Source organism: Cupressus sempervirens, chromosome 1 (genome assembly GCF_028749045.1).
Source record: "Cupressus sempervirens isolate cs-2001-9-10 chromosome 1, ASM2874904v1, whole genome shotgun sequence".
Taxonomy (NCBI): Eukaryota; Viridiplantae; Streptophyta; class Pinopsida; order Cupressales; family Cupressaceae; genus Cupressus; species Cupressus sempervirens.
The window spans coordinates 93275027-93419205 of NC_143118.1; the positions used below are offsets into that span (position 1 = coordinate 93275027).

Below are 144179 nucleotides of genomic sequence, written 5' to 3' on the forward strand. Positions count from 1 at the left end.
TTAATATAATAAGGAGCTTACATTATTTATTCTTGTAGTCATATAATAAATTTGGACTTGTTTATATACATATGACACACTTAAATTTGAGTTGACACCTCAATTTAGTCGTAATTTAATTATAGACAAAGAATAAGTTGTACTTAGAGAAATTTAGATATTTCAATGCTTGAAAATATCTTGCATGGGGACAAATTTGACATGTGATTCATATGACTTGTTGGATATAATTATCAATTTTCTTGTGATTAATGGTATTCCTAGTAAGATTGGTGTTCTCCTAGTTCGATGTAAGTTGCAAATTTGTATCACAAAGATGTTACAATTTGTAGAGTTTGATTACTTGCGGTTATTTTTATTTTAAACTAAATACTGAGGTTGATAGTATATCCTCACATTAGATAAGATGGAAGATTAAAAAATATATAATCTAAATTTGAATTTTAAATCAAAGTAAAGGTAAAATTAAAATCAGTAATAAGATAAGAACAAATTAAAACCTTCAACAAATCCCTTACCCAAATTGAATTGTATAATCATAAACTAATACAACTAGAATTGGGTTTTAATTGACAAAAATTCTAGTGTCAATTGATTCCATAAAAACATTATATAATACAAGCTTAGAATATTTTTTTCCCAATGTTTTGAGATATTATTTTCTACATTTTATTATAGTATATAGATTACTTATATTGCTCATATGTTAAGAAAATGATTACTATATAAATCTACTTGAACATTAAGCATTTTATACTTTATATAAAAAACAAAAAATAATGGATGAACTAAACATAAATAACTTTTTTTATATAGATATTTAATATATTTAATATATTAAATAATAAAGATATATTATAATCATATTATGTGGTTGAGTCTATGATACTATTTATTTATATTGTGTTACAACATATAAAATATTAAACATTTAAATTAAATTAACAAAATAATTATTACATAAATTTATTTAAGATAGATATATTATATATAAAATATATTAAGAAATTAAATAATTAAAATATATTATAATCACATTAAAATTTATTCTATTATACTAATTATTATTATATCATATTATGTTTTATATATATATATATATATATATATAATGATTCTAAAGTTAGGTCATGTTTCTTTTTGGATAGCAATTTCATTCACTAAAATCTTCAAAAAGAATTTAAAAAATAAATATTTGTTGTTTTTTATTTTACAATTACCTGTTTGACAGTATGATTTAGTGAACTCTTGTTTGTCTTTCCTAGATTCTATGAGCTTGGCTTCATATTGTGGACCTATCATGGAACATTATCCCTAGTGTGCAAAATTTAATGTTACAAATGGCAGAAGTTATGCCCCATCTTCTTGGGTGTTGATTTCTTATGTTCTTCATACGATGCTTGGTATTTAATTTGGCAAAGTTATATATTTAAGAGTTAGCTTATGTGCTCTTGGACCTAGGTAGTTGGTTAATGTTTAGACCTCTACCTAAGACTGCATAATATTATTTCATGTATTCAATATCTATTAATTAATTTTTTGCGAGTTAGTCCTATATTGTAATACAAATTTTCCTATTAGTGGAGATTGTAACCTCAAAGTCAAACTTTGTGTCCTGATGGCTATACATGTAGTGACCTAGAGTCTTAAAAGGAGCATCTTGGTGGTTACTCATGATCAAGAAGGTAGAGCTTGAGAGTAGTGAGTTTTGGTCTATAATCTAGAATGTATTGGCCATAGTAGGGAAGGCCTTATAGCCTGGCATATTGCTTATCATTTTGTATGTGAGTTGTGTAAACAATTAGTATTCAGTGTTTCATATGAAGATCTATGGTTTATAAGTGTTTTATTTACAATCATATCTTGTTATATTCCACTATGTTGTATTTTTTGGGGGCTTGGTCATCTACTTTGGAGGTACATCTTCCTTGTACTACATCATTTTGTTCAAATATCAAGATGATCATTTAACTATTTTCTCTAGAACTTGATCTTATGATAGTAACTCCAAAGGAGTCTTGGATCTAGCACCTTCAACTACATATAAATCATGTCAGATAATAAGAGACTCTTGAAGCAATATATCTTTTATGATTGAGATTATGAGTATCCTTATATATCAAGATGAAGCTTGACATTTTATTAGAGGAAACCTTGGAAAAAGAAGTTAGGAGGTTGATGCATGTACTGAAGAGAACCATATTATCTTAATATCAGATGTTGTCAAGCCTGAGGTAAATCTACAATTTAGTACATTTACTCATTTTACTCTAAATCAAGGTATGATTTTGTGACAAAGGAAGCAAATAGAGGATATGCTTCAGTTGACTTTTGAGGATCTTGGTCATATTGATTCAAAGGGAATAAGACCACGTCAAGATGGATTCTTTAGTGATCAAGAAACTACAACTATCAAAGGACTATGATTCATGAGATAAAGCTCAATATGTAGATAGAAAGGACTTTATGTGAATGCCTAAACCATAGATGAGTATCTGTACTGATATTCATTCATAGTACATTATCTCTGAACTTTAGGCAACCAATATTTTCTACAAAGCCTTCAGCCAAAGTAAAGTATGTACATTATTGAAGACAATCTTGGAGCTATGGATTGGAGCCCATACTAAGAGGGAGACTCAACATCAATGATTTCTTGAGATGTCTTAATACATCCTTCTCTATGAGAGAGAAGTTTGAGGTGAAAACCCTTGTTCCACCCTTTGATAATGATCATGGTGTATCCACCTTTTGATATGATTCACGGTGGATGCCATGTGAGTGATTACATGATATTGTAAAAATTTCTTGAGAGGTAATGTCCTTTCAATAAGTTTACTTATGGTTAATATTATAAAATCACAATCTTAACAATAGTTTAACCTACTATCATGATGGATATCATCTAGTTGATGTCCCTGGATATCATGATAGTACATGTCTCTTATGTAACCTTTGAAGTTATGAAGTTAGATTACTAAGACATAGCATGGTGTATACTATGAGACATTGTATTGGAGGCACTATGTGTGTGTATATTCCTTGATAGGTATCATGCAAAGACTTGATGTTAGTTCACATACCAAACAAAATATGAGTATGTGTATCATCTTAAAATGGAAGCACTTCCATGTTAAGAGAGTTTAACCCTCCGAGTAAGTGGTCTAGGGTCATGTCAAGTGCCTTGAATGGGTCTTTGCATGGATCTAGTTGTTTTCCCCCTATTCTACTTCTCTATCTCTATTTCCAACCTATTTCTGATAAACTGCTCTACAAAACTAAGAACTTTGGCCTCTAGGTCAAGGATGACCTTTTGGATCAAGGTTGACCTCAACCTTGACCTAGGTCAGGGTCAACCTCATCCCTAACCCCAGGTCTCATTTTCAATTTCTAGGAGTTTCGGGATCTCAGGCTTTGGAATGTTTCTTTTCTCACTTTCAGATCGATTGTTTCAGGTTTCAAAATGGTAGACTCTCAAATTACATTTAATCTAGGTCCATTCCTAGGGCTTAAGGTTAAATGGGATTTAGTGCTCCTATGTCGGTCTTCTCTAGGAGTTAGTGCCCTAGATCTCTATATAAGAAAGCCTTCTTCCCTCATTTTGACATCTGCAATCTATCCACTTTCTATGAGCGAAGTTATTATCTATCTTTTATGAAGTGCATTCACCTACTATGAAGTGAGGTTCTACTATCTATCAAGCATTCAATCTTTTAAGTATTCTAGCATCCAATTCATCAAGGAGATCCATTGTTAGCCATTAAAGGATTCAATCTCTATGGAGCCCTCTTGTTGAAGATTTATCCATCTTTATTCATCCAAGCCTTTTCCTATGCAAAGATACATCAAGATTGATGTTGAAGATCTAATGAACTTGATTTCGGACATCCTACATACATTTCTACATACATTTGGAGCACCCATACTTGTGGATTCAAGGATTCAAATCCTCTACAAGGATTTCCACATAAGCAAGGTGAATAGTTCCATTTACTTTGTTTATGCATATTACAATTACAATTATATTTCAAGGTTAATTCCAAACTGGGGTTTGACCAAGGCAAATGCCACATCCAACAAACAAAGTATTTTTCTTGCAGATACAGGTGTGGAACAACAAATTGGAGAGTAGATTTGGATGCCCTTTTTGTCGAACTTGCGAGATTTACAGATAGAAATTTTGTCAGAGCAGTGCAAGTCAAGGTCAACTTTTTGGGGTACAATTGTGCCCTCAGGTAAGATTGTGCCCCACCAATAGGGTCAAGGTTGACCTCCCTTCAAAAAGATAAAAGATTTTTGGGTTTTCTCCATCTCGACATTTCTAGTCCAGAAGAGGTTGCAGAATTCCCTAAAACTATACATAGACATCAGAAATCAATGTTTCCCAGATTCAAGGTTAGTATTTTTCTTTTATCTATTTCAAGATTTAAGTACATACTTCCCCCATAATATAAAAATTATATAACCTCCTTTCTCCCTATTTTGCATCACTTGATCCATTTATGCATTGATCACTCTCTTGTGCTTAATCAATTTGGATAATTCCTTTTGGAAATTAGGGTTGAGAAGAGGTTTCCATTTTATTTCAATTCAGTATGGTGAATACCATGTGGTTGATATTATTGTGCATACCATAGTCCTGATGTTACCATGGAGTAACAATATTACACTATATTTTTTATTTGTCAATAGATATCATTATCCCTAGCTAAGATGGAGTGTTAATGATTGTAGCTTTAATTAGATGATTCCAATCGATGAAATCAAATGTTTGAATGGTCTATCACTCTTAAAAATTTGATATCTATCTTTCTCTACCATTATCATGGAGTATTATTATTGATAATAAATTATTGTGTGTGTGTGTGTGTGTGTGTGTGTGTGTGTGTGTGTGTCATTATCACGATAATAATACATTAAACAAATATCATTTGCAATAACTAATATTAGCTAATAAAAGACATGTCTCTATGTAACACATAATCATTAAACTCTCTGTGATTGGTTTTGAGATCGTAGAAGAGTATGTACATAATACATGTTTTCTTTTTGTTATTTTCTATTACGTTTTTTTGTGAGACATGCAGCTGCGTGAAATCCATATTTTACATCGGTGAATGTGCTCATCTATTCACTAGCATGTTTAATCGCATGATTGTTATGAAAGAATTTATGGTTGATCAGAAATTAGTTTGGAACCATCCAATTTTATTTTTGAAAGGAACCGAGTTGCCCTTGTATTTTGATTCCAATGTAGAGAAATCTGATCGGTCTTTATCAAGCCCAAGTTCTAAAATCCACGCATGAAGAAAAGGTGGGGTGAATTTAAATATAGTTTAGAGTTGATGGGGAAATAACCTTTATTTGTTTTGGTATTCATTTTTTTCATTGGATGGTGGTGATTTTCATCCATGTATTTCAAATACATTGCAAAAGATTTGGATCGGTTTCATTAAGTTTGGTGCAGAAAAATGTTGCGACAAGAGGTTAAGAAAGTTCTTGTCGCATTCCAATTTTCCTTGGGTATTGAAAAAATCAATTTATTAATAGTCTGCAGGAGTTTTTAATCATCCATGAAGTTCATGTCACAAGTTCTCATTTTAAATATGTATGCAGAGAACCAATTAGTCAAGTGTCAAGTTTGGTTTTAGTTTGATCCTGGAGGGTGTATGTGCCCCTTGAAGCAACTCAGTTAAGTGACTATTTTCCTCCTAAGTTTTCCAAGGTGAGGTTCTACATCATTTTTGGTATCAGAGCTCAACAAAAGGTTTGGGAAAAAGTGGTTGTGTGTGTTTGTGCAGTTATAATAGGTTGAGAGAAGAATCTAAGAAGAAGTCCAAGAGACTAGAAAAAAAATATCCTAGGTGAGACACAATGGAGCAAGGGAATGCAACTTTAATAGCGGGGTTGTACCTATTTAGAAAGTATCAACAGAGAAAGAATCCATGGCTAAGGAGAGAGAAAAAGAATAAAAGAGAAGAAGAAATGAGAAAACAAAGAGAAGAGATAAGCAAGATACAAGAAGAGATAGAAAGTTTGAGAAGGAAACTTGAAGAGAATGAAGCTAAGTTGGAAGAAAATAAAATGCAGAAAGAGGAAGTGAAAGAAGTTTTGGTGGAGGCTAATGAAATTGCAGAGAAGGCAGCCATAAAGAGTGTAGATGTATGTGAAGTTGGGATAGAAATCTCAACAATGACAGATGTAAGTTGTCCTTTGGAAGGGAAAGAACATGAAGTGCAAAAAGAAGAAGTGCATCAAGTAACTGTTGATGAGAGCAGTAATGAGACAAGTCTTATGGGATTTGAGTGTGAACAATTTGTGGTTGAAACAGTAACATGTTCATTGAAAACAGAGAAGAGTACAATGCTAGAAGATACTCCTATGAAAGAGAGTATGGAGGAAAATAATGAAGCCTTTAAAATGCATGGTGTAGTGAAATGCCAAGAGGAATATCATGAGGATGAAGCTAAAGAATGTGTAGCAGAGGGTCATGGAGAAGAATCTGATTTATGCAAAGAGTTTGCATCCATCATGGGAGAATGGAAAATGAATGGTGGTAGTATGGAGACTCAAAATGAAGAAGTTTCCAAGGAAGAGATATCTGATGATGTTATGGAAAAAGAAGATGAGGCTAAATATGTCTATAACAAGGTAACAAATTCTGAATATGTTTATGACAAGGTAATAAATTCTGATTATGTTTATGACAAGGCTGAAGAAATTTTGATTGAGAAATATGATTTGGTTCCAAGAGAAGAGACTATAGAAAAGTTGGTTATGGGTTATGAAAAGGATCAAGTATTTGGGTATTCTCTATGTATGGAGACATGGTATGTTTGCGAGGAAAATATAGAGGAATTTCATTGGAAAGTGTATTTGTTGGAGTCACAAATGTATGCAGTAGTGGATGTGTTACATCGGATAAAGTTGTTATTGGAAAGGAATGATCAACAAAAAATAATTTTTATGTTACAAAACAGAGACAAACCAAAGATTAAAATGAAGAAGAAAAGACACATACAAGGGAATCAAGGACAGGAAAATGGAGGATTACAACTGGAAGATGAATATAAGCCTAAAGTAAAGATGGAGAAATGTTTTTCTTTTCTAATATTTCTTTTTTCAGGTGTTTCTAAGAAGACTCAAAGGAGGCACGATAATCAGTATCAGTTAAATGTAAGAACAAACCTGCAATAGAAGATATTTGGATGGATGAGAAATAAATCAGCAAGCATGATTCATTACTCATTACTTAAACATCTCATCTCAAGAGGACTTGAGATTCATTCTATAGGGGAGTATGCTACAATGGCAGATCAGAAAAATGCTACACGAAGTAATATGGTGGAAAATGCGACAGGAAGTTAATGTCATATTTTGTGTGTTTTAAATTTTAATGTTTTCAATAAAATCTTATGATGTGGTGGCATAAATGGAATAGCGATTACATAAGCTCTCCAATTATAGCCCCCTGGGACAATGTATGCTTGTTTTCAATTATGTTAGTTTGCAATTTTAGTTAGAGTTTTTGAGTGTTTAAATAATTAAGCAAACCAAGTTCTGGAAAGTGATAGGAAGTTGGCGGGAATTTTAGGAATATTCATGAGTGCTGAAACAACTACCTAGTATTGATTTGTAAAATGATGTTTTAGATTCCCATTCTTGTTTTGGGAAAGAAGACGTTTCATCTTCCTGATCGATAGGGAGAAAAAGTCAGTTTTAAAGAGAAAAGCTAGTTTTTTGTAAAAAGATGGAGGGAATATGGAAGGGAATAGAAAGTTTCATGTTTTTGTGTTGATTTTCTACATTTTCAGCGTGAAGTGTGATTTTTACTTTTGCTTTCCAGTTTTGAAAGTCAATATTCTATATACTCACGAGTGTTCTAATGTTTGCAAATCATATGTAATTCATTTATCTTGAATTCATTCAAAACTATAGGATTTTTGAATTCCATTATAGAGGAATCAACTTGTGATATTGTAAATGTGGTTTTGAGAGTCATTTTTGCTGATGGAGATTTATTAAACTCTCTACGATCGGTTCTGAGATTGTAGAAGAGTATGTACATAATACATGTTTTCTTTTTGTTATTTTCTAGTACCTTTTTTTATGAGACATGCAGCTACGCAGAATCCAAATTTTAGATCGGTGAATGTGCTCATCTATTCACCGACATGTTTAATCGCATGATTGTTATGAAAGAATTTATGGTTAATCAAAAATTAGTTTGGAACCATCCAATTTTATTTTTGAAATGAACCGAGTTGCCCTTGTATTTCGATTCCAATGTAGAGAAATCTGGTCGGTCTTTATTAAGCCCAAGTTCTAAAATCCACGCATGAAGAAAAGGTGGTGTGAATTTAAATATAGTTTTGAGTTGATGGGGAAACAACCTGTATTTTTTTTGGTATTCAATTTTTTCATTGGACGGTGGTGATTTTTGTCCATGTATTTCAAATACATTGCAGAAGATTTGGGTCGATTTCATTAAGTTTGGTGCAGAAAAATGTTGCAACAAGAGATTAAGAAAGTTCCTATCGCATTCTAGTTTTCACTGGGTATTGAAAAAATCAGTTTGTTAATAGTCTGCAGGATTTTTTAATCATCCATGAAGTTCATGTCACAAGTTCTCATTTTAAATATGTATGTAGAGAACCAATTAGTCAAGTTTCAAGTTCGGTTTTAGTTTGATCCTAGAGGGTGTATGTGCCCCTTGAAGCAACTCAGTTGAGTGACTGTTTTCCTCTTGCGTTTTCCAAGGTGAGGCTCTACATTATTGAGATCCCTACATAAGAAGACATATTATTGAGAGCTATGGCACAAATGGGTAAGGTTCATGGAATGGATAATTTAACTTCTTTGGTTCTTTACAACATAAGGATTTGGAGATTGGATTAAAGAACTAGAAGATTACTTTGAACTTGAATATGTTAAAGGGCTAGGTTAGCACAAACTACGTTGAAGGGACACATTGTCTTATGGTGGAAAGAGTTACAAAAGGATAGAGATGATAATGGTGAACCTAAGATCACAACTTATGGAGAGTTATGATATATGGACTTAAGGCCAAGTTATATTGGAGGACTATGATTTGGAATTGTTAATAAGTTGAAATATATGAAACAAAAGGATCTGAGTGTAAAGGAATACATTAAAGAATTATATAATATGAAAATTAGATATAGACATTAAGAGTCATCTAAGGAGAAGGAAAAGAGGTAGATTAATGGTTTCAAGCTTAATTTTCAAGATGAGTTAAGTATGTTGAGGATCAATGCAAAAAAAATTCTTATCAATATGCCTTGACAGAAGAAGATAAGATGAAGATAATACAAGGTAACCCTAGGGGAAGGGATAATATAGTTGATAAGAGAAAAGAGAATTTAGTAATTGAAGAACCTGAGCAGAGGATTCCCAAGAGAGGTGGTAAAAATAGAGAATTAAGGGTACTTGTTTCAAGTGTGGGAATAGTGTCCATAGAGCTTATCAATGTTTAAAAGGTTCTGACAAGGGTAAAGAAAAATAGAACTTAGTGGCACATGAGGAGCAAGTTAAATATGGAATTGTTTAAGGCATCATTGTAGCTAAGGTGGGAAAATATTTTATGTTTAACAAGAATGAATTTGAGAATGTTTAGAGAAGGCAATTGTTCTAAACTATTTGCAAGTCAAGAAACAAATTTTATAAGGTGATAATAGACAATTTTAGCGTTGATAACCTTGTATTAGATATGGTACAAAATCTTGTATTGAGTCTAGTTAAACACCCTTCTCCTTATGGTATAAATTGGTTTTAGGATGACCATATAGTGAAAGATAGAGAAAAATACTAGGTTAAGTTCAAAGTTAGATGTTACAAGCATGAACTATTATTTGATCTAGTTAATAGGAGTGTTTGCCATTTTTTTTGGGAAAACCTTGGCAATATGATGTTGGGTCTATTCATTATTGTCAAAAAAATGTAATTTATATTGTGTAGGATGGAATGGAGGTCATATTGATTTATTTGAAGGAAGGAAGAAGGAATGCTAGGAATTTTTAGTGTTAAGAAGACTTACACCTTATGAGATTAGATGATGGAATGTGATATGTAGTAGGTGGCTAAAAATACATATGAGGTTGTCAATTAATGTTGTTATTGTTGGTTGATAATAACAAAAGGATGTTGCAACAAATAGCTATTTAAGTGGTATCAAATGATCTGACAGACCTTGCAAGTAGATCAAAGGCCAATACATTATTGAATCATAGTAGAAATAAAAGGAAGCAAACATTTATTGTTGACTATAGGAGGGACAAAGGTAGAAGAATTGTATGTAAGTTGAATGATCACAGAAAAGGTAATGGAAGTAGTAGTGGAGTAGTACCTAATGCTAGATTCTATACCATTGATTCTATGCATTTGGATAGTTGGTGTAGCCATTTGCAAAGCAATCATTTGTAAAAAGTGTCACTTGTGGACAAATAGGATTTGTGGGTTAAGAATGAGAATGAGATATATTATTTGAATCCTATTAGATGTTCATAAGTTCCTCTTATGAAACATATTCTATTCACTTGGGGGTGTCTGATGCAAGACCATCCTTGAGTAGTTGGTAACTTTGAATCACCCAAAACAATATTTCCTTTTTGTTCCTATTCTTGTTTTCCAATTCTAGTATTATACATAGTGATTGATCAAGTTAGCTCATTACCTTATGTGATCCTTATGGTGTGTTCTAGACATCATGGAGCTCTTATGTCTAGCTTCTTAAATAAATTTGATGTTTTCTAATGAATTTATCTTATGAATGCTTTGATCTTATATTGTTCTTCCTATTCTGACGACAAGGTTGGCATGACTCGACATGCTATGGTGTTTTACAAGTGGTGAAGCTAATTGGTGTATTGTTCTATGTTCTTACACTTTTGGATAGCCTCCTTGTGTGTTTTCTTGACATGATATATCTATTTGGGTTTTTTTCAATGATTTGAGTTATGACCTATTTGGTTGTAATATGTTTTCTTTATCATGGGGATTTACAATCAAATAAAACAAACTTGTGGTTAGAAATATTATATAAAGTGTGATGTCCCTAGTTTTAGACTAGGTTTTAATAAGAGTTAAACAATAATATTCTATTAATTTAATATATTTATATAGATAAATATATGATATAAAATCATCTAATAAATTTTATGATATATTTAAATATAATGATAATATATTATCAATTACTAATGATAATAAATAAGGATGGTACTAAATGAATGGTGATAACATTATTATGTTATTTAAATAGCTTATATTATCCATAATCTTAAAGATACACTACAAATATGGAAATTTAATAATTAATAAATGTTATACATATAATATATATTAAAATATATTGTTAAATATATGTTAATTAATAACTATTAAACTTTAACCATAACAACTAGTTAATTATTATTTGAAGGGATGCAACCATTCATGACTATTCACTAGTAATAATATATATAAATAGGAGAACAAATGATAGACTAAAGAATATCAGATAGAAGATGATAAAGTTCATATAGAGGAAAATTGGAAAATATATGCACAGTCGAAATTAAAAACCTAATGTCCTAATTGGAGACATTACAAGTGGTATTAGAGCATGTTCCTGCTAGCCTAAGGGAAAAGAAATATAAGGATTGAATAGATACTGATGATAAGAAAATGAAAGTAAAGATCTTATACAGAATTGTATAATCAAAGGTGACCAAAGATAAAACAAAGAGGGAAGCTACTACAATCAGAACTCAACCAACCACGTTCTAGGATAGCACAACTCATAGTCCAGATGACAGTCACATAACTCATCTATGTATTTTCAAATTACCATATCAATATACAAGGCTATCAATAGCATCAGAGGCTTAATGACAGGAATATTAAAAAATGATTGGAATGTTGAAAACTTTTGCATGGAACTAAGCTTAAAAGTTCTACTTGTTATGATCCATTGCGACTTGATCATCCTTATCACTGTTCTGTGAAACCAGAACTTTACACACAATAAAACTATTCATTTGAATAACCTAATATTTATACAGCACCCAGATACATACGTAATGACTGTAGAACACATTTATCTACGGGTCTCCAGCAAGTCTCCTAGACATGTCAATGATGACATATTTATGTATCGAGACAAAATTTATTCGAAAAATAGTCTGTATCTTTGAAGTCTCCCCAATGCAACTTGTGCTCTTCTCATCTTCATTGGCAACATTGCCTTATGGAATTCTTTTAAACAAATAATGTTCTATCCACATGTTCACGTGCCTTAATCATTGAACTGTTTTAAATCTTGGGCATTGAATGTTTCTTCTACTTGCACTGACAACTGTGTCATCATCTTTAGAGATTTATATATTTGTCTCTTCAATGAAGTCAAATTTGCAGTGTTTGTTGACTTTGGTGGAAGGAGGATTTAAAGATGTGAAAATGCAACCAACCATCATGATTTAAACAAGTGAAAACCCCAAAACCTTCCATCTTCTTGAAGTCAGTTGCAAACGGGACAAATCCATGCAATATTTGCAATCAGTTCCTTGGAGTCCTCAGCAAGAAACATAAATCAGAGACATTTTTCTCAAATTGAAACCAATACCAAATTTAGACTATAGGCTTGAAGAAAATGATGATGACAAATCCACCTTTGTGGAAAGCATTGTAAATGAAATGGTGTCTATTATTACTGGTCCTCAACGTGCAGCCAACCAGGAAATGATAGAGAATTATAGAGTGGACATATTGGAGGGAAATAATGATCAATATGAGCCAATGAGACAAAAAGCTCTGAGCAGACTGAAATAGACCCCCTCATTTGATTGCATTGTCTTGCTCTGTGTTTACAGTGAGGATGATCATGACGCCTACACACGCTCTCCTTCCATTTTCTACTTGTAAAGGTTTATCCAAACAAACAATTGGGATTCACGTACTCCTCTCTATGAAACTAAAACAGATGTAGTGGATATCAAGTAGATAATTCAGTGGATATAAGTCATGCCAGGTATATAAGGCTTTTGACAAAAATGCAAGAAGATCAGAACCGAATTGAGGAATAAATAGATGAGGCGGAATTGGGAGAAAGAATTGAGTAATGAATACATAAAATGTATAGAAGCAAATAACACATTTTTATTTTAAAACCATGTGACTCAGAGAGCTTTGATTAATCAGATTGACTCTGCACGTGCATGGTCCGATACATGACAGAATCTGGGGTTTAAATATGTGCACAAAGCAAAAAAATTAGGTAGTAAATATGTTCAAGGGTATTATTAGGTGCTTTATAGCTGGAGATAACTAAGCCCTAACATTTTTTACAAAGTATGATTGCTGTTATTTTAACACATTTATATTATTAATCATTCTACTTTTTCTCAACATGCCAATTTGAAAGTGAATGACATCGGTGGTATAAGAGGATTACTAGAGGCAAAATTCTATATGATATTCATAGTCAAGAGTTCTAGACCGAAACAGACCATAGACATAGTCAGCAAGATACAAAGAATACACAGGACATTTTCCTAAATGAAGACAAATTCTATTTCTAAATTATTTTACATTGAATATAAATATCTTTACTTAGAAGATATTGTAATTCCTATTTTTTAGAATTACTATTAAATTATTTTCAATCTTATTTGACAACATTATATAACCTATCACTAATATAAATTTTGCAAATAATATTGTGCAGATTTTGATTGGAAGGACTCGTCTTGCCCTCGAATTTGAAGGATGACAAGATCCAATTTTAAGGCATTTGATTCTCTCAGATAGTTGAAAAAGAAAAAAAAAAAGGGAAGAATAAAATATCAAACTAGAGAAGATATAAAATGGTGAATCAAATTACCTCCTAAGTAGACCACCTTGATGGATGTCAAAGGCTACCATCAAGGCTAAGAGGGCCAAAGTTTCGCTCTCAGGCTTAGGTAGGATATTTAAGGAAAATAAGATTACCTCCTAAGTAGACCACCTTGATGGATGTCAATGGCTGCCATCAAGGCCAAGAGGGTCAAAGTTCTACTCTTGGGCTTAGGTAGGAAGAATAAGATTACCATCTAAGTAGACCACCTTGATGGATGTCAATGGCTACCATCAAGGCCAGGAGGGCCAAAGTTTCACTCCTGGGCTTAGATTGGTTAAGTTAAGATTTGACATAATGTCAACTTAATTCAATTAAGAATCTACCAAGTAGACCACCTTGATGGATGTCAATGGTTGCCATCAAGGCCAAGAGGGCCAAAGTTTCGCTCTTGGGCTTGGTAGGATATTGGTTAAGAACTAATTTATCATGACTAATCTTTTCTTTGAAGCTACTATATACATGTACGAGCTAATAATTATTTGTGTGTGCAGGATCCACAATCAAAAGGTGTACCAGGGAAATATATGGTATAAATCATTCCCTTTACTCTACTTCATTGTGAAAATTTATAAAGAATGTATGATGTGCTGCATCGTGTTTTCTTCGTGTCTTTATTTGTCTGCACTATGTTTTCTTTTTGTTGTCATTCATTAAGATGAATGTTTCATAAAAATTTTAGGACTTTTGTATGCAAATATATTTGTATCTATGAAAGAGTTGTGTATGAATAATTTTGCTTGAAGACAAGCAAATTTTGAGAGGGGAGGACTGTGATATCCCCAATTTTAGACTAGGCTTTAATTAGAGTTAAACAATAATATTCTATTAATTTAATATATTTATATAGATAAATGTATGATATAAAATCATCTAATACATTTTATGATATATTTAAATATAATGATAATATATTATCAATTACTAATGATAATATAATTCTACTAATATAGTAATATTAGAATACATATATCTACCAATATAAGAATCTTAGGATATATGTAATAATGATAATAAATAAGGATGGTACTAAATGAATGGTGATAACATTATTATGTTATCTAAATAGCTTATATTATCCATAATCCTAAGGATATACTACAAATATGGAAATTTAATAATTAATAAATGTTATACATATAATATTTATTAATATATATTGTTAAATATATGTTAATTAATAAATATTAAACTTTAACCATAACAACTAGTTAATTATTATTTGAAGGGATGCAACCATTCATGACCATTCACTAGTAATAATATATATAAATAGGAGAACAAATGATAGACTAAGGAATATCAGATAGAAGATGATAAAGTTCATATGGAGGAAAATTGGAAAATATATGCACAGTTGGAATTAAAAACCTAATGTCCTAATTGGGGACATTACATAAAGGTAGGGTAGTTGTTGTTGTTTAGAGAGAGAGAGAGAGAGAGAGAGAGAGAGAGAGAGAGAGAGAGAGAGAGAGAGTAGGATAGTTGATAGCCATGTAGAGATATGGATAGTGAGGGTTTAGAAAAAGATTATTAATGAGGCATGTTTGTTTGAGAATGTAACTCCATGTTGTAGGCCAATTGGATGTAATATATTCCTATGATCAATGAGAATATTAGTTGTTTCATGTTTTCTATTATTGCATCTTTGAGTTTTCCATTGTGTTGTCTCTAGCTACAAGGTTGGACATCTCCCTTAGTGAATATTGTTGACAGTGGGTCAACGTCCCTCGCAGGATTTACGACATGGCTTAACCACCTCTTGTGGTTCTATAAGACTATTGGTTGTATCAGGAATTGATAGGTTGATCTTTTAGTACAATGACAACCCTATCATTTCTAACAATTGGTATCAGAGCATTAGGTCCTTGAAGGGAAATCTTAACAGATTTGAGAGATCAATAGTAATTTATTTTAGAAAGGATAGTCCTAAGTCAGATGGAGGAATTTTTGACACCTAGAAGATGGAGCTTCTTGGTGAAATATCATATTTATGCAAAGAATAGAGCATCGAGTTTCCTCGTTCAGAATTCTTATGTTGTATTCAAAAGAACAAAAGCACAAGTAAAGATAGATCTAGATCTGAAGAAGACAAGAAGATCAAAGAAGGTATTGATCTGCTGATGAAAAGAGAGCCATAAGGTATGAAAGATTTTTTTTGTTGGACATGTAAAGGTTTTGGTTATTTTTCATCTAGATGTCCTAAGAGAGTAAAGAAAACTAGAAAGAATTTAAAGCAAGTATGGAAAGATTCTTGAATGACTGTGATGAGCCTGAATTGGTTAAGAAAGAGAAAGTAGTAGAAGAGATAGCTTTGGTGACTATTTTTTATCCAAAGGCTAATTGTGAAAGTGTGGAAGTTATCATTGAGAGTAACACTGCTTTGCAGAATGGGAATCATATTGAAGAGTACAGATCTGAGCCTAGAGAAGAAGAAAGAGCTGAGTTGACAACTCCTAGTAGAAGTATATCAAAGAATCACCCTCCTGAACAGGTCATTGGGAGCATAAATAGAAATAAGGTAAATGAAGAAGTATGTGAATTATGTTTTTTTTCTCAATTTGAACCTCAGAGTGCAAATGAAACCTATAGAGATGATCATTGGATTCAAGCAATGAAGGAAGAATTAGATCAGATTGTAAAGAATGACACATGGGAATTAGTTTCTAGACCTAAGGAAAAGAATGTCATGGGAACCAAATGAGTATTCAGAAACAAGATGAATGAACAAAGAAAATTTGTAAGAAACAAAGCTAGACTTGTGTGCAAAGGATATTCATAGCAAGAAGGAATAGATTATGAGGAAACATATGCCCCTATAGCCAAAATGGAATCTGTAAGAATGTTCTTGACTAATGCAACAAATAAGAAATTCAAAGTATATCAGATGGATGTCAAATCAACCTTCTTGAATGAAGAACTTGAAGAAGAGGTATACATTGAGCAACCTAAAGGATTCCCTCTGATAGAAGAAAAAGATATGGTATACAAATTGAAGAAAGCTCTGTATGGTCTAAAGCAAGCACCTATAACCTGGTATGCAAGACTGGACAAGTATTTGGCAAAGATTAGATTTTCTAAAGGTACAACAGATAGTAACTAGTATTTAAAAGTGATTGAGAATGGTTTACTAATAATAGTAATATTCATTGATGACATAATATTTGGAGGCAATGATGAAGCAAGTGATAAGTTTGTTGAAGAAATGAAGAATGAGTTTGAAATGAGTATGTTAGGAGAAATGAAGTTCTTCCTAGGTTTGTAGATTGTGCAAAACAATGATGGCATTTTTATTTCACAAGCTAAGTATTTGAAGGACTTGAACATATTTGGTTTGGAAAGTTGTAAGCCTGTTGGTACACCAATGATAATTGGTCACAAGTTATCTAGCAAAGACGAGACACCTATTGTAGAGAAGAAGAAGTACATATCCATGATTGGAGGTTTGCAATATTTGACTCACACTATACTAGATATAGAAAATATAGTTGGGATTGTAGCTAGATTTCAAGATGATCCTAAGGAGTATCATTATGCAAAAATAAAGAGGATATTCATATATTTGAAGGGAACATCTGATTATGGGATATGGTATGACAAATCAAGTTATTTCACTCTATGTGCTTATGCCGATGCAGATTGGGCAGGCAGTTTGGATGACAAAAAGAGCACCAGTGGTGGAGCATTTTTTTCTTGGAGGAAGATTGGCTTCTTGGATAAGGAAGAAACAAGATTGTATTTCTCAGAGTACACTTGAGGCAGAGTATGTATCAATAGCAAATAATTGCAATCAAGTCATGTGAATAAAGTAGACATTGAAAGATATTGGGATAGAATTCTCAAAACCTGTTGTCATATATTGTGATAACACAAGTACAGTGAGTATTTCGAAGAAGTATTGCATTCTAAGACTAAGCACATATCTATTAAGTATTATGTTTTGAGAGAGAAGGTAGCAAAAAAGGAAATCAAATTGGAGTATGTCAATATTAAAGAACAAATTACAGATATCTTTACAAAGCCCTCACCTAAATATAAATTTGAGTATTTGAGAGGTATGCTTGGGGTTATGCCTCTACCTACTTTAGAGTAAATTATGCAGAGATTGCATGAGTTTAGTGGAACAAAGCACTATTGTTTAACTTGATTGAATGTTGATTCTTCCTATATGGGGGAGTATCTATGATTAGCAGAGTCATTGAGGACTCTTGAAAATTGGTCTTGAACAATATCTTTGGACAGTTCAACTAGTTAAAGATTTGGAATATTAAATTGACTTAATGAGGCCTTTGTCATTGATGTCAATGGGGGAGAGTATGCATGAATTTTTTTTCCTAAGTATGAACTAGGGAGATATGTACATCCTTTAGGTAAATGGGGGAGATATAATTGAATGGGGAGATTTAGAAAGATTCGTGACTATATCTATGGGGGAGATATATAGCTCAAAGATGCAGAACAAAGTAGTGTTCCAGAGGATTTCAGATTTGATTGATGAAGAGGATGTGAAAATATGAGAACAAAAACAATAGAGTACTATTTGGTATTCTTAGAACTTAGGTGTTTTTCATCTATGTTGCTACCAATGCCAAAGGGGGAGATCGTTAGCATGAATGTTGATGGTATTCCTTTTGGGGGAGTATCCTAAGTATTGGAGAGTATTGACATTGCATTCTTGATTGTGTTTGTCATTGATGTCAACATAGCATTACTTCTATGAAGGTCGGCACAGTAGCATACATAGATTATACTTTTACAAACAAAGTTTTGATGTATAGGTGAAGCACGATTAAGGACATGTTCCACTCTATGTCCTAATGACAAGGTTAAATATGCATAGTCTAAGTCAAAGATGTACGGAAGCTATAAGTAATTTAAAGAGAGTAATGCAAAGACAAAGTGCATGGAAGGTAGTTGATGATGATCCTATTATATATTCTATTAGAGATATAATATGGTGATGAACAATTAGACAGTGATTGAGGAAAATTTGATGATGATGTCAGTGAGTGCGCAAGTCCTAAAGTCACACATGTGAAGTTTTGTATAGACTATGAGCCGATAGTGTTAAATATGTAATTGGAAATAATTAATTATCTTATTATAACTAATTAAGAAAAGCCTCAAGCCTAACTCAAGGAATTATTTTGAAGATAGGGTATAAAGGAAAGATATTTTCCTTGTTTGTAAGATATGGAATGCGGATTGAGAGATGTGAAGTGATCAAGGAAGTGTGAATAAGAGCAGAGTATTTGGTAAATGCGAGTAAGCAATCCAAGGAATTATTGGATGTGAAGTTTTGATCTAGTATCAAGATTAGGAGTAGAAGTCCAATTGATAGGATAGAAAGAGGAAGAAGCAATACAATACAATCTTATTATTCTGAAAGGAATAATACATAGATCATTTGGACAATGGGTCCATTGGTCTTGCCCCTGAAGCTCTTTAGTCAGTGGGTCCATCTGCCTTCTACAACTCCTAACAAGGTTGGAGTCTCCTAACAGGGATTCAAAGTCTCCTAACAGGGATTGATATGTACTAAATGGTTTTATTGACTCTTAATAAGGTCCATCCTCTAACAAGGAATACTAATATTAGTACATCATCTTGTGGGTATCATCCCCACCAGGGTTTTCCATCTGATCAAGGGTTTCCCTAGTTAACATATCTAGTGTTATTATGCATGAGTATCTTATTGTGGTTTTTGATTATATTACTCATGTGGTTAAGATTTATTAAGGTTGATAATTGTGATAATAGTTGAATAATCGATTACTCCCTCCCCCCTCTGAGTTATATTGGTGGACTATATATTTTAACAAATGGTATCAGAGCTTGGTCATAGGTTCGAATCTCACAAGCCACGACAAGTGATTCTAGGAGGGGGATTGTTAGCAATGGTCCAACGTACCTCATTGGTTTTGTGACATGGCTTAATTTCCTTATGTGGTTCTATAAGACTATTGGTTGTATCGGCCATTGACAAGTCGATCTTTTGGTGCAATGACAACCCTATCCTCTCTAACAAATCTCTTGCCTTGAATCCATCATTCCATGTCTCTAAGTCCATTTCCATTTTAGTGGATGCGTAGATAGAGATTGATATTGACCACAATGTCTCTATTTTTTCCAACCACATTTTGATTTTTTGCTTTAGGGGTTTTATCCTTAATTACTAGTACAATTCATATATATCCTATAGAAAAGGGTTTTTTTATCACTCAATTGGAAGAGGCATGGGATAAAAGCTTAATTCTAGGTGATCATTTTTTAGTTGGGAAGATAGGTTCACACTGATGATTAAACCCTAGCACCTTGACTTTGATCTTTCATCTAAAACATTCAACAAGATCTCAATTTGAGTTCAGATTCCTTATCTTCCCTTTCACCTTTTAGTGAACTCACTTCTTGAGAAAGTGGGTGAAGCTCTTGGAGAATTTTTTATGGTGGGTAATTAATTGTTTAATATTTTTCCATTCCACCTTTTCTTGTGTCCTGGTTGTTATGGGTGTTTCAAAGGGGTTTCTTGTGGAGATTCTTATCAAACATTCCAACAAAAGTTGGATCCAAACCTTGGGTTATAAAGGATTCACTTCAGGTATAGACGGTGTTTAAAATTGGTCATATGGCGGATCAATGTGGAGAACAAAAATTGAAAATGTCTTCTTCATGGTGGAAAGGTGCATTAGTACATCAACACACTATTGAGAAGATGCCCCATAGGAGTTTCTCCCAAGTGGTTACACAGGTTGGTGATATTTCTTCTCTGAAAGCTTCGAGCATTAATGTTGGGCTCCCTATGGCTAGTGTGCCTTAGGGTGCTAGGGAGATGTCTTATTAAGTTGGTCAAGATACTTGTAATGTGGTTGGTTCACAATCTATTTCAGTTGGGTGGGAGGGGGTGGGGGCCTGTTGAAAAAAAAAGTGGTTGTGCCTCCTTGCATCTCCTAATATGCATGGGAAGGAGACTTTGGTTGTTGGTGCTATCATTTCTTGTGATTGTGCTCCTCCAATTATGAGGAATGATTGCCTTGTTGACATTATTTCTAAGGTTATTGGTAGTTGTTTTGTTAGCCTTCTTTCTCAGGGTGGTGATGGTCTTGATTTGAGTTGGCTGGGAAGGATGTTGTTGCTAAGGTGGAAGAGGATTGGATTATGATGAAAGGAGATAAATCTAAGACATCCACACCCTCTATTGACATGACCCTATGCTCCACAAGGGAGGTGCTAATTACAAATTTTGATGGTTCCTTGTTGCAGTTGACTAAGTTGACGTTTCTTCAGTCTTGTCTCTAGTTTTGGGTTGTATGTTGGTTTTACTATGTAGCTTTTGCAAGTTGTGGTAGCTTGTTATTAAAATCCATATTGTGGTCTTTTTTTCACTCTTTCTTGTTTTGATGATCTTTAATGGTATATATTTACTTATCCTATTGTAAAGAGTTTTGGGTTCCTTCAAAACCTATTTTTGCATTAATAAAAAAATAAAAGATCATAAATAGAAATAAAAAATAAATTTTAAACTAGACACAAAACATAGGACAAAGATTTATGAATACGATTCCCTTTAAGAGAAAACTTCACACTCAAAGAGACATAAACCAATACTAATGTTAAAATAAGCCACAATATGTCAATTTATCCCTTTAAAATCTAATATCATAATAATGGTCGATGACCTATAAACCAAACTTATCTCACTACCATCTCAAGCCACTAATAAATAGAATAAATGAATACAATAAAGCAAGAACTGTATTCCAAACCAAGTGGGGAATCCTAAACACATTAAAATAGGCTTCCAAAGCCCCATGGGATATCTCATATCCTACCACAAGGATCAACTTAATCTAAATAGTGAGTAAACTTATTCACTCAAATCATGTCTATTTCTTCATTAAAAGGAACATAAATTTTGTCGTATCAAATTAACAAAGATACCAAACCTAGTCACTTTACAAAAAATTGACCATACTATCATAAGATCCAATAATAATAGATATTCTCATATTTTAATTAATTAAGTCTAACACACTTACTCATTCAAAAATAAATGCTCTTAGAACTCTTTAGACATCCTAATAGTTTCTTGTTTTATACAATAAATATCATATAGATTCCAACTTAAATTCGATTACAAATACATGTGAGAAGATAAAAAGTTAATCAATAAATTTAGTTATCACAAAAAAATGAGGCATCCAAACCTATCTTTATGTTCCTTAGAGAACAATTATTTATCAACCTTGATGAAATTATTACAACTTATTTAAAGTTTGTAGAGTGAATGTCATCTAATTTTAACCCTTTATTCTATTATACTTTTAAAAATAGTTTAAGGTGGGACCTTTCCAATGGATCAAAAAGAAATGAATTCTCCATGTTCTCAATAGGTAGACAATCATTAACTTCAAAAATAGAGAAACCATGACCTCTTAAATAAAAGGAGATATTAGGTTTTCATCGTAAATAAAAAATATAAATTATAAAACTTCTAAAGCAGAGAAAATGACCTCTTAAAAAAATCAAGGAGATATTATATTCACTATCTTTTTAAGAAATTGGTAGGGGAAGAGCACTAGTAACCAATATGAGTCTAATAACCATTATGTTTTTTATGATGACCCTCAATTATTAATATGGAATGTGTCTAAAAATGATCACTCATGTATCAATAACCAATCACCCATATACCAATAGATGATAAGTTTTTTAGCTTGTTTGGTTGGTAATTTGTTTGTTTATATATTACTATTGGAACATTTGTGTATGAGTACTCTAACATTTGACAAGTATTGGCATTTTTTGTGAACATCTATTATTATTAGGTGAATGGCTATTGATACGTCTTTGAGTGGTTATCAGGTGATACTTTGAACTAGTCACTATTTGATCCTTTAATGTTCGTTGATCTCTATTAAGAATTTTGTGAGTACCTAGAAGCTGAAACTTTAACTTCTAGTAGTGAAAACAAAAAGTCATTGAAATCCAACAAATAGTTTAGATTCTACTAGTGTGCAAAGTGAAGAAATGCAAGTACTAATGGACACTAAAAGAAAAAGCGAATTGATTATCCATCTTCAAAAATGTAGAGTAGGGACATCTTGACTCTCTTTTATTTCAAATATAAGAAAACTATTTGTTAGAAAATTATTTTCAATACATTGTGCCAAGGAAAGAAAATTGACTTGGCTCATTAATTAAATGCAGGATGGATTTATTTTATATATCATTTTTTTTATTGGGGATACAATTGAGTCCTTACCCAAGAAAAGTAGTTCAAAGTAGAATTGCCATATTTTCCATCAAGTTGCACTTTATTCTTTGATTAATTTTTGTCTCAGTATGATATTCCACATAAAATTTTGATGTTGAACACATTAAATATTATTAAAAGAGATTTATATAATATAGAACATATTACTTTTGAATTAAAATCACGTTTAAGTTTTTTGAACAATATTTTAGATCATATTTTGTAATCTTTTGACCTTCAGAAAATGTAATCTAAAATGCTATTAAAAAAGTTTAAACACAATACAATCTAGAAAAATATTATCTAAATTCAACACTCTTAGAATTTTAAATATTATAATAAGAAAAGTTCTTTGTCAATATTTAGATATTAAAGATTAATCAAATGGTACATTATTAATCATTGGACATAAATTGTTGCAATAATTTGCATGTCTAGTCGAGTGGCTGATATCCTTTTCAATCTTGACATCATTTCAAATTTTTTGTGACTTGGTAAAAGTCGTTTGTATCTTTTTGTCCAATTGGTTTATGATAAAAACAAATTCCAAAGAGATATACTAGAACTTGCGTCATAGGAGGTACAAGGGAACAACCGATAAGCAACTTTGGATGTGACAATTTTGATAATTGTTAACTTGTTAAAAAAAAATTCCCTTTGAAAATCTTTTAATGATTGAACTAATTAACATTAATTTTTAAATTGATTAAGATATTTGTAGTGTGTGTTCATATTGCATGGTTGATCATACTCATGAGTTGGAGATTCCTGTTCAATTTCCTGAGACATCATATATTTTGAGGGTTCTTCCTACTGATTGGGGAGAATTCTTTGATATATCTATGGCACCATTTCTTTCTAAAGGGAAGAACATCATTTAGTTTTTTTGGTGCAACTTCTACATTGATCTAGGATCATCTATCATGGGTGTAGTACATTCTACATTAAGGGGGAGCTTCTTTTCTTCTCTTCCTACTTCTTTTGACAAGACATCTTTGTCTTTGGAGTTTGATCCACGCTCCTACATGGACCCATTACCATTGGTTCCTTGTTTGTCACCTTCTTCTATTAGGCTTGATCATGACTGGTTTGTGACATCTTTATCATTCAAAGATATGGTGACACAGCGAAAAACTTCAAAGACTTCATACTTCATATGGATTCCTCTTCATTCTTCCTATCCACAATGAGAAGCATTCTTTCACTTGTACTTGGTGTATCTTCTTTCTTAGGGGAGTAATGTTGTTTGTAGACATTGGACTATCTTTTGTCTTCAAGCACTTGTCATACTTGCATAATATTTTTCATTATGGGTGGGGGGGTGGGTGGGCGGGGGTGCACCATATCTCCATGTTTCCTTCCTATATGGGGATTCTCTATTGTATATGCATGATGTATGTCATAATGGTGGGGTCTTGATTACTCCATCCATCCATGCATCTTTCTTCTTTTTTCATCTCTCTTTTTGGGGGAGGATTTTTTCCATGTGGTTTTCCCCTCTTTATCTAATTTATGAGATATTGTATTTCTTTTGTACTTGCATATTGTACATGGGTACATAGCATGGCCTAGTAGTCGGGACCCATCATGCATTTTCATCTAGCTTTGTAAGCTTAAATGCATTCCCCTAAGTTTCACTTAAGGGGGGGTGCTGGAATAATTAAATATTACTAATTATGTTTTACTTAAATTTACTTAGGATGATGCAATTTTAATATTAGTTGTCATGTATGCACATAGGAGTTTGCACCTTATTTGAGCACATGATGTATCACACCTCTCTTTGTGTGATACACCTTTGTGTTCTTATCCTCTCATTGTTGCAAGTACTTTCATGCACAGTGGAGAATAATCCACCTTTGGTGTACATGTGCTTAGTTGTTATGTCTATCACTTGCACAACTCCTAGTTATCTTTCATTGCCTATATCTCCGGGCACATATACATGTATTGTATCTGAATATCTCATTATCTCCTTATCTGATTTGGGCATCCATTACCCATTATTATTTTGATCATCATTGAATCAAGTCATTTGAGGATTGTGTCATTTGTCTCTCTTATGCTATCAATTGAGCTTCTAGATATTAGAATTTTCATTCTTTCCTTGAGGCAAATTCTTACAAATATGCTACTGAGGGCCTATTCGACATGGCATTTTCCACTCTCTTTCTAGATGGAAAAAGACTACCGCTGCAAGCTAGACCTAGGGAAATAAAACTTCATGAATATGCATTGCACCTTATGTACTTCCATGACAATAGATTTGGTCAACATCCACATTTAATCTTATGATGTGCCACCGTAGCCAAACAAAGATGAAAATATACCAACTTTTGAAGACCTTCAAACACACTTGAAAACATTACCCACCCTTAAAACATTAATAGACACTCTATTAGCAGAGGAACTAATGAACTTTGAGAGTATGTTACAAGGAACAAGTTATTATACTATACAAGGAATTAATTTATTCATTCTTCTATTATTTTATACAATATTATTGTTTATTTTAATTTTCAAATTGATTAATACATAAAAAAAATTAGTAGTGATTATTTCCTACTTATCAATGACTTGCTGTGGAAATTATCTCTTATTATCAATGATTATTTTACTGAATAAAATATAGATTACAAATAATTTTTCAAATAAAATTAGAAATATACATGAACAGATTTTTTGACCATCGTAAAATAGTTTTACAATTTTCTTAAGGTTGTTTTGTGGCTTTTAAAGTAGTTCCACCATGTGAGACAAATTTTTCACTCAAAGTACAAGGAAAATTGTCAATCTCACATTAAAAGTTATTCATATACAATATTATTGTTTATTTAATTTTCAAATTAATAAATAAAAAAATTATTAGTAGTGATTATTTTACTAAATAAAATATAGATAAAAAATATTTTTTCAAACAAATCTAAAATCATATAATATCGAACATCATTTTCTTAACGTGTTCAAATTTTCCGATGGTCACAAAATGGTTTTATGGTTTTCTAAAGGTTGTTTTGTGACTTGTTAAGTAGTTTCATGGCGTGAAACAAATTTCCCGGTTAAAAAATACATAGGCAATCCCACATTAAAAGCCTATCAACTAATATTTTGATTTTATCACCCTATGCAAAATGGTGTAGAGTAGATTGTATTGGCTATTTACCAATTACGAGTAGCATGTATTGGCACTTTACCAATCAATTTGAACTTTATAAGATAGGCTTTTAGACAATGTAGAGTAAAAGATGCTGATTATATATAGTATTTCGCCCAAGTCACAAAGAAGCCCTTATGGAAGAAGATTTGAGCTACCCCATTTCACGAGAAATTATACATGATTGATTTAGACAAGGGTGTGGATTGCATATGTGAATTTGTGTCCTATAAGAATGCCAAGTTAACTGTTAGCTGGTTCAATCTGATGATATCAGTTTCAATGCTTAGCTAATATTTCAACAACAAAAAATATAAGCATTCACCCAAAGGATTATTTGCTTTCCTGCAGAAGCTGAAGGGTTGGCATTCAGAATCCCACAAAAGCATTGTTGTCAATACACATCTTGTTAACAAACAATGATGTAGCTTCCTTTATAAACTAATGTTTCAAGATGATCTCCCAATTAATTTTTATAGCTAAAACCATAGTTGGAAAACTCGAACTCGCCAAGCAAAGTTTATTCAGGGAAAATTCGACCATTTTTATTAAAAAAAATCCAAAAAATTCGGGAACCTAAAAAAATTGCTAAAATTTAATTCAAAATACGTTTTTTTACAAATTTCAATGAGAAGATGCATCTAATGAGTTAATTAAAGAGAACACAAAAGAAACAAACAAAGCTTAGATATATATAAATGCATAGTGGGTACAAAATCACATTCTCATGAGGAATGTTGATCGCACAATAGAAAATTGGTTTTGAAAAAATCAACTTTTTTGGCCTATATGGCTGGCCTGCACGCGGACGAGTTTGCTTTTAAAACTTGGGAGTTATGGTTTTGAAAAAATCAAATTTTTTGGCCTATATAGCTAGCCTACGCGCGAACGAGTTTGCTTTTAAAACTTGGGAGATTTTGCAAAAACTTGCCGGTGATTTTTTGGTGACAACCAAGTTTTAAAATCCGCAAGTTAATGGCCAAAAAAATCGCTTGGCTGAAGAACTCAGTGAGTGTTAGAAACTCGCCGAGAAAACGGCAAGTATGCCAACTATGGCTAAAACTATTGAACTTTGTAAAGTTCAAAAATTAGTTTATTTGTTAATTCATTTTTATTCAACAATTACTCTTTTTTTCATTGGCTAGTAGTTGTTTTGCCAAGGTTATAATTAATTTAGTGACACCAAAAATTATAATAATAATAAAATTCTACAAGCTTGTTCCAAATTCCTTCCAACAACTATTAAGGAACTTCCAAAATTTCCCCCACAGCTTAGAAGCTTAGACCGTTCCCTTTTCTCTGGCAATGGCAGTAGGCTCTCTGGTTGCCCTTATTATGTGCCTAAGCTTTGGAGCCCAATGGCCTATGAGCTGTTAAATTTTCTAAAACTCTTAAGTCCCAACAATGATGTGTGCTAACTGTACCAGGCATCGCACATATCACACACAATTTGACCTGGGACAATAAAATGATGCGCTTGGACTTAGCAATTTGTGTAAGGGTGCAAGCCACCAACTACAATTTCACTGTCATTTTGCAAGGAATGGTTTATGTTTGGCATTTTGGTGAAGCTCTCATGGATTTAATCCTTTTTAATTTTCAATCAACTATTCATATAAAAACTTGTTAATTCCTACTCTTTCAAAAGGCAGGGACTCCAGCTCTTCAAGAGCTCTTGTTTTCTCTCAAATTTAGCTTGCACAAATCAATAGAGTTTTACATAGATTTGTGACTTTTTTGAGCTCAAATCCTTGGAAGGTTGGATTTTTTGTTTATGTATATTCCATCCACTATAACCACATAATGTCATGCGAAAACTCATCAGAACTTCCATTATTGTAGGAACTTACATTATTACAGTTTGGATTCAAATATATATGACCGAATACAACCAAAAAAAAAGGTAAGAGATTTGTTAACTAGAAACTTGTCAAAAATAAATATTAAAACTTACTTTAGGGTTTTAACCAGTGTAATGGGACTTGGTGAGTCTAACCAGAGCTAGTCACCATTTTTGAAGTAATCTGCCTCTAAACTCGGACTCGATCGAGTCTTGGTAGAGTCCACTCGAACTCGCTGAGTCCAAGGACTTGCCAGTCCCAAGTCCTGGACTCTCGTTGGCAGTCAACAAAGAAAAATGCAAAAAATTTAAAAAAACATTATTTTATGTTGTCTTTTTTTGTTGTTATAACATATAATTGACCTAAAAAGGTCATTCCACCATTTGTTTAAGCTCACAAGAGAGAGGAAAGAGTTAGAGAAGAATATTGGAGTTTTGAGAGAGAAATCAGCAAATCGGTTGGCTCTCCCATATTGATTGTTGATGGTTTGTGCATCTTTGTAGCTTGCATTAAAGCATTGAGAGGAGCTTAAGGGAGCATTTGGAGGAGGTTTCTACAAACTTGCATTTCCATTGTTTGACTTTGTGCAAATTTGAAGAGGTAAGCTACAAGTTGCATTTCTTTGTGTTGTTTTGTAATATGTTTTAAACTTTTACATTCGTATTTTTTACATTCGTATTTTGTTTAAATATGTTTGGTCTCTACTACTAGTCTACTACTATCTACTATTTTTTACTTCTCATTTTGTTTACATTCATATTGCAGCAGGCTAGTAGCAAACCGATTGGCTCTCCCATATTGATTGTTGATGGCTTGTGCATCTTTGTACCTTGCATTAAAGCATTGAGAGGAGCTTAAAAGAGCATTTGGAGGAGGTTTTCACAAACTTGCATTTCCATTGTTTGACTTTGTGCAAGTTTGAAGAGGTAAGCTGCAAGTTGCATTTCTTTGTGTTATTTTGTAATATGTTTTAAACTTTTACATTCGTATTTTTTACTTCTCATTTTGTTTAAATTTGTTTGGTCTCTACTACTAGTCTATTGCTATCTACTATTTTTTACTTCTCATTTTGTTTACATTCATATTGCAGTAGGCTAGCAGCAAACACATTGAAATTTGACATAATGTCTCAAGGTGAAGGAATTGAAACTAGGCCTCCATTTAACCCTAATGCAGACCCAAGTGCAACAGCAAGGGATAGGGCTTGAAAACATGCTATCCTAGGGCACAAAAATGGAGTTGTTACATGTTGGTATTGTGGTGTAGTATATAATGGGGGAGGAATAAATAGACTAAAGTATCACCTAGCAAATATACCTAAACGTGATGCTAAAAAATGCAAAGATGTACCTCAAGATGTTATGCGGGACATGCAAACTCTTCTAGAAGAAAAAATGAAGAAAAAAGAATTTGAAAAGAAGCAACATGAAGAAATGACACAACTAGCCCAACATGGGTCTTCTAGTTTTTGCTCTCCATTATCCCCTACTCCACCTATGGATGCCACTGCTTCTACGAATGTGACCATTGGGCCTCATATTCGTAAGCAAATATCAACACTTGATTCCATGTTTGCTCCATGCACAGCTCCACATGCACAACCATCACTTGAGAGCATGGGTTGGAACAAGGAGAAACATGATTATACAAAATTGGCACTTGAAGATTTCTTCATCTACAACAACATTTTATTCAATGCAGCAAGGTACTTATTTATTTAAATTTAAATTTATGTCTTCTCTTGCTTTCAAAGTTTCAACTTTCAAGAGACAATAATATGCTTATTTTGTTTATTTTAATTTGTATTTTGTTTTCAAATTTATTTATAATATACTAATTTGTTTAACTTTAAATTTTATTCTATTTGTTTTAGGTCCCCATATTGGCAAATTGGTATCGATTTTGTTGTTTGTGGTCTGGGGTTCAAAGCCCCCAGTGTTGAAGCGCTAGAAGGCCCTATTTTGAACCAAATGGTGGTTGATGTAAAAGTTGAAATCAAGGAGCAACATGAGGTGTGGAAGAGGAAGGGTTGCACCATCATGATTGATGGTTGGACTGATAGAAGACATAGAACACTCTCAACTTTCTTGTCTCCTCATCAGGTAAACCATAATTATATTTAGAGTCTTAGACATTAAAAATTTAGAAATAGACCTTCTAATTAAGTGATTAAGTATATAAATTATGATTCATCATTAATCATTATACTAATTTATTTCTTTTTCTTTAGGTGCCACGATTTTTTTGAAATCAATTGATACTTCAGAAAAACAAAGAATGTTGAATATCTTTGTGAGATAATAGATGAGGTGATAAATGACGTGGGTGAGGAGAATATGGTGCAAATAGTTACAGATAATGTAGCAAATTATATTGCTGCAGGAAAACTTCTTATGGAGAAACACCCTCACATATTTTGGACCCCTTGTGTTGCTCATTGGATTGACTTCATGTTAGAAAATCTTAGTAAATTCCCTTGGATAAAAACAGTTATAGAGCAAAGAAGGAGTGTATGCAAATTTATATATAATCATACATGGGTCCTCAACCTCGAAGAAACACAGTGAGCAAAAGGAGTTGTCTCGTCCAGGGGTCACTAGATTTGCAACCAATTTTCTCACATTGAAATCTTTGCTTGATTCAAAGGGAGGTTTGAGATGCATGTTTGTTAATGAGGAGTGCATTGCATCATCATATGCAAAGGCCACTGCAAGAATTGCTACAGCCGATCATGTTTTTGATGAGGCTTCTTTTTGGACACTGATTGCTGATATTGTGACGATAATTTTCCTTTTTGTCCTCATTTCAACTTTATTTCGTTTATGAAATTATGTTATAAATTATTGTTCATTTTTTAAAGAAAAAACTTAAAGCTCATTATTTCTCTTCCAACTTTCATAATGATTGCAATTTGTAAAATCGCTGCTTGTTCTCCTACGAATTGCTAATGGAGAGAAGCCCTCAATGGGCTACATTTATGAGGGCATGGATAAGGTGAAAGAGGCTATCGCTCTTTTTTTACAAGGAATCAAGATAGGTATGGGCCTATATGGAATGTCATTGATAGACGTTGGCACAATCTACTTCACAGGCCTATACATGCAACGACCTACTTCCTTAATCCAACATATCAATTTAGCCCACATTTCAAGGCTGATGATGAAGTGTGGAGCGGCCTCTACGATGTTGTAGAGAGAATGTCATCTGATTCAACAGTTGGAACAATTATAGTATGTGAGATTGAATTGTTTAAGAAAGCTTAAGAGGACTTATTTGCACGAGAGTTGTGCAAGAAAAATAGGACATAATTGATGCTTGGTAAAAATCTTTGATTCTACATCATAATTTCTAATAGTAATTCTATTACCATTTTAATTTGATAAATTCAAAGTTATTGATATGATTCAAAATTTTCTTGTTTCAAATGCATGGTGGAAGATGTTTGGCACAAAGGTGTCAAATTTACAGAAGATTGCGATTCGCATCTTGAGTCAACCATCTAGTTCATCAGGATGCAAATGTAATTAGAGTTTATTTGAACACATACACTCGAAGAAGTGCAATAGGGTGGCAATGAAAAAATTAAATGATCTTGTCGTTGTTCACTACAACTTTCGCCTTCGCCATAGACAGATCCTTGACACCAATACATCATCGATTGTATTAGAGAATGTTGATCCTCAAGCAGAGTGAAACACAGGGATGGTTGATCCTATCTTCAATGATGAAGATGTGGAGTGGGTAAATCAGGTGGATCATGAGGCTAAGGCAGTAGTGATGGCACTTGAGGAGGCTAGAGTGTGAGGAGACAAAGTGCAGGACCCTGAGGCTAGGAGTGATGGATTTTAGTGTGATGACGAGGATTATGTGAGTGATGATGAGGATGAGGATGAAGTTCACGGCCAAGCTCAGCCTTAGACACAAAGAGAGAGGATGGCTATAGAGTCTTTCATGACTTATCTCAAGTACACTCGTAGGAGGACATAGACTACTATGAGCCTTAGTCTTCTAGTTGTTATTTTGATATATGTTTTAAACTTTTGAATTTGATACCATAGATTTCGTAATCCATGAATATCATAGACATTTGAGTTTTTGACACTGAAGTGACACTATGTTTATTACTTTAAGTTTGTACTTTATAGTTTATAATTTTAAGTTTATATTGTGTTATTCAGTTTTTTTTTTTTTTAAATTCACTTTTATACTTATGTGATCTATGCAAAATTGTGTATGTGTATTAAGTAACTTCTATTTATCTCAATTATTGTGTATTTGATGTTAATTCACTAAAAGATGCATAAAACAATTTTAAAATCCTTTAAAATCTTTGAATTTCATAAGTTTTTCAATTTTCCGAGTCCTTGCCGAGTCCAAATCCAAGTCAGATTTTGACTTTCCAAGTCAAAGGCAAGTCCGAGTCCCGTAACACTGGTTTTAACTCAAATACTTTGCACATGTATCACATTTAATGTTGAATATATCCTTTAATTATGCTCTGATTCCATTTCAGTTCCTCCATGAAAAGTTAACAAATGGCAAGTGAGAGGGGCTTTAAAAACTCAAATCATTTTAAAATAGACCCAAAAAAGCAGACCATCAAATTTTTGTTTTTTTCTGTTTCAAGTTCTGTATTTCTTTTACAAGTTGCATCTTCTTGGTTTTATAATGTATATGGTGTGCCCTTCAGTCTCAACTCCCATATACTATGCCTACAAAGTAGGTTATTTCCATGAGGATTAAAACATCAGTAGTACTAGACATGGCCTGGCCAATGAGAACCCGAAACAAATCCCTTATGAAATAACTTTACAGATGTGAGATACAATAAATACATTTAAGATGGAAAGCAAAACCTCCATTCTAGGCAAGAGCAGGTGTATCTTCTGGAACTGGTGGGGATGTTGGTCCCACTGTATCTTCAATTTTATCTTCAAGCTCAAATCCTTTCTTAAAAATATCATAGTTAGTACGCTCCACAGAAACAAAAGGACGTTCCCCTAGAATCTGAACTAGGTCTTCCTGATGCAGAACTTCTTTGTCAAGAAGTGCTTTAGCTAGCTGCTCAATGCCTTCTCGATGTTTTTCAATCAATGCAAGGGTATGCTTGTGAGCCTTCTCAACCAATTCCCGGACTTCCCGATCAATAAGCTCTGCAGTATGATTACCATATGGTTTTGAGGCCTCAAAGCCATCTTCTTTCGGAGGAAATGAAAGGAGGCCAACTTTGTCACTGAATCCATATACTGCAACTTGAGCATAAGTCATTCTGGTTACCTTCTCTAGATCGTTTTGAGCTCCAGTTGATATTTTTCCAAGCAGAACCTATTCAAATAGCACAGGAAAAAATTGAATAGTGAGGTTTCAAACAGTAGTTCAGCATAGAGGCAAGCAATACTGACCACATTGAGTTCGGGATTGAACTGTCTCAAATTGATCTCTTACCTGCTCTGCTGCTCTTCCTCCAAGAGTCATGCATGTCATGTCAAATAATTGCTCTTTTGTATAGAGTAGATTCTCGTTTGGTACATATTGAGCAAAGCCTAGAGCTGCAGTGCCTCGGGGAACAATAGAAACCTTCAGAAGGGGTTCTGCGTGTTCAAGGAACCATCCAGTAACTGCATGTCCAGCTTCATGGTAAGCAACAGTTCTTCTTTCTTCCTTGCTGATAACCTAAAATAGACAGTAGAAATGTCAAAGAATGGAAAAGACCAAGAATAATAATTTTATCTATTCATACAGTTCAAATTTAAATGGGCAAAGGTAATTTTATAACAATTATGCAACTGAGTTACTCAATGTCTCGGTCAGAATGTTTGGACTGTATAATAAGTTTTGCCTTAAAAAACAAAAATACATGCAGAATACACTTGAAAAGGAGGTGGTCAAATTTGACCTTTGGCTACCAACGGTCCAACATTTTATCTGCTTAAATTCTCGTTCTTTGGATTTTACGTACAGGATTTTGACTGTCACAATCATGACAACTAATTTAAAATTTTAAAAAAATAAACAGGGCATATGTATGGTGGAATATCAAGCTAGATACAAGATTTTTAGGCACTAGCGGACAAATAACTCCCTTACAAAACATACAATGTGATTGTAGATCTGAAAATTCAAGTGGTTGTTTCCTAATATAGGAAAAATGTATTGGGAATGAATGATAGCTGGAAGCTTAAATTTCTTGGAGGAGAACATTTAGGGGAATTTTCCTTTTCTTTTCAAGTTTAGAAGTATAAACAAAGAAGCTGATAGACAACCAAGACTTGCAATTTTGATAACTTCCTGCAAAACTCTAATAATTATTTCTCACATCTAAACTGAGATTCTCCTCGAGAGATTCGCAGATTCCTGATAAAATTAAAAACAGTGGAATGCTTAAGGAAAAAAGGAAGGCACCAACAGTCAACTCTAGAAATAGGAAAAGCACAATCAGCCATCAGGTGATTAACGTTAAGCTGAGTATTTCTCTTGTTTTACAAGATAATTACATTCATGTAAAAACTCAGAATTTCTAGCAATTTTGAAGCTTTTTGCTAGGACATTAAATGGTTATTAGCTCTATAGAAGTACACAATTGAAAACACAAAGTATACACATGAATGCATGACGGCACGAAGCATACACACAGTAGACACGTATATATACAGACACAAGCATATAAATGAATATATATGTAGATACAGTTCACTTAGCCCACAAGAGGCAGGAATGTCCAACCGGACCAGATCCATCTCTAGCAGTAACTAATCTACATGAGGTAGGAAACTCCAACCACGTCCAGATCCATCTCTTGGAGTATATAATCCACAAGAGGCAGGAACATCCAAAGAAGACGAGCTCCATCTCTTGGAGTAACTAATCCACAACAGGTAAGAATGTCCAACCAGGACTAGATCCATCTCTCAGGGTATTCTGAACATGTTACAATTTTTATTGTGGAGCTAGATTGGATAATTTGCAAGGGTGTCCTAATCCCTACATTTTTTCCTCCCCATAGCTCCATTTGTTTGCTATCCCTTCTTCCTTTGATTGGGTGATATCCTTCATCGTACCTTGTTTTCCTGTTTAGGTTTTATTTTCCCTCTCTCTCTTTTCCTATTGGATATTTGCTTCTATTCTATGGGCTTGGTTTTATTTTCCCTTCTTCCTATTGGATATTTATGCCCTGGCTCCCATCTTTCTTTATATCTGAAACACAAGTTTTTCTGCTCAAGGTCCCTAGGATTACATGGTCCATGCCTCCATTTATCTCCACACTTATAAACATACTTTTTACCCTTATTCTTGTCATGCTCACAAATGTGTCTCCGCTTCCACTTTTTTTTGTGATGGAAACACAAATTTTTCCTCCTTGCATCATGTCTATATTTTAGGATGAACATCCTTTTATATCTTCTTTATTGTAAAAAGTTCTACCTTTGGATGTCGTGTTTGGAATACCCACTCTCACTTGTTTGGCTAGCATCAATATGTGGGGACTTAAGGATTGTGTCTTTAAGTGTAGGAGGGTCCAAGGCACTAACCAGCCTCATATGTTATACTACAACTCTTCTATAAATCTGTAAGTCTTCCATCGGGTATTTTGGGGACCAAATGGATAATCTCTGGAATTCTGCAATCTAGTCTTCAAGAGTTTCTCCTTGCCTTCATTAGCTCCTTAAAGTGCTTTAGGGGGTGAGTTTGATCAAATCTTTCAATGAGTCTTCTTTTGAAAACATCATAGGTCTTTATACCTTTGCGGTCTTGGGTAATTAAGCCATGGTGCCACCAATAATGTACCATTCCTCCCAAGTGTAATATGGTGAATGTGATGGCATCCTTTTCTGTCATGGGGCAGAGATTGAGGTTTGTTCTAGTTTTTGTAACCATGTTTGTGCTGTAATCTATTCTGATCCATCAACCTAGGAATACTTAGATTTTTCCTATTTTATTTTGAATATCTTGGTTTGGGAAATTATTTCTTCTCCTAAAAATGGTTTTCATCTTGCCTTCACGATATGCCATGAAGGGGATACTCCTTTTTCGCTTCAAGGTCAAATTTAGCATATTCTATGGCAAGTTCTCCCATGTCTAGATCTTTAGCGTCTTCGTCTTCCCTTGGAGGACTTTCCCCAGATATGAAGCAAGGCAAGACTGTTTCAGGGGTTCTTCTTAAAGTGGTTTCATTATCACTTATAAATTGGCTAGAATTTGTATTCCAACCATCCCCTTGGTTGGTTCTGAAGGTGGTGCTTATATTTCGTAAACTAATAATATCTGCTCCTTATCAGATTGATTTGTATTTTCTTCTGTCTTGATCCCTTTTCTCTTGGAACTGATCTTTAGATATCTCTATATTTTCTTCTGTCTTGATCCCTTGTTCTCTTGGAATTAATCTTTAGATATCTCTATATCTTATCACTTGGAATGGGAGAGACATGTCCCTTCCCAATAAATCTCTGCAAATTGCTAATTGCATCTCTTTCAACTTGGAGGTTGGCTCTTTAATCTTAATTATATCACCTTTCCTGTAGGTCGGCCTCCATAATTTGGTTGCACTCCTTCATTACTTTACCAATCATCATTATAAATGACTTTAATGAGTGTAATCTCTATTTGTAATTGTAAACAGTGGTCAGTGCTTTAATAAAATCGCCCCTTAACAAAGGATTTCCCTTTCCTTAATGAGATTGCTGCAATTTTTCTGGGCATTGCTGCTTAAGTTCTGTCTTTATATAGGTTGCTGCTTTATTTCTGGATCTACCATGGGGAATCACTGCAAAAACTTGTTCAAGTCTTATTTAATAAGACAATTTTCCAGTATGTTAAATATCTTATTTACCTATTGTGATGGGGACATGACATAAAACCTATGTGACTATTATTTAATCTATACCGAACAACCTCTTTGCTTCAAGGCTTAAGATCAAATGGCAATTTTAAGTTGATGTTTGTATTGAAACCTTGTGGATCTTATTTTAATCTTAAAGACCTTAATAATAATTTGAAAAACCTGAAAGAGATATGCTAGCACGTTTTTAAACACAATATAAATATAAAGCTATTAACTGCAATAAAGCGAACATTTGTGTTATTACCAAATGGAACCTATTGCATAGTTAAGTACGTGCAGGGAAATATATGGCTCTACATGCTTAAAATTATTTATATGGTCCTAAACTCCTAATAACAATATGTTAATATGTTTGGAAACTAACTGTAAGTACACAGCTACCAAACTGAAATTGTCGAAATGAATGTTGGCATGTATATTTGACAGGAAAACAGGGAGTTAATACCTTGTTTTTTTTCTCCAATCCACCAATAACTCGATCAATAGCAGCTTCAAAGTGTTCCATAGATATTTGTTTCTCATCGTGCCTTGCAGCAATAAGAGCTGCTTCATTACAAATATTTGCGATATCAGCTCCAGCAAACCCCGGAGTTAAAGCAGCCAAACGCTCAGAATAGAAGGTGGGTGCTTGATCAATCTTTAGCTTTTTTAAGTATAATGAAAATATTTGTGCCCTTCCCTTTATATCAGGTTTTTCAATTGAAATTTGACGATCAAATCGGCCAGGTCTAAGCAATGCTTTATCAAGTATATCAGGCCGGTTGGTACCTGCAAGAACTACAACACCTGCAGTTGTTCCAAATCCATCCATCTCTACAAGTAATTGATTAAGTGTGCTCTCTCTTTCATCATTTGATCCAAGCCCACTACGACCTCTTGCACGGCCTATGGCATCAATTTCATCAATGAAGATAATGCTTGGTGCAGACTGTCTTGCTTGAGAAAACAAATCTCTTACCCTAGAAGGCCCAACACCAACAAACATTTCCATGAAGTCGGAGCCACATATGGAAAGAAAAGGGACTGCAGATTCCCCAGCCACAGCTTTTGCAAGAAGTGTTTTACCAGTACCAGGAGGGCCCACTAAGAGTGCCCCTTTAGGAATCTTGGCACCTACATCTTGGTATTTTTTTGGATTCTTCAGGAAGTGAACAAATTCCATTATCTCTTGCTTGGCTTCATCACATCCAGCAACATCTTTGAACAATATCTGAAGCCATAGACAACAGGCTTTGATTAGAGGAAGCATGCAAATGATAGACAATCTCATTGTTCATGCTGTATTTAAAACAACACTGAAAAACTACATAACACTAGAGAAGCATTGTCATATGGAAAACCGATTTAGCTCAACGGAAGATTTCCTTTGCAAATTGATATTGCTCAATTTAGTATTCTGCAAAACACTAAGAAGCATTGTATCATCATGAGGAAATGTCTCATAAACAACAGAAGAAGAAACAATTCTATTTTATCAATTTAAAAATACAGCAAACAAGCAAAAGGAAATGAAAAATGAGGACAAAGAGATGAAATCAAATACATCAGTAATCCAGCCAAAAGAGAGATTATCATATTTACCATGGTTTTCATTTATTAATACTACCAAATAATAGTATTATTTTTTTAACAGATGTCTAAAAAACTATGTACTGCTTCATGAGGAAATGTCTCGTAAACAACAGAATAAGAAACAATTCTATTTTATCAATTAAAAAATACAGCAAACAAGCAAAAGGAAATGAAAAATGAGGACAAAGAGATGAAATCAAATGCATCAGTAATCCAGCCAAAAGAGAGATTATCATATTTACCATGGTTTTCATTTATTAATACTGCCAAATAATAATATTATTTTTTTAACAGATGTTTAAAAAACTATGTAATGCTTGGAATGGCATGCATGAAATTGGTATGATTTGACATCTTCAAGGCAAGCTTTTCTAAAATGCATAATACTTCCTAGTTCCTAGAAGCAAGGTCTAACTCTACCTAACTAGACAGATGACATGGACTGATACCAAAGTCATATTTTGTAGCAAAAACATACCTTCCAAAAGTAAAAATTAGTTAATAGGCACCATTTGTGTATCAAATAATAGCTGAGTAGGTTTTCACTTTACGAGATAGCCATAGAATGGATTGTAGATCCTAGTAGAAGGGCCTAACTTGAGTAAAAAGATGAAATGGTTAAACATTTATTATGTGTCCAGTAACAAAAAAGTACTTCAAAATTCACACATTGATATAAAGCAAATTGATACCCTAACACTTTTAGACATGCTTTTCTGAAATGGATAATACTTCTTAGCAGCATGGCATACCTTACAAGACAGATGAAATGAAGTAAAACCAATCTATGTTTTGTAGTGAAAACATACTTCAGAAAGCAAAAAAATGGTTAACATACCCCATTTGTATATCATTTAATAGATGAATAGACCATCCCTCAATGAGATAGCCATGAAATGGATTGTAGTTCCTAGTAGTGAGACCTAACTTGGGTAAAAAGATGAAATGTATTGAGGTTTATTATGTTCCTCGTAACAAGAAAAGTTCTTCAAATTTTCATTAACAGATGGGAGAAATTTTGGTTACGTTATGGAATAGCCCTTGGCAGAAGCCATGAGTTTCATCTCACAACAGAAATTACATATAGGTTCACCACGTAATGTGAGTAATGGCCTCTTGAATGTCATCTCATATGATATTCACCAAGTAATCTGTGTAATGGCCTCCTGAACATAAATTTGCATAACATTCACCATGTACTCAAAATGTTCATAAGGTATGTGCACACGCATTCTCATAATGCTTACCATATGAACATCCACCATGCAAAGTATAATCTATCATGATCTGCATAAACACCGTAAGGTATACATCATAATAGAAAATTAAGTTATTGTAAGATTGCCATCTTTCAATAACTTCAGCAAATACAAGCGATGATCATTTGGAAGTCGTCACTTCCTCATGATCTACACAAGGGATAGGCCCATTGAATCATGCAGTCACATGCATGATACAAAAAGTTTACATTAAGTCAAAAACTTCCTCTAATTCTAATATGATCAAGATCTTTAAGGATCAACTAAAAATTATCCTCTATCTGCTCCTTCAAACAGATGTGTCAAATTCCCTCTAAACATCACTTTTCCTTTACCTTTGAAGAAGTGTCTGACTCCCTTTGAATCTGATATCAATCTCCCTTTTCCTGCAATAACATTCTCGAAGGGAAAGGTCAAGGCAAATAGCTCTTATAGTACGTATAGAAATAAAATAATGAGTAGATAAATGTATTACTCAATAATAATAAATACTTATCTCATATGCCTCAAATCATAAATTGTCTCCATATGCATGATTCAAATTTCAGTCTTTCAATTAATATAAATTAAAAATTTCCCTTGTCATCGCCCATTACCTTAGTCTTCAACATATATAATATCATCGTCTTTATCTTAAGACCGAAATGCTTGGACGGGATATTGATGGCAGTGGATTGTTATGCCTTCTCTTTTATTAGTTTCACTTATTTCAGGGCTTTCTTACAACTGGACCAACAATCCGCATGGGTTATGACTTGGATTGGCTGGGTCTTTTGTCTTTTTCCACATCATTTTTTCATTCATTGGTCATATCCATCCTCGCATTCTCAACCATTTTATAAATTTCCCTCCTTGTAAGGAACTTCCAACCCATGTGGGGTCAACGAGGAAAATATGCTTTAGAGGATGGCGTCGTCTTGCTGTCCTATCCACTTAGGATCTTATCTTCCCCTTCACCATATGATTGTGGATGCCAAGTGTCAGCCTCCACATCAAAGCGTGTCCTTACTGGCAGCAGGTCCTTACTCAGTGGAAACCACAAAAAGGAGACGGCTTAAAGCCCATTTTGATAAAGCTTGAAACCATAGCAATGAATGTCATGTGAAGTCCAATCTCATTTCTTCTCATCTTGAGGAAAATCCCCTTGAATCCCTCCCTCTATCAAACACGTACATTATATCAATCAGCAGTAGAGAGAAATGTGATAATAACAAACACACATTCCACACCCATTGCTGTTTCCTGTCATACCATTTTCATTGCAGGTGTTTCTGCAGAATATGTCGACTCTCTTTATCCCTGTAACATATCTGTCCTAACCCTTTTCTCAAAAAAAGGTTTGGATTTGAGAGATGTTTTAGATGTTCTCTGTTTTCAAAGCACCTGATGTGAAAATGAAGGGTGAGTGAGTTTGGAGGTGAAGAAAGTCTACCCGTCAAGCGTAGTAAATATAAGGCAGAAGTTTTGCAACCAAGAATTATGGCACTTGCAGAAATTTGGATGCAATAATCAACAGTCACATTCTAATTGTACAGTCATTAATATTAGTCATTAAGAGTATTCTTCCATTAAACTTTACACCTTTTACGTATGGGATGTAAATGGAAGTTAATAAAGAGAGGATGACTAAACAGACTGCTAAAATTGTAGGTTCTGCTGACTGAATCAGAATGGATTTCTATCTTATATGCAATCTCGAATACATTCTGATTAATCCAGCAGATTTTTCAATTAGATGAATCCTGGTAATTTAAGAGCCATATCCTGCATGGTATACTTGGACAAATGTTTATGCCACATATAATTGTGTTAAAATAAATTCAGAGTCATGACTTTCCATAAACATGAGGTTTTATATATATATATATATATATATATGGATATGTAAAACACATGAGCTCGATGTCTGTTCTTATTTGGTGTGCTTTTCTTCCTATTTCATTCTATTTATTTGCAGTCTAGCTTTGATACCATGTTGTGTTCTTCTGGATTGCTGCAAATGTACTTGTGTTCCACTGCAACATGCAAAATCAAATATTTAATGTTTTGAGAAGAAACACCGAACACTCAATTCTCTCTTGATATAAGGTCATCTCTCATGCGAAGCTTGCCAAGTAAGATAATGAAATGACTTCAAGGTTCCTTTTTAATTGTGAACTTCACTCAGTTTTATGATGTGATATGTTGGTTATCACAAAGGGACTTACACTATTCATTCAATGGATATCAACTCTTGCACTCATAAAGGTTTTGCTTCACAATGTGCAATGAAGACATAAGTTTTGATTTTCCAATTTTCACTTCAATTCCAACTTAAACTTCTAACTTCTATTTCTACTCCCACTTCTACTATGAATGCAAGGAATAATGGATGAACTTGGTCTCTACTAGGTGTAATCTCACTAGCGGCTCCACCCACCTAGTGCAAGCTTCTCAGGAATACACAAATGATTTTCACCTCAATCCTGTCTCCAATCCCATCATCTGGATGTAAACCAAAGATTGAACATCAATTGAAGTTGAGTGTTTTCATCGGCTTACCATGCAAGGCACCCTTACCATCAACAAGAGGCTAGTGGCTTGGATTTGTTCGAGTCAAGCAAGAAAACATCCATAGTAACTTCCATTCAACTAAACTAATTCAACATGAAAATAAATCTACTCCAAGTGAAAGATTGAGGAAACCATGCAACACTTCAAAGCAATAACATGCAATTTACCATGAAGAACCAACAATGAATTATCAATTACTTTAACAAGTATTATAGCAACAAATTCATCAAGTCTCTCCCTTACCTACCCAACTCTACTCTAGCTCTCTACTACCTCTAATCTCTAAGCTAATCTCCTAAGCTCATCCAATCTAAACCCTTACAAATGAGAAAGCCTTGGTCTTTTATAGTTGCTCAATTACTGTAAAGGACCAAAATCGATTCAAGATCAAGGGCTGAGATTTCCTCCCACAAACCCTAATTAGGGTTGCCAAATTTGCAACCAATTACATGAAGGTACCATTCATGGGCCAATATGAAAATTACAATGATTATGATAGCCAGTGAAAAAATAGGACACTTGGTATGTTGTGACTAGTTGTGATGAAGCTGAAATTTTCTAATTGGAGGAGGCAAACAATTGCCACCTCATCATCCTTATCGTGTGCTTGAAGTCTTGGCCTGTAGAGTATCCCCAACATTTGTGAGTTTCTCCATCCTTTGAAATTCCCTCATGGAATTGACTTGCACCACTTGCATCTTCGTGAACCCATGAACTTGATCTTTCTTGATTTTCCTTAGATATGTCCTCATGTAGCTGGATCCTCCATGCTTTCTTGAATTTGCTCTTGATTCCGACTTGAGTTTGTAGGTTGATAGCTTGACCATGAATACTTCCTTCTCACTTGAGTCCTTGGGCTTGAGCCCTCTTCTTGTAGTATCCACTTCACGTTTGAAGCCTTGATTATCACCTTGCCCTTTAGCTTCTCCTTCTTGAATTCACCTTGCAAAACAAAAGAGAAGAGCATTAAGCTTGTGAAAAATCTGAAAAGTAGAATCACATCAATAAACAAGATTCGTCCCATTTTGCATTAAAATCCATTTCTCTTGCAACTCTACCCATTCAATTGGTCTTGAAGTAATTCAGATTTCCCATTTAGATCATCCTAAGTTAGGCATCTTAGTGGTGATAACGCCCAGATTTTTAAATTTAATTGCAAAAATAAAATTGCCGCCCTTGGAGCTAGGGTCACCTTAACACCGTCAAACTCGAATTTTCACTTTTAGGAGGCAAAATATTTCCTGTTGAACAATTTTAGCACTTGGTAGTAGATGGGAAGGGACAAGGGAAATTTCGGAAGATCTGAAATTTCCACCAAAGGGGACATTTTGGAACATGCTAAATTTCCACCAAGGGGGAGATTTTAGAACATCTGAAATTTCCACCAAGAAGAAGATTTCAGAAGACGCAAAATTTCCACCAAGGGGGAGATTTCGGAAGACACAAAATTTCCACCAAGGGGGAGATTTTGGAAGATGCAAAGTTTTCACCAAGGAGGAGATTTCAAAACTTCTGAAATTTCCACCAAGTCACCAAAGGGGCAATTTCAAAAGATCCAAAATTTCCACCAAAGGGAGATTTTGGAAGATCCAAAATTTCCAGCAAAAGGGGAAATTTCAGAAGATCTAAAATTTCCACCAAGACTTGGCGTTCTTAAGGTATCTTCATTCTAACGCTCCTTGGTGATTCCCTACTCTATTCTTGATCATGATGTTGCCTTCATGCCATAAAACAATTTTCTAATGCCTTATACGATGGCGAAACTTGCGAGACACAATGTGGGGGAAATTTTGGAAGATGCAAAATTTCCACTGGTGGATAATTCCAAACTTGCAAAAATTCCACCTAAGGGAAAATGCTTTGTAAAAATTATCAATTTCTTCCCCTCGTCATTCTAAAATTGCAATGCTTGTGCTATCACCGAATAAAAGCTTGAGTCTAGAGATTTTGGGGAGAAATGAGGGGGGAGATTTCGGAAGATCTGAAATTTCCACCAAGTGAGAGATTTCAAAGGATCCAAAATTTCCACCCAGGGGGAGATTTTGGAGGATCCAAAATTTTCACCAAGGGGAGATTTCGAAAGATTTGAAATCTCCACCAAAACTTGGTTCTCTCAAAAACTTTGGTCCCTTTCCAACATAGAAACCCATCTCTCCCGAACCAAAAAATTTCACTTTCCACTTGGACTTGGACCACAAAAATTTCTTTAAGTGGCATCAAAATAGTTGCACAAACCCAAGACCAAAACTTGCTTCCCAATGAGCCAAAATTGCTCAAACTCACCCGAACTTGGAGACTTGTAAATGTTATATTGTGGATGAGATATGGATAGACAGTTTATAATTTAACTACAGATACAGACATACATACATACATACATACATATATATATATATATAACATCAATTTAGTCTCTTGAGTTTATCCAACTGAAGCTATCAAACATTGACAAGTTTGCCTGATTAACTAAAGCATGCGCCAATTTTTCTCTCATGTTCCTTCAAACCTGCACAATGATGAAAAATGGCACGAGCTCCAATGTATTGATCTCCACCTAGATGGCCAAATTTACCAAGATCCAAGGGATTGCTAGAAGAGGTATGTGGAAGCATGTACTCAAGCAAATGTCTTAGGTATGAGAGGCACTCCTAATAGACCAGTATACAAGACTTGTGAGCACTATCGAAAAAGCTTGTCCTTAGAGGTCTCAAGCTAGGGAAATGTGATAGAAGGGTAGAGAGAGCAATGCAAGGAGCAAACCAATGTGTGATTTCTAGGTGCCTCAGACCCACTAAATGGTTTCACATATGATGTATGTAAGGTCTATTATGGTAGAACTATCCATGGTCAAACCCGCTTGGCAAGAACTCAAGCCTATCCATACCCAAGAAAATTAATAGATATTGTTGAAAACATGAAAGGTTGAGATAAGAAAATGTGAAATTGTGAAGGGATCATAGATGTGAACTAAAGAGTACCTAGAGAACATTGAGCCTGAACACCACTCAAATCTTTCCCTCCTTGTCATGCTAATTGACACAACATAGGAGATGACAACCCAAAACAATAGCTTAGTACTTTCTCTTAGTTACAAATATGCAATCACCTTGTTGATTATAGATCAATTGATGAGCTTATGACCCTGAATGACAATCATCACAAAACTAGTAATCTAAGATTTTATTAACCAATAGGCTTTTTAAGTGTGAAGATACCCGCCACAATTCAAAGTTTGACTCTCGGTTTCTTCGTCAGTGTCAAAAAAGGTGGTCGTAGCGGATAGAAAAGCTGTGGTCGTGAAAAACACGCGATTTTAAAATATTTCGCCTGCAAGATATTTCCATGTAATAACTATTGAGTTTTTGCCCGGATTACAGAGATAAGCAACAATAATGAAGAACAAGATAGGTATAGAAGACGCAAGAAATCCTTCCACTTGAAGGGAAAACCCAGCCACAACAGCAAAATATATCTTTTATTGATCATAAAAATAGTTTGAGTACAAGGCTTTCACTTGACTTACAATATACTTAGAAATCACATAAATAGATTGAAATGAGATTCTTCATATTACACACAAAGGTCTCTACAAATTTCAAATACAAGACCCTTCCATATTTCTAAATATTCAACACTTCATATTTCCATACGCATTGACACATTTCCTTTTATATAATATTAACTTAAATATTATCATAAATGTCTCTTTCAGCTGAAGATGACCATAATGATCACAACATATTTCTTTTTCATAAGATCGGAGATAAAGATCTCTATCGCAGCTACCATCTTCAACAATAACATGCTTGCTGGTGGTGGACTTTTTAACGTGTCATGTGACTTTGTCACTTTGTCAAAAACAATCAGAGAACATTAATAGAGAGAACTAAGATTTCGTAGCAATTCAATCAGCTGTGATCTTTTTGATTAACTCTTTCATGGCCATTTTTCTAATGAGGGCTCAATTTGACGTGGGCCAAATAAGCCAGTGTGGATAAAGGAAACCAGGGAATCAGCATTCTGCCAAGGGGCCACAAGTCCAAGTTTTGAATCTCACAAAAACAAAAGTTCTAGATATCGATTGGAGAAAGGAGAGTAAAGTAATCATGAGAATTTGTGTTGAGTTGGGATTTGTTTATTTGATGTTATTGTCACAAGATTGTCAGGTACTAAGCTAAATTGAAATGGTTTCTAAGTGGGAGGGCATGGCAGGGAGTTTTAATAGTAATAGACTGGTGGAGGCAAGCTGGGAGACGGAAGAGGATCTTGCTGCAGGTATATTCTTCCCGTCATTGCAGCCATTGGGAAGTTGGATGCAACAGATTATTAGGGCCACGACTTATCTTGTTTGGTGGTGCTCCTACCATTGATGATTGCAACTCTGCTCTTAGTGGCAGAAAAAATAAGTACTTTGCACTGAGTTCCTTTGGAATTCAAATTGAGAAAGAGAAATGATGGTAGATGTGGTCTGAAACATCGTCTTATCATATTGATGAGATGGTAAGTTGGTTCTTTGAACTACGAGTCACTTAAATAATGAATTTCAAGTTAAGAAAAAGGAAAGTGACGGTATGTGTTGACCGAAACATCAATTTTCAAAATCAGTGTGACTACTCTATATCAGGTGGGGAGCAAATAAGATCTGAATGTAAATTTTGAATTTAGAAATAAGAAAATAACAGTAGTTTTGCTGCCCAAAATGACTTTTTCCATCTAGAGGGTGCAATAACTGGTTTGCATAGTGATTTCAAGAAATTTTATTTGGTAAAAAGGAAAATGATAGTAAGTGGTCTGAAAATTTAATTTTAATTCTCGTAATATATCATGGGAAGAGGAATTTAATTAATATTAACAGTTGTTTGACTAAATGGGTGGGAATGGATATTCTATTGATTGAAAACCAACGATAAATCCTACCACACAAGAGTTTGGATTGTATCGGTTAATAAAGTCCTACCATTTTTTAGGCATGATGTGATTTCTAGGGATCAAAAAATTGAAAATAATGGAGAATGATGATAAGTGGATATTAGGGCTTTTTAAAATTAAATTCAAGTAGCAATGAGTAAATGTGCATAGAGTGTTCCAAATAACAAATAGTTTTCCATGATAATTAGAGGAGGAAATAAAGTGCAAAGGAAAATGGGTGTAGGTAAATATCTACTAAAATGTTAAAAGGGAAAATGAGGAGTTGTAAAGGTTGGTAGTGTGCTTGCTTATTATAATGTTTCACTCTCAGGGTGTACACCAATTGGTTAGGCATCCTTCGTAAAGTAAACCTAATTTCATATTTGACTGAACCACCTCTCCCCACTACTAAAGCAAAACCAAAATGTGTAAATTGTATAAAATAGTTTGCAATAAAAGGATTTTCAAATCATCCATCTTAAGCATTGTCTGGCCAATAAAAGTCATTTGGGATTTATTTGTGCCTTTGCAATTGAACGGGAAAATCTCTTGTCGCTAGATAGATCTCCATGCTCAATTTTGAAGCTCTCTCTCACCTTTTAGGGTTTGGTTGTATAGTGAGGTAAGCTTCAAATTTCCTTCATCTCCTCCCACCCTCAAAATCTCTCGTGTGAAATGACAAGATTTTGATTTAGTTTGTTATGAGGAGAGAATGCATAGGCAATAGAGAAGTTGGATGCCTCATCCCATTATTGGTTACTATTTACCTCATGAAAAGGTAAGTTGAAATACAGTATTCTTCTCTCCCATCAATAAATTGATCTCTCAAGATTAAAAAATCTCATGTTCTGAATTTTTCGTAGATTCTTTTAGTTACAAGATTTAGAATAACATGAGTGCGTGTGATTAAGACTGGCATCAATCTCAAAAGTTAATGAAAACATGAGTTTGAATAGATGTTTTGGTTACTTTTCTCCCTTGATCACAATTCAATTGTTGGAAAATGTATCTAGTCAATTAAACATTTTGCCTATATCATCGTCTAGGAGTTGATAAGATGCACAATTACACAATAAATCTACTCATAGTTTTTTCTAACCAAAAACTAAAATAACAATCATGTTCCTGCAAAGGTCCCTTTGTTTTCCTCATTTGCATCGAGGAGTACGTATCTGTGTGTGTATACACGTGTGTGCGGATATCCACAGACACACACTTGAATTGTGTTAATGTTAAAAATGAATTAAACTTCATTCAAATGAGTTAGCAAGAATGTACTTAAAGACTAGGAAAAGAATATATATATTTTTCAACAAAAAAATTAAAAGAAAATTTGCGTTCATTATAAGATTGGCAAAGACTAAAGAAATTCAAAGAAATTTTGAGTTCAAAAGAAGATCACAAGATATTTCGGGTCTTTTTATTTGAAACATCAATATTCTTTTTCTAAAGTATATCATACAAAAACTATTACTATTGGCATAACCATTGCCCCTTCCTTTTGGTGTAAGTGCTGGTTATATCCCTGGAGGACTCACATGCTTTGTCATGTCCTCAATGCAGATCCATATCAGGAGATTGGAAATGGAAAGGAATATGGAAATTACTTAGTGCTGCGTTCATTTGGTCCCTTAGACTGCTGTGATCTCGTGGATGTCATTAAAATCATTCATTCACACCTCTACACTACACTGTTAATTTATTTTCATTGATAAAGAGTGTTTTTAATACTATAATTATATAGTTAATAGAAATATTAGTCATCTTAATACTATGAATAATATTTGAATTTTGGTGCCAACTATCCTCTTTGGGCAACCGGCTAACATGATCACCAATGAAGGAACGAGATTTACCACTTGTAACAGATTTTTCCATGCATTATCCAACTGCAGTTTGCAAAGATTGTTGCTGGGACAAAATTCCCTGTGAACTACTCTTGCAGGAATTTAGACAAGACCCCAAATCCTGTCTTTCGCACATGCATCCTGAAGTGCGCAAGCTGAGCTTAGGAATTCATTTGATTCGAATTTGATGTGGTGGATTCTAAACTGAAGGTTAGAACTGTGGTAGATCAGAAATCCTATGCATGAAAAATCTATATTGGTTACCAGGCATGCATTGCAATCTGAGCACTGCTGCAGGCTCTTCACACCCAAATTTGGGGGACGATCAACCCAATGCTAGGAAAGGAGTCCAGATATAAGTCTGAAGCTGCTATCCAATAATATTTGATCAGGGTTTCTACAGCACCTTGGATGCTAGCTTAGGAACTCAGTTCTAAGGGCAGAAAATCAAAAAAAAGTAAAAAGCACCTGACCATAAGCACAACCCTGACACAAGGATATCTGTGGCTCAATAGGTGATACATTGAGGGACCATTACAGAAAAGAATTCTTGGGAATCCAATGGCCTGGCAGGATTGCACCATCCTTTGTTGCAAGCTTGCATCAGCAGTTAAATTCTGTAGACTCCTACTCAGACTTTGACTTGTATTGCAGCAACTTTTATATTACATTTGTCAACAGAATTTGGGATTCCCAAGTGGTTGCTTCTATTGTGTTCTCAAGTAAAAATCAACTAGTTTATTTTGTACTTTTGACAGTATGGTATGCAGATTCATATTCTAAAATGCTATTTGTCAGATTTATGTTTTGAGTTTACTTCATCAGGTTTGAGTAGAATAACATTTGAAAACCCTAGGATCATATCATAGATACTTGTTGCTATGTTGATGTTGTTGTTTCACTTGAAACCCTATGTTTAAAACTAGTTATGCAAGGGTCATTTTAGTGGTATTACAGCAGGTAGCCCTGAAGAGATCAGAGGACCTTGAGAGAATAAGAAAAAAATCTTAAAGCTGAGTCGCAACAATTAGGATCTGGAATAGGAGACAGAGATAAAATGATGTGAATGGAAGGTTTTGATGCAAAACAGTAACAAATAGCATGAAGGCAAGAACAAATAGCAAAACAGAAAGAATAAAGAACACAACTACTCCTCCAAATGCTGCAGAACATTAATAATTCCAACAATTCCATTATATCTACGCATAATATTTAATAATGAAGCAGAAGGCAACAACTAATTCAGAACAAGCCTTCAAATCATGACAGCAGAGTTCCCATTGCCCAAGCACATATGGCCCCATTCTTCGTAGAGACACAGGAAGAGAGAGAGCAGATTCCTACAGTACATGATTTTAATTTTTAATGCCTGCATATATGAATTTTCAAGGCTTGATCCTGATATTAGATGTTGAATGCCATTCATACGATCCATAATGTTAGGTGATGTGAGGTTTTCACACCACCGCTGCAAATGGGGACCCCCTCTTTCGCTTAGCAGTAGAAGTAGTTCTCCTGGGGAGTCCTAGTTTACTGACAATTTTCAAGTCTCCAGGTCTTAGGGATGAGTTTGAGCAACTTCGGCTCACTGGGTAGTGTTGTGAGATTTTCACACCATCATCCCATAGAGAAGTGGATTCTACCTCTTCAAGTGGCAAGTTTGCCATTTGAAGGAGTGAATTCCACCTTCTCATCTGACGATTTGACACATAAAGGAGTGGATTCCACCTCCCCATGTGGCAAAGGAAAGAAATTAAGTCTTATTGGGTGAAGGAAGCAACTCAGTTTCATGAATGGATGAAGGAAGAAAGAAATAATGCACGGGAAAGAAAATGAGAGAATTTCAACCAGTCATAACTTGTGGCCCTGATCTGCTTAGACCAGACTTTAATTCCACCACTTTGCTAAATTAGGGCATGAAATATGGGTCCCCCTGGCTGGCATATGGCCTTATAAGGTAACGTGTGACTTAAAGGATTGGGATGGGGCCCTAATATCAATGAAATAAGCCTCCAGCACTAGCGTATAGACCTGGTCTAATTAGATTGGGCCTAAATTCAAATGAAAATAGGCTTTAACTCAGCTCCAAGCCAAGAGTGTAGCCTAATTAGGCCCAGACCTATAAGCTAGCATGTGGAAGAGCATAAATTTGCTGCAGGCTTCTAAATCAGGCTCAAACACAGTTAAATCAGGTCCTAGGAATAAGGGATCAGACCCAAGTTTTAATTAAGACCAGCCCTATATGCAAGTGGGTGGGTCCTAAGGCCTTAATATGGGTCCCAAAGACAAACGTGTGGCCCTATCATGAAGTGTGTGTGGGCTGAAATTCAATAGGCCAGACCCTATAAGAAAATATGAGCTGAAAATCAAGATGTCCATGCCTAAATATGAAACGCAAGGGCTTACACATAGTATGTGGCCCATTTTGGCCCCAATTTCCTAGAGCGTGGATGGAAAACTCACGGTTAGAATTCAAAATCAATGCAAATAAGCCCTATCATGAAGTGTGTGGGCCTGATCTGAAATAGATCATTCCCTATTTCAATTTAAATCAGATCACAAGCTTAGCAAATGGGCTGAAAGCTAAAGAATAGGCCCCAAATTGATTGTCGAAGGCATGGAACCAAGGTGCTAGATCTGGCCTCTTGCTCAAATGTGTGGGCATCATGGGCTAATCACACAAGGGCATCATATTGTGGTGACATGCTGATTTCACACAGGCTAATTTTGATTCAACTGGACTGTGTGAGGGAGGAAAATTGTTCATGTTAATCAAGAATAACCTTGGCTAAAAATCACATAATTTGCGAGCAGCAAGGAATGAACATTCCCAGTTCCTATGAGAATAGGGCCGAAATCACAAGTGAATGTCCTACAAGATAAGCACTATCAATTTAGCTTCACTAAATCTGGAAGGACATCTGGATTCTTCATTTGATACTCATTTGAAGAAGACTTGACCTTCATAATGCTCCACCGTTTTTTGCTGGAAACTTTGTTTTATTGTTTGAAAGTTATAGCCATGAGGAGAGCTCTCCCTAACATCCCACAGAGGCTGCAGTGTCCCCATTTTAGTAAATTAACAGGGGAAGAACATTTTGGGGGTGGAGTGGTGTGTAGCCTGGCTCTTGGGAACTGTCAGCCCAGAACTGTCTTGCCTGTACACTATGGGTGTCTAGGCTGCAAAGACACATCCCTTGGGAACACTTAGGATATATTATTACAAAGTAATTGATAAATATTTGTTTGATATTAACAGAGATCAAGAGATCAATTTATACAAGAGACTAAACAATGTTTCCTTAGGAAACAATTGTAAAGAATAGAACATTCTATTCTAGAAACAGAAAATTAAATATTCGAAACATTCTAATATTTTCAAGAGATTACAATAGTTAACCATTAGATACTAAATAGAGAAACAGAAACTATTTATTATCGCAATACCCTCCCTTAATGGTTAATCTATCCAGAGCACGAAGAAGCCAAAAGGCGTAAAAGGCAGATTTTGTCTGCTTAGTGTGGTCCGCACTGTTCGCTATGAGTTGCAAACCAGATTGCTTAGATAGGGCAGCTTAATGCTTCCAACATTCAACCTTCATGTGCCCCTACTTGTGGCAATAGTTGCATTGAATGTTCTTTTTCCTGGAGCAGAGGACCTTTGTTAAGAAGACTATTGTGAATCAAACCCACCTTATCGTTGTCACGATATTCGAAGATGGTTAGCATCCGTTGTTTTTGCATTTCATAATTGTGACCGTTGAACTTCTAATTTCGCTAGTGCAAAATATTAGCTAGAGATGCCATAAAACGTTTTTTAGTGAAAAATCATGAAAATCTGTGAAGACACGTACTACAAGGCAAAAACAACGAAAGACCCAGAAACATTGAAGGGGTATCCAGAAGAGAGCTTGAAAAACCCAAAAAGAATATGTTGTCAGTTTCCAAATCCACTGGCTCAAAAATTGAGGCACCCAAAAAAATCTAACGACAACCAAGTTGAGCAATCGAAAAACCCACCAAGAATTGATAAAAAGGTTTTTGACCCAGTATGGAAATTTAGGGTTTCGAACAAAAACGACCTTGGCTGCAAAAAAAACTTCAAAAAATCTTAAGAGAAATGGTGAATTTGCACAGAAAATTGCAAAATCAAGGCACAAATAAACAACAAAGTTTGTAAAAAACCTAGACGCCTCAAAAATAAGCAAAAAAAAGATCACTTCTTTTTTTTTTAAATTTGAAAAAATGGGCCACAAAACAGACACCAGTAGCAATAAAATTTGTGTGTGAGTTGCAACGAAATGGTGCCCAACAGACCTCCACATGAACAATAGAGAATAACCCTTGATATTCAAAGGATTCAATCACGCACTAGTTTGCAAACCGGAAAAAATTGCACGAGTTACAGACAACATGGCACGATTTTTTTGGCAGATAACCCTAGTCAAACTAGAGGCTTTGGAAACAAATATGCATGAAAATTTCGAAAATAAAAGGGAGATAATTTCAACCACGAAATTATAATTATTTTCAAACAAAATTAGTGTTACATCCCAATTTTTGACCCAATTTAAAATGTTCATATAGCCATTGAGGTTCACATGAAGTCAGTTGACAGTTAAATTTGTTATAATCCTACGAAATGGTAAGATGGTTAATCGTTATAATTTCATATGAAGATAACACTAGTTGATTATTTATCATGAATTCATGGAATTGAAAAGGTGGTTAGCCATTATGATTAATAACTTGTTATGGTAATATGATTTAACTGCAGAGAATTTTCTTGTAGGGAGCATATCAAAAGGGTGGAAGCATTATCAAAAAAGAATTGGGCACAAGAGCATCACCATCACTGAGCAAATGGGTATGAATCATGAATCACCATGATTAATGACCTAGCACCTGCATAACAGGATACACATATTAGACACGCATGAGCTATTAAATAAACATTAAAAACATTAATGATCTTTATTAAAGTACATACCTTTATTGGTTTGTAGTTGACATTTCCATCACTTCATTATAATACATATTTATGTATGTGCACATAGATATAAAAATAAAGGTGACGCCATAGTATTATTTTGATACAAGATTTTATCTATTTAATACGTATATTTAAATGCCTGTACAAGAAAATAAAATAATCTTCTAGATGAAATATGTATTTAGATATACATATTTAAAAGGGACGACCTTGGATAAACAATTAATATGGTGCCATCTTAATAAAATATATTTGTGTAAGTAAATAAATATGTTAAAAATTATCCTTGATTTATAACCTTCAAGTTCTTTTCCATATTTATTCAATTCTTTGCTAGAAACCGGAATGTACAGTTGACATATTATATCGGTGTTCAAGAAGGCAAGTCATTTTCTTTAAGAGTTATGGCTTGCCTCTACATATATTTGGAAGTTGAGAGAAGGCAAAAACATCAATAGTCTCCACACGATTTACCTCTGCATTTTTCACGTTATTACTTCATGTTCTATCCCCTCGCTGAAGGTCGAAAATTAGAAATATTTTGGAAATTGCATACAAATTGCTTACGTGAGGGAACCAGCTGTTAAACATCAAGCCAAGGCTCACGTTTCCATTAAGTCAGACCAGGTTAAGTGGCCATTTTCTTTTCGAGTGATACATCTTCATTCTTTTATTCATGCATTTGAATTTATAGTAGAAGGAAGTACGTCCATGAGAAATCTGTATTGTAGTATCAATGAGACTAATTCTTCCGTATTGAGTCAAGACCAATTGTTCACAATAAGTCTAAACATCTTTACTTTACTACTGTAAGTCAGAGTCGAATTGTACTTCTGCAAGTCTTAAGATTATTTTCACAAGTCATAAAAGCTATGATATACTGAAACATGTAATATTCATACACTAGTTGAGGATCAACAAAATGAGTTGGTTTACTCTGAGATTTAAACACCTGGGACCCACCCGGCTAAAACATGTAATATTCATACACTAGTTGAGGATCAACAAAATGAGTTGGTTTACTCTGAGATTTAAACACCTAGGACCCACCCGGCTATATGGCCAAGGAAGAGGTGAAGAGGTGATAAAGAAATCTGCAATAACATGGAAACAAATATGAAATGACATAACAATTATATATTATTTTTAAAAGAAAAATCGTTTAATAGCTCATGCATGTCTAATTCATTCTCTGTTGTCAAGTCAAGTGGTGTGATCAAGTACCAGGATACTCAGTGGCTAACAAGGTGTTCCATGTCTATTCTGGTTAGCGAGGGCCTTTCTAATTAGAGAAAGTGTGGGGATAAGTTTTTAGTCCGTGGTCAGAGGTTAAACCCCTGACAATGTTTTCCCCTCTCCGCGAGATGTCAAGATGTGCATCAAGCAAAGATATGCTATCCATTCAAACGTTTGTCAGAAATAGGTATTTTACCTTTATGACGTTTATACGAGTGGAAGATAAGATGGATTTATTTATATCGTTGAATTCAGTTATTTCCTTTGATCAAAGCAACCTTTCTCATCAATGTAATTGGTAACTATTGTGAGCTTCTCACACCATCGCCCCAAAATTTTGGGGACCCCCTTTTTTTTGGTCACCTTGGCAATAAATTTTTGAAGTTGTCCAAAAAAATTTGAGTTTTGAAAATTTTTACTTCTTGGACACCTTCGGGCCCAAAGGGAAGAGGGTTAGACTTATTTTCACCGGTTTCAACTTGATTTTCCAGAATGACCAATTTCATCCTTAAGCCGAACAAATTTCAAACAACACTTGGCAGGTTAAAATTGTAAATTTTGTACTTTGGGATGATTTTTTTATTTTTTTTTAAGAATTTGGATACAATTGTGTAAACTTGGATAATTTTTTTTTTTTAAATGAAATTTTGTTAGATTTAAAGTATTTTTTGGAAAATCTTGATTTTCTTCAGTAAGGGAAAAAAAATTTAATTTTTGTGATGATGAAATCAAATTACAAAATCGATTTTAGACTCTAGAGATGATTTAGTTTTGTCAAAAAAATAAAATTGCTAAGCAAAATAGATTTGAATTGAATTGCAAAAATTGGCATTAAATGGATTAAATTTGCCTAGAAAATTTTTAAACTTTTAATGAAATTGGTAATTTAATATTGAAAAAATGGTTTTTTGGCTAGCCAAAATCCGATTTAATGACATATTAATTACTAAGTCATTATTAAATGGAAACATTTAGCATCTCCAAAGCATTATTTACTTTCTTTTTGCAATTTTGGTCTTATTGGCAATTTAAAAAAGTAAATTTCATCTTGGCAAAGTTAATTTTTGGCTAAGCATTTAATTGGGGACCAGTTTTGTGTTCTAATTAATGTTTTTTTTGCTCCCAGAGTCCCAGTCAGCCAGCTAGAAAGGATAAGCAAATGGGGTATAAGAGGAAGCTCTTCTCCCTTATTTCTTCATTCCTCACTTATCCTCTTTAGTGCTGAGTCGATTTTTGACTAAGAGCAGATTTTCTCTTCTTTAGGTGATTTTTCCAACTAGGGCAGATTGGCATTATTGTTGGCAAATTTCTTCATGATAGAGATCTCCATATTTGGCGATTTTCCATGATTGAGGGCAGATTTGCACCATTGGCGATTTTTCATGATTAAAGGCAAATTTCCCATGATTGGCAATTTCCCTAAGGCAGATCAAACTTCCCATTCTTGGTGATTTGTTTTGGTAAGAGAAAACATTTTCAGAATTGCAAAGTTGGAGGGCAGATTGGTTATTATTCAAGTCTGATTTTGTATTTGCTGGAGGGCTGCGATTTATTTTTTCCATGCCCTAGCTGATTTTTGAAGTCTGATTTTATATCTTCTAGAGGTTGCGATTTCTCCCAAGGTTGGACGATTTTTGGTTGAAGAAGAAAAAAAAGAGTGAAATCTGATTTGTAGCATGTACATGGACAATTTCAAGTGCACCAAATTCTGGTTTTTCCAGCTAGGGCATCAAGATTTGCAAGGAATTTGAAATTCTCAAGTCTGATCCTAAATTTCAAAAGAAGACCCGGCCATTGGTAAAGGTAATTTCAAATCATTTAGAGTTGAAACGGGTCCTTAAGCGAATTTCTCTCTTTCATTCTTGTCTAGACATTGTTTCCCTTGGTTTTTTTTGCATTCATCATCCACCACTTCATCATCCTATCATAGGTTGAAGTTTGGAGATTGATAAGTGTAGAATCCATGATAGGACATTTGAAGAGGCAAAAATAAGCTAGACCACCCTAAGTATTAGAAAAGGAGATATAAGTGTAGTCCATCATAAGGCAAAGGCGAAGCAAAAATAAGTGGTACGCCCACCCCTAGGTTGAAGATTGGAGATTGATAAGCGTAGTGATAGGGCATTTGGCGAGGCAGAAATAAGTGTAGAATCCATCGATAGAAAAATGGTTGGAGATTGATAAGGGTAGTGCATATCACTTAGAACGAAGGGGCAGAAATAAGTGTTTAGAATGGTAGATGTTAGTGCAAGCAAGAACCCTAATGGAACAAATACTAAGAAAGACAAAGAGGATATGATGCCCAAAACAACTTTCTTCTCGAAAATGAGGCGAATAACGAATACTAATGTCGGTACAGTAAACATAATACAGGTAAAAGACAAACTAAAGGAAGGACAATCCCCCTTGGCAAAGGAGATATATAGAAGCAGTGTTGTACACGCAACAACTTTTCCTCCTACCTTGCATTGTCCAGAATTGGTTATGGAGTGCGCATCCAGGTTTGATCTGATCAGTAAATCCATCATTTTTTATGAAGGGAAGAGGGTGTTGGCCAACATTGGTGGACAAGCGATCTAAGAAGTATTTAACATTCTCCAGTACAAAAGCATGACAGTGGTGATGATGGACCAGGCGGCCAAGACATTTCAAGAGAACCAAGAGGTTTATTTCATGCATATAAAACAAGATTGGCTACACGAGGAAAAGGAAGGAGTAACCAGATCATCGAGGCTCACAATGGCAGATTTCAAATCAGAATATGGAGATCTCATCGTGCTTCTCAGCCGGATCATGGGCCTAGCTCAAGGTATGCAATTCGAAAAGTGGATGTACTTCTTTATTGATGAAATTGAAAAGGGAAGAAGAAGATTTGATTGGGCTAGGATCATAAGGGAGAATCTAGAGTTGCAACTTAGAACCATACAAAACTAAAAGCAATTCTACATGGGATCCTACATGTTTTACCTAATTGCTAGATTGTATAAGAGTCTAGGACTTAAGGCCTTAAGAGAAGTTGGCAATGGGTCAGGGCAATATTTGGTGCATGAATGCTATCCGCAGCTTCATTTGCACAACAACAAGGATCACAAAATATTTCGTGACGCCTTTGCCATGAAGACAGTAAGAGTATTTCAAGGGACACCTACTAAGAGATTCTCATCAGAAGCAGAAGCAAAGATAAAGAAATATGAGAGTTGGTTCATCCAATTTCCGCAATTCACCACATTAGAGTAGCAAGAAGCACAATTTGTCCCAAAAGGCTTCCAAGATACCCACCCGACAAAGTAGTTTTGATGTAGTTGGCTAGGCAACTTGAACACTATGATAGAATAACGAGACTCAAGGGTAAGACAGGGATTACCTTCTCATTCGTAATTGCCAATGATAGTTGCCCCAATCATGCTGCCTTTGCAGCTACAGAGGGAGAATTGGTATGGTATCATCTAGGATGGTATAGAGCAAGGTAAGGATTCGATCCTAATGGTCTTATCAAAGAATCTCATCGATATGCATTTTTACATGTTCCCACTATAAAGGACTTTTGGGCCAATGCCAAGGATGACTTTCATGTGAGAAAGCTAGCTTTCTCAAGATTGTCGGTGAACGTGATAAAGGATATCAAATGGAAAGGCCTTGATATTCTCGATCAATTGGAAGATGATGGAAATGTGTTGAGAGAAGATTACGATACAGTAGAAGGAACAAAGTTGAATCTAGTGGATTGGGATGACCATCAAGATCCTTCCTTGGAAGCAATGACAAGGGCAGTTGATTTGCATACCAAGTTGTGGTATAATGAAAGATTAAGGAAGCTACAAAGTCAAAGGATAACCCTTACTTATGAGAAGATGAAGCCAAAAGAGGGCCCAACAGAACCTGTCGGACAGAAGGGTGAAGGAAGTAGCCGGCAACAAGAAGCAGTTAGAAGCAAGAAGAGAGCTTTGGAGGTAGAGAAAAGCAAAAAACATCTAGAACCTCCAACTAAGAGATAGCATGCAGCACCGTCAAGGGAAAGCATAATTGACGCTAGAAGCCAAGAGGTTAATTCAAGTGATAAAGGGGTCGTGATAGAGGTGAGCTCTGATTCAGAATCAAGTGATTACAGTGAGCGCACTAAGTACTCTCCTCTCTCAGAAAACCAACAAGGAGATGATATGGCAGTAACTAGTGGAGAAGAAGATGGACTAATTGATATTGAGGCAATGAGTCAGGTGCCTGAGGCCGTTGGTGATGCTTTGTTAGTCGAACCAAATCCAAATTTGGGGAGATGCACCACACCGCTATGATTAAGGCAAATGCTTATGCCAAGAGGCGAGGTAGTAACTGCCCGAACAGTGGAAGACATCCAAGGATTAATAGAGAAGGGTGATAGCGAGAACCAACAGCAAATGGCAAAAACAGTGACAGCAAATGGCAAAAACGGTGGCAAAGGTACAGTGATGGTCGTCGAAAGGTTCAGATTGCTATACCAACAGTCAACAAGGCATTAGATGAGATTGTGGCCCAAGAATATGAGATAATGGAACCATAGTAACGAGAATCGCTCGAAAATTGCGTGAATCGGCGATTCAGCGATAAGATTCAAGGTGGGCGATTTTTTTGGAGTCAAGAATCGCCACACCTGATTTTTTTGGATGAATCGCATGAATTGCTGGTATCGGCGATTCATCACAAAAATCGCATGAATCGGATGGAAAAATTGGCAAGAAATCGCCCGCGGTCAGAAAAGTATGGAGTTGTAAATTTAAAAAAAATAACTTGTTTTTCTTACTTTCTTTTTGACCTATTCTCTTTATTATAACCTTAAAGGGCCTTCTATTTGTTAAGCATGAGTAGAAGAGAGAAAAAGTGAGAGAGAAGAAGAGAAAAAAAAAGCCATAGGTTTCTAACCGGCAAGAAGGAAGAGCATCAAAGAGATCAGCAGTCCATTTGGGGAGGCCATCAATTGCATTGGGAGCATTAAGGAGCCAATATCAACACTCCTCAACTCATTTGCAAGAGGTAAGTGCTCTTTTTTTTTTTTGCATGTTAATGTATTATGCATTTTTTCTTAAATTTTTAGTGTATTATGCATTTTTTCTTAAATTTTTATAGTTTTCAAGATTTTTAGTTTAAATCTTGAATGTTCTTTATTTTTACTAAGTTGCAAACTAGGGTTTGTTGTTTTGTAACTTTTATTAGCTTCAAACTTTGATATTTTACATATAAAAAAATTATTGCAGCAACCTTTGCTTTCATTATTTGCAAATTCGCAATGGGTTTAAAAGATGAATGTTGGAAATATAACGAAGAGTTTCCTATAAGAACCAAATATCAAACAAAATGTATGTTTTGTAAAGAAAAAATAACTTTTGGAGGTATTTATAGATTGAAATACCACATTGCTGCTATACCTAGACATGATGTTACAATTTGCACTCACCAAACTCTGGAGGCAAAACGCACTTGCTTAATGACATTAGAAAAAATTGAAAAAGACAAAATGAATAGGAAAATGCAACTTGAAGGGTTAAGAGGTATTGGCTCCCATGTTCCCGCATCCGCAGCCGCATCCACATCTGCATCAGCATCAACTTCTGCATCCGTAGGTTGTGTTGGAGAGGGTTCTTCTAGGCCTCCTTTTTATCCTAGTTCTTCTACTCGTGCTAGTGCTAGTGCTAGTCGGTCACATACTAAGACAAAGTCCCACACCAACCTATTGCAGCCTAGAGTGCGGAAAAACAAAATGGATAGTTACTTTGTGCCCCGCACTATTCCTGGTTCCCAACCCACGTTTGAGGGCATGGGTTTGAACAAGGAGATTCAGGATGCTGCCAAAAAGGAGATATGCAAATTTTGATACTTTTGCAATATCCCATTTATTGCAGCCAGGTAATTGATTCTTTTTTCTTTGTTTTCTTTAAAGTTAAAATTAAAAGTAAAAGTAAAACTTTAATTATATCTACTTGTTTTATAATTTGAGTCTTTGACATCTAAATTTTTATTTGTGACAGGGCTCCTTATTGGCAAAACATGATAAATGCAGTTGCTATTTGTGGTCCGAGGTTTAAAGCTCCGACTGAGGCTGAGTTGAGCGGATACCTCTTGGATGAAATGGTAGAGGACATGAGGGTTGAGCTCGAGGAGAACCAAAAGGAGTGGATTGCAAAGGGTTGCACCATTATAACTAATGGTTGGATAGATAGGAGGAATAGAACACTCCTCAATTTTCTTGTATCCTGTAGAGGTAATTGATCATTCTACTTTCTTACATACGTAATTGTAAATTTTAATTTGTTGAATGCTAATTTGTTGATGATCCATTTAATATTATAATTTGTTGTTTTGTTACTTGTAGGATATACCATTTTCATCAAATCCATTGATGCTTCCACACATGTAAAAAATGCCACATACTTATGTGAGACTATTGAGGAAGTCATAGCAGAGGTGGGGGAACAAAATGTGATCCAGGTGGTAACGGATAATGCAGCAAGTTATGTTGCTGCAGGTAAACTTTTAACTTTTTAAGTTTTGAAAATTGTTAGTGAACAGATTGTCCTTTTTTACAATTATCAGATTTACTCTATGCCCAACTTACTAACAGGAACAATGACCATTCACAACAGTTGAGAAAGTGTGATTTTATCTACCTTTCTCTCTGAATTTTTATAAGGTACAGCTCCCTTGTCAGTTTTACAATGAATACAATATTAATTTTTACACTTTTTCCCCAAAGTGCCTAAGGACCTCTCAATTGCTCTTGGGCAATGAGGTAGGAAACAATACAAACTTCGAATAAAAGATTGAAAATAAACTATCACACACACGAAATTCACTTCAAAGAATGAATCTTCATCACAAAATATAACATGAATTAAGAAACTAAACTAATGCACTTATAAGAAGAGAACAGTGACCAAGATTTCCGAATTGCCAAACCACATTCACAAAGTAATGATAATCTGACGCTTTGAACACCAAGTTTCAAAGTTCAAACCCGAAATTCTTCATATATGTATATAACACTTCCATGCACAAAGTCTTAGAAAGCAAAACTTCCATATAATATCTCAGATCACTGTTTTTAAAATTATCTAAGTCTATAACATCTACTGTTATCTATCTGCTACCTCCTATTACTTGCTTAAAAAAAGAACAGTCAAATGCCCTAGCATTTATAGTTTTTCAAACCCGAAAGAGCCTCCATCAAAACCCAGCTCTTTCGGTTACAAAAGAAACCATTATAAAACGAAAGAGCAATTAAACAACAAAAAGAAAGAAACGTTGGAAGGTGAACCGTTCAGTTTCCAGCAACTTTGTCAGCTTTGTCTTCCTCTCCTACAGTTTGGCGCACAAGCTTCCAACTCCGAAACGTGGCCATGAATTCTTGCGTTGCAAGCGAATGAGGATTCTTCAAGCTCATCAATCGGGCCCTGCAGGTATCTTTTTGCCGCTTGTATTCTTTCATTTTGAGGCTCTGACATGGCATCAGATTTTTGTTCAGGCGCAGCATGGACTCGATACTTGCTAATGCAGAGAAGTCTTCAGCTTTAGGCAGTTCACTATCTCTGATTTGTTCAACCGCTTCACTGGATTTCTTTGTTAACACGTCAGCAACCATATTCCATTCATCAAACTGCAAGACACCTGTTGGATTCACAATCTTCTATCTTTTATGAATTCTTCATGCATTTCTGTGATCCGGTTTTCAATGCCTTGTATTTCTTTGATTGTTTCTCTATAGATGGCCTCCTTCCAGTGCATATTGTTTTTCAGGACAAATAGCATGCAAGGGTCTACATTCTTCATAGGATTTTCGTTCAGGAATTTGGGAACTCCAAAATGTTCTACTTTTGTTATTTGGAAAACTACTGCTTGGCAACGCGCTAGCTCTGTCTCCCATCCTGGGACTAAGGTTTGAATTTCTCCTAGCAGTGTTTCACCCTCTGTGTAGACACTAGTAAATTCAGAGATAAATTTATTGCCTTCCTCGATTATACCATTTGCCCAGCTTCCCATGGCGTCAATTAGCAACTTGCCCTTCTGCACTTGCCTCATTAGCTGTTGACTCTCAGCCGAACTGGGATCAAACAGCTGCGAAACCTGTATAATTGGCGAGGCTCCAAGATTGATCAGAGAGTCAATAAAGGCAGCCATGGTAGTTATCATCCCCTACAATTCTTTCTTTTCCTTACTATCCTTTTCGGACTGTGTGAGCATGTGGTCAGCAGAAAATTTAAAGAAATTATTACCAGTGCTCCTATTGAGGGTACCCAATTCAATTAAAGTGACCTTGAACCCTTCTTCGTCAACATCTCCAGATTCTTTCTTTTGCTTATAAGTGGCCACTTCCGCGGTGATTTTCCCTGTCATTGGATCCTTGGTCAGATAAGCGTCTGTCTTTGTTTTCTTTGCCTTTGAGCCTCTGGCTGCATATTTTGTGACTATATCCTTCACCGGCGTAGACATCAGTTACAGACTCCTTTTCTTACTGATTGAACTTGACAGCCATGGAGGAATGGTAGGCCTCACAGGTATCATCTGAGTGTCCTTGATCGGAGTCAGAAACTTAGGTTGATCTGTCTCATGAGCTTCAATAAACTGAACCTCACCATCTCCTCCATCGGGTGAATGCAGTCCATCACCCGGATCTTGTCCTTGGGATGCCATCTCTTGCTTCTGGGCTTTGAACTGTTTCAAGGCTTCTAACTTGGCTTGGGACCTTGTCCTAGGAGCTGTAGTTTGTAAATGGGGAGAAGACTTTCCCTTTGTATCCAAGATAGATGCGCTACCTGCAATAGGAGAAAATGAAATGTCAGAATGAAGTGGTTCAAGGGAAGAAGTCACCTCAATAGGAGGTTCATTGACGATTCTTTGAGCCCTTTTCTGTAGCCAATCATCTGTGTAGGTAAGTATGAACCTAGCCCTTCGATTAATGTCATCCTCTTCCTCCTTGTGCCAATAAACTGCTACGGATTCTGTTTCATCTGATTCTTTCCAACCGAGTTCAACCATGTCTAAACCATCATCCTCTACTTCTCCTACATTGAATTTCAGTTTGAAAGAATTAATCTGCTGCAAGGTCAGCCTTGAATGATCCCTTTTTAGAACCTCTTCCTCATTCTTGCAGTCTCTCCAAAGATCTTCTAAATATGTTGTGGCTGGAAGATGAACTTCAAGGCCGAGAATTTGGGCTGCATACCCCTTACTGTCGAAATTTCTCCTGCTATGGTAGAAACCAAGGTTGAACCCGAGTAGATTGCTTCTAATGATGGAAGCGTTATCCATACTACCACAAACGAATGAGCCCAATTTGACAGGGAAGGCCATTTCCCAATTCTTTTGTGGTAGGTTATCTTTGATAACATGAAAAAGCTGTCTGCATAACTCAGCTAACACAAAGCAATCAAGGGCATACCGGGGTAACTTGACAGGTCCATCATCGAATCCACCGACCCTCAAATACGTAAACCTAGGAAATTGGATAAAGAAGCTCCCATATTGTTGAACCAATTCCTGCGCCTCAGGGGAGAGTCTCGACATCTTCCCCTTTTCCAAAGACAAACAAACATTGTCCAGGAGTACATCATGCACTTTGCGAAAATCCTCTAAAACCTTATCCTTTTGCAAAGGAGGACAATATTGAAAAACAGTCATCTCTTCACTCCATATCTCATGAGGCAGGGGAGTGAGATCACATGTACAGGCAATGCAATAGGTTAAATACGAGGCCATATAGAAATCCTCGCGAGATTCTTTAGCGTGCTTAAGTTGGGATCTCAAAGAAGTCGCAATAATATCCGCCCAATCCATCCATTGATCACCTTTTAAAATGATCTCAATGTATCTGAACATCCATTCTTCAAAAAAGAACACATCTGCTGAACCTTTCACACGGTGTAATAATACAACTAGATCATGTATGTGGGGTTTCATATGATCTTTGGTAATGACCTTTGGGAGTCTGGACCCGCGTCCATAATTGATCTCAATCCATTTTCTGGCCATGGAATTTCGGAACTTACTAGGGGCTGCCCTGTATTCGGCCAAAGCTTGAGTGGGCGAGAATGAGGCAAAGGTATTTGCTGTTAACTGCAAAATAGAGGAAATGGTTTCTCTTGAAATGGAAAGGATAGTTGAGCCGTCTTTGCTCACAATACTCTTACTTTTGATGTCATAGTGATCTATACATAGTTGCAAGAGCTCGGGACTTACAAAGGTGGGAGGAAATGCAACAGCTTCTATCAATCCACTAGTTAACACCTCCATGCATCCATTAGTCTCATTGGCACGTTCTAGGAATATGGCCTGTAAATTTTCTACTTTCACCCCTTGCAAATTTGTATCACAGATAATTGGTCTTTTACATTCAGGACTAGAAACATTACCAAGGAAGTGTAAAACTGACCGCATTGTTAATCAAACATGCAAAGTCTTGAGCAGATAAACTCTTGACAACAATACAGATTGCAGAACAGAACAAAGATTGTTAAGTTCTCACCTTTTTCCGCTGAAAATCCAGTACTTTCCCTATTCTCCTTAAAAGCTCATTTACAAATCCAGTCCTTCGCATGATGATTTTAAAGGAAACCGGTTGGCTTTTTATAAAAACGAAGCATTTGCGTGCAAAAGTACAGGATAATAATTAGGCCTTAATGACATACCCCTTTGATGTCCTTCGCACGTTCGAAAACCATTCTGCACTAGCTTTTCATTTAATGATTTCTCTTTTGGCGGCCGCCTTGTTTATAATTTGCCCAATCATTTTTCTCAAACTGAAGATTTACCCACTCGCAATAATGATGATTTTCACTCCTCGAAAAAAGAAATGACCTCCACATCGTGATTTTTTGACAATATCATGAATAGATGACGAAACACCGCACTTCCAGGCTGGAAACGCCGATTATGTTGTCTTGAACCGCTTTGAACTACTTCAAACCGAGGTTCGAAGTGGTTCGAAGTACTTCGGAAGAAAGCGCCGCCACATGAGGAACATCACCTACCAAAGAAAGATATTAGAGCAAAACCTTATGTTGTACTTTGAACTACTTCGAACCGAGGTTCGAAGTGGTTCGAGGTGGTTCAATTGAAGGAGGGAACTACCACGGATGTTCAGGACTTCGACTGATCACCTTGGGGACGATGAACTCTTGGACAGCAAAGGAAAAGACTTCAATCGATGAAAAGTAGAAGAGGGGAAGTTTAAAACAAATGGCAACTCTATCTATGACTAACAAAAATAAATTTATTTGAATTTTGAAATTTGAATTTCTAATTGACTTAAAATTGTTGTAGGTAAACTTTTGATGGAGAGGCACCCCACCATATTTTGGTCCCCTTGTGCAGCACACTGCATTGACCTCATGTTGGAGGAAATTGACAAACTTGAGTTTGTCAAGTCATGTGTGGAAAGGGCAAAAACATATGCAAGTTCATTTATAATCATTTATTTGTCCTTAGCACAATGAGGAAGTACACAGAAGGCAAGGAGTTAGCTCGCCCAAGTATCACGAGGTTTGCCTCGAATTTCATCACCCTATAGTCCTTGTTGACATTAAGGGATGAAGTGAGGAGCATGTTTGTTGGGTGGGCGTGGATTTCCTCTTCCTATGGTACGACCACTGCAGGGATAGATGTGGCGGATTGCATATTTGATGAGGATGGTTTTTGGAAACCCGCTAGAGAAATCCTTAAAGTAAATTTATTGCAATTTAACATTTAATATTTTACTTTTACTTTGAGTTATATTATTTTATATTTAAGTTTTCACTCAAATTTTTTGTTTTACTTTATATGTAGGTCACTGAGCCCCTTGTAGCTTTTCTATGAACTGTTGATGGGGAGAAGCCCTCTATGGGCTACATTTATGAGGGCATGGATACGGCCAAGGAGGCCATCAGAGCCCAATATGCAGGATTGCAGGAGAGGTATGGCCCTATTTGGGACATCATCAATAGAAGATGGCAGAATCAGCTCCATCGACCCATCCATGCAGCAACTTACTATCTAAATCTGGCATTTCGTTTCCGTCCTGAGTTCAAGGCGGATGCGGAGGTTCTCATTGGCTTATACACAGTGATTTAGAGGTTGAGTAGCGATGAAGATAGCGCTACTGCGATTGTTGCGCTAGACCAGTTCAACAATAAAGAGGGGCCACTTTTCTCTAGCAGGATGGCCGTAAATGCTCAGACAACACTACAGCCAGGTAAAAATTAAATAATATATTCAATGTTCATGAATCTAAATTCTAAACTTAAAGTTGATTATGTAATTTTAGAGTTAACTTGTAATTTGTAAATGAGACTAATTGTTTTTATTTTCCCTTATTTCAAATAGATGATGGCAAATGTTTGGGGCCACAACCCCAAAACTTCAAAAAATTGCCATCCGTATTCTGAGTCAACCAAGCAACGCTTCTAGATGTGAGTGCAGTTTGTCCATGTTCGAGAACATCCATTCGAAGAAGAGAAACAGGTTGATAGTGCAAAAGTTGAATGATCTTGTCTTTGTTCATTACAACCTCCGTCTTAGGATCAAACAGCTTTTGGGCACTGACTCCTCTCCGATCATTCTGGAGGAGATTGATCCAGAATCAGAGTGGCTCACAGAGGTTGTGGATCCAGTCTTCACTGAGGAAGACCATGCATGGGTTGACCAGGTGGATATAGAGGCTGAGGCAGCTAGAGCACATTCTTCAGGCATTAGTAGACGCACACGTGCACGCACATACACAGGCCCTAGCGACGTTCATGAGCTCATCTTACATGCGGGAGATATGGCTCGACAGTCCTCTAGGACCTACATTAGACGCCTTGCTACTAGGCAGACTAGATACTTAGAGGCTGAGGCTGAGGCTACAGCCGGGCTTGAGGATGATGATGACTATGAGCTTGAGGCTTGAGCTGGAGCCTTGTTTTTATATTTTGTTTACAGATATTGATACTGAATCATTGATAGACATATGTTTCAAACTTTGATGGATCTTCATCTTAGATTCTTACATACATTTATGATTTGATGTCTTATGGATCATCTTACATACATTCTATGATTTAAATCATTATGATCATTTGATTTCTATTTACTTCAGCTAGCCTACAATTTACATTTTAGATAACATAGTTACGTATGTGATGGATTTTACGTTCCAAACTTCCATGTTTATGTATGTTAAGTTTTAACTTCTATTTGATGATGTTATAATGTGTTTAAGTTATATTCAATAAAGGGTGCACGAAATAAGTTTTAAATTGTTAAAACCTTTAAATTTAAAGGGTTTTTTCAAATTTGTCGATTCATCGCCGATTCATTGCCGATTCACAATTCGATTCGGCCTTGCTGATTCCGATTCACGTTACTTTGAGTGGAACATAATTTGGGAAGAAACACGGATGATATGGAATGTGAAGAGATCTAGGAGGGTATAGCTTCAATCAAAGAAAGGTTGAGGAAGGCAAATGAAAGGATCGTCAAGTTGGAGGCCGAGAACAAATATTGGAGAGATTGCTAGCCTATCCAACAGTTGCACCAGGTAGCCCTTCCCCAAGACAGCAGAAGCAATACAAAGAAGATATCAACTCAGCTACATGAAGTCAGGGATTGGATTCATGATACAATCCAAGATGGGCGAAGTTTTTTGCCTTCCTTCATCTCGACATTCCAATCATTAGTGATTGTTAGAAACAAGTCCAGGATATTTGAAGAGGAGTGGAAAGAGTTCCTTCCAGCCAAGGATTTGGCTATTCCCAGGCTACAAGCGTTCATCGGGCTTCCAAAGGCATATTTGGAAAGGGCCAAGTTGGTTGAAGAAAGAGGATTGAATACAGTTGAATCTTGGTTTGTTGCCTTGACTACCAGATTGAGAACACTCAAGGAGATACAAAAAGAAGTTGCATAGCACAGCCCAAGCGTCGACACTTCCATTTCAACCATGATGAGTGACGTTGGGGTGGCACTTGATTTTGAACACATCAAAGAAGAGGACATTGATGAGACAAGACTTGGATCAAGATTGGATGAGTTAGGAAAGGTTGCTATCAAGAAGAAACATTTGAACACCCTTTCCTCCCTCAATGTCTTTATCGGATTTGCAAAAGAGTATGAGAAGGACCATGAGAAGACACTACAGGCAGCAAGCGGCATGGTGAAATCGGCTGAGCTCAAGATAAAGCATACACCTTGCCTTCCCATGGAAGAAGTCAATGAAAGGCTAGTTAGGTTCATTGCCTTAACTAAAAGAATGAAAGAAAAAGGGAGATTTATATTAGAAGATCATTTGATGTAAGCCCAAGTGGCAATTTCTCTTTCTTCTAGGATAGGATAAGTGTCTAATTCTAATTGGCCACCATTTTGGTGCCTTCTCACTGGTTGTTACTTTTTCACTTTTTTCATTGGTCTATTAATGAGGTGGCGTCTTCTCATTGGCCGATGGGGTGGCAACCCTAATTAGGGTTTCTAAGGTTCACTCTGGATCGTCGGTTTTGCCTCTTTATCTCTACTGTCGGTTGTACATTCTGGCCTCTATATAAGGCCATTTGCTCTGATTTGTAATGGTCGGAGAAAATTGTTGCAAAGATAATGCCAAAATTCGCTATTTCTTTCTCATTATTGTGACTTGCATGGTGATTAAGAGCCTTTGGTATTATTGCATGGTTTCTACTTCCAAATAGTTAAGAGTTAAATTTCTTTCCAAGTTGTTAAAGTGGATTGCATTTCAATTTGCTAAGTAAGAGTAAAGTAGATGGATAGTTGCATGATAGCATTAGTAGATATTTGATAGGGATCAATACTAGACCACTAGCATCCTAGCCGCCTGTTGGGAAGCTTTGTGTGGTAAACTAGTGCATTTTTTTTTGAATCATCGCATCTATGGAGGTGGAGCCGCTGGTTAACTTTCATTAGATTCGATCCCCGTCCATTTGCTAATCCTTCCATTCATAGGAGTAGGAGTAGAATAGCAAGTAGTTGAGTACTCAAAGTTTAGAGAAGAAAGTTAGATAAGTAAGTCAAGTATCAGAGCACACTCATTCACCATCACCTTCTCCATTAACACCATCTAGCATACACACCGAATCACCATCTCCATCATTCCATCAAAGTCCAAACCGTCCTCAAACAAACAGCATAAGGCCGCCTACGTGATTACAGGCAAATCACATCGATATACTGAGTTAGTATCCACAGGTGTAAGGAACATTGGAGTTATTTTCATGTCCCATGAGTATTAACTTTTCAAGCGAGGAATTGTGTGTCTGATACTCTGTATCAAATATTCAATTGCTAATATGTTATGTGGTACAAAAACTGACACCAATAGTAACCAAGTAAATCAGTTGACCTTCCAATTGAATATGGAATATATCTATAGGATTGTTATTTCAGTCTTTCATTTATAAGAATAATGATTATGAGCATATCTTCTACTCTTATATTATTGCCATAGTTAGCAATAGGAAGAAAAGGAATGAAACAGAGGTATCTAACACCCCAAATGATACAATGGTATCTAATGTTCTAAATGATACAGTGGTATCTGACGCCCCAAATGATACAGTGGTATCTGACGCCCCAAATGATACAGTGGTATCTAATGCCCTAATTGATACAGTGGTATCTAATGCCCTAAATGATCCAATGGTAATTGATGCCCTGATCGATATGCCCTAATTGATACAGTGGTATCTGATGTCCTAAATGATCCAATGGTAATTGATGCCCTAATTGATACAATGGTATTTGATGCCCTAAATGAAACATTGGTATTTGTCATTATGATAAAGTAGTATACCTATTTGTTCATTAAGAGGTATTTTATGAACTAACCCAGGTTTCACAAAAGCATCACTAGACGGTTTTCAGTTTTGAATTCTATGGTATGTAGATTCCTTGATAAATTCATTGGTGTTTTCAATTGTTAGTAATGAAATTTCTATTTAACTGATTGTAACCATAAATCTCATTCACATGAACATAACTGATATAACTGTCTTCCAATGAAAATGAAGTAATAATTATATTTTTATGATATGTTAGTTGCTAGTTAAGACCCAGGAAAAGAGGATGTTACAATTAAAGTATTGGAAAAAAACACAGAAAAACACGGCAGTATTGCTTCAAATCTAAGGAAGAAAGATGCCCGGCGAGCTCAAACAAAGGAAAAATGATGCCATGAGAGGTCATGCGAACTGAGGGAACAAACAAGCAATAGAGATAAGACAATAGACGCAATTTTTGCAGTCACGAGCATGCCAAAAAGGACCATACTAAATTGACCTTTGTTAAGGCACGATTTTTGACAAAAATGTCTAAACAAACCCTTGTTTGAAGCAAATATCTCAAACAAATAATTTCTGATAATTTCGGAAAAGAAATTATTTTTGAAAAATTTAAAAAAACCTTGCTTTGATACCATATTACGAAGTAATTGGTAAATATTTGCTTGATATTAACAAAGATCAAGAGATCAATTTATACAAGAGGCTGAACGATGTTTCCTTAGGAAACAATCATAAAGAATAGAAACATTCTATTCTAGAAACAAAAAAATAAATATTAGAAACATTCTAATATTTACAAGAGATTACAATAGATAACCATCAGATACTAAACAGAGATAATAGAAACTATCTATTATCATAATATATATCACTATCAACATTGAGGATTTGATTGTTCCTAAGGATGTGAAATTCATGCCAAAATAACAAAACAAATCATTACCACACAATGTTCTAATTATGTAAGGTGTATAGTCCTACATTGTGACAGTAGGCCCAGAATAACACCTGAAAAGAAATGCTCCTCCATTGCAAATCAGCCTTGATTCTCTATGTGCATGTAATGAAATAAACCCAACTTCTAACATCTCCCTGACATGAAACACCTAGATGAGCATCAGAAAATTGTCTTGGTCGTAAAACTTCACAATTTTCTGCAGATATTGAGCCTATGGAGCGATCAACAGCAGTCATTAATTCTCTTATCAGCAGCAATAATAAACAAATATTTGTTAAGAATTGAACCAAACAAATGATGAAGATAACAGTTAAAGCAACTTTAGTAAAAGATAAAGCGGCGACCAATAACAACAGTAATGTAATAAACAGCAAGTTGAATGTATAGCAAAACTCTTTCAACGAGAATGCTGAGTGAGTTTTCATCAACATTATCAACTTAATAAACCATTGACAGCAACAAGACAATGTGATGATTTGAATAGAACGAACAAACAATTAAAAAGAAGATAATAAGCAATAATTCACTAAAAGGAATTCATTATATATAATCCAAGAGGTGCAAACTGATTTGTTTCTAAGAAGTACATTCATTAAGACATGTCTCCTCTAGGAGATGTCTAATATCAAAAGGGGTGAGTCCCTTCAATAAAATGAAAATATAAAGAGCACTTATGGAGAGCATTGGAATGGTATGGGGTGTGTATGAAATATACCTATCAGATATTCACCTAGGCATTATTTAAGAAGGTTGTCTCAAATTTGATAAAAAAAAACATGTGGAGACAATAAAAAGCTTTTGAAGAGGAAATTAAGTTCATTTGTGAAAGATTTATGATCGGTCTTAAAATGGAATTGAGAAGGAAAAAGGAGAACTCATCAGGTCTAGAAAATAATTAAAGAAGAATTCAGACATTTATGCAAAAGGTTTGCATGCAAAGAAAATTTTGTCAATATAATAGCATATATAAATAACAAGAGACTCTTGAAGCACATATTTGTGTGAGAGATGTGCAAGTAGAACGGTAAAAGCACAGATCCGTGTCACCATTAATGATAACAAAACTTGTTTTGATCAAATCTCATTTCTCTATCAAAACTCAATTTTTTTCAAAAACTAAAAATACCTTTTTATAGATATCAAATTCAATATCATCATTATATAAATTTTTGAGTGTTTTGATTAGTTATAATATGTTATAATCTCAAAATATTATAAGTCGATATTTCAACATTTTAGAAAATGCTCCCTCAAAAAAAGGAAAAAAATAGTAAATCATATCAAAAAAATTAAAAAATTATATTTATCTCTAGAGGAGAGAATCCTCTTCATGAATATGTAGTTTTTTTTCAAGAAGGTATAGATTTGATAGAGAAGTTTTGACGGGACGAAAAAACTATGGAATTCTGATAAGGTCAAACTTGAGTACTTCTAACAAAAAAAATATACATCAAAAATAATTATTTCTTTTTTTGTTTACTAACTATACATGTCACCTATAAGATATTTTCAAATCAGAACAAAAAAAGATGATTTGCATATACTTGTTTGACGGGAACATCTTATATTTTTTTACAGTTAAAAAAGGAACTTCAAAATTTAAAAAAATGAATAAATTCTTACTCAAAAAAATTATAAAAATTATATACATAAAATTCATCCAATTCTACACATTTTCAGTTTAAATCTTCATATTTTAAACACTAATACCATTTTTTTTGTCATTAATGTTGAACCGTAACATTTTGATATCTCATTTCTTTATAAAAGGTGACACGGGTTTGTGCTTTTACCAAGAAAATGTGATAAATCAATCAAATTTAGAGCAGATTTATAAAGTACAGCAGCACTTCTAAGAGTATGTTACAAACAGTTTTGGAGGGGGAAAAATATATAGAACATAAAAACAGAACATTCAGGGAGGCACTGAATAATGGAGCAGATGTGTGAGAGATTTATGGAGGAAGGAAGAAAGGATGGAGTATTAGAACTGAAGGAGGAGTTTGAAGGAAATAAGGTTATGACTCTTGAAAGGTTGTAAAATAGAGATGTTGAGACTCTCCCATCATGAAGATATAAATAGGAGGGACAGTCATTTGTTGAAGGCATGGAATATGAGATCATCACAAGGAAGGTAATCATGGTAAGTTCTATTCTGAAATATAAGACAGTTCTGATCTGCATAAATGGAAGTGTAGGAATTAAGGAAGGAATAGTGGAAGACGAGAGGAAAGGAAAGAGAATAAGTATGCAACTTCCATAAGGACAGCAATGATGATGAGTTGTGACACTTCCAAAGGGTGGTAATTGTGAAAGGTTGTGACCAGTGCGAAGGGTAGACATGATGAGGAAGTGTGACTCTCCCTCACATTGTAAGATATAAAGTGGAGAAGATTTCATCTGAGGAGGACATCTAAGGGAGATCAACGTTGGGAATAATAAATCATTCTGGAAGGCAACAATGAAAGGCAGTGACTCAATTCTCACTACAGGTGGTGACCCTTTCACCAACAATGTCTAAAGGAGAAAGCATTCAAGGATAATTTATCTAACATCATTCACCAATACATCAAATCATCACTCAATCATCATTCGCTAACATATCAAATTATTAAATCAAAGAAAATCATTATATCATTCATCAAACAACAATTGGAAATAATGCATAAAGACCTGCAATCAATTCTTCTATCAATTCAATCAGTCTACATTAATCATTCAAACATCGAATAGAAGAAGAGAATAAAGTCACAAGAAAGGTAGTCATAATTACAGCGCTAACTATATATATTGTGGAGTTAGTGTTTATTACATAGTGGAATGGGTTTCTGTTCTTAATAGATAATTTTGTGTGCATCTGCATATCTTTGATTCAGTATGCATTTCAAGATTATCTGTCATAGTATAATAGATATATTGCTGATTCAAGAATGTTTAAGAATAGAAAATGTATGAAATGCTATATATGTTTATGCTCTCTGACTGTTGTAACCAGCCACGGTAAAGAAAATGAGGGATTACAGGCAGGAGAATGGGGATGGGATCACCTTCTAAGCATGGCACTTCAAGGTATATGACTGAAAAAATAATGGAGGACAAAGGGGACTGTCTTTGGGCTTAGGAAGGATAGACATTCTCGGCACCCTGTTATGAAAACTCCTCATGAGCACTATAATGGAAAATGAATGCATAAAGATGTTCAGTCATTGGAAGTAAGAAAACACAAGAATGAGGGGAACAGTGATAGGTAACCTCACTAGGTATCCCTCTTCATATGGATGACATGGGCCACATGAGGCCACGAGGGATGGTATATCCACTCTTGGGCCTTGGTTAGAGGTTCTCTAGAGCACCCTATCAAGTCACCCTGTCTTATCTCTTCTATGGTAGAGTCAATCATAAAACTGATTTAAGCAATTTAGTGATTTGATCTTTATTTCCAATATATGCTTATTTCTAACTAAAGAAATCTATTTATGAATTATGACTATAAATAATTCGTAACTTGCTTGCGGGGTCTCAATCAAAGTTAAGGGCATCTCTAAACCTACTTGTTTTAAATAAGAAACTGTAAACTGGGGCAAATTTTGAGTACTCATAATTTGGGGACATTACAACTCCATTATCCTACAATAACTCGCATAAATAAAGGAATCAAGGCAGTGCTAGTATCAGTGCTTGAGAAAATTATTCAAAGCACGATAAATATGATATACAATCTGGTAACTGACTCATGTAAAATCCAATTTGAAAATAAGTTTGTAACACCTGACAACAACTAGAACCAGCATGCATTCAAAGAAGTAATATGCCTGTAAGAAAAAGCAATCATGTCCAAGATAATGAACAGTACTCCCCATGCAACTCCCACTTTTCAAACAATAATTATTCCTTGGTATATTACCATGACCTCTATCAATATCTAATAATAAAGAAATGCAAGCAATGCTAACAGTTGTAGAATATTATAAAACTATGCTCATAAACTGCAAACAATCAATGGGAAACAGATGAAGAAGTTTTAAAATAAGTGCAAATGTTGAATTTCACATTGTTACAAAAGCTACGACCCATACATGAACCCAAACAGAAAAAATAAAGGAATTTAACATGTGACAAAACGATACTGACAATGATATTGCATCTTCATCCATAGTAGAGTTTTGGCATAAAAACCTTGTCCTTTGAATTCTTATCCAGTTTTGTCACATGAGCTTTTCCAACACTGAATATGCTACGTGAACCTCCACCTCCACCTACACCAAATCCACTTCTGCGATTTAAATAAACAAGTGTGCCAATCACAAGAGCTGTGGGAAGTAATGACAGGATTTCCTGCAGCCAAGAGAGTTCTGAAATATATATTACTGGAACATAATTATGTGGATCAACTCCTGAATCTTCCTGAGCTTCCATCAACTTGCGCTCAAATGACTCAACGCTTCCAATTTCAAAATAGTATTTGTAATGACTAGCATTGCCTCTGCTAACATCAGGATGAATTTCACTATCTACATCAGTATTGCCATCTCTAGAAACCGGATGAGGTGAATCCTTAACATATATCTTCGCCACAGATCTGTGAGAAACTTCAATGTGATCTACCAAACCAGGCTCCAAAAGCTTATTCTTAAACTCTTGAAAGCTAATCTGCATAAGAGGTGAAAACAGATCAGAACATTTTGTATAAACTTATGATGGATACAAACAGCACTTGAGCCCACAGCAGAACAATGGCATGTGTCTTAATGGAAATTAAACTTATTGTGTTCTAAAAATATATAATCTCTCCTTATTAGTTTCTGCAATCAGCATATTATTTTAGTAAAAGCTTACAAACATACTAAATATCTGCATTGTCTCCTTGCTAAATTTTTCATTTATCACTAATATTGCACAAGAGACACAAAAGGATGCACAAGCTTACAGAATTAACTTGAATAAAAAAAATCAGCCGAAAAAAACACCATCTCAGTATACATTTTCACTAGGTGTCCTCTATGTATCAAGGCCAATAGGTTCAAATATCCAGGGCACGTGAATGTCTTACCATTCTGTAATGCAAAATAAGCAATTAAACAAGTATGAAGGCATATGAAATTCCTGGCTCATGTTGGAGTTTGTACCTGCGATAGAGATCTTTCTCTCTAGAAATATGGACATTATTATCATTATGGTCACCTTCAACTGAAAAGGACACTTATGATTAAATTGTAATATTAAATATAAAGACGTGTCATTCAACATGCATTGAGGCATGAAAATACAAAGAGTTGGTTTTGTAATGAAGAATTATAGGCTCCTCTCTTCTCTACTCCATGTTACAATTTTGGCAATAATTTGTCGTTTACCATCAACTTTTAGTGTACTTGGTCAAGGATTCCAATGTAGAATTCTCCTTGGTTCTCTCTACCAGCTTGCAACTTTTCAATTCTCTATTCAAAATGATGCACTTCCTTCCAAAGAGTTATATTCACTCCTTGCAACTCTGTGTGGGATGTTTGAGATGCTCAAGCTTCTTTACAAGCGATTTTTTGAATTGCACAACTAACAACTATTGAATGAATGAATGAAAGATTTTTAATGACGTCCACAAGACCAACGAACCAAAAGAAGACCCATTAATCAGTCTACTGAGATTTTCTCCAAGCTTTCCCTTTTGTTGTGGATCTCAAATACCGATTTGTCTCTCAATGGCCTGGCTTCCGCATCTGATGCGGACATATGCGTGGAGTGCCCAGCTACGCTGTGGGTGCTGGCCGGATGCCTACGGATGGCTTCCAGCCAGCACCCGCAGTGCATCCAGGCGCATCCATGGGCCCAGTGCCGGTTAAGCCCTAAAAAGCAATAAAATATCATTTATTTTAACTTAAACTTCCATAACAACATGTGATGAAAAGCATTTTTAAAGTGTTTCTTCACAATAAAACCCTAAAACGACCCTAGAAGTCAACATAGAAGCATTCACAAGAGTCATTTTAGAATTTTGTTTGCACCTACAGCCATTCCTTCATTGTGAAGCTAAGTTCAGCATTTTCGAAGAGGATCGATCAAAGAGGGAGAGATAGCTTTCTCAAAGAAGTTTAAACTATTCAAGGTAAGTGATCAATCTTTTTCTTGAGTATTTAGATGAATTTTTTTGAGTTTTTGATGATTTTTTTCAAGTTCTTGAAGATTTTTTTAAAGTTTTTTTTCAATTTTTTTTTTTTGGAAAGATATGTAGAAGCAACTTTGGGTATCTATTTGAATAGTTTTTCTCACTTCTTTCCACTTGTATGCATGATCATTGATGTTCATAGTTGTTAGGAACTAATTAAAATTTATTTATTTTCTTATAAAATAGGTTGCAAAAAACTAGGCAAGAATGGATACCGGTGGTAGTGCTAGTCAAAGTTCAGTGGGGGGCCAAGGAGGGGAAGGGACTAATAATTTCAAAATTGATGTAGGCTCTCCTTTGTGGAGACATACAAAACGGATATCACAGGTTTCAAGAGGTGGCTCATACTATTGGAAGTGCAATTATTGTCAAAGTAACAAAGGAAAACCTTTCAATAGCTCATATTCTCGAGTGAAGCTTCATTTTATGGGCCCTACTAGCAAAGGATTTGGAATGTGCAAAGGCAAAAATGGTACTGGGATAACTAGCACGGAAATACTTTCATTTGTAAGAGAACAAGAAGCTGCTGATGCATTGATCAATAAATCAAAAAAAGGCTATTATCAAGGTCCTAAGTCAAAGAGCAAGCCAAGGACACCCACTGAACCAATTGTATCCTCCCAACACCCATTCTTGCAGGTACTTGTGCTAGGAGAGGATGAGGAAGAAGTGGAAATTTCAACCCGCAAAAGAGGTCCATTGGACACCGCATTTAAAATGGAGGCAAGAGACCGTGCTGATGAAGCTATTGCATGTTGCCTCTATGCGAATGGGTTTTCTTTCAACTTGGTGAGATCACCATATTGGAAGGAAATGGTGGCAGCAATCAAAGAATCACCAGCTGACTACACAAGCTCGGGCTATGAAAAGGTGCGTACAACTTTATTGCAACAAGAGAGGGCACATATAGAGAGAGGCCTTCAACCAATCAAAAAATCTTGGAAAACTTTGGGTCTAACTATTGTGTCAAATGGTTGGAAGGATACAAGAAACCGGCCACTAATTAATGTGATTGCAATTTCCCCCAAAGGGGCAATGTTTTTGAAGGCCATTAATTGTGAGGGGCAAGTGAAGGATTCAGAATTCATTTCTAGAATTCTCATTGAGGCCATCAAGATGGTGGGTAGTGAGAATGTGGTACAAGTGGTCACTGACAATGCCAAAAATTGCAGGGGTGCGGGTGCTTTAGTTGAGAGTTGGTATGACCATATTTTTTCAACTCCATGCACTGTTCACTCCCTTAACTTGATCATGCAGAGGACTGGCACTGAAGTAGATTGGGTGAAGAAAATATATGAAGAGGGAGAGGACATACAGATGTTTGTGACCAACCACCACATGTCACAATCCATTTTTAGAACATACTCCAAATTGGAGTTGCTGAAGGTAAATTAATTTTTTTAAACTCCTAAGTTTCATGGTTTTGCAATTTAGTTAAAAATTAAAATTTATAATTATATTGTCAATTGACATATTGTTAGCTTGCTTAGGTTGCTGAGACCCATTTTGCATCTCATACAATCGTTATGAGACGACTCCTCAAGGTAAAAGATACATTAAGTCAAATGGTCATCGGTGATCAATGGGGTGTATGGAAGATCTCAAATTCAAAAAGAGCACAAAGGATCAAGGATTTGATCTTGAATGAGAGTTGGTGGGCTCGTGTAGCATATGTATTGGATTTCACTAAGCCCATAATGATTGTGCTCCGTTTTGTTGATATAGATACACCTTGCTTAGGGGATGTGTATGATGGCATGGACACCATGGTTGAGAAGGTAAAACATTCTATACAAGCACATGAGAGTGACCCCACACAATGTGAAGCCTTATTCAAACAAGTGCAAGCAATTATCAACCATCGCTGGAATAAGATGACTACCCCATTGCACCTCCTTGCATATGCCTTATCTCCTAGGTACTATAGTGAGGAGATAGCTGGTATGCCGAGTAGAGTTGCACCATTTGTGGATGAGGAGGTTGCTGAGGGGTGCCACAAAGCCCTTACAAGACTCTTCCCACTGGAAGAAATGCATGAAAAAGTGAGGAAAGAATTTGGGTTGTTTGCTTCGAGGTTAAAGCATTCTCCATTTGCACTAAAGGACCAAAACAGAATGGGAGCTATCACATGGTGGTACATGTATGGTCACCTTTCAAGCATCTTCAACCTCTTGCAATCAAAGTCCTATCACAAGTAAGTTTTTTATTTTGTTTTGTAAATTTGTTTTAAAATTTTATGTTTACACTTGCATTGTAGAATTTAGTGTTTCACACATTTTATAAAATTAATTTGCTTTTCATTTGTATGCTTTGTGACAACTATATAGATTGCTAGTTCTTCTATTGCTAAAAGGAATTGGAGTGCATACTCCTTTATCCATTCAGTGAAGCGCAATTGGTTAGGCTCCAAGAAAGTTGAGGACTTGGTCTTTGTCCACACCAACTTGCATCTTTTGTCACGTAAGAATGATCATTCCAAGGAAGGGGCAACAAAGCTTTGGGATGTAGCCCCTGAGTGTGCAGATTTGGATGCAACACTTCATGATCTTGTTACATTTGGAGACGGTGATGATGATAGTGTGGCACGTGGTGCATCTAGCATAAGTGGAACCATGCTTGGTTCAAATGATCTTTCAGCAATTAGAGATGACAATGAGAATGTGGATTTTCTTGCGAATCCCTATGATTCAAAGTCAGACTCTGATTGATTGAATCTTCAGACTTCAATCATTTACCATGTTTTTAAATTTTATTTTGTTGGAATCTTGAACATGGCCTATTTGAACTTATTGTTTAAGAGTCATGACTAAACGCTAATGTTGGACAAGCACATATTGATATTGATATATGAATATCATATGAATTTTGAAATATCTTGAAATTTTGTTTAAGGGTTCCAGTTAACTGTTAAGTATCATAGATTCATAGTCATATTATGATTTATCAAATGATTTGTTTTTGTATATTTCTTGCATTTCTTTGCATATGTTAATATTATAATTTATATGTATGTGTGTGTGTGTGTATATTTTATATATATACGTTTCCTCTTGCATCCGCATCCAAAAATAAATAAAAATCCCCACATCCCGTATTCGCTTCCGGAATCCGCATCCGAATCGGTAACTTAGTTGTGGATCTATGTAAGTAAGATGGCCCCCTTGTGAAGTCTTGTACCCTCAAAAAGCCCTTTTATGTTGTTCACCCGTAAAGTGTCCTTGTATTGGTTGCAGATATCCCCATATGTGGTACAATCTTTGACATAATGCCATTCCGTTTCCACCACTCCCTCGTTGCAAAACCTACAAATTTTGTCCTACTCTTCTGCAGGGACCTTCCATCTACCAATTTCACATCTCAAATGGTATGATCCAGACCTCAATTGGGTGATTAAAATTTTTGCCTTTCCTTTGATATCGGCTCCTAAGTATTCTTTGTCGCCATGTTCACAAGTGGGGTTAAATTCATTGACATAATAAGCTTTTTTCCTACCTATCTTGTTTGTCCACATGGCAGACCTGATTTTTTCTACCACCCATTTTTTTTATTTCTAAGTTGGTTTCCGGGCACTCTTGGTAGTCAATGTTCCATTTGTTGAACCATTTTTTGTTTTGTTTCTTCCATGTCCTCTTTCAACGGTCTAGCTCCTCGTCAACCACCATTCTAGGCCATCGATGTATATCCATTTTACCCACTTTTTTTAGATAGCGTAACAATCAAATAATTGTCGAGGCCTCCACCAAGAACATGCCTGCCTCCACCAAAAGAATCTCGTAGGGAACTGTTGACTTGACTCTGAGGTTAGTGGTAGTGAAAAGTTTTTGTATTCTTTCTATTTGTCTCCATTTGTGGTTAGATACATTGCTCCCCCATACCTCACTTCCATAAAGAACAACCAGAATCACCAACAACCCAAAGAGAATTTTCCTAGTCTTCCAATCCCATAACTTCACTTTCTTGCACCTATTATGAACAAGGTAAGAGCCCTTCCAACCCCCCGTATTCTTTTTGATCTGCATGTCTCCCAACCCAGCTTATAATGGAAATCGATCCCAAAATACTTGTATTTTTCCACAATTTCTAAAGCGTTGCCCTTAAATATGAAAGAAAGTTACTGCTTTCTTTTCTTCAAGGAAAAGACCATGATCTTAGTCTTAGAGGTGTTGACTTCCATCCCGACCTCTGTACAAAAGGTTTCTAAATTACTCAAATGTTCCCTCAACCCATGGGCGGTTTTAGCAATGAGGATAAGCTCATCGGCATATAGAAACAACCTAATCACATAACCAGCTAGTTGGATTCCTTCTCCATTGGCTTTGTTTAGCCATTCCTCCAACTTATCAATATAGTGGCCAAACAAGGTAGGGGACAATGAACAACCCTATTTGACCCCCACATTGCTCGCAAAGCACTCTAACATGCCCTGTTTGGTTCTGACTTTTGCTTTAACTTGTTCATGAAGCTTATAAACAGCAGCCCTGTACTCTATTGGAACTTCCAATTCTTCCATTCTATTCTATAGTTTATCCCTAGGTATAGTATCAAAAGCTTTCTTAAAGTCAACAAAGCAGCAAAAAGCCTCCTCTCCCTATTTCTTCCACACTCTTTCAATGAGATATCTTAAAGTAATGCAGTGATCGATGGTGGAGTCTTTTGGTCTGAAACCCACCTACCCTTTTGCTCTTTTTTCCTCTTTTTCTGCCCAATCGCTGATTCTAGGTTATAACATACTCGCGTAGAGCTTGCCCAAAAGAGGATTCACCATGATGGTGCGGTAATTGGAAGGGTTGTTGACGTCCCCGCTCTTATGAAGAGGGATAACTATGCTGGTGGTCCAATCAGTGGGAAAGCAGCCTTCTGTGACTTTGTTAAAAATGATCTTGATGTGTGGAGCCAACAAATCTGCCCCCCATTTTAGAAATTTTGCTTGTGGCCCATCAATATCCTAGGCTTTGCCACTTGCTAACCTCCTTATCCGCAGGTTAATGTCTTCAACAGAGAATTATTCAACCGAGCTGCTGGTTATAGGAAGTAAAGCTTCACCCTCCGGTCTCTCATATAATAGTTTTGTGTATTATAATCATTGAGAATCCATAATTTTGTTTTCAACATGTATTCTACCCTATTGTAGCTCCCTCTAGAAACCCTTAGGATTTTGCTTTCTTAACATGATTAACTCCTTCCTTTGGTTAATCACATATTCGTCTTTTTTGGATTTGATCAGTTGTTTGTATTCTCTTATGATTGTCTTGTTTTCTTTTCTCCCTTTGAGGTCTATTTTTCCAGCCTCGCATTCTTTGTCATACCATGGATTAGTCAGAAAACTACTTGAGATGTTCTTCTTCATTCTTGTTCTCTTACAACCCTTCAGCGCTCTCTAAATTAGGGGGATCATTGAACTACTGCTAATGTGCTCTTTCTTATCATTGTATTCATTAGGATTTGTGTTATCATGGATCAATTGGATCTGTTGTTCAAGGACGGTGCAAAATACCTCCTTATTCTCACTGTCTATAAGAATTTTGCCCTCTTTATGACTTATTGTGTTGTCACCTTGGTCATGATCGCTTTTCAACCTTTTAACTCTCATATTGTATTTAATAAAGCGAGGCAAATGGTCTGAATTTAGTTCCACTGGACAATGTTCAATCCTAAAATCTAATACCTTGGTGATAGATGAATGAGAACATATCATATAGTCCACTACACTTTGTCCGTTATACGTTTTACAAGTGATTTTGTTTGATTTTGGCCACATCTTCATGCCATTACAAACAACCAGTCCATGAAGGCTACATAGTCCCAATAGTTCAGCCCCAAAGTGAGACACACCGCCTTTCTCATTTTGCGAGGTTCTTTTACCGATATTGTCTTCATCCTCTTTTAGCCACAAGGGATTGTTGTCCTTTGTTAAGTCATTACCCAGCTGAATAGATTGGTTACTCGCAATCCTAGCATTAAAATCTCCTATAAGGATTGTGTTTCTGGTAGAACTAAAAGAAAGAATATCCTTCTCTATGGCTGCAAATGGGTCCTCATTGTCTAGATTTCTCCTTTTGTAGAACTTAGAGCTTTTAGGTGCGAAATAGCATGAGGCCAGCCATGTAATCTCCTCGTCATCTCCAATCTTTACCCATATAAATTGTTTATTACTTATATGTTTTTGTTCCAAATATCTTTTATCAAAATAGTAATCCCTCCATGACCTTTACCTGTCATTGTTTCTTCATTCCATACGGAAAAATTATTGTACCCTTCAAATTCTGGAATCCTACACCCTTCGTGTTCATGTGTTTCTATAAGGCAAATAATGTCTTGCCCTTCGGCTATGGGCCCCAACCCCGGTCCTCTTCTCCATGGGTATCCTCTACAATTCCAACTCACCATGTTTAGATACTCTAGTGGGGCCCTAAGTTCCTATTTTTGGGTCACTAGTTTATTAGCAATCTGTACTCTACTGTTTTTCATCCAAGCCCATTCGCCTACAATCCTTGCTGATTTTACTTTCTCCCACTCTTTTCTTCTTTCCTCTTGCTAGTTAATGGTCAAATCCTCGTCTAGATAGATTTGAGTGTGTTTGAGTAGCCCCTTGTTCTTCATGATTGTGTTCTTGTCCTCTATGTTGCTTAATGTGACTCTCACATGTCTATTTTTTCCTCATTCCTATACTTCTGCCAATCCTGTTTTCTTGTCATATTTTCTCCATCCAATTGAACTTGTCCCTAAGAAAGTCATGCCCCAAAATTTCTACTTTTCCACCTTCACCGTAGTCTTTTAAACCTTTATAATGATGTTCACTGCCTTTTCTTTTATGTCCTTTTCCTCTTTGATTTGTTTCATGATTTATTTTTTAGTGATTTCCTTTTGTCTCAATGACGGTTCATTGACCACTTGAGCCCAAGATTTGGCCTCTTTTATTTGTTCTTTTAGTTCATTTTCTCTCAGTACCATATCTACTAGAGCTGCTTGGACCTCTTCAATTTTTGTTGTGGAAGTTAATTTTGCCATTGTTTCCAAGCTGATTTCTATTGTTGTTTTCCTATCACCCAAAACTTTAAACATGTTTTTTCAGCCATTTGTTCTCTCTTTCGAGCTCCCAACTAGTTACTGTAACCTTTTGCAATTTTTCGCTCTTTTGTTGTCCCTTCTCCTCCAAGGCCTCTAGCCATCTTTTCATATCCATAAGATCATTCACACACAGTTCCAATGACCTAAGCAAAGGAGGGGCTGCAAGATTCTTGTAGGAAGCCCCCCTCGCAAGTTCCTTTGTCTGCCCCAGCCTTTATCTTAGGAATCTCTGTCGTGGTCCTATTTATTCCCCCCTGGGTTGCCTGGTCATCTGTTGTTTTATCCTTTGGAGCAATTATCAAAAGAGTTTTAGCTGCCCCAAGCAGGATCATGATAAGTTTTTTTCTCCTGCAGCTGTTTTTTCTTCTTTCGAATCTGCCATTGTTTAAGTATCCCCAAATATTGCTTTTCATTCACAAAGATGAACTTAGTGTTTACATTGTGAGGTTCCTTCTGTTAAGCCTCTAGTAGGCTGGACTGCCAATCTGAACTAACCCCTAGTTGTAACCTTCTCCGTTGTGGGTTACATAGTGCCCACTATGCCAATCTTAGGTTGATTAAACAGTGGTTTAAGTTCCCATTATGGTGATTATTGTAGTCTTGGATTTTCGATGAGGACCCCCTATAATCCCTTAATAGAGTTAATGTAAGACCACATTACAAGTGGCTCTGCAACTGCGTACAAAAGCCAAACATTTATGTGCCTCGGCTCTCGTACCCTGCAACGTGTTTCTCAACCATATTTTCTTTCTCCGTGCCCTTTTTTTACCTTGTTTTTGATGTTTGTTTCCTCTCTTTTGGCTTGTGTTGATTGCCTAAGTGTGTCGATTGGGCTTCTCTGTTGGTAATAGATAAATCTTACCCCGTCATTATTTCCCCACCCTGGATCACTCGTGAGAGAACCAAGGGTTGCAATTATGAATGATGGTGAAGGAGATGTGTCTGAAGAAATGATGAAAGAAGATGAGGATATAAGCAATACTCATGTCCAAGGTAATTCACGAATTCAAGAAAAATAGTTGCATGAGAAACCATCTTATAAGGCAATTGTGGAGGAACCTACAACATCTTGCCCATCATCGGCTTTTTTTTTTTTGGTAAGATCAATAGAATCACTACAGATGGGAACTGAAATGACAAACCCCCAACCGATGGAGATAGACTCGGGGATGGAGGAAATACTGCGTTTGGTGTCAGTGGAGGAAAGAAGGAAGGTAAGCCCTCATCTCATAAACATGAGGACCCTTTCTCTCTCGCCGAATGAGGATATGGTATGAGCTATTAGAACAAAACAATCTCAGTTAAACAATATTGCAATTTTCTTTGCTTGTTTGGATAAAGGGTTCTTACCTTTGTGAAAGTTTTTTGATGAATGGGTTGTCAATGAATGGGGTAAGAAACTTGGGATTCATGTTACATTTTGTAGAATGGTCCAAAAAGGACCTTTTGTTTTATTTGTTAAGACTTATAGTATGCAAAAAGGAATCCTTAACAAGAAATTTTGGAATGTGGGTAAATCTATATTTCGAGCCTTCCCATGGTAGTCAACTGCGAATGTAGAAGAAGTTTCTACTAAGGCTCCACCGAATTGGGTAGAAATTGACAATTTGAATGTTGAATTTTGGCCATTTATTAACCAGTTATTGAAGCCTATTGGCTCGATTTTGCAGATTGAACAATCTAAGACTACCCTTCCACATTTAAATGCTAGGGTTCTGGTTGCTCCTGAACTTGGAATTGTATTCCCCGAAAATATCTCTCTTACTATTGATTTTAAAGTTTGTCATGGAAAGTCTCCTGACTTGGTAATCTAAGTGCTTGGTTTCATTGTAAAAGGAATGAACATGCAAGAAAAGATTGTCTGGATTATCAAGACCTCAAACAACTAACTTTGAGATTTCTAAAGATATTGATAAAAAAGCATCTAGTTCTGGAAAAGAGAAATCCTCGGCACCATCCTCAGGTAATTTTGATAGTATTCTGGAGATGGATAAGCCTATGGAGACTAATAAAAATAAGGTTTCTCAATCTTTTTTAGAAAAGGAATTTGACAAAATTGCCAACCCTCTCTATGATTCTGAGATAACTCCTAGTAATGATGTCATCCCTAGTTCTAAGATCATCCCAATTGTCTCTAACCGGATAAAATCCATTATTTGTCAAAAAGATAGTGTAGATCCAGTAACCTTGGTTGAAACCCCCACCAAACTTAATGCTCAACAACTTGCTCTTAATTCTCTACTCGAGAGGGCAGAGCTGGTTAAGATTGCCAATCAGTCTCTAAATGATAAGGATATGCAGTTGAACGGATCGAAGCCTTCAGGGATGGAAATTTCTCCAGATAAATACAAATTTGAGCCCCCTTTTGTTGAAGTCATCAATAAAAGGAGCAAGAAAAGAAAGGGCAATGATAATCAGATTTTAACCAATTCTAATGGTTATAAAAGTAAACAGGGAGATATCTCTAATTGCTTTAACAGACTTTATAACAATGGAAAGAACACTTCTAAAAATCATGAACATGATCAACGTCCATAGCTGGAATGTTAGAGGTTTGGAAATGAATGATAGAAAATACATTGTAAGAAGATGGTGCAGTAAGATTATACAAAAGGATTTCATATGTTTACAAGACATTTAAGTAGTTGAATTTCAAGCTCACACTATCCTAAAAATGCTTTGCGATCAAGCCACTGCATTCTACTCCAACCATGAAAGAAAGAAGGGGGGAGTTGCTATTCTTGTGGGACCTAATTGGGTTGATCATATTGTAAGCAAAGGAGTCTCTCCTTGTCATGGGGCATTGTTGATTGTATTTAATAAAGATGGTTAGAATTTTGGGATTTGTAACTTCTATGCACCTAATGAATATAGAAACAGAGCAGCACTGTGGGAATGGGCTAAAACTAATTTGCCTAATACCCAGTAGATCTTTATTGGTGACTTTAATATGGTTGAATATAGAGAGGATAAAATAGGAGGCAACTCCTTCAATTGGAAAGGCAATGAGTTTTCTGGAACAAACTTAAGAGGAAGTTTAATGTTTTAGATCCTTTAGAAAGAAGAAAATCTGAATTTCAAGATATTTGGTACACTTGGTGTAATAATCAAAAGGGCTCTCAAAGGGTTTATTGTAGACTTGATAGAATCTATGCAGACTCCACTCTCCTCTGTTTTTATTTTGAACCTGGACACTCACTTATCTTAGTTACTCCTGCTTCTCTCTTAGACAATTCCCCTATCTACAAGGATTGGTTTGAAAAATGAGATACCAGATTCTAGGGTGATTACTAACAAGCCCTTTAAAATTAGTCTTTCTCTTCTCAAAGACCAGGATACAATTGGCACACTCCAACAAGTCACTGTTTTTTATAAGCTGGTTAGTGGTGATATTCAACCTAGAGAAATGTGGGAAGGACTAGTTGAATCCTAGCAAAAACTCTTTCAGATCATTGGTAAGAAAAAAAGTATGGATTTAAATGTAGAAGAAACTAGGGCACGGGCTAATCTTAATCTGCTAGAGAAAGACCTTCAGGTCAAAGTGCAAGATTTGGAGTTAGGAGTTGCTTTGATTAAAACTAAAAACTCCTTAAGGAAGATTCAAAACTATAAGATCCAAGGTCAGAGAGCTAGATCCAAACTAAATTGGAGTCTGGAAGGACATATGGGGTCTAAATATTTCTTTAATATTATCAAGGCAAAGATTAAAAGGGAATTCATTGAGCATATTCTCATTAATGGTGAAAATTCTTTGGACCCAGTTATAATGCAATCAGCCTACTTTGAGTATTACTCTCAACTTTTTTCATCCAAGATGTCTGATGCTAATCATGAGGCCCTTGAAAAGTTTCTTCAACTGATTCCCAAAAAAGTTTCAAAAGAATAAAATATCAAGTTAAACAATCCTATTACTTTGGAAGAAATTAAATGGGCTATTAACTCCTTAGCCAATGGCAAATCTCCAGGACGTGATGGTCTTCCTTCTAAGTTCTACAAAATCAATATAGATTGGATATCTAGTGATCTATAGACACTCTATGAAGACTCATTCATTAGAGGATCCTTGGGTAGAAACATTAATAAAGGCATGATCAAGTTGATCCCAAAGAATGGTGACAAAGCTGAAATCAAGAATTGGAGGCCAATAACATTATTGAATATCTCTTATAAGATTATTGCAAAATTGTTAGCTAAAAGAATTGAGAACTTGCTCAATAGGTTTATCTCAGTTGCACAAACAGGTTTCATTAAGGGCAGATATATACTAGAAAATTTAATTACAAGTTGGGAAGCAATGCATTGGGCTAAGAAGAGTAACCAGAATGTGGCTATAATCTTACTTGATTTTGAAAAAGCCTATGATAGAATCGAGTGGCCTGTTGTTACTAGAATGTTGAAAGCTTTTGGATTTGCTAAATATTTTTGCAGATGGATAAAGGTGTTATTTAAAGATTCTTCCATAGTCATAGATGTGAATGGCAATCTTACCAGCCCTATTCCTCTTGGGAGATCAATTGGACAGGGTTGTCCTATTGCCCCTTCCCTCTTTGTGATTGTTGTTGATGCTCTATTTTATTTGATTAGAGCTCCTTCCCTTGGTCCTCCTATTAAAGGTCTCCTCCTTCCTAATGATGATACTTTGCTAAACTCTCAGTTTGTTGATGACACTGCATTGTTCTTGGAACTCGAGGTGCCAAAGTTGCTCCTCAGGTGCCGAAGTTCTAGGTTGGTCCGACTCTCCTCCTAATTGGTTGCAGTTGATGTCTTGGCAATGGAAAGGCCCTAATGAGATTGTCAGGTACCTTGGTATCCCTTTTGCTGTCAATCCTTCTAAAGTTATGTGGGAGTGGGTTTTTGATAAAATACAATAGAACCATATTAAATGGCAAACCCACTAGAGGGTTCAAGTTGTGCAAAAAGTTTTGACATCTCATCACCTCTAATTTGCTTCTACTTGGTTGATGACTAATCATCAAATGGATAAAATTTAAAAGAAAAAAATTGAGAGATTTTTTGTGGTCTGATGGGATGGGGAACAAAAAAAGACATTGTGTGAATTGGTAGTGGTGTTGTAAACCTAAACAATATGGTGGATTGGGTTTGAAGGATTTCAAAAAACATGTTATTGCCCTTGCTTCTAAGTGGATTCTTAAGGCTATATATGGTAATGAACCTTGGAAAGTTCTAATTAGAAACAACATTCAATGCTCTATCATCTCCAAAGGTAAAAGTTGGACGAACATTCCAATCTATGATATGCTATTAGGTGATTTTAAAATCAAGGTTTTTGGTTCTAATGTTCTTGCTACCCTGTGGAAGAATTGGACCCATTCAAGGATATTCTTACCAATTAGAACAGATGTTGATTCTTCTCCATCTTATGTTGTTTCAAATAGATCAATTTGGTGAGGACTGCATTTAAATGGAAAACCTTTGGCACTTACACAAAGTTGCTCAACAAAACATTGGAATGTGTTGGATGTGTCTTTAATTAGTGATTTAATGATTGATAACCGGATTGGGACTTGGGATGAAATTAGAACTAGATATGGTATCACAGAGACTCAGAAGAAAACCTATACACTAATTTTCAAGGCACTCAGTATATGTACTTTCTCAAAGGTTATTGATTCTGAAAAAAATTTCAAACAATTGATGCGGTGTGATGGAACAGTGATTAATGAAGTAACATCAAAGCAGTTCTATAATATGCTTGTTTCCGATCCAAAAATCTTTCAAAGAGTGATCCAAGGGTGGGAATTGTGTTCCCTTTTTTTTGAATGGTCTTTCTTTTTTCAGTACTTTTGGCAGTCAAAAGTGGAACCCATAAAATTATGTTTTAGATGGCTTCTATTACTTAAAATACTTGCCTTAGGATCTAATATGGAGTCTTTAGGTCTCATTCCTGGCCATTGCAAAGTTTGTGATGCAGTTGAGTCTTTTGAACATGTTTTTTTTAACTGTGATTTTGCTATCATGATCTGGTTAATTTTTTTGGGTAATCATATTGTATGGAATTCAAAACCAGGTCTTTCCTAGAGTGAAATTTTAACTGGATATGTTGAAGATTTTGATTCTAAGCTTAATTCTTTTTGGTCTATTCTTACATGTGAGATCCTATGGTTCCTTTGGAAAGCGAGAAATGAAAAGATCTTTCAGCAAAAAGTTAGAGGACTTACTGAGTTTACTCGTAAAGTCACACATTTTTCCATTATGTCTCAGGTGTCACTTTCTTTGGAAATTTCTATGGTCCATTTTATGATGCTAGTCAGGCATGGTATGCTACTTATTAATAAAGATGAGGTCAAGGCTTTCCAATATCTTGATTAGTTCAAAGATATGATGACCCAGAATGATATTAAGCAAATTGAAAGAATGATGGAGGATCTGCACATTTCCACTAGTACCCAGCAGCCTGCTCCGCTTGTTATTGATGGTGATGAGACTAAGCTAAATAATGATTATGTTTTAGTAGGATGGAATGATGAACTATGTGATGCAGCTTTCATACAAGCACTGGATTCTAATGATGGATGGGGCACGGCCACAAATGAATAGCATGTCTTGAACCTAATAATCAGCCTTATATAATTCTTTAATAAACATTGTAAATCTTATATCGTTTTAGTTACACTCTCAAGTGGATTAAATGAGTTGACTACTTTGTAAGTCATCTATAGTGGTGATCCTATAGCTTAAAGTATATTACCCTGAAAGTTTTTCTATGCTGAACAATTCCAAATGAACCTATTGTAATCAGTTTTTATACTATTCTAATCGGATGAAGGACCCCCTATCCTTAGCCTCATTAGGGTTTGCATGACTCTAGGGCAGCTAGAGGTCAAGCCAACCCCAAAATCATAGCTTTCTTGCTTCCCCAAACCCTTAGTTTATATGGTTTGGTGGAGAAACAAGCCCCAGTTTCTAACTACACTTTGACTTTCTAGTGAGAAGAAAATAGAGACCAAGAGAAAGCTAGAAAGCACACCGTTCTAACCTTGGTCAAAACCCTTCAGCTCAAAATCTCGCTCGAACCCTGCTCTAGCCTTGCCTAACCCACAAAAACCCTATTCGAAACCCTGCTCGGAACCCCAAATAAACGATGAAGCAAGTTTATGTAGTGGAAAGTTCCCACTGTAAAGTACTTGTTTTCTCGGTGTGGTAGGAAAGAGTTTTTGGTTTGTTGTGTTTGTTGTGTAAAGAGAGAAAGAGATGCATTTTTTGGATTCCAGAGAGTTCCTAGAAAGAATACAATGAAGAAAGACGAAAAAAGGAGTAGAACAGCCAACCTGTTTCATCCACTATTCGAAAGTCTACTATCATTCACTGGATCGTAGCCCGAAACCATTGAGAAACCCTGGCTCATCTACTTAGCTCTGCAAACCCTACTCTACTCTGGCTCATCTGCTCAGCTCGGCTCAGCTCGACTCTTCTATGTGTGTACCCTATTTTGGAAGGAAGCGGTGTAAAACTTAAGCACTATTCTCCAAGTAACCAGGAAAGAGAGATCACCAAAATCACCAAGGAATTTGCTTCTCTGCTACCAATTGATCAATAATATACTATGCTAGAGGAATTTCTATTCAAATGGTAGTGGAATTATTCATAATTTTAGATTTAGAATATGCAAAGGATAATAAAAAATAAAAAATCATAGAGAGAGAGAGAGAGGGAGAGAGGGGGATCCTCAAAAGCTCAAGTAGACATAAACCAGTTGGAAATGGAAATTGCACTTCTTCCAAGCATTCTCTTGGAAAGAAAACATTTGTAGGTGTGAGAAAAATCACTATATGCATTTCCTATCTTTTTACCACTCTCTAGCTTTACATTATTACATACTTCAACATTCTCAACTTGCACATTTTGCCTGGAATTTCATTTTAGTGGACTGCACTCTCACTCCTTCAGCAATGTGCTAAGAAATTTTATAGATTGTTCATTCCAATTGACGATACATTCACTATGGAATGCCTCTCATGCTCCACTCTGACCTCCTTTTGAAAGTCCGTAACACAATCTAGAAAGGTAATTGAAAGAGTAAATGTCAAATTGTTTGCTTCAATTATCATTTGCCATTGTGACAAAACCTCCTCTTCATCTAGATTAATCACATAACCACCCCCTATAAAAAGTGTAATTTCATACTTTGGGTTCCTAGGAGGTACTTCTTGTTGGAATATTTATTGCAGTAGACGTTTGCCCCTGGAGCCAAACGCCCACCTACCACCCCTGGCGACCTGCACATCAGTCAAAAACAATGAATGCAAGTAGGTGAGTTTTTCAAATTTGGAAAAGAGGGGGAAGTATTTTTGGCAAGAGACAAAAAGGAATGAATCAGTCTCATTCAATAAGCAGAAGTTTAGCAGATCAGAGAGTTGCAGAGCAGAGTAGTGAAGGAAGAAGAAATCGATTAGCAAATCTAGTCGTTCAGAAGACAGAAGGAAGTTTGTTCTCGTGTCTCCAGTTGCATGTGCTTTTCTTCTTGTCATTCTGTAAGTTCTTTATTTGGTTCAACCTGTGAGGCAGTGATTGCTCCAGGTGTTATTGTATGCAGCCATTGGAGTTGCAAGTTTACAAGTTTGAAGTTTTTAGGGTTATTTTAGGGTTTTCTGGTTGAAGCTTAATGCTCCCAGATTTTGTAATATTTTACCATATTTGATTAGCAAGCAAGCAAGCAGGCATACTAAAATCTATTGCTCTTCTTTTATTTATTGCATTTGAGAAGTTTATTGTTGAAAGCTTCAAACTTTGGCTTTCTAGTTTTAATGGTGGAAATATCCAGTTTGTCATTCTGCTCACTCGATCCAGTCTTAGACTGAGTTCCATCTCTCTAGTTATTGTCGAGCTCACTTGGCATCCTCTTCTACTATGCACCACTTTGTAGTGGCTGTCGAGCTCACTCGACATATACGTGTGCCAAGTTGCCCCTTGAGTGCCGAGTTCACTCGCATCTTCTTGTGTTGAGCTAGCTCGGCACCTTCTCCTGTCACTCGACATCTATTGGTGTCGAGCAAAACTGCCACTTGGCACCTTCACGTGCCGAGCAAAACTGCCACTCGGCAATGGTTATTGTTGAGCAAAATTTTTGAGTTGTGATTTATTTTCACATGGTATCAGAGCCTTGAGGCCCCACATCCACAGTGAGTTAAGGCATTTGTTTTTTCTGGGATATTTGACATGGCAGGAGATGCAGGAAAGATATGGTAGCAGCCACCATCTTTTAATGGACAAAATTATGATACATGGGCAAAGAAAATGAAAACCATAATGGTTGCAAATGCTTTATGGGAGTTTGTGATAAATGGGTTCAATGATGTGACAGACCCAACTTAGTATGCTGCTCTCACAAATCCACAAAAGACTCAGTTGAAAGAGTCAAGGAGAAAGGACACTAAGGCATTAAATCTGATTGAAGTAGCAATGACAAAGACAGTTTTTCCCAAAATTGCAACAGCAAATTATGCAAAGGAAGCATGGGATATCCTTGAGACTAACTTCAAGAGGATTGATAAGGTTAGAGTAGTGAAGCTACAGATGATCAGAAGAGAGTTTGAGAACCTTCAGATGAGGGACAATGAACCTATTGCAAAGTTCGGCTCACAAATCTCCACTTTGATAAACCAGCTCAAATCAAATGGAGAAGAATATGATGAGCAGAGAATTGCCGAGAAAATATTAAGGAGTTTACCTCAGAAATATGACAATCTTGCCATGACCATAGAGGAAGCAAAGGACCTCACCACATTGATCATGGATGAGTTGATGGGAACTCTTCAAACCCATGAGCACCGGATAAACAGGTCAGCAACTACTTCCCAAGAGCAATCTTTTAACGCTCAAGAGAATTCAAGAGGTGGGGGGAGAGGTAGAAATGGCTCCGGTAGAGGCTCAAGAAGCAAAAGTTCAGCAGATCAAAGAGTTGCAAAGCAGAGCAGTGAAGGAAGATGAAATCAATCAACAGATCCAGTCGTTCAGAAGACAGAAGGAAGTTTGTTCTCGTATCTCCAGTTGCACGTGCTTTTCTTCTTGTCATTCTGTAAGTTCTTTATTTTGTTCAACCTATGAGGCAGTGATTGCTCCAGGTGTTATTGTATGCAGCCATTAGAGCTGCAAGTTTACAAGTTTGAAGTTTTAGGGTTATTTTAGGGTTTTCTGGTTGAAGCCAAATGCTCCCAGATTTTGTAATAGTTTACCATATTTGAATAGCAAGCAAGCAGGAAAACACTAAAATCTATTGCTCTTCCTTTATTTGTTGCATTTGAGAAGTTTATTGTTGAAAGCTTCAGACTTTGGCTTTCTGGTTTTAACGGTGGAAATATCCAGTTTGTCATTTTGCTCACTCGGTCCAATCTTAAATTGAGTTCCATCTCTCTAGTTATTGCCGAGCTCACTCGGCATCCTCTTCTGTTGTGCACCACTTTGTAGTGGCTGCCAAGCTCACTCGGCATATGCATGTGCCGAGTTGCCCCTTGAGTGCTGAGTTCACTCGGCATCTTACTTGGCATCTATTGGTGCCGAGCAAAACTGCCACTTGGCACCTTCACATGCCGAGCAAAACTGCCACTCAGCAATAGTTATTGCCGAGCGAAATTTTTGAGTTGTGATTTATTTTCACACTTCTGCTGCCTAGAAATTCAAAAATGACTCCAACTGCTGATGTATCATCTTTTCCCAGAACCTTACAGATCAAAAAAATCAAAGAATGTCCCACATATATATTGTAAAGGTGTATGTTTGGAAAAGGTAACTGAGAATAAGAGCTGCTATGGGTTACCTCTTCCACGCATTGTGCAAAAGTTAGATGCATAAAGTTTTTTGCCACATAGGTTTGTAGAAGCATGTTGCAAGCAGTAACTCGAGTTTTCACCAGTGGAGGTGCAAGCTATTAGTAATACTGGTAGCATTCTGGTTCCTTCTCAATCCATTGACAGTGTTTTTGCTAGAGCACTGGTTCTTTGGATGTTAGTTGTTGGGAAAGTTGTAGTTAAAGACTAGTCATGGCTACTCCCCTATGACTTCAGTAGTTTAACTGCTCCATCATTCTTGCATATGCAAATATGTCACCGCTGTTTTACCTGCACATACAATGTACCTAAAGTTTCATTGGTCGTTGTTGTCAGAAAAATCTAGTTTGTTACGTGAAGACCCTAACTTTTAAAAATAGGAAAATCTTCAGCATTGCAAAACTGATTTTCTCCTAATGGGTAAAGCAGTAAACCGGAAATTATAATTCCAACATCCATTTTCAACTATCCATTGTTTCTGCACAGATCTTTCTCTGGAATTTTAACATCAAAATGAACTTTAACAGTGTAAGGACTTAGAAACAGAGGCTTTGATAATGAAGTTATGGATGCAGGAGGTTCTAATCGCAGACTAAAATCACCGCATAACAGTAACAGGCATAACATTTGCTTTAAAGGTGCCAATGGTATTTTTAGAAGCTCCATATGTTGCAGAACTAAATAACCAAATCAACTGTAAAAAGCACTACCTTGCTTCCTCTTAATGTATCTTCTAGCAATCATACATGAGTGACAAAAAAATTAATTATTATAGATTTGCCAATGGTAGTCAAGCAAGCTTTACAATAACATACCCCCATTATTGATTGACAACATAGACACTATCATTCCCATGTCTTTTTATAAGAAGAAAATCAATCAATGCTGATAGGTTTCCAAGGCCTCGCAGGTGCTGGCAGTGGATTGTGCATACCAGGCTTCAATTTACTGGCTTGCAATGTTGCATAAAATATTATTATTTGATGTGCATCTCTATATTGCAATGAATGTTCCACCAATAAAAGTGGCACATACCATCTTAATTGTGACAAAATGTCCACCTTGGTACAACTATTGTGGCTCCCATATAGTGTACCAGATTGCAGCAACAGTTATCCATACCGGTAGAAGTAGTATACCCATCTTTAGAGGAATACAAGCAAAGTACACCAAAAGATATCATGTTTATTCATCATTCCACTTTAAGAAAATATTATATTATTATATTGTAATCAATATTATATTATATTTAATGTTAAATTATGATTAATATATTATTATATAATTGTGTTTTAATATATGCTTGTTACTATATTTTTATATTTCTATTAAACTCTTGATAAAATCAAAATATGAAATAAGAGTACATCATTATTATATTATCAATGATATCATTACATGTTTATTATATCATTCTTATCCTTATCTTCGAGGAAAAAGTGGATTTTATGTAGGCCACTTTCGATCCCCCATAACAAATAATTTTCTTTTTTATACTATTAGTTTATTGTTTTAAATATTAATATATTTAAAACAATGTTGAAATATTTATTTGTTTTTAGTATTTACATATACTTACTAATAAAAAAAAAAAAAGTTCTAATCTAGTAATAAAAACTAAATTAAATTCAAAAATAATAAATTCTTTTTTTGTTTTCCATGCATTAAGTGTCACAAACACGTCAAATTAAATGACAGACATTTTTGTATCCATACGTGTGTGTTATATGCCTTTGGCATAAGAACTTGTCAAAGTGGTAAGATTCTGGAACACATAGATTGCAAAAGGTAGTTGTAAATTGCTTGAAATCCTGATTAATGGAGATCCAGCTGTCTCAACTGTGACACCAAGTATCCAACACTCTAGAACAAAGCAAGAAATTTATAACAGTGACCGATCAGTCGGAAACTTTACCCATAGAATATTAGGCTATTGAAAATTTAAATAACTAATTCAAGGCTGCACACCACTTCCAAAAGTCAACCACATTAAAATTTAAAATTGCATTTCTTGCAAAGCAACTATGAAAAAGATTTCAAAAGTAGTTTTTAATGTAGTTTATACATTTAAAGCACAAGCTATAAGATGGGATACAAACCAGGCAACAGCCTACAACACAAACAGTAAATTATGAGCCTTTTATCTGGAAGGTCTTGGGTTTGAATATACTCAAGCTTAACTAATAATATTAACTATCACAACAAATAATAATGATAATTAAGATTGGCTCAAGCCTATTACCCATCAAAAAAAAAAGATGGGATGCAAACCCAATAATGTTTTGCATGGTAACAGAACAAAAAGGATATACATGCAATTCCTCAAAAAACATTAACATCTGAAAAGCTCAAAACAAAATGTATGAAATCAAGCACTTGTTATGAGATTACAGCTTTATCAAAATGCAAGTCAAGATATAGAATTCAAATGAATGGCAGTAGACTTGTTACCTCTTGTTGATCACGGCCACCAAAATTCATAAATGCAGAAACTGCGGCAATGCCCACTATTAAATACAAATAATTTTGAAGTTGATTCGCAGGTGCTTTATATTGAAAAAATGGTTTATGTTCTTCATGTTTTGAATTTTCTGCAGCCACAACATTAACGATGTTAAATAAGCAGCAGCATTTTTGTTACTTTCATAAAAAGATTTCACAAAAAGTACATAAATCATTTCATTTCCCAGCATTTGAATTGAGGCATTACATTTTGCATCCTTGAATATTATTCAAAGTATGTTAAAATTGTGCAAAGCATATTTTACTGAATTGGTATTATAACATTTGTAAATAGAATTCTCATTCCTGACTTCTATTTTGAGAATATTAATCTGGTTATGACAAGGGAAAGTAATCTAATATTCGGTATAGATAATACTATTAGATATGTGTAATACACGGTAAGTTTGTAGTCATGTAGAGATCCATGTCAACAGTCTCAGGTTAGTCACTTAGATGTGACTGAAGATTAAAAATCAGATCTAGCTTTATTTTGTAATCATCTTTATATTACACTTGGAAGTCTCAATCAAAGACTCTGCTTGACCTTCTAACATAACATAATCTGACCTATCACCTCATGGAACCTTTGCGCACCTTTAACCCTCGGCATTACCCCTTAAATGTTTAGGAATCCTCCTGTTAGATGACTATTTCCATTTCTACATACATCATACAGCCCCAGGTGATTCTCTACATTGATTATCATGCTCTCAAGAAGATCACTACAGAAATAATGCATCCTCTTCCTTTCATTAATGACCATCTGGATTAACAGCAAATTTTCAAATTGTATAGCTAGACATTTTCTTGAAGAAAATTTATACCTCAAAATGTAGAGTAACTCCTACTTTGCTGAAACATGCAATAGACATATTTGTAAGATGCTTATCTTTAGCAAAAACTCAAAACCTGATATTATAAAGTATTAGACTGAAGAATCCAGTCGAATCTCTTGTTCTTCCAGGACACTTTAATTTGCTTTACCAAGTCTGATTCCTCAATATAGAAACTTCTAAATTCCCAAATATCAAATGGATTCGTCACTGTTCCTCAAAATGCAAACCTCTATTTTTATTATAATATCAAAAATGAATTTACAAAATAATACAGTTCATACAGTTCTACATAACCAACACCACTATGCTCTAACAGAGTATCATTGCATTCTATAGCCACCTGGAGATGTGATGGTACTGGTACTGATAGAGGAACAAGGTTACCAATCAATCAGACTACAGAGGTAGATAAGTAATGGTTTGGCTAGCTATATCTATAAATATAGTCACCAGAAGATGTTGACATGGGAATGTGGACATGATCCAGGTCCCTACCCTACACTAGAGCTTCCCTGTGACTGACAAACTCATCCACACACAGAATGAGTTTCGAGGAAAAAGTCAAAACTGTGGGACAGTAACAAGCACTCCACCCAAGGAAACAATAAACACATTCCGAAAACAATTCAGTTAAACCCCCATAATACAGAATACTGGATTCTCAATCTTCTATACTATTTGTACCAGGTTAAATGCCTTGGACCATAGAAGCAAAAATCTCCAAACAAAACTCAAGTATACCTGATTTCTTGTGAATCAGTTATGTCAAGTCTGGACAACTTTTTCCCCCAAAAAATCCCAATTTTTCGTGTATCAGTTCTGTGGATGATTTTTCCCCGAAAAAATTGCTGATTTTTCAGAAAATCAGTCTTGTTGATGATTGTTTCCCAAAAAAAAGATTTTTGTGAATCAGTCCTGTAGACGACTTTCCCCCCATAAAATCACATTTTTTTATGAACCAGTCTCATGGATGATTTTTCCCCCAAAATATCCCATCTCTTTAGAAAACTATTAATTGCAATTTTCAACAATATTTTCATGTTTAAATCCCATTAAAATTGCATCTAAAACTTTAATCAATCTCCTGCCAACATGTAAAACCCTTGAAATGGCAAAATATTTTATGACATGCATCCGCATGATATTGTTAGGGCATGACTACAAATGGTTGCTCATCAGGATATGCATAGAGGGCACAAGTAGTTGCAAACTTGGAGAAAGTGAAGAGGTGATGCATTTCATGATTTGAGTCAAATGAGGCAATTTTACATTATATAAGTTCACACAATTTAAATAGTATATATTAAAAATTTAACCAATGCATACAAATAGGTTAATAATTTGTGATATTGCTATCAAAATTCCATTGTGTGATTTTCAATTCAAACTTATTGACCCATGTTTCACAAGTGGTGGTTCACAGGCACCCATCTCTCATGCAAATGAATGCAACAGTTTGCATCCATTGCATCTAGCCAGCATATCTTGCACATAGCAGAGAACTTGACGGCGAAAATTAAAAAAGTGCAGAGAAAAAAAGAGCACATGATGTCTGTTCAATTCTAAGAATATTTCTACCCAATACACAGCTGTTAACGTTTTTTAAAGGTCAGACAGGAACTACAACAGCACAAGACAAAAAATCCATAAAGAAAAGAAAGAAAAAGCTCCCAGAAGCATTGCACCAGATATTTTACCATGACATACCAGTTCTTGACTCTACTTTTTGCTCTTCTCGTGCCTTTGGAATCTCCTTCTTTCCTCTTGGATGAAAGTTTTCATAGCCTGCAAACACAATAACATCAATGCAAAACAAAGGCACCCAAAAATGCCTAGCAAGCATGTTTGTAGAATTTTAGGACAATTTCATTGTCTTACATCGTGTGCCTCCATTATACTCTGATTCCATTAAGCTGCTAAAATAAACTTAAGTATGAGGGGGCAGTCAAAGGATCATTAGATTGTAATGAAGAGAATCATTTTCAGATATGCAATAAGAATTTATTTATGAACCAACAAATAAACAATTCCATATTCACCTGAATCTAAGGAATGAAGATATCAATGATGAATATGCTTTAAGAAGCAACCTAATAGTCATTAATTAGACAAATAACAATTGCAAATTGCAAGACATTTTGGATGAAAACTAGATGGTTTGAACCAAAAGAAAGGAATACCAAACAGCAATTTTTTACAACTGTAAAGTACTGCTTTCTAGAGACCGAAAAGGAGAATCTCTTTGGCCATCAGAATACTATACATGTGTGCCTTTGAGTCCACAATACTAAGTCTCTTGAAATCAAAATAGCCGATCCCAAAACCCAGTCCTACACATAATTGCAAGCACTATACTACACTTCACTCTTAAGTCAAAGAAGTGGAGAGGACTATTATTGGCATGCTCAATGCTCCTAATCAAAGCCCAATTTCACATTGATAAGCAAGAAATGTGCAACTAGCTTTTTCAACTGTCTCAAGGAAGGGACCTCCTATCATCAATTGGGGTGCGCAAATTTGATAAAATTTGATTCCGAGTTAGAGGAAAGAGAAAAAGAAGATCAACAGGCAACTTGGACAACAGTTGTTAACGTGCTAAGCAAAAACAACCAATAACAAAAATTGTTATCAAATAACATGTTTTCCTTGACATTGAGGAAGTTAGCAACAGGTATGTGGCTGTCCATCAAAATTTCATCAAACTGGTATAAGGGAGCTCTGAGGCTTGATCATGTAATAGAATTAGCAACATATTTCTCACTAGCTCTATAACTGAATCTACCATTGTTCTGAAACTTGCCGAATATTAACATCCCTCAGTATTAAAGTCGTTGCGATAATCCAGAATAGCATTTGCTACATTTAAAGGTTCTCACGTCTGTGCAGAGCAAAAGAAGAAATCACTAATCAGCCATCTCTCTCACATGGAATTTCACTTAGTATCAACAAGCTCCCTATCTCTCCAAACTTTGAATTTACACAACCACCTGACCCAAGAAAATAGCTTTATCTCAATGCTAATCTAACTGGAAAACAATGTTTAAGAAAATATATCCTGTTTAAAAGAAAGCATTACTTCTTTTCCCTGAAGACTTGCTCGAGCAGAATCTGCGAAGAATGGGTCTTTGTTTTGGAAGAAGTATATTTCCTATGGAACTTCTGTAAAATCCACTGCTGTGGCATAAATTTCTTGTGTAGATTGAGCAATAAGCAGGCAGGATATGATTGCACGGAGCAAAATTTGGTAAACTAATTTCCTGATAAGTATTTTGCAATGAAGAGCGTTTTGATACAAAGGTTTCAACATTTATGACTGATTCTTTCACAGCTCGACCAGCCACTCTCGTGTTCTCCTCCAGCAACGACCTACTCAATGTATGAAATGCATATCCCTGCACAAGGATAGTCAAATCCAAGAATAAGAATTAAAAACGCTGTGAGATTAGAATACTAAAACTAAGTATAGGTTTTGAAAATATAAATCTCACAAAAAGTAATTGACACTGAAAATCAATCAGTTGTTAACGTATAAAAATACATTAAACCCTTGACTTGTTATAAAAATCAGAGAATCAACTCTTACATGCTCTTGATGTCTCAAAAATAACAGGGCTGTCTAAATCCCAATTGTGAAATATGTTTTCTGTTGATAGAAAAAACAGCAGTTTGGTTTCCTTGAATAAATTAGCAAAACAGGGCTGCATTTTACAGATATAAAGGACACTAACTATATATCATCATTCATCATGTTTGCATGCATACATGTATATACAAGTTTTTGAGTATGTGTATGTGTGTCAAAGAAGATGCATATTTCAATACTACACACCTTACCTCAATGTCATTTGTAACAATATAAAGTATCACAATCATCTTGCAGACTTCTGTCATAATCACGTAAACTACTCTTAATCCCTCACAAATGTATGTCAAAAGCAGGGATGCAGAAAAGAAGCAATTACAACCTTAATCGGTGCTACTACCCAGTACTCTCCTACAAGTTAGATCTAATTCAAGGACCTAAAGCTTTGAAAATTGATTCACTGCTCAAGAAAATGGCCCAAAGACCTCAAATGAAGGCACAAATTAGAATTTTACATAAATTAGTATCTCAGAAAATTAGAAAAAAGACAGATAAACACATCATTATTCTGTGCCACAAGTTACTGGATGTTCACTAATAGTCTGTCAGTTGCAAAAGAGTTGAAGGATTTTTTTTAATTATTACAAAATAATTCTCAGAAAAACAATATAAGCATCACACTAACTTCTGTGTTTCATTGATGAACTTTTCCAGGGTGTGTATTAAAACACCTATACATTGTTTATGGCTCCTTGCTATTATTACTATTTGACAATTTGGCACCTTGAGTCCTGCTGGTCTATTTTGATCATTCACACTAGCAAATTTTATTTACTTCTATCATAACCAACTGGAAAGCTTGCCACAATTTGATTCAACCACCACATAATCAATTTTTTTTGACATAGGATGAGAAATATTTCTTGTCCCGGTTTTTTGTGTGTCTTCTGGATATAACTTTGCAGTATTTAAATGTCTAAAACTTTGGTTCTATTCACAAATCTGGTATAATTTTGAAGCCAGTGTTACAGCAAAATAAGATGGTAAATATTGTAAATGCTTGCAACAGTGAGGGAGATAGGAAGTTGACTCAACAAAGGCATAGTTGAAATTAGTGTAAAATGTGGAAGAAAAGATTGGAAAGAGATTAAGGTTGACTCCTACATTAATTAATCAATTATTTACTTAGGTGGCCTAATCATAGTAGGAATTGGATAGGGATGAATAAGTTCTGCTAAGGTTTTGCAATTTTTGGCCTCTGTTTTCTTTTTCACTTCTGGATTGTATTAGTCTCTTTCTCTTGGTTTATACTGTCTTGGTCCAGGTAGAGGCAGATCTCTTCCCCATACCCCTTCAGAAACATGCTTACAGAATCAGGATCCTCAGTACAAGAGAAGGAGATCAACCCAATGTTTGTTGCTGGGAGCAAACACAAGATCAATCAGCCAATAAACAGGTTGAATCAACACATACCAGCTTTGGAGGAGTCTCCAATCATACATCGATATTTGTGTGTCTCAAACAAATGTTTCTTGCCTGCAAGGTAGAAGCCTAAACCATAAATCCCTGGGCATCCACTATCTCTTGGGGATCTGTATGTGTCTGTTTGCAAGAATAGGAAAACAACTGGAGATCATGAGTTACAGGCTTGTACAAAAGGGTATTCCAATGCCATATTTGTTAATGGATGTAACAGGGATACGATATTTGGGGTCCCTATTTCCTTCAAAATGCTAGACTCTTCATGAAGCACTAGCATGTGGATTTTAAAATCGTTGAAAATTTGCTCGTGTGGATTTGCCTGGATGCCTTGCCTCAAGAATACTGGACCTCATGGGTTTGAAACAATAGCTCAGGCTCAGCTATTGATATCATTAAATTTTAAAATGACAGCTAAACCTTTGGGCTCATTATTGTTAGCTTCGGACCTTTCCATGGTAAAGGGTTTTTTTTTCATGCCAATTTTGTATGGAGAAGGATCTTGCTGTTCCACTTCCAAAGAGCGTACCAATATTTAGACTACAAAAGACCTTTGGCTCAAATGTCAAGGATGTTCCAACTACAGCCATTTTATTAGAGCCTGTTAACAATCGCTAAAGCTTGGTTATTGATATCTTTAAAATGACTGCTGAATCTTTGGGCTCATTCTTTGGGTTCATTCTTGTTGGCTTGGGACCTTTCCATGGTAAAGATATTTTTGTTCATGCCAATTTTGTATGGATATGGATCTTGCTGTTTCACTTCCAAGTAGAGCCATTTTATTAGAGAATGTCCAAATATGCCCCATCTGAAAAAAATATCAACAAGAAGAAAAGAAAAATCTAGGACATTAAATATAAAAGTGGGACAATGCCAAGAGCAAGAATTTTGAAAATAATAGGAAAAAAAGCCAATGAACAAGATAAGTCTTCACAAGCTGAGATGGAGATGGTTAAGAATATACAATTTACAAAGATGGACCTAAAAGAAAAAGAGGACCTATTAAAAGCCTACAAGTTTAAAGATGATCTCGAAAAATTGGTTAACCATCATGTCTAAAGTTGATCTCAAGATTTGCAAAATTTGAATCCTCGGATGAATCCTCCAAAGTATACTCTCAAAAGCAATGAACAACCAAATCTTGGACATCCCTTAGCAAACAAAAGCACAAACAAAGTTAGATAAACAGTAAACAACCCAAATGCCTTCATGAAACGTTTGATTCTCATGTCCTCCTATCTTCCAAGATCTTGTTTGAATGAAATGTGAGTGCTCTTAATTTTGTAGCACAAAGCACAAGAGACTATGGAAAATGGAGATGGTTGATTGATAGAGGAGCTAATGCAAATATGGCAATATAATAGGCACTCTCAAAGAAGGTAGTATGCAAGGGCTCAAAGATCACAATAGCATTGAGTCTACAAGATAGCATAAGATCATAAAGACATAAGATCATGAAATTGCTAGATAGTAAGTGTGAGGAGAAAACGATCTTTTTATAGAAGTCTCATAAAAATCAACAGTTGAGAAAAAGAGGTGTTAGGAGAGTGAATAAGATTGATGGTTAGGTAGGGATTGTGTAGGAGTGAAGGTGATTAAGAGGCAATAGAGATGAGCGTTTGAGATTAAGTGGTAGATGGAGGGTATTGACTTTAGAAGTACAAGCCAAATGAAAAGAAATGGGACAAGTGGCACAAGCTCAAATATTGAAAGTTGATCCATGTGATTGGACGTGATCGGTGGAAATAGAAAGAAAAGGATAGGTGAATTTAAAATATAAATAAAGCTATTTACTCCATAAATAAGAGAATTAGGAAATGGAAAATGGGTTTAATTAAATAAATAAGAATTTATTTAATTATAGGATATAAGAAGCTTAGTGAATTATTTAAATAAATAAGAATATCTATTTAAATTATAGATAATAGATGAAGAGGCTAATAAATTGTTTAAAACACAATAATATTCATTTAGTTAATAGACAAATTTTGGTGATTTCACGTGGACATTTTTAGGTGTCTACAGTCCTGATAGTATAAAGAGACATTTATTCACTTCCAAAGCTGTGTTTCTAGCTTCTGCTCCTCCATATTCTCACCAACAGTATACATAGTGGACATAGGAAAGATTACAGCATTCAACTCCAACACATATCATGAATCATAATCAAACATATGTTGGTTATAGTAAGAAATGATAAACGATGGTTAGACTGCAAACAATGCTGTCTGGCCAACAATACATTATCTCTCTAGCATTGCAAATATATGAAAAAATAGCAAAGGATTGCTTTAAATTTACAGCTTAAGCTCCTGTTGACTCCAATTGAGTGGCCAAATTTTGATTTCAGTTTTTCCAATTTTTCACTTCTTCAGGACTGTTTCTAATCAATGAGTTTTTATATAAATTTTTTGTCTAGGTTTTAATCATTTGAGACTAACAAACTTGTCAGATTCCTCTGCTTCTTCGATTTTAGATATAAATTTGGCTTTAGCTTTTCACCTTTTGCTTGCAAGATCCCCTTTTTCCTTTCCCAGTCAGTTATTCTAAACCTTTAGTCCTGATGACCTGCTTTTGTCATTCAAGGACACTGTTCCCTTCCTTTCTTCATTTCCTGGAAGAAAGCAACTATAGATACTTCTAAAAATATAATTCTATCCTTCCTTTGAATCATTTCTAACTCCAGAATGGCATTAGATGCTTCTTGAAAAATCTGAAATTTAAAAAAAAATCTAGTTGCAAACATGTCTTTCCAGAAATTTTGATAGACAGATTCAAAACTATCCTTTCTTTCTTACCCATGCTTTGAAAAAAATGCATGACATTTTTTAAGTAGGCATATATTATCACAGAGCAGAGACGGAATTCAGCACTCAATCAGATCAGAAGATGAGTTTAATTATATCATCTAAACATCCTATACTAAAAGATTATATAAATTTCAAGTCTGGCTACAGACCACTCCATCTTCACATCTGTTGTCGGTAAATTCTATATTGTAGCCGACAAGTAGAATTGTATCCGAACAAGCACGTGACGGTTGAGTCACCTCTTCGGGAAAGTATATGTACATCGTCTGGAAGGGATTTTGGATCATCATAAAACATCATTGAAATAATTGTAATGAGTATAATCAAATTGTAAGCATTGAAGTGTGCATATTGCGTATATGAATAAAGTATCCGTTATGTGTTATATCTTGCTATACTACATGCGATAAGTATCTTTTTACCTTGTACGGTGAACATTTGCCCTCGTTGGCAGTCAAACCTAGAACGAAGGAAGTGTGATGAAGATTAATGCCTAATTTGCTTAACAAGGATAGAAATAAGATAAAAGATAAGGATGAAATACGCATAGTACAAGAAGTTTTAATTTTAGCACAACAAGCGAAGCACAAACAGAAGCTTCAACAGATTGTCGTCGGACACCGAGGGGGTGAAGGGACACAAACGGAAGAAGTGCATTTACGTAGCAAACCGAGGAGTGCCAAGGAATTGCTAGAAGAGACTCAATAGCGATTAAATTTGGTGGAAGCGACAAGGGAGGAGTTTCTTAACTTGTATATGCCAAGGGTAGAGTTTCCGAACGGAAGGGAAACAACTCGAACGGCTTGAAGTGCTGAGGGAGCATGAGTGTGGAGTGAACTCTTCGTTCTCGACACACCCGACAAAAGGATGCAGGCAGAGAATTGAACAAATTCGCTTGAGGAAGATCTTTTCTCACCAGGTAATGTGGTTGTCGGAAGCAGCAAAGTGTGCAGGTACAAAACAGGTACCTCAAAATCAGAAGAAAGTAGTAATGGCAGGACCAAAGGAGAAAGTTAATTGGTTTGCAGATGCAACTCCTCAAAAGTTAACTACATGGGCAGAAGTTAAGGAGTTCATAGCAGAGTTTTGACTGCTAAGGGACGATAACGAAATTGTAGCAAAAATATACAGCACAAAGCAAGGAAAAAATGAAACGGTCCGTGTCTATGCAAGAAGGCTAAAAGAGTTGGTGGGAAAGATGGAGAGCCCACCGGCTGACGGAATAAAGAAATGATGGTTTGTTGAGGGGCTACGATTGGCTCTGAAGAAAAAAATGAAGATTGTGCCTCCAACATCGTACACAGATGCATATAATAGGGCGATGGATCTGGAAAGTGAACAAAAAAAAGTAAGAAGAAGAAGCACAAATCGTTGAATTCAAACGATTCATCATCCGATAGTAGTAGCAATGATGAAGAATCAAGCAAGAAAGTTCGAGCATTACAGAAGGATACGCTACAGATGATGAAAGAATTCAAAAATTTGAAAAAGCATCCGGACTCGATGAAGGGAGAATTGTGGTGTACGGATTGTAAAGAGGAAGGCCACACAAAGGGCTCATGCCCAAAGAAACAATTATGTGATATTTGGCAGGTTGCAAGACATTCCATAAAAGAGTGCTTGTTCAATATGAAGTCAAAAGGACACCAGCAAGTATTACTGATGCAGGAAGTGTCCACCGGAACAAACACAAACAATGATGCAACTTCAGGAGGATATCGCAACAATAATCGACATCGAAGGGGTGGTAATAATAATAACAATGGAGGCCAGAGTCGAATACAGTACGATGCGAGTAGACAGCCGATGATACAATGTCGTGCATGCAACCTCTGGGGGCACTTCGCCAAAGATTGTACCACAAAGGAGACGTCGCAACTATTATGTAGATGGTGTGGTCCAGGGTCCAGGAGACCACGAAGCTTCAAAATGGCCAAAGCAAGGGGTAAATTTGTTAACCATCAAAACATGTGATGAGGAAACACTAGCCATTACACGTGAGCAAGCTAAGAAGGCAAAGTACCCTGATGCAGAGGAAGAAAAGAAAAGGTTGCAGCAAGCACAAACGGAGTTGGAAAAATAGATGGAAACCGAAAAGTTACAAGTAAAAGACAATGCCGACATCTCGAAGAGAACCCTGGCTGAACAAAACATGATAAGGCAGGTAATGCAAATAGAAGTCCCTATTAAATTTAATGACCTTACAATGCCCCAGTTACGAACGGCCATTCTAAATATGACACCGCTTCCGAAAGCAACGGAGGAAACAAGGAGGGACGATAGTGGAACAACGGCAACAAACCCAATGCTACTGACACTCTTGACAGGAAGACATCCGGCAGTAGTCGAGATGGGTATTCTGGGAACTATACTTACAAACACAATTGTGGATGAAGGGTCAGGCGTGAATGTGTTATCAGAAGATATATGGAAAAAGTTGGGACAACCTACGTTGTGACCACCTACATTCCAGTTACTCATGGCGAATTAGCACGGAATCAAACCGTTGGGAACCTTGATGGCACAGCTGGTAACTATTGGAACGCAACCATTTTTATTAGATTTTGTAGTCATTCCACTGAAAAGAAAAGGGTATGACACTATCTTTGAACGGGATTTGTTGGTACAAGCAAAAGTGAAACATGCCTGGAAACGAAATACCCTATCCATGAAACATGGAGGTCGAAGATTTATAATTGACCTGCACACACAGATGGTGGGGGAGGAGGCAGCATCGTCAGACTCACAAGGTGGAGGCAAGAGTGACAATGAAGGAAAGAAGAGAATTGAACCGGACAAAGAAGTGTTGAGATTATAAGGGTCGAATGATGACGACCTGGACTCGGTGAACAGCCTATTCCACTAGCAGATAGAGGATTACGAGCTCTTTTCGAGCTGTAATATGTTAAAGGCCGACAAAGGTGAGAAAGGAGAGGAAAATGAATGTCCGAAGGAATGTAGAGAAGCGGAAGAAGGAAAGGCAGTTATGGCTGAAGCTAAAAGGAAGAACATACCTGACGAACCCAGCAAAAGGAAAGATTCCACCATACGATACATGGTGAACAGACCGCGCGGAAAGAAAAGGTTACACCACAACACGAATATAGTAGAAAGGTGTCAACAGCAAGGAAAACACATTGTACGGTCTGCACAGGAAACAAAGGGGAAAGGCTTAATAATAACTGCAGTTGTACAGAGTGAAGGTTCTAGAATCAAGAATACAGTTATTAACAGCAAAGAGTGGCACCCGACCGAATTCATGGTATCGAGTTTAAGGATCTCAATCAAGAACAAGCTTGGAGATATGGAAAGTCTAAGGAAGGGATGGTATAATTTAAATAAACTTGATGAGCGACAATTGCATGCACAATGGGCCACGAAGGTTACACAGAACAAGCATAAGGCATGGCACGACAAGCACTTGAAGTTGAACAGATTTTAATCGAGACAACTAGTGCTGAAGTATAACGGGCACAACGAGATCAAACCAAGCAAATTTAAAATAAAGTGGGTCGGGCCATATAAAATCCGCGAAGTGGGTGATAACAGAGCAATAAAATTATGGATGCTCGACAAGAAGGAAGTAGCCGATGCAGTGAATGGGTCGAAGCTGAAAGTCTATCATGAAAACGCACCTTCGTGGACCAACAACTGAGAGACAGTCTAAAAATAATAAATATTAATGTATATATGTAAATTTATTGTAAGATGAAATCTTTCTATTTTAAGTTGATAGACAATAAGGAAATATAAATAGGAGGATAGTAGTCAAAATAATTATTTCAGAACTGCACAGCCATTAGAAAATGCGGAAATTATAGATATCACAGAGAAAGACAAGAATTTGAACATAGAGTATTTCAAAGAAAATGAGTTTTCTGTTTTTATTTTTTTAATTTAGAGGACACTATACGGCCCGTACAGAAATCATGAGGAAGTCAATGCGTACAAAGACCAAGAGGGATCATTGATAAAGACCATACGGCCAGACAAAGAGTGCAAACAGAACTGACACCAGAGAGTCGGAAGATGACAGTACAGCCACACAGGCAATATAAAAGATAGTAAGTTGAACCAAAAGCCGTACATTGTACGAACTTCTAGAAGACAGTCATTCCATACGGTATAAAGAGCCACAAAAGTGGAAGCAAACATACCGTACGAACTTGGAGAGTAGGGGATTGAAGCAGGATATACCGTACGACCAAGAGATTGCAGGAAGAGGCGTGTAAGAACCCTGTACGGCCTGAATGATTGAAGGAACAAGGGAAATCACCGTATGGAAAAGAAAAGGGAGCAATCGTACAGCCTCATTTCCATATGGTGTCGAGGAGGACATGAATCGTACGGCCGCAGAGTTCAAACAGAATCAATACATCAAGGAGCAAACGTACGGTCGTACAATCTAGGTCAACGTCGTAAAAAGATTGAACAGCCAAATACCATCCAATACAGCCGCACAATACAGGAAGGGGGTTATAAGAAACAAATGGTGATAGGATAGAGTTGCAAGTGAAATCAAACATCTAGAGCAATAAAATCGTACAAGTCAAGGAGGCTCCAAAAATTGTAGCGTACGGACTCCTTCTATAGCAAAGGGAAAGGATGGTTGTAACAAACCTTGGAAGAGAAGCAATTCATCAACACAACCACAACAAGCAGAGAGGTCCTAACCATAAACCCTCAGGAGAAAGACAAATTGTAGCCGTACAGCAGAAAGAAATAGAGGAAGGAGTCATACTCTTCAAGAAGCAGGAGCCATAAAATTTTTTATAAAAAAAATGACAAATCAAAACAGTCCATAATGAATAACGTATGATACCAAAGGGAAGGGGAAGACATAAACAGGTAGTAAAACATAAGCAGTTGGTAGGAAGAGTATGGGACCGGAAGAAAATCACAAAAATGGTGTGTTCCATGGACTTTTGTGTGAGTTTGAGAGTACTAATTTGGTCTTGGCGGCGGGGGCGCTGCCCCTCGACCTCGCTCTGTATCGCAACAGGGAGCACACCTGGGGCTCTGCCCCAAGACCCCACGCGGGTGCTGCCCCTTGACACTACTGGGGGCGTTGCCCCCTAAACCCCCAATCAATTCAATTATTAATTGTGGGAAGTGTGACCAATTGATTAGACCTAGAGTTGCTACAAGCATGGGGTGTATGTGTGCCAGAGGTGGAGAGAGCACTGGAGCAAGCCTTTCAAGAGGGGTGCTACGCTTTGAGGCACTCAAAGTAGGTGTTGGACATGAGGCTGTCTTGGTGGATGAATAGAGAGCTTGGGAGGAGCTGATCATCTAGTTGGAGGCAGTAGAGCGACACTTGGCTTAGTATACCCAGGAGTTGGAAGCAAAGAAGGCGGCACGGGTGGCTCTCAAGGTCAGCTTGGCTAAGGAGACAGTATTGTGTTAGCAGAGGCTACAGATACAACGTGTTTTGGAGACCAATTTGGTGCAAGCACAAGACGAATGTGAAAGTGGTGTGACAGAAAAATATCTATCCCATTATAGTTAGTCACAGTTGGTGTATTCTATTTTATTAATCTGTCTCGGATATTTTGTAATTGTTGTTCGAAGATGACTTTACTCTTTGGGGGGGGATGATGTTGTCGGTAAATTCTATATTGTAGTCCACATGTAGAATTGTATCTGAATGGGCAGGTGGCGATTGAGTCACCCCTTTAGGAAAGCATATGTACACTGTTCGGAAGGGACTTTGCATCATCATGAAACATCATTGGAATAATTGTAATGAGCATAATCAGATTGTAAGCATTGAAATGCATATTGCTTATATGAATAAAATATTTGTTATGTGTTATATCTTGCTATACTACATGCGATAAGTATTCTTTTACCCTATACGGTAAACAACATCTTTATATGGGTAGCATTATCCTTCAAATAATTAGGCCAATCTTTGATATCCATTCATCTATCTTCATACACTTATCTTTTAGAGTGTTACAAATACAAGTCTCTGCTCTCAGACATGTGTATCAAATAGTTCATTAAATAGTACAAAGCCATCTCATCCACTAAAATGGAAAATGTTATTAAAAGACTCAATGTGGAGCATATTACGAGGAGTCCTCGCCCCTGGAGCTGCAGGATGTGCCTATTAAGGAAAACTAGGGCAGTATTTTTCTCTGTTTCATTCATCAACAAAGCTTAATCCAAAAAATCAGAGTCAAATATGCTGCACTGAAGAAATCTCAAATCTTAATTGTTTTAATTCAACTGACATGGTAAGCCACTTCTCATGATAGTACTACTATCTAAATAGGACTATCAATCAGCCATATGTCCACCATTCTAATTTCAGCCTGTGAAACCACATGTGCTGTTTGATTGAGATAGAATTTCTAAACATGATGCAATGCAGGATGAGAAGAAGAATAAAAATTATTTTCATCCCATCTACGAGAATAAGATAGTCGATGGCAGAAGGAACCACAAAGAATCAACAGCATTATAGTCAACTTGAATTGTTCTAGAACAGCAGACCTCAGTTAGAGTCAGTGCAGCTTGTTTTTTAACAAATTTTGTCAAAAAACTACTCTGTCTACACTAAATTTCTCTATCCAAAGAAGGTGTGCCATGATTCATTCTTAAACATGCTTTGAACATAAATTTCAACAAGAATCAGACCAGATATACTAAATTTCCACTTTTCAAATAAAGCATACCATAAGTGCATCTCAGATAGTTATCAATATGCTGCCTGAAAACTAATTTTGTTCAAAAATTATTCTGCCTACGCTAAATTTCACTTTGCCAGGAAAACATGTTACTACTCCTCCTATAAAGATATGTATGTGCTAGAACATTATAAGCATTACTATAAGAACAAATAACCTGAAAGACACTCTTTAAAAAATTAAAAGTGAACCAAAAGTCAATGGGCTTTTGGTCTATTGGTGAAGTTGAAAGGTTCTTAAAGAGCCCACCAGGCATCAAGTCTTACTACATTGAAAAAGGGATGAGGCCGGGATCGTGCCCCTGGTGAATTTGGCGAAATGGATACCCCTTAGTCCTTGCAGCTCTTAGCCAAACAAGTTCAGCAATTGGCTCATGCTCCCATATCGGGTGGCTAAAAGGATTTCATGGATGACCTCCATCAAAAAAAAATTAACCAAAACACTCAGAATAACCTTTAAAAAAAAAAAAAGTCGCACAACTGGCATCATACCAAAACTACTGCACACAACGGAATAGCTGAAAAGAAAATCGACTCCTCAGAAGTCAATTGCAAAGCTGCGACCTGGAGGAGACAAGGGCAACGTGAAGCAGCTGAAGAGGAAGAAGAAAGGTGAGATATCCACAGCGGTGGCACCTTTAATCCAAATTTGCCCAAAGATGAAATGCTGAAGAATGGTAAGAGTGATTGAGCCTTTTGTTTATTTCTGGTTTGAGTCATTTTACTGCCACTGATTGGCCCAATTGTGGATAATGGGCACTATTGTATATTCGGTAGGCCAATGTAAACTTTGTCGTGAAACACAGAGAGGTGGGGAGGTTGGTCCCATTTTTCCTTTTTGATTGGAAATGTAAGCCCGACAGGCATGGTATGGGAAGGTCAGTATGGTATTTTGAACTGAAATTGAACAGAAAATCTGCCATTTCAGTGGCTACTTTTGTAATCATTTTTATATATTAGTACAACAGCTCATTACCGATCAAAACAAAATACTGCATGCCAAAGAGCCTACACCGATAAACTTAAACCCTACCTTTTAGGGGGGAAACGTGAAAAATCTCTAGGGTTTTTCTTTCAATTTAATGAGCTAAATATGCGTAAAAGTAGTAGAACTGAAGAAGAAGTGTAGAATTTAATCGCTTACCAGTCGTCGCCAAGACTGTGATTGAAATAAAGCGGAAGACTGTTTCCGAGACAACATTATTCAGATCGACCAAACAAATCAATTTTTCTTCGTTCTGATTTCTTTCAATAAACAGAACATCACCTGATTAGTTCGTGAGGACAATTTGAGATGTGAAATACTTGCGTAACAAGAAAAGAACTATTGCAGGTCTTCGCCACCAAATTTGATGGTATTGATATTTATTACTATTATTATTTAAAATTAATTACTGGGACTTCGTGAGGGCTCATATTTACTCGCAATCCCATTTGTATGTGCTCAAAAGATACTTTCTTCCCTCTTAAGAACTTTTATGAGCTATCTATAGTTATGGTGATGGTTATTGGCAATTTGATAGGTTGTGTTAAAAGATATTCATTTTTCCAATGCTCATGAGTTTTCTAATCTTATTTTCTATAAACAAAACATGGGACTTACAAAAAGTTTGCAAACTAAAAGAAGTAATTAAGAAAAGAAAAGTTCAAAATTACATCAACTAAGTATGTTTTTTTGTTCTCCACCAATCAAATAATCTATTAATCTTTCTATTCAAGGAAAAGTGCTACATTTTAGAGGATCATCTTGTGGTATTGTGGTGTTGTGGTCGCATTGTTAATGGTGCAACCAAGGTTCAAATCTTCGCTTGGCCAAAAATAGTAGGAATGTTAGTTGGGCCCACATCAATTGTCGTGCTAGCAGAGATAAAGATAGTTTTAATGGTGATGGATTGGTGCCTGTGAAAAGAGACAAAGATTACGTTATTTATGTCAAATATTGTTGAAGCCGATGGAGATGGAGATAACGATGTTAATGCATGTTTAAGTCCCAAGTCATCATTGGGCTAGGAGTATTTGTAGACCCTGTGTCAAACCCACCTTGGGAGTCCATTGGTTGTGTCCCTTGGGCTTGGTGTCCCTCATGTCGAATGGCATTCAAGCCGATGGAGATAACGATGTTAATGCAAGTTCAACTATTAGGTCGTCATTGGGCTAGGAGTGCTAACGGACCTTATGTCAGACCCACATTGGGAATTTATTGGTTACTTCCTTGTTTTTGTTGGGCTTTCGTGCTCATAGGTCTTGGATGTTGGATTCGGGGATGAGGTCCCCCAGATTTATGGCCTCACTAGTTCATAGCTCCAATCAAAAGTGAAATGAAAAGAAGAAGAAAAAAGTGCTCCATTTTAATTCATGTCATTTTTTTTCATTTAGCTTTGAGTTCATTTTGATAGTATGAAGTTAAGCATTATATGTCTTGTAGATTAAATAATTATATTTTATACATAGACACTTTAGAAAAGTGTTGTTTTAGTTATGCATGATTAATAAGCATTTTCTTTGTAATCTTAAATTTTTACTATAAATTTAAGTCAAAATGGGTATTCTTTGTACTAGCCCCTCCTCAGAAAAAGTAATCAAGGAGTCAACTTATAAGATATCAATATATTTTATCTTACATGTTATTTTGACAAAGAATCATACTGCCTATTAGTGTTAAAATGTGTACAACAACCGAACTTTCATATTACTCGAGCAATAGGGGAGATAAGTGAATATTACTAAGTATACCCAAGCAATTCAACTTATACTAAATTGGAGAGAAGTCAAAGTTGACCTATCATAGAGTTCACCAAGTTACATAGAGGAAGTCCAACAAATGTTTACCAAGTATAAGTAAGTAAGAATGCAATGTTTACCGAGTGACATAGGGATGACATCGGAGTTTGAATTGGGACAGATTCTAATGTAGCATGATTCTTCCGAGCAAGAAAAATGTTTTACATAAATCTAGGTAAAGATTTGAAAATATTTTATTGAAAAATGTGAATTGATTGTTCATGATTACAAGGTTGGAAGGACCAATGAAAATACAGATGGTAAGGAAGAAAAGGTCAAATGACTCTAGAACCATTGATCACGATTAGATAACAATTCTAGAAAGTTCTTAAACCCTAATTAGGTTAAGCTATGAAATGACAAAAGAAAACTATAAAAGGAGCAGTAGAGAACAATAGTTGGTCAGGGATTTTTTGGAGTTGTATTGATGTTGTTGGTGTGTTGAATAAAGTAATGAAGTGTTGCTTAATAGCTTGTCTTCCTTGGTTTTGGTTTGTGCCCTAATTCTTAATGTGCCCAATGTAGTGAAAGACAAAGTTGTTAGCAACAAATGGGTCAATGTAGGTGTTCTCTCAAGGACCCCTAAATTGAAAAGGTATGGCTCCCTTATATGCAAAGATTTGAAATGAATATTGCTTTTAGTAGATCAGCGAGATTTTAGGGGTATTCTCTTGACTAGAGAGCAGAAGAGGACCAATTGCCTAAAGAATTTAAACAACCCAGGCAATTTTCAGATGTTGACTCACAAAGCTTCACAGCTATGAATGCACATGAGTCATTTTCAGTTTCTCAACTTCTAGATGCAATTTACCCTACTTACTAAATGTAAGATGCAACAATGAACACTAACTAATATTGCATACTACATAAAAAGAGAAAATGATTAACTAAGCAATGCCTAGATTGCACAAGTTAATGAGGTTGCACAACAAGCATTTGTTTCTCACTCATTAGCTTACATTAACCAAATCTTGAACTTCACACACAACCATGTAAATGCACATGAACTAACTTGTATAGAACAGAGAAAATGAGATAATACTACAAATAAGGGAAATAAAGCTTATACCCACTTAAAAGAAAGAAATAAAACCTAGTTTATTTGTAATCCCATCAACATCACTTTTCATTCCAACCACTATACAAGAACTTAAACCAGACTAACATGAACAACAGGATCAAAACATGGATGCACAGTCTCGCACAGTAGTCCCAACTACAGGGGTTTGCCCATATCAAAAAAAATTTGATCTTATTTACTTCTCAAAAAATTACATTTATAGGCACTTTTGGAAATGGCCAATTACATCTCATGATTACTCAAAAGAGCATATTTGATCATTCAAAAAATAGGATTGACTGGATATGTCATATGTTAGTGATGCAGAAGCATCGTGCTTAGATTCTGGTGGAGTTATTCTTTTCATAGTTAGGGGTGTGTTGGAGACACATTGGAGAACCTTTCCTCATGATTGCATAGAGATTGGATGGATTGAGTTGAAGTTTCAGTTGTTTTTACCTTGTTGCTGGAACTGTGTTTTTTCTAATTTTTGGGTACTTGTTGCAAGCTGTGTAACTAATTTTGCACAATGAGTGAGAGGACGTACTTTTTAGGGATTGAAGAGGACCTAAAGTTCTACCTTTGGTTTAAAGCACGAGTTCTAATTCAATCAGAGCTAGAAGTTATCACAAATTTTCTTAGGTATCGATTTCTAGACAATTAATTTTCGTTAGAGGCCGACTTGTGGCTCTTCAAGTATTTAATGTTAGTTTTTGGCATATGGGCCGACTTGTGGCTTAGATTGTTAGAAGTAGGGGTTGTGGTGAAGTCTTTTAGTCATTCATTGAGGCATTATTTCATTCAGAAGAGGAGGAGTGAGTGTGGGAGCAGCTGAAGAGCGAGTTTTTTTGAGTCTATGGACAGAGCGTCGAATGTCAGGAAATTTATAGCAAGATTGTGATGGAGTTGTGAATGTGTGGATAGAGCACTAAATATGAGCCAATTTACACTTGGATCTTGTATGAAGTTGGAGTAGAGCTAGGGCTACAGCTAGAAAACAAGGATATTTCTTAATGGGCTTGCAAGCACAAGTTTAGACTTCCTTGGTGGTTTCTTCTAGATTATTGTTATGTTATAGATATAGGCTAGCTGAGATAGGTTTGGATTGGATCTTGAGGGATCTTTTAAAACTGTTATTGTAATTGCTATTGTATTTGGCCATAACTGGGAAGGCCTTACAGCCTGGCACATTATGTAACAGTTATTTTATGAATAAATTATTTTAATTTGGTATCGGATCTTGCATTGTTGCTTCTTCTTGTTGTGTTTCCGTTGTGTGGTTGTAGAGTTGGGGGATAGGACATCTCCTTTGGTGATACTCCTACCCTGCATTGCGTCAGTTAGAAAACTTTAGCCTACAAGGAGAATGCTAAATATGAATACAATATCAAAAGGTGAGAGAGAGAAGAGATTACACTTCTCATATGTTTGCAAGGAGAGTGTAATCATGTGTTAGAGCATCAATTTTTCTTTGGAGTTACAACCTTAGCTCTGTATGCCTTCATTGCATCAATTACACTCTTCAACTCATGGACACTTGGAATGAAAATTTTGTCAACTCTAATCATCTAATAATCATGCATTTCTCTCAATTCTATAAATTTGGAGATCTTTGATTGGAGCTTCTCTATTGCACGCTTCAAAACACAAACCACTATTGAGAGTTCTAGAATCTTTGCCACTTGGAAATTTAATGGATCAGTGGCCTTTTCAATGAATGCCAGAAACTTAGTCTTCATTTGTTCAATGTCCACCAACTGACTATTATTGGTGACATATGATTCAATGAGAAGAACCATTATATGTTTGAATATCTTGTTTATTACTTTCTTCACTAAATCTTATACATCCTTCAGCTCATGCTCAGACTTCACTAAGCTCTCAATTTTGAATTCCAATGATTTCTTGCAATGAAGCAATGGTTCTTGCCTGTCTTGAGTATCTTATGGGTCACAACAACATTACTTTTTATATCAAAACCTCTTGCAATAAGGCCAATTGCTCTGTTAAGCTCTCTGATGCTTTGTGCATCAAAGTCTGGTGGCTTGACACTACTTCTCTCAATTTGTCATTATCTAGTAGCACATTCCCAAGGTTCTCAATGAGAGGGGGACCTTGGGCCTTTATTTCATCAATCCATGCATGACCAAATTGCCTCTCTTGTTGTAGCTTAAGTAGAGAATTCTTATTTTCCTCTGTACTTGGGTCAAATGTACTTGTAGAGGTACTTCTTAGAGCAGATCTAGTGTAATCCATCAATTCCTTATTTGAGGCTTTGAGTACCTCTTTTTATGATCTTAACTCCCCCAGTCTATCCTCAATCTTTAATGTTGACTTCCATATGTTGACCATAGAATCAAGCACTAGAATACCTATGTCAATAATTCTAATATGAAAGTCATTAGGAGTTAAGCTAATGAAATTTTTTGTCCTTTAAATGAGCTTCTGCAATCTCCACCAACATGTGACCAATAAAAGAATGTGTGGCCAATGTTGATATAGTCTTCTGCTTCTTTGTCTTCTTTAATGTTGGTTGGGTTGAAGTTGCTTGTACAATAAGGTCGTTAGATGGAGCACTTTCCTCACATCTCCTCTTTTTTCGATCAATAGTCTTTTCCAACCAAGATTTGGCTAAAAGAACATTGTGTAGTGCCTGCCCCTAGTTCACATTCTATTATCATTGTCAAATTCTTTTAAGCTAATTTTATGCATTGATTAGTTTTAGAGATACTAGATTTACATTATTATGATATTATTTCATGACTTTGATTACAAATGCATCGGTTATTATTGCTTAGTTGATTTCATTCATGTGTTGTTAATGGTATTTTGATGATCCTAGTTAGTAAATGTGGTTTCTTTCATAAAAATGTTAACATGATGTCTTTAATGATGATTATGTTGTATTGATAGAGATGCATTATTATATGTACGCATTTGATCTTAGATTTGTGATTATTATACTTACCCCATACTTGCATGTGTATGGTGTGTGTGTTTATTTTATCTTTCTGTTTGACGTGTTTGATGTGGTTAAGGGAGGGAGTCGTAGTCACCTGCTAGTCAGGATCTACACGATGAACCACTCCCCGCCATTGTCTGTTTAGTTTAGATATATTATATACATGTACATGCTCGTCTTTTATGCAGGATGCAGGTACCGGGCATCGACTTCCCTGAATTACCAGGATGAGCGTGCCCTATTACAAATACTCAAATGGTGAGAATGGGAAGATAATGATCAGGTCCAATCCTAGCCATAAGCCTATAATACTTGTCCTGCAAGGAGGACTCGTAACAGACTGTCTACCCTTTTTAAAACCCGTGTGTATTTTTGTGCGTATGTTGTTTTGTGAGTCTTTGATGAATTTTCTGTTAATTAAGTCTAATTAATAGATTAAATTAATAATTTAATTTAATGAAGAATTATTATGACTTTTTGAATATTTAATTAATTGAGAAATTAATTAAATATAAAGAATTGAATTGGAAGATAAAAGTTTTAAGATTAAATCTAGAACATGATAATATTTATTTAATTTAATAATAATATATTTAGAGTTCATTTTTAAATAAATGCTAAATATTATTGTTATTTAAGTTAATAAATATTTATCAAATTAAACGTTCAAAATATATTAAAAAGGAAAAAAATATATTAATTTATGGAAAAGATTTAAGTTCGCATGAATGAGTTTTAAATATAAGAGATTAATTTAAAAGATAAAATATGTGAACTTGATTAAGATATTTTATTAAGTGCACATGAGATTTAAAAAGTTATAAATTTATTAAAGTAAAGTGGAAAGTTAAATAAAGTAATTTAACAATTCACTTAACGTGCATGAAAGGAATAATAAAATAATATTTTTAATTAAAAGGGAAATTAATTGTGCATGAATGAATTAATTAAATAAAGTAATTATTATTTTAGAGTTGTGGGGACAGAAGCCCTAAAAGGTAATTAGATTCTATATTAGAGGGTTTTGGGTCATTATTGCACACACAGGTTTTCAGGGAACACACTTTTGGAAAGGGGAGCAAAGAAATCTTTGGAAGCTTGGAAGGGTTCGGATTAGCAAGGGTTTCGCCAGATTGTTAGCATCAGATCAAGGTAGGGTTTGTGAACCATTCTAGAAACACTTTCGGATCTTTGTCTTCTTCGTGCTTGTTGGAAATTGCTTTCTCAAATTTTATTGAATGAATCTTGCTACCTTTCTTCTGAATCTTTTGCGATTTGATTTCTTCTGGGAATCGAGATTGAAAAAAACTATTTAGAAAACCTTGTTTTACTTCTGAAAGAAATTTAGTATTAAATTGAAATTTGGGTTTTGAATTAAAATGGAATTAAGAAATTTAAATTTGGAAGGGGTTTGTTTTTGGAAATGAAAATCTTAGGATTGAAAATTCGAAGGGTTCAATTTATTTTTCCTATCAGTTTAATATCGTAAATGTTATTAAAATATGTATATATTAAAATAATATTGTTATGAAGTTCGTTGAGAAAAATATTATAAAATAAAGAATATAGAATTATAATACAATTCTTAAAATTTTCATATATAATAATTTATCTAAATTTATTAGAAGGGTTGTTCTTCTAATAAACAAAATTATTGAAATTTGACTTAGTTAAAAAAAATATATATATATATTATAATAATAATAATAATAATAATAATAATAATAATAATTTAAAAATAATAATAATAATAATAATAATAATAATAATAAAATAAAATAGATTTTAAAAAAAAAAAAAATTTTAAAAAAAAAAAATAACAAAATTTTTTATAACCCCTGCCAGCGCTGTACGCTGCTGACGCAGGCTACGACAGCAGTGGTATGGTTAATAGTATTTACTATTTAACCATTTGAATTATTAATGGAATTGGGAAATATTTCTATTTAGTAATCGAATAATTTAATAAATGATTAATATTACTTCTAAGTCTTGATATGTTATTATATGAACAAGAATGAGTTTAATTGCAAGGGTTAATTATGAAGGTTAACTGAAAAACTTACTTGAAAACATGTATTAAACTGGAAATTTAAAACCTTAATTCAAACAAATACACCGGTGTATTGTATGAGTAATACTGAGAATCGTATACACTTGAACATACATTGAAACGCAAATTGAAACTTATATTGAAAACGAAAATTGAAACCTTACATTAATTCAACAATATATTATCAATCAAATCCAACTGTGAGACTATGATGTTTTCTATGTACTGTCTATATTTCTTTTTGGATTTTGGTGTTGTTTAGATGTCGACCAGTCTAGGATGTACACCAGAGGTTTTGTGAGATTTCTTGGATACTATTATGTGGCTAGATGTTATGATGATTCTTGTGATTCAAATTGGAGTTTATACTTATGAGATTTGTTTTGTGAGCATTTATGTGTATTTGGATTTAGTTTGATCCATCTTGTTATCAGGTTGCTTGTTAAGGAACCAAGTTTGATCTTTATGGGTGTTGTGGTATGGGACACAACTGTGTTTTTATGTGCTTAGGAGAGGTTGTCTAGGTACGTGACTTGGGAGTGGCTTGCATAGGGGTCCGGGACCCAAAGTGGTCAGTACCAGGGTAACCTAATGCAAGTTATGTAATAAGTGATAATCTAGTAATTAAAATGTATGGGGGGAAAACACACTAAAAAGATAAATTAGAGATATTTGATCTACCCATGCCTTTAGTGCTTGTATAGACTAAGGATGGGAATGAGATGAGTGCCTCGTCTTCTTGAGAGGGCTTTATAGTTTTCCATATGTGTGATGTTGAGGGTCCGGGGTTCAAAGTAACCAGTCCTGGGTAACTCAACGCTTGAGGGTCCGGGGTCTCTTAAGAGATCAGTCCAAGGTAACTCAAGCAGCCATGTGATGACACTCCCTAGTATGTAGCCTAAGTCTCCTATGTAGTTTTTGTGTATCTCTGGTGGTGTACTTATTGATTGTGTTTATTGTGGTTATTACTTTCATTGATGAGGATTGGTGATTCATGGATGATGTACTCTTGACATGTGGCTTTTGACTTGAGGTGATTATCTTTCGTTGACTTTATCTTATGATCTTGGTATTTGGTTTATACTTGGTTTGTGTATGATGTTTGGTTATGCGGTGTCGGTATTGGATTGAGTGTTCTTTCTTTGGATTATTTTATCTTCTTGAGTAGTATGTGTTACCTTTGAGGTAGTTTTGGCTATTAGGGGTACCTTGCCTAGGAATGTTTTATGTTTGATAGCCGTATGTGGATCGTTCATTATCTTCCCTGCACGGTGGGAGTGGAAGCCTGACTAGGTAACCACGCAGTCGGGAGGTAGTGCCTTCTTACCATTTGGGTCCCCCTTCACATTGCTAGCTATTGGATGTTCGTTGCAGAAGATGTACCTTTATCATTCTTATTTCTTATCTCAGAGACTTCTTTTCAGATGATGTATATATGTTATCATGTATTCTGATGTATTGTATCTTTTCTCACATACCCTGCAACACGTGCAGTGGATGTTATTGATTGGATGTACTTTTATTGTATTGTTTATACTTATGCAATTGCTTATGCGATTATGTATCTGTTATTTCTTTATGATCATGAGACATTGTACTTGGAACTTAAACTAATTAATTTAAAAATTATTAAATGTGACTCAACGTAAAGGAACTCTTGAGGAATTGAAACTGTATCTATATTTGCATATGTTTATTTGATGTGTATGTTCATATTGCTTCCGCATTAATGTTATCTTGATGTTGTTTAAACTTCAAAAAAAAAAAAATAGTTCAGTAAACATTGTAACATGTTAGGTTTATTTCTCTTGGGTTCCCAAGCGGGGCATTACACATTGAGTGTCGACTGCAAAGTTGTAGGATCAAATAGCTTCCTCTCTACTAGATGTGTCCCTTTCTTTGGTTGGCAAAAGGAAAAGAAGTTGTTTTAGTAATAGAGAGGACTAGAGTATCACTTTGTTGAGATGCCTCCTACTCTTGGCCATCCAAAGGGTTATTGTCGCCATTGAGATTAATGACTAACACAAGGGGGAGGCCTTGGCTACAAATTTCTCCTTCTCCTTTTCATTTTTTCCTTTGTCTTTCTCTTCATCTCCAACCTTTCCCATATTTAGCAAAGATCCTCCTCCATAGGTTGGAGTAATTTGAACATTCTTCTTAGGAGGCTAGTCTCCTCCTCCACCAATAGATTGTGTTGGTCTAGCTAATGTTGATGTAGTAGTTGTTGTGGATGTAGCATTTGTAGATTGGGTTATCCCAGAAGCTACTCCACCAGTGAAAGTTGTAGTTATAGTTCTCTTCTTTCTGGCTCTAGTCCACTCCACCCATTTGTTTATCCTCTTGAAGGTACCATGCATTAGGACTTCCATCATGTCAATAATAGTGCCCTCAAGTGGAGTTGACACTATGGGAGTGTTCTTAATTTGCTCATAGGTCGAGGGTGTATATGAGAAATATGTTAGCAAGTAATACTAATCTATTCAAAAACAAAAGCATTAACTAGCACAAAAACCATAACATATATGAGAGACAAAGTGAAACCCTCAAATGAGAATATGAGCCATAGAATGGCTCTCTCAATAAGGATGGTCACTTGATTTAGGGATGAGTCTATTTGCTTAGATTTGGTATGTATGCTCAAGGTTTTCAAAACTAGCTTCAATGGAGATGAAAAATGGCAAATTGGTAGCTTTGTGAGCTCTCAATTTGGCATCATAAGGGTATGGTTTAGGGCTTTGGTTTCTCAAACTAGCATTATAACTTTAGCTTCAAGATTGTGATGAAATGGCTTGGGAGGGGATTCAATTTATAGGCTAAGGGCTTGAGGGATGGAGGGTTAAGATGGAAGGAAAGGAAAAAGCTGAAGGAGGGCTAGGATGCACTCAAAGGGGAGCACATGGATTGTGCTTGTTTAGCACCAACCAGGGAGTGACACATGTCACAGGGTGAGTGGATGGAGGAAAGGGGAAGGATGAGTCAGCAAAGGAGGCTCAAGGGATAATATCTTCATAAAGACCCTTCATTATGGCTTGTAAGAGCTTGTAAGAGTCTTTATGGCTTTTGTAAGAGCATTGAAGGCTTGGTGGTTGAGATATTTTGGAGGGAGTTGAGATTGTTGACTTTCCTTGGTTTAGGAAAGTCTTAAGCTCACTTAGGGAATGTGACAACATTGGGGGTGGATTAGGCTTGGGTTTAGGATTAGATTAGGGATGTTAGAGATTTGAAAGTGGATGGCATTCATGAGGGTGGGTGAGTTAGTGGTTAAGCTAGGTTAGTATGGGTGGATGGGGTGGATTAGGCTAAAAAGAGGGTTTAGGGATAAGTTAGGGGCTTATTAGATTTGAGGATTTTATTTATCAAATAGATTTATTTGATAAATGGGGATTTTAGAATTAGATAGAAGAAAAGGATTTAATTGATAAATAATAGGTTATTTGATTTATCAATTAGGACTATAGATGATTAATTAAATTAATCAGCTAGGAGATGGCAAAGGATTAATTAAATAGGAATTTAATTAATGATGCCTTTAGAGATAACTAAATAGGATTACCAAAGCGGTGTAATCAAATTTAGGTGTCTACAGAGGGATGCATATAGAAGTCATCATCTGCAAGATCACTAACATCAACAATGTCATTATACAACTTAATTTCATCTATTGCCAATTTGGACCAGTACCTTTCTTTAGTTTGGTATTCATCATAACACCCAGCCTGATAATCTTCAATATCTGGAACATGCCTATGAGTGTACCCTAGTTTTAGATGATCTTTTACAAAGTTAACAGGATCACACTAAGGTCTTATTGCCTCATATTCAATCAATTTTATCCTACTCTTAAAGGATTTAACTAAATTATGGGCATCAAATCTAGACGCACGAGAATAGGGTCCTACCACTATTGGAAAAGGAATCCTAACAATTTTGTTGACATTGGAACAGAAGGTGTTCACCTCTAGTATTTGTCTACACAACTCAACAAGAACTACCTTATCTTCGGGATACCTGGGGAGTCTCTTAGGGAAGCCATCAAATGAACCAATCCTCAAGTAGGAGAAAGATGAAAATTGGATAAAACAACACCCAAACTGGCTAACCACTGATATGGCTTCTAGTGAAAATATTTGCTCAAGGCACCCTTGTGATTCTCGACATAACCTCATTGTGAAGGTGCCATTTACCTTCACATACTCCTCAAAACTCCTCTGCAATTGGAGATGAGGATAAAATACATACACCTTGGTGACCTCATCATAATCTTCAATACTAGGAAGACCAGGCCAGAGATGATTCGTGGCTAAGGCATAGATCAAATATGAAGACATAAAGAAATGCTTGAATGCCTTTGCTAAATTTAGTTGGGTGACGAGCTCTTCACATATAATCTGAGCCTAGCCAATCTATAGTTCTTCAACACAAATGGCCTGGACCAAGTAGAAGTGATGCTCGTTGAAATCCAAAATCTTATCCTTTCCTTTTAATCTCAGCAATAGTGCCAAGATATCCACAATTTCCCTCTTTAGGTTGGTTCCAAAAAGAGTCCTTGGCATCTTACTCTTTTTTCTACGAGAAGTCTAAAACCATGTCTTTTGCATGTCTTCTTTCCTCAAAATTTTCTTCTCATTGAACATCGATGCAGAGGAAGAAAAACCGATGTCGCAATACTCTTCCTTCACTAGGATCCCAAAAGCAGATTGCATTAGTTCCTTATGTTGAAAACAATTGGTTAATTGTGTATTGTATTTTATGTTACACAAAATATCATATCTTTACCCATTAGTGTATGTCGAGCTCACTCGGGCGATGAAGACAAATTTTTGTATTTGCTAAGCATTTTAGTGTTTGCCAAGTTTGAAAGATAGTGTCTATCGAGTTCACTCAAGTGTCAGAGAGAAGTTTGTAGAATTTGAGTGTTAACTGAGCTCACTCGAGTAACAAAGAAAAGTTGGATGGAACTAGTGTTAACCAAGCTCACTCAGTTACCAAAGGAAGTTTGCAAAGATGCAATGTTAACCGAGTTCACTTGGTTAACACAGGAAAATCATTTTTGAGTTAGTGTCTACTGAGCAGGGTCAACTAACAAAGGATTTTCTTGTTTTGGCAATATTGAATTTAATTGATTTGTTTATTGGTTCTAGCCGACTAAGGAGATGAATATTAATTATTCTAGGTTGTATTCAAGTCGACTTGACAATACATAAGGTATAAATAGAAGATCAAGTTGAGGGTTGAAAGTGTGCAAGTGTATGGAAGAATAGAAGATGCTTAGAGGAAGTGAATTAGAAGGATAAGCAAAGTATCCTTGAGGAGCTGCAAAGATACATTTGATCAAGAAGGATCAAGTATTCAAGCTAGAATTGAGATATGAAATTGTACACTCGAATTGTGTCACACTCTAAACCCTTCTATCCAAACGATTCCATGAGTTCGGAATGCTTGGATGTCAGCTTAGAGCTCCCTATCCACAGAGTGCAAGAGATTGTATTTCAAGTTCAAGGGCTCTCAGATGAGCCTTAGAGATACTCTTCTTGCTAGTAAACCATGCAATGGGAGGTTCCAAAAACAAGATGCAAGAATGCAAATGTCCCAAGGAGTTCCTCAAGAATGCAATGCAAATGAAAATTAAGCTAGAATGAGATGCAAAGTGGAGCTATGCTAAAACATGTATGAGAGTGTTACAATACCATTATTAAGCTATGTAAGATTAAGCTATATGCAAAAATGAAAGCTAAGCTAAGCTAGAATTCCATGATGCCATGGATGAGAGAATGTAAACAAGAAATAGAAGTTCTCCACAAAGCTCCAAAGAAATCTATTAGAAAACCTACAACATAACAATATTCAAAATGAGGATGGATCCTTTAAGGGGGAAAGCTCTCTCCCTTTTAAAGTCGTACAGACGGTAGAGATCAAGATGAAGATGGTGGATGATCAATGGTGGAATTCAAAATTAGGTGTGATCCATGTGCACACACAAGTCAACCAATAGAATATAAGTTGACTTGTCATATAAGACAAAAGTCTCACAAGCCTTTTCTTTTAATTGTAAAATAGAAAAAGGACTTTATGTGTGCACTTTAAGTGGGTTAGAAGAATGGGGCGCTTTATTTAATTAAAAGGGGACATGTTCTTTTAATCAAATAATGAACCTAGGATAGCATAGTCAAACTATAGGTTATAATCAAATAAATTGATTATTAGCAATGGGGCTCAGGTAAGTGATTAAATTAATTTAGCCAAAATGTTGAAAAGGGGGCTAATAGTCTAGATGACCATTTTTAGGTGATTACATTTGCCCCTCTTTGACTAATGCGTGATCGATATGGGAACACATTATGTCAAAGAAAATCAAAGCCAAGTAGGCAATGGTAGATATAGATGTTTGATTCCAAAGAATGAAATGCAGAAATAGATAGCAAGTCGTGAATGCACAACCTGATAGCGGTAGTACTGAACACTAGGAAGATGATGTTAGGATCCAAAAAGAATTCTAACACCTAGCAAAGCAAATAGATCGAGAGCAAGTGATAAGGTCAAACAAATGCTCCTAAGAAATAGATAGCTATAACAATCAGTAATAGAGTATTTTTGCCCCCTCGGGATCAAAATCGAAATGAGGTAAGAGAATGCAGAAACTAGATAGACATGAGAGAATCAAGATATAGCAATGTCTGATATGACAGATAAATGATTAGAGCCCAAGAATGACTATAAGAAAGTGATAAAATGCCCCAGTTTGACTAGAGTTGACCATGAAGGACACATTGTAAAATTAGGTCAAATATTGTAGAAAGATGATTTTAGACATGAAAAGGTGAATTGAAGTAGATATGAAGTATGGAAATGATGAAGACATGAAGAAATGAAGATACCCCAGTGATGATTTAGAGATTAGACCTCAAAAGGTCAGCTAACTGCTCAGAAGAAAGTATAATTTTTAAAAGACAATTTTGACCATCAAGATGAACTCGAATTTGGATTTCGATCCCGAAAATGAATCTAGGACATTGAAATTATTTAAGAGGTCAAAACTTTATATAATGTGATGATAAGATAGAAAAGAGATGAAGTGAAAGATTAAGAAGGTGAAAAGACATGAACAAGAAGAAAGCAAAGAAATATATGAAAGGACTTAGCTGATATGTCCACAAAAAGATGAAGAGAGAGCTCTCCCCATATGCAAGAATATAGGATTAAGCTAGAAAATGAACCTAAAATGCAAGTTAATATGCAAAGTGGTTTACCAGCAAGAAGCGCATAACATTTAGACTCTTAATTTCATCATTGAGCATTTATTAGGGACATCATGAGATCATACAACCATCATTAGTATAACTATGAGGATATGAATATGATCGAGATCATATAGGTATGTGGAAATCCAATCTAAGCATCAGAGACATGTAAGTCAAGATAACTACGCGATTAGATTCCCTAAGTTTAATTTAGCAAGATTACACCTGTATCAAGGCATAAGCGCCAGGATAAACCCCAAGTGCGGTCTTGCGAAATAGTCAAGGATGATACATTTGTAAGTCAAAATGTTGAATAGGTCAAGCATAAATGCTTACAACACTATAGACAAACAAAGTATACCCACAAGCAGAAATCAAGAAAACATGCCCCATGCCCCCAGTCTTCTAGTCAATGACATCCTTGAAAGACTATTAGGGATGAAACATATAGTAAAGAAATTTTCATAGACATCACACAAAGTAGGTAAAGATCAGCATAGCTTAGTCGCTTAAGTGTTAAAGTGTGTGTGTGTGTAAGTTACTTGGCCATTTCTTCAAGACTTGATTCTAATAGTGAGAAATATCGCGACATCGGAGATCGTAGATAAACTATCTGAAAAGTGTTGAAAAACACTAGATGTCAAGGTGGGGAAAGTGTTGAGAAACACTATTTTGTGAGTTGTCAAAGAAACCCTAATGCACAAGAATACCTCAATAGGCTAAGTAGCTATGCCCTCGAGATGAGGACAAGAAACAATTCCAAGCCAGGAAATGTGTAGTGAAATGGATGATTAAGACTAATAGACATAGGTGCAAGGGTCTCAAGTAGTGTTTGTTTCCAAGTTTTCACCACTTGACAAAAAAAATTTCAAGACTTTTTTCAAATTTTTTTGTATTTTTTTGAATTTTTTCAATTTTTTTGGTGATACATCAAAGCACCTATTGCTAGGTTTTCACTAAGATGATCTTTTTTTAGGACATTTTTTTATTTTAAGGATTTTTTCAGCATCATATATGATTTTTTGGATTTTTTAGAAGGTTTTTAGAGATCACTAGTTCTCAAGCAAGATCATATCATTTTCTCCTAATGTCTAGCAAGGTATAGGACACGATGGAGAAACAAGCCAGTGGATAAGCAAAGATGGATAAGAAAGGAGTATGAAGCAACTAAAAGTGATCCCCAAGGACTGACTCCTCAAGAGTACCCAAGTCAGGGAAAGAGGTGAAATAGTCATATGAAGCATGTTTTGGATAAGCAATGGAAGTAATGAGCAAGATAGCATGTAGAATAAGCAGTGAAGCCAACAAGTGAGATAGCATGAAGCATGTAGTCCAAAAGAGTAGACATGTCAAGAGACCTAAGAACCATTTTTATTTATCATGATCAAGACCAAGGGCTCAACTAGATAGTATAGCAACGAGATAGAGCAATAAGAATAAAGCTCAAGATAGAGGCTATGAGTGAATGAGAGAGCACAATAAAAACTCTCATGGATAAGATAACCAATATGCAAAGAAAGCTCAACATTGTCAAGATCAAAGAGATAAGAGGGGATAGATGGATGATGAAAGAATTATGCATGATGCCTGTTTGCCAGGTTTTCATCATGGTACTTATCCAAGGTGCCACAAGAAGTAGTTTTCACCATAGGATAAATTTATTTCTTTTTACTTTTGCTACTAAGGTGCCACAAGAAGTGGTTTTCACGAGGCACATTTTCATTTTTTTCATTTTTTCTATTTTTTCTTCTTCTTCTTTTCTTTTTTTGAATTTTTAGAAAGAGCTCAAGCTTTTTGAATGTAGATAGTGCTCCTATAGGAAAGATAAGTCATGATAAGACAAGACCATAGAAAGGTATGCTCAAAGATGTTGATAGGGTGATGGAAGAGAAATGGTAGTAGGAAGAATATACTGAGGATAAGAGTTCATGTATAGAAAGTAAGTGTAAGCTTTAGAGGATTTCATGAGGGTAGTTGAAATATTGGACAAGATCAACATTGACACACACCTTGAAGGGTATTGGAATGATGGAGGAGTCATGGATGAAGTAGCTTGAGGTTTAGATGTATGAGGTGGTAGAAGAGATTTGGAAAAAAGTGGAGTGGAAGGCTTTGGAATAATTTTAGGAAGATTTTTGGAAGAAGATAGAATGGAAGCCTTTGGAAGCTTGAATGTCAACTTTGAAGTATTTTCAATATTCAAGTCTTTTAAAACAGACTTGGGAATCCACATAGCTTTAGATTTTCCTTGTTCTTTGGGTGCTTGAGAGTGCATTTCTTCAATGATGGATTTAAGAACCCACATTTGCTTTGATTTAGCTCTCTTAATAGTGGACCTTTGTAGCCTCTTTTGTGCATTTTCCTTCTTAGCATTCACATGTTGATTAGATGGGACATAGTGATCTTCATTTTTCAATGGATTCTTATGTTTGTTCTCACTTCCAAAGGAATTAGGATTTGTGGATGAATAAGGCTGATATGATTGGTTTAGATGGATAGATGGGTGAAAAGTCATCAAGGATGAGTGTCTTTGTTGATCTTGAGGTATGATGGGAGAGCTAGGAGTGGAAAGTGTAGGAGATGAAGGAACATAAGGTCCCAATATAGATGGAAGGTTTGAAGGCTTTAGCTTTGATGGATAAGGACCAAGGATAGACTTAGGAGATGCAAATGGATAGTGAAAAGGGATATCAACATCTTTAGAGTGAGAAACGTGGTCAAAGCCATCAATAGACTCATGAGTACCTTTGATAGGAACACCATTTTTAATAGGAGCACTTGAAGCTTGAGCACAATTTTGAAGTGGATGTGGAGAAGTAGAACATGAGGGGATGCTTTGATCTTGACAAATAGCTTTGGATAGCAGATGAAGAGAACTTTTCTCATAATTTTCAGTAAGCTCAAGGGAGATAATGGAAGTTGTATCTTCATCATACTTAGGAGGTGGAAGAGATATAGGATATGGAGGGGAAAAATCTTGAAAGAGATGAAAGGGTGCTTGATCTTGATCTTTCTTGACATTTATAGCTTTTTCTTTTTGAGAGTCCTCTTGACATGGAGCCACTTCTAAGGACAAGGGAGAATGAAGAGTGAATGGAGTAATGCTTGGATTAGGCATAGTAGTGCATGAAGGTTGAGGATGTTTAGGATTAGTAGCATGGAAAAGGTTTGCAACCAAGTGAAGGTTAGCTTGAGTTTCTTTTAGAGGTAGCCGTTGAGGGTACACATATTGCATATGGAAAACACTAGGTTATTTGTTTGATGGAGGCATGTTGGAAAGCTTTGACGTGTTGGGAGATGCATGAGTGTTGGAAGAAGTGGAGGTATAAAGGAAACCATCACTAGACATAGGTTCATTAATATGATATTTCTCAAGAAAAGTATCCTCAGCACATGAGTCACTAGATGTTCCAAGATCAACAATCTCATCATCAATGAGATCTTGGATTTTATGTTTAAGCTCTATACAATCAAAAGTAGCATGGTCATTATGTTGATGATAAGCACAATAGATATCCAAGAATGGGTTTCCGTATGAGCTAGACTTAGGTAACATGATGATATTATTGCCAAGAAGTTTTTGCAAAGTGTCATCATAAGAATCTTCTAAGGGAGCAAAAGTTCTATCAAAATTGTGTCTAGAGTCCTTTTTTTGTTTCTCAAGTGAATGGTATACATCCATGCCTTCATCATTATCTTGGTCAAAGATAGGTCCATCATGAAATTTTAGTGTAGGCTCAAAGGAGGTATCACTTGCTTGTTCTCTAAAGAGGTCTTTAGATCTAGAAGATGAAGACATTTGATGTCTTGAAGTAGAGCATAAACTAGAAAGAGAATCACCTGATGATGTTTTTTGTTCCTTGACCATTTTCTCAAATCTAGCATATGTTTTTATCATGCCCTTAGTGAGACTAGTGTAAGCAATGTTCGAGGTCTCTTCAAGTTTATTGTATTGATTGTGTAAGCTTTGAAATTCCCTAAAGAGCTCAAACAATTTAGGATCATCCAGACTCGGTTGAGATGTGATAGCACAAGATTTAGACCCCATAGTTGTAGATGCAAAGCCAAGCATAAAAGAGCCTAGAAGATAACTTGATGTTCAAACTATAGTAGGTAGAGTGTCCGCTTGTCAAATAGAGGGTAGCAATAAGAAAATGACTTGTCAAACAACATGTCTAAGAAACTTATGACATGAATGATTCAAGTCAATAGATATAGCAAGAGGGGTGACAAGTGAACAAACTTCCCAACCCAAGAGTGCAATCAAGAAATCAAGGTAACCATTTCAGCAAAAGGATAACTAGCAAGCAGACATAGACCATGAAGACAAAAAGAACAAGAGCACTAAGACCAAAGAGCCACTTTAAGCATGTTTAAGCACTAGAGACATAACAAATCATAGCTAAATGATGAAACCTCCCTTAGTAAGTAACACAAGAAAATGTTTGCACTTGACATTTTGACTTGGTTGACAAAGTTTCACAATAGTTGATAGCATAGCAAATTTGATGTTCAAAAGCAATTTCTTTCCAAGCAAGATAGTAACACATGGAGTAGTCTTCAAACAATCAAGCAAGGGACAAAGCAACCTTGCATGATACAAGCATATCTGAGGTCTCAAAAGAAATCCCTAGAATTATTGTCATGTGTATGTTCAAAAGATTTTCACAGGTATATCACATTCGAGAACACATCAAGCAATATCTACCTAAAGGACATGGTTCATTACTCAACAACTTGGCCCACGCTTGATGCTCCTTTGCCTCACACCAAGTGGTTACCCACAAGAGATATTGGTTGTCCTAGAAGTGCAATAAGCACAACCAAGGGAACACATATGATGAATGTAAATCTTGGGGTGATCCGGGTAGTCCACTAGGATTGATCCTTGCACCAAGAAGTTGAGCGGCTAAAAAGGGTAGTTACTAACTTAGGGTGTTTAGATAGGGCTTCCGTTCATAGTGTTCCTCTTGCTCCCAATTACGGGACACCTCACCTTGCGATGAGTAACCGATTTCATGACCACAAGAGTACCTTTAGCATTCTTGCGTAGTGATCTCCCTATGGTCGAAATCCCATAAGCGATCACACTAGGCGAAGAAAAATACTATGTCTATCAAAGTTTTGTGTCCTTGATAGCCTTGAGTTTATAGTGGGTTGGAAGAGTCGGGTAATCTGCTTGTCCCCACTTGGGTCGTTCCTCTCAGGTTGTCCAAGAGCAGGCCCTCTAAAGGATTCTAAACTACACAAAGAGTGGATCAACTTTTGGAAGTCAAGATTTCTGATTCACCGCAAGGGTGAAGAGCATGCTCTCCTATCACCAAAAGATCCCATTTGTAAGTTTTAATGTGCCTAAAAACAAACAATTAGTATATGTCGAACATGTAAAAGTAAAGAACAAGCAAAATTGGGTTTTTATGCGTTGGGCAGCCCTGCAAACAATCATTAGTAGCCCTTGTGCATTTGAAGCTTTGCCATGCGTTCTTTTTATGCAATGTTTCAATTTTTTTCACAAGGATGGCAACTTGCAATCACAACTTGTTAGCACCAAAAGTTAGTGTGAAATAACATAAAATACTACAATAAAACGTGGTTATTTGCCTCAAATATCTAAGTTATCTTCCAATCAAGTGTATGCAAAGAAAGTGCAAACTAATCACAAATGCTCTCATTTTTACTCTTTGCTTTTGATCTAGTCAACAAGATTAGACTTTTTTTCTATTATTTCGGTCCAAAAATAGAAATGAAAAGAAGAGACCCCTACTAAAAATCAGAGAGCTTTCCAAAAATGTAAGAAATTCAAAAAAATCTCTTCATTTTCTCCCTAGAGACTGATTTTGTCAAAACAGGCCAAATTTATCAAATCAGGTTTTTTGATCCCTAATACGACCTCAAAAGTCAAAACACAAAGAGAGTATCCCTCTTAGAATTCAAAAAGCTTTTTTAAAATGTAAGTTTTTTTGAAAAATGTGCTAATTTGCGATCAGAAATGGCTTTTTATGAAAAACAAAGAAAAAATTATAACTCTCAAAAATCACCTCAAAATACTCTAAAAATTGGATTGAGACATTTTGAACACATACCCAACCTACAAAAAAAATTTCAGAACCAAACTCCAAGCAGTTTAAAAGATATGATCAAATCTTTAAACCAACTAAGTTTTTGGCCTTCAAACCAATCTACTTATGGGTTGGCCTTAAAACCAAAGTGATAATTCTACAAAAGCACTTGATTAGATCCAATATGCTGCTGTAAAAAATCAGAGATAAGAAATGAAAGCAAATGGAGCTAGAAACTTGATTCAAGCCCCACGGTGGGTGCAAAAAATGTACACTCGAATTGTGTCACACTCTAAACCCTTCTATCCAAACGATTCCATGAGTTCGGAATGCTTGGATGCTGGCTTAGAGCTCCCTATCCACGGAGTGCAAGAGAGTATATTTCAAGTTCAAGGGCTCTCAGATGAGCCTTAGAGATACTCTTCTTGCTAGTAAACCATGCAATGGGAGGTTCCAAAGACAAGATGCAAGAATGCAAATGCCCCAAGGAGTTTCTCAAGAATGCAATGCAAATGAAAATTAAGCTAGAATGAGATGCAAAGTAGAGCTATGCTAAAACATGTATGAGAGTGTTACAATACCATTATTAAGCTATGTGAGATAGATTATTGCAAAATATAAGCTAAACTAACATGCAACATGAATCTAAGCTAAAATGCTATGGTATGAGAGAATGTAGACAAGAAATAGAAGTTCTCCACAAAGCTCCAAAGAAACCTATTAGAAAACTTGTAGCATAACAATATTCAAAATGAGGATGGATCCTTTGAGAGGGAAAGCTCTCTCCCTTTTAAAGTCGTATGGACGGTAGAGATCAAGATGAAGATGGTGGATGATCAACGGTGGAATTCGAAAATAGGTGTGATCCATGTGCACACACAAGTCAACCAATAGAATATAAGTTGACTTGTCATATAAGAAAAAAGTCTCACAAGCCTTTTCTTTTAATTGTAAAATAGAAAAAGGACTTTATGTGTGCACTTTAAGTGGGTTAGAAGAATGGGGTGCTTTATTTAATTAAAAGGGGACATGTTCTTTTAATCAAATAATGAACCTAGGATAAAATTGATTATTAGCAATTTGGCTTAGGTAAGTGATTAAATTAATTTAGCCAAAATGTTGAAAAGGGGGCTAATAGTCTAGATGACCATTTTTAGGTGATTATAGAAATCAGTAATACAATTGCATCAGAAATTAGGTCATCTCATTGTTAAACTCTAACCATTGTAGCAATGATTTAAATCTCTTAACGTAATTGTCTTAACAACTATTTGTAAATCATCTAACAAGGTGGCATTTCTAGATTGAAGTGTCTAAAGACCTCTAATAAAACCACTCCTAATAGGGTGATTAAATCCTCTAACAGGGTTACACCTAACAGTGTGTTTTGTAACCTTTAACAGGGTTGGCTCCTAATAGGGCTTACTTCAGAAGAGTGAAAAACAATAACTTGTTGCAATTGATGGTTTTTCCCAAATTGGGTTTCCAAGTTAAATCTTGGTGTCACTTGTGTTCATGTTATTTCTTTCATGTGTATGCAACTAACTTAATTAAGGTTAATCATAGATAATATCCTAAGGTTTATATGGTAAGCATTTGTCGAGTTACAATTGTTATTTCAATGGTTACCGAGGTAAAACATATTATCAATATTAACCGAGTGCTTGTGTGTTTACCAAACTACTATATTTTAGAGCTTATGTTCTGTGCTGACATCTAAGGGATCTCAGATTTATTTTAGTGGTAATTGATTCACCCCTCCCCTCTCAGTTACTCCTCTTATATTTCTAACACCTTATTCACAGAAAGCATAATAGATTGATCAAGCAACAATATTTGCTTTGTCTCTAGATTGTATCTTTCGATACATTCCTTTACCAATTATGGTTCTTGTACAACCATGGAGAACCTAATAGCCTCAACTAATCTGCTTTCTTTTAATTTCTAAGTAATTAGATGGATGTGCTTGGTATTGAGTCTTCTGTATAGATCACCCAGGTTGTAAAATTTGAAGGAAGTGTTAGAAAGGTATTTTAAATCACTCTCCAATCTAATTAGACAATCATATCAAGTTGCTTTGATTGTCATTGGCTTACAATTTCACACAAAGAAGACAAATAACTTTGATAAACTAACCATTATGACATGAATCACTTTGTTTGGAAGAAATTTGATCATATAGATTCAAAATTTTGAACGTTGGTGCCACATGAACAAATTAACTCACCACTAATGGTCATAACGGTCTGATTTGCAATAAATCAAGTAGATTAACAACTCTTTAAATCATTTTACTTCTAACCATATGATGATTCGTAAATCTAATGAATATAAAAATCACTTAAATCTCATTTAGTAGCAAGATTATTCACTTATTGAATCGCTTGGTTTTGGCTTTAACGAAAGCTATCCTTTTATCTTTGGAATCCAGAATGAGGGTTTGCATAATAATTCTTTATGTGTGGGGAAGGAAACATAGACTTATCTTTCTATAGGCTTGCCTTCTCCTTTGATTCAAGATTGCAACATGAGCAATACTCCTTCGACACCTTTTATACCCCATCACTTTCTTTTTCACACAAAGCTTTCCTTTGTATTTTAGCTCATTCCTTGGAGAAGTGGCAAAATGAACCTTCTACCTTGAGGGCTTGGATTAGTATTTTCTTTAATCAAGTTCATGCTTCACGAACTACTCCCTTAGAAACAACTTTGTGGGATTTCCAAAGAATGTCTTTGCATTCAAATTTAATAATTCTACATTTTTATATCTTCCAGAATGGAAAATCCATATTTCTTTTAGATGGAAAGTATCATAGATGCATATACTTTCCAAAGATTTGAACAACTAGGATTATTTCTCTTATTTTCCCAACATTACTTCAAAAATGAACTCGAAGACATTCACTTCCAAGGGGAGAACATTCTGATTGATGGAACTTTGTTCCTCTGCACAAAAATATATTTTGACTTTAGATTGGTGCTCAAAGAGTTTCATGATTGCATATACTTGTTCTTCAGATCCTCTCATCATGAATCAACTTTTAAACAGACTTGGAGATATCAAAATACATTGCTCTTTAGGATGCTAATCGACGAAGTGCACCAGCAACAAGAATTCAACAGCACAAGATGGAATCCAAAATGAACACCATGTTAGCATTGGTAGTTAATTACAGAGGAAAATAGGCTTCCTTCTCATAGGGAAGATGCTCAAACAGAAACCCACCTAAACGTATATCACCTTAAGAACTAGATGCAATGAAACAACAAGAATCATGCATAGAGGTGTCGAGGGAAGAGGATCATGAAAATCCCAACAAGATTGAAAAGAAAAGCCTCAGGGATACTTTATGAGAAGGGATCCACTTAGGGGATACCTAGACTAGACGAGGACTCAAACGTATATGCAATGAAAACTGACCAAACTAGATGCTTAAAAGGGAGGGACTAAAATTTGGCAACAACAAGTTTTGATTGGGGACTTAGACATGCAATGTCTAAGAAGGGACCTAACATCTCTAGTTTTGCAAAGCTAGAATGACAAACCTTAGGGGGCAACAACAAAGAAACACACACAACAAAAAGGAAGCTACACTAAGAAAGCAACAAACTAAACTAGAGCATGTGGCAGAAAGGAAAACTACCTAAGCTAACTCTAACTGCAAGGGTTACCTTCTTTCAAAAGCTCAGCTAATATAACTTCAATTCTTAACCATTGTAGGAAAATGATAGAAATTCACCACTATGATAGGACAGTATGAAGGAATTATTTTGATTTACTTGCATAATTCTAAAAGGACCTTTCCAAAGGGAGTCAAATTTGTGATGCATACCTTTGGGTTCATATCTCTTATCCCATAGCAGGACCAAATCATTCTCTATGAACCTTCTTGGCCTTGCTTTTTTGTCAAATAAACTCTTCACATGCTTTTGATTTTCTATGATATGGTCAAACAACTTTTCACGCTCCTCTTCCAACTTGGTTAGGTACATTATTCACTTTTCCAGAGCAGTCTAAAATACGGGATCTTTAATTGTTTGTTGCAACTTGTAGACTGATAATTCCAAGGGGAGGGGAAGTCTGGCCTCAATTCCATATACTAGCTCAAGCAAGGAAATACCAATGGCCTTCTTAGGTGTTACTCTATTTTCCCACAAAGCTTCATATAGCTTCTTGTGCCAATCCTTCTGGTTGTTAGGGACAAGCTTTCTCGTGATATTGATCAAACTTTTGTTGTTTGATTCTACTTGACCATTTCCTTGAGGGAAATAATCAAAAAATGACTGAGGTGGTTACTGTTATCATAGCATAATTCAATAGTTTCCATTGAAGAAAAATATGTAGCATTTTCCATTACCAACTTTAATGGGACACTAAATCTTATAAGGATATTTTCTTTAATAAACTCACAAACAACTTGAGAAGTGGTTCTTTTGGTAGGCTTGGCTTCCACCAACTTAGTAAAGTAGTCTATAATAGTAATCATGTATAAATGTCCTGTGAATGAAGGGGAGTTAATTGGGCAAATAAAATCAATTTCCCATTGTTGAAAGGGGCCCTCTATGACTATTGATCTTAGAGGCAAGTCAACCAACTAAGGTTTACTAGTAAACAATCTACACTTTTCACATTGGACTACCCATTTGTAGGCATCCTTAAACATATTTGGCCAGTAATAACATTGCCTCAAGATCTTATACGTTGTGACTGTAGAAGAATAATGCCCACCACAAGCTTCATCATGGAACACTTTGAGTAATCTCTCCTGCCGAGGCTTATCTACACATAATAGGAATGTGCCATCAATTTCCCTTTTGTACAATTGATTATCATAAATTACATACTTGGTAGACTTGATCCTAAGATATCTTTTCTTCTTATAGGTCAATCCATTAGGGCATTCTCCATAAGTAGAGAAATAAGCACAATTTGAAAATTGAGGATCTTGGAGGCTTACCATTAGGACTTTTCAGACTTGTTCCTCTTCATTTACCTCCAAATTTTTTGCCATTGCTTTGTACGAACCATTGCCATGGATCAACTTTGTAGGTTTAAGATCAATGTCATACTCTTGGACTTTGGCTATCTAGGACCCTCTTGAATTGCATCTTATTTCTTGTTGAGTTAAGATACTTTTGATTGCTGACTCAAGAACTTAAACAATTGAATGTGAATGCAAAACATAGAATCTAAAGTTCTTAAGGGCTCTGACCACAACATAGGCATGTTTTTCCATTTGGCAGTACCTTACTTCATGCTCCTCGAGAGGGGTACTCATAAAAGTTGTTGTGATGTGGAGCCTAATCATATTCAGAGGTTTATTCAATGCAGTTTCTCACCAAATTGTTTTTATGGGAGTTCGAGGGCAGCGCCCCCCAGACTTATTCTATTGAATGACTTATTCTAGTCCTAATTTTGTAAGTAGCAAAAATCTTGTATAAAATGGCTTAAGATTAGGGATTTCATAATGTATGGTGATATTGTAGCTTTTTGTAGCCATATTGAGTTGTAAGAGATTGCAGATTGTAATCACTAGATAATAAAAATATTGGACTTGTTGTTGGTGGACATAGCCTAGGAATTGGGTGAACCATGTTAAATATTTGTGTTTTGTGTTCTCTTCTATGTGATATATTATTTTCTGCTATTGGTTATATTTGCATGTAACTGTTATTTTAGTTTGTGGTTATATGATTCTTGCATTTTAGATTATGGGGCTTCATTTCATGCTACACCCCATAGAGGTTATTTTATTGATTATGTCCATGGGGATTTTGGGCTTGTTTATTTGGGGGATAATGAACCCTGTCAGATTGTTGGAAAGGGAAAAGTTAAGATTAAGTTGCAGAATGGAAATCATTGGCTACTACATGAGGTAAGACATGTTTCAAGGCTGAGTAGGAATTTAATTTTAGTAGCGCAACTTGGTGATGAAGGTTGTGTAGTTACTTTTAATTATAAAAATTGGAAGGTTTCAAAAGGTTCTGTTGTAGTAGCAAAAGGTGTGAAAGTAGGCACCTTATATCTTTGTACATGTCATATTGTTCCTTCTACTTTGATTGTTTTAGAGAAAAACGAATGTTCAGGAACAATTATTTCAGTTGAGCAGGGAGAACAAATGATTGTTGTAGATTTTGATACAACGCTATGACACAAAAGACTTAGGCACATGAATGAGAAAGGTATGAAATTACTTCATTCAAAGAAAGTTTTACCAGGTTTTTAGTGTGTTAATATGGATTTCTATGAAAGTTGTGTGTATGGAAAACAAAAGAGAGTGAGTTTTGTGAAGATTGTAAAGGAAAAGAAAAATGAGAAATTAGAGCTTGTGCATATAGATGTATGGGGACCATCTCAAGTATCTTCCCTTGGTGGCTCTCATTATTATGCTATATTTATTGATGATGAAACTAGAAAACTATGGGTTTATTTCCTTAAACATAAATATAATGTATTTCAAACTTTTAAGAAATGAAAATGCTTGGTTAAAAATAAGACTTGTAAAAGATTAAAATTTTTCAGATTAGATAATAGTGGTGGGTATTACATCAAAGAATTTGAAAATTATTGCTCCACTAATGGTATTCACAGATAGAAAATTATTCCAAGGACTCCACAGGAAAATGGAGTGGTTGACCGTATGAAAATGACAATAATGGAGCATGCAAGGAGCATGAAGTTGCATGTTGGGCTGCCCTTAAATATGTGGGTGGAGGTTATCAATACTGTTTTATATTTTATTAATAAAGGTCCCTCTACTCCTTTGGGTTGTGGTATTCCAGAGGAAGCATGGACTGGTAAGAAGGTGAGTTATTATTTTCTCAAAACCTTCGGTTATGAAACATTTGTGCATATATATTCTAAAAATAGAACCAAGCTAGAAGCTAAATCAAAGAAATGTGTATTTATTGGATATGACATTGATGAATTTGGTTATAAGCTTTGAGATTTTGAAATTTGTAAAATTGCAAGAAGTTGGGATGTCATATTCAATGAGAAAGTGTTGTGCTTTGTTGCAACAACATGAGAAGAAAGAAAATTATTATGTAATGTTGGATGATACTCCAAAAGATGATGTTCCAATAGTTCCTCATGATTTGTAACAACCACACCAACAAATACCACACATCCTAATGAATGTTAGATGGTCAACAAGGCTAACAAGACCTCGAGAAAGATTTTCTCCTTCTTTGTATTATATTTTAATTACTAATGTTGGTGAACCTGAATGTTATGATGAAGTTGTGTAGGTGGATACAAAGATTCAGTGGGAGTTTGCAATGAAATAAGAAATGGACTCTTTGCTGAAAAATAAGACATGAGTTTTATGCAAGTTGTCTTCAGGTAAAAGGGCTTTACTAAATAAATGGGTTTATAGGTTGAAAGAAGAGGATGGAAGTAAGAAACGATTTAAAGTCAATTTAGTGGTAAAAGGATTCGCACAAAATAAGGGCATTGATTTTGATGAGATATTCTCTCCTGTTGTTAAAATGACTTCTATTCACATTGTTTTAACTATTCTGGCTATTGAAGATTTGCATTTGGAGCAGCTTGATGTTAAAACAACCTTTCTTCATGATGATTTGAATGAAGAGATATATATGGTACAACCATGGGGATTTGAAGTCAAAGGTAAGGAGAACTTAGTGTGCAGATTGTAGAAATGTTTATATAGTTTGAAGCAAGCACATCGACAATGGTGTCTAAAATTTGACAGTTTTATGCATGAGCATGGATATAATAGGTGTCATTAAGATCATTGTGTTTATTTTAAGAGGTTTGATAATGACAACTACATTATTTTATGTTTATATGTTGATGCTATGCTTGTAGCTAAGTCTAACATGGATCACATTAAGGGGTTAAAAGAATAGTTAGCACATTCATTTGCTATGAAGGATTTGGGGATAACAAAACAAATCCTTGGTATGAGGATTTGTAGAGACAGAACAAACAAAAAATTGACTTTATCTTAGGCTGATTATATTGCGAAGGTGTTGTAACATTTCTTTATGGAGAATGCTAAAGCTGACAACACACC

The 144179-nt window shown here is 35.6% G+C and overlaps 1 protein-coding gene across 1 annotated transcript; it reads right to left on the reverse strand.

The window, feature by feature from the left end:
- Positions 1-32692: 32692 nt before the first annotated feature.
- On the reverse strand, positions 32693-115426 carry LOC149576384 (ATP-dependent zinc metalloprotease FTSH 3, mitochondrial-like). Its single transcript, XM_089817091.1, has 8 exons — positions 115129-115426; positions 102495-102810; positions 101126-101203; positions 98529-98668; positions 76245-76718; positions 37424-38188; positions 33585-33812; positions 32693-33464 (listed from the first exon to the last, which is right to left on the reverse strand). Exons 1-8 carry the CDS (start codon positions 115183-115185, stop codon positions 33003-33005), a joined length of 2520 nt encoding a protein of 839 aa, XP_089673217.1. The 5' UTR covers positions 115186-115426; the 3' UTR covers positions 32693-33002.
- Between the last annotated feature and the right edge of the window lie 28753 nt (positions 115427-144179).

Bases quoted from the DNA above. Each gene is read 5' to 3' on its own strand.
- LOC149576384 (XM_089817091.1), bottom strand. From the start codon at position 115,185: ATGTTGTCTCGGAAACAGTCTTCCGCTTTATTTCAATCACAGTCTTGG. The intron at 76,719-98,528 runs GTAACAAGTCTA...CCTCTTATGCAG, and splicing joins GTGGCCGTGATCAACAAGAG to ATTAGCTTTCAAGAGTTTAA. The intron at 33,813-37,423 runs GTATTAACTCCC...TGTCTATTTTAG, and splicing joins GATTGGAGAAAAAAAACAAG to GTTATCAGCAAGGAAGAAAG.